Raw genomic sequence first — 144,179 nt, 5'->3', positions numbered from 1 at the left:
AACCAGCAGCATTGCAAACCTGTCATTTTCATCTTTCAGGATGCGAAACTCAGGAAGTCCGCAAAAGCATCTGCTTCCAAGGTGGCCCCTGCTAAGAAGCCCAAGTCGAAGAGGACAAAGGGGAAGAGGGGACAGCTGAGGATCAACCCAAAGCACAGAAGACTACCAAGGGTGAAGTGGCAGCCAAGAAGGGTGCAAAGGCCAAAGCTTTCCAGAAGCCTGCAGAGGGTGATGAAGGGGACACTGCTGCTCCTGAAGCTAAAACCACAGGGAAACGAGGCAAGGGGGGCAGCAGCAGAGTGACTGCACTCCTTTTATTCACTTTATATGTTTTTAAATAAAGCAGTTTTTTGTACTACTTGTTTGTTGCATTTAAGTGTAGACCTATCTGCTGTAAAATGTAATCTCCACTTTTCCTGTAGATAAGTGTTGGTGGTAGCTAGGGGTTTGTAAAGATGTTTAATGATTCACTGATGCAAGTTTATATATATATAAATAAAAAGCTGTTAAGTTCTTGTTTCTTGCACCTGCTTAATCAGTACCCTCTTCTGTCAGATTAATTGTATCAATAGTACAGTGACTTCCCGGTTCCTGGAACATATTGATGGTTAAGTTGTTTTCTACACGGTCAGGACTTTGTTGTTCATCCATCATAGGTTGATGACCATGGCACGATTCGTTGGGAAAATCTGGTACAGTGAGTGTGCAGATAGTTGAGTTCCATCTGAGCCTGGAACACACTGGACATGACATCTTGGTACCAGTCACCTGAGGGACGGCCCTGATACTGGTCTTTCACTGTTCTCTCCACCATGGAATTTATGATGCTGCTGGTTTGTGGTAGCAGTCTTTCTATACAGTTAGAACGAACCATCTCAAAACAAACATTTCCCATAACTATGAAGCTATGGGAAATTATTCAAAACTTTTCTGTTATGGGTCAGTGCCCACAATGGTGCAATGCAACATGTTGTACCATTTCAGTTTGTCCACAAGGGGGTGCAAGAACTAATTGGGTCTTCAGTTTGATATTCAAAGGTACCCAAACCAGAACATTGCTGTCCACTGGTGCTCCTGGTTCTTTATTCCCTGGAAGTTTAACCAGCTTTTACTCAACCACCCCTAAGGAGAAAAATAAATCATTAATGCTGTGGACCTCAAGGCCTGGATTTGAACAAGGATACACGGGAAGAGAGCATAGGCAACGCAATTGAAGCTGTCACCTATCTTTTTTTATTTTTTATATCACCTTTATTTAACCAGGTAAGGTAGTTGAGAACATGTTCTCATTTACAACTGCGACCTGGCCAAGATAAAGCAAAGTAGTGCGACAGAAACAACACAGTTACACATCGAATAAACAAGCGTACAGTCAATAAGATAATAGAAAAAAAGAAAGTCTATATACAGTGTGTGCAAATGGCATGAGGAGGTATGACAATAAATAGGCCATAGTAGCAGAGTTATTACAATTTAGCAGATTAACACTGGAGTGATAGATGAGCATATGATGATGAGCAGGTGATGGTGTGTAAGTAGTGATATTGGTGTGCAAAAGAGCAGCAAAGTAAATAAAAACAATATGGGGATGAGGTAGGTAGATTGGGTGGGCTATTTACAGATGGACTTTGTACAGCTGCAGCGATCGGTTAGCTGCTCAGATATCTGATGTTTAAAGTTAGTGGGGGAAATGTAAGTCTCCAGCTTCAGCGATTTTTGCAATTTGTTCCAGTAACTAGCAGCAGAGAACTGGAAGGAAAGGTGTCCAAAGCAGGTGTTGGCTTTGGGGATGACCAGTGAGATATACCTGCTGGAGCGCGTGCTACGGGTGGGTGTTGTTATTGTGACCAGTGAGCTGAGATAAGGCGGAGCTTTATCTAGCATAGACTTATAGATGACCTGGAGCCAGTGGGTCTGGCGACGAATATGTAGCGAGGGCCAGCCAACTAGAGCATACAGGTCGCAGTGGTGGGTGGTATAAGGCGCTTTGGTAACAAAACGGATGGCACTGTGATAGACTGCATCCAATTTGCTGAGCAGAGTATTGGAAGCTATTTTGTAGATGACATCGCCGAAGTCGAGGATCGGTAGGATAGTCTGTTTTACTAGGGTAAGTTTGGCGGTGTGAGTGAAGGAGGCTTTGTTGCGAAATAGAAAGTTGATTCTAGATTTGATTTTGGATTGGAGATGTTTGATATGAGTCTGGAAGGAGAGTTTACAGTCTAGCCAGACACCTAGGTATTTGTAGTTGTCCACGTATTCTAGGTCAGATCCGTCCAGAGTAGTGATGCTAGTCAGGCGGGCGGGTGCGGGCAGCGAACGGTTGAAAAGCATGCATTTGGTTTTGCTAGCGTTTAAGAGCAGTTGGAGGCCACGGAAGGAGTGTTGTATGGCATTGAAGCTCGTTTGGAGGTTAGTTAACACAGTGTCCAAAGAAGGGCCAGATGTAAGCAGAATGGTGTCGTCTGCGTAGAGGTGGATCAGGGAATCACCCACAGCAAGAGCGACATCGTTGATATATACAGAGAAAAGAGTCGGCCCGAGAATTGAACCCTGTGGTACCCCAATAGAGACTGCCAGAGGTCCGGACAACAGGCCCTCCGATTTTACACTCTGAACTCTATCTGCGAAGTAGTTGGTGAACCAGGCGAGGCAGTCATTTGAGAAACCAAGGCTATTGAGTCTGCCAATAAGAATACGGTGATTGACAGAGTCGAAAGCCTTGGCCAGGTCGATGAAGACGGCTGCACAGTACTGTCTTTTATCGATGGCGGTTATGATATTGTTCAGTACCTTGAGCGTGGCTGAGGTGCACCCGTGACCAGCTCGGAAACCGGATTGCACAGCGGAGAAGGTACGGTGGGATTCGAAATGGTCAGTGATCTGTTTATTAACTTGGCGTTCAAAGACTTTAGAAAGGCAGGGCAGGATGGATATAGGTCTGTAACAGTTTGGGTCTAGAGTGTCATCCCCTTTGAAGGGCGCTAGCACGCGGGAGACATGGCGTTTAAAGTTAGCAGTCCGTGGTAAGTAGAAGCGTCTGCTCCGTCGTCCGCCAAAGGCCGGTTGAAGGCACAGCTGATGGAATTACGTCTGCAGACCAGTCGTGGTGGTACGCGGGGCGCCGTGTCGACGAAGGGACCGGGCCAGATGGCGAAAGAGGTATTGTAGTTGTGGGAATTTCGTTTGCTAGCCGGGAGATGCGCCTGGCTCAGGGCTAGCTTCAGGGCTGGGTCACTCAGTTGAAGATAGCTAGCTGTGATGATCAATGGTCCAGGAGTTTACGGCAGGAATCTGGTGTTGTAGTGGAGAAAAACAGTCCGAGGCTGGCAGGTTTTATCCAGGCTAAAAAAAACGGCTGGTGCCTGAGCAGAGGGTAAATGCCGCTAGCAGTGGCTAACAATGACTAAATGACTAGTAACTTAGCTAATTAGCTGGCTACCTTCTGATGAAAGTTTTGGCTATAGGGTCTAAAGAAATATCGGATCCGTGTCCGAGTGAGGCGGGTTACCAGAAGGTATATTTATTTTAAAAATGGAAAAAGAGATTGAAAAATAAATTGGAATATATACAAAAAAGACCAAAAATACAAAAAGTAAACGAGAGGACAACAAACCACGTCTGCACTGCTACGCCATCTTGGAATTGGAATCTTGGAATTGGCCACCCCTCATAGCCTGGTTCCTCTCTGGGTTTCTTCCTAGGTTTTGGCCTTTCTAGGGAGTTTTTCCTATCCACCGTGCTTCTACACCTGCATTTCTTGCTGTTTGGGGTTTTAGGCTGGGTTTCTGTACAGCACTTTGAGATATCAGCTGATGTACGAAGGACTATATAAATAAATTTGATTTGATTTGAATCTGCCCTTATCTGCCCTCATTGGCTAGAAAGGTCTCGCCTGCCTTCCATCTTTGAGGACATTGTTAGAGCTCGACTAGCTTGTCAATATAGGCAATATTTTCTACACATCAAAAACATGAGGTTGAAATAGAAGCTGGGTGTGTTGACTCAATCCTTCATTTTTAAAACTGCATGTTTATTTGTTTAAAAAAATAAAAAGTGTATATTTCATTGACACTAATAGAAACAGTACGGAAGCACTGAAAGACTGAGCAGTTTCACAGCTCTTCAAGTATGTTCATTCAGTTTATAGATTAGTTTATAGTCTCAGCAGGGGCAGATCCAACAGGCCAGGCCAAGAGTGCGGGGCTTCAAGCTGAGAATATTCCGACTCAGTCCTGATCCAATCAGGCCCAACGTCGTGTTTAGCTCATCCAATAGAATTAAGTCAAGAACCCATCACTTGCTTGATCCAGTGATAAATTAGATTTTGTCCACAGCAGTGCACTGTAGCTAGTCACATCATTCCTCCCAGAAAGAAGAGCGATTTGGTGAAATGGGCAAAGACTGGGGTGATTGAGAAGAGGGGCAGAGGAAGACAAACACGGAAGAGAACATATTGGGAGTAAGAAAAGGGAGAAAGGAGATATTTTAGGGTTAAAGAGAGAAAAGGAAGAGAGATTTTGGGTGGAGATAAAAGGAGTGCAAAAAAAGGGTAAAGTCACTAGCCATGTGGATCATCAACATGCCAGCTGTTAACCTTCCCAATCCTGCCACAAGAGAAAGACCTCAAGCATCTGCATTAAGGACTACAATAACAAGAAGAAACAAATTCAGTACCACTTGAATCAATTCTAAAGCAAGAAAATGTCTTCCACTTGTAAACAATTTCACTGGCTCCTCATCATCCTCCTCCTTTCCGCTAAGCCCACCCCTTTGTGCTGGCCTGGCTCCACCACATGCATCAGAGGCGGAGTACGGGTTTGTTAGTCAGTCATCCCCCGCCCCTCACACCAGGCCCCACCTCTGTCCCTCATTGTTCAGGGAGCCCCAGCCCGCCGTCGCCTCCCTTCGTCACTCATTGAGAGAGCCCCACCCCTGTAGGTCAAATCGGGGACATCAGGAAGCCATCCAGTTACTGCGAGATGACCTCCCAGTTCTTCCACAGGAAAGCGAGGAGGACGACGAATAGCAGCGTGGAGAAGGTGCGGCTGCGCGTCATTAAACTCTAACTGTTTTAAAGTCACCTTTGGCCTCATGGTAAAATCTCTGAGCAAGTTTCTTCCTCTCCGGCAGCTAAGTTAGGAATGATGCCAGTAGCTTTGTTGTGACTGTTTATATTGATACACCATCCAAAGTGTAATTGTGTAATTTTACCAATAACTGTCCTTTGTGAGGCATTAGACAACCTCCCTGGTATTGTTGGTTGAATCTGTGTTTGAAATTCACAACGCGACTGACCAACTTTACAGATAATTGCATGTGTGGAGTACAGAGATCAGGTAATCATTAAAAAATGATGTTAAACACTATTATTGCACACAGAGTGAGTCCATGCAAAGTATTATGCAACTTGTTTAGCAAAATTTTACTTCTGAACTTATTTTGGATTTCCATAACAAAGGTGTTGAAAACTCATTGACACTTTATTTTTGCTGACATAATTCCACTTTGACATTTATTTAAATGTTTTATTTGACCTTTATTTAACTAGGCAAGTCAGTTAATAACAATTTCTTATTTACAATGACAGCCTAGGAACAGTGGGTAAACTGCTTTGTTCAGGGGCAGAACGACAGATTTTTACCTTCTCAGCTCGGGGATTTGATCTAGCAACCTTTCGATTACTGGCTAAACGCTCTAACCAATGATGAGTCGAACCACAGAGTGAAGGAAAAGCAGCCAACAAGTGCTCAGCATATGTGGGAACTCCTTCAAGACTGTTAGAAAAGCATTCCAGGTGAAGCTGGTTGAAAGAATGCCAAGAGTGTGCAAAGCTGTCATCAAGGCAAAGGGTGGCTATTTGAAGAATCTCAAATATAAAATATATTTTGATTTGTTTAACACTTTTTTGGTTACTACATGATTCCATGTGTTATTTCATAGTTTTGATGTCTTCACTATTATTCTACAATGTAGAAAATAGTAATAATAAAGAAAAACCCATAAATGAGTAGGTGTTCTAAGACTTTTGACCGGTAGTTTATACAAATCATTTACTTTGCAATCTCATGGTAATTTTTATAATTAGTATTACCCTATGTCATACTTCTACCATGTTCCAATGCATCATTATATATTACAAGATAGGTAATCATTTAATGTAATTCAAACAATTGCAGTGCTGCTTTTCACATGTATTCTTATAACAAGGCATGGGCTAGTTGTAAAACACAGTATGTAATGTGACTGACGCAGAACCTACATCTCCATGTAAATACAACTGGTATCTTAGTGGAAGTCACACGAATAATACAGTTTGAACTCCGCTTCACTGTCAGTAATTACACTGCTCTTTTATTAATAACATACATGAGAAGAATAGTAAACTAACAAATGAAAATGGCAGACACTGCTCTTTGCTTTGGTATTACCCTGCCATTTGGAACATATCATGCCAAGGAAGAAGGCAGTAACTGCTGTTTAAGGGTCAAAGGTCATGTCAGAGGTCAGGGTCAACATGAATAAAATATGAACTAATAGTAAGGCAACAGATCACCACATCTCAAATGATCTCCCCAGAATTCATTTGGCTGGACAATTCAACTTGGAAGCCATTTTTCTCAGTTCCACGCTGTGAGTAGTTACTGCCTTTTTACTTGGTAGGGCAGAATATTAATTTATAAACATAATGAATAAATATATCATAACCATTGCATAATCAATTCCTCACCTTTTCTGGCCATGAAGAGTTCATATTCACAAAGTAACCATATGACAAATTACCATGACATCTGGTACAGATTTGCCAGATTTCACGGAAATAGGTAAATCAGAGGGGCTGATAAATATGTTTTCGGGGTACGGGATGTCGCCTGCAGTGACAGGAGACTAGATTAATGTGTGCAAGTCAAACTGAGCGAAGAGGCTATCTACACCCTATATCAGAGACACAGATTCACCGAATCGTCATGGTAAAACCTTTCAGTGACACATTGAATCGCCATGGTAACCCACAGAGATACAGTACACAGGGTTAACTAAATAGATCTATTGAGTGGGGTGTGGGGGTGGAAAATAGGCTGCAGATGACACTCAATCACAAATTAGGGAGAGTGAGCTACTGTATATTAGAGAAGCTGGGTTGTGTTGTACAGCTCATCTCTCTCACTGCTGTCTGTAATTAATGTGCCCCACTTTCTTCCCACTGAGGGAAGGAGAGGATCATGATCACACTGTTGTTCCCTGTTGTCTACCAGCCTCTACCTTCTTCTAACTGCTCTCATCCCTTAGTCTGTTGTAAAATATCCCTCCTTTACTATCACCTCCCCTGTTTAATACTATAACCTCCTCCAACAATCCCTGTCCCCAGAGGTTCTGTAGTTCTAGTACCAGAACTGTTTATTTTCATAAGAACACATCCCTCTCTCTGTGTCAGAATCACTTCAAACACCCTGGTTGTAGGCTACTGATGGGATTCCATCACTGCGTGTAGTGCTGTGGGTTGCTATTGCTTGCTGAAAGCTGTGGGTATATGGCGCCATCTTTTGGCTTGAAAAGGAGTAATCCCTTTTGTTTCTGTGACTTGGTTTTCCAGCTGTGATGAATTATGCTGAGGTGCTGAGGGTGGAATGGAATATATAGTGTATTTTATAAGATCTATTGAAATAGTAGGATTTGTTATTTTCCATTTACACAACATTTGTTGATTGAGGCTAATATCGGTGCTTCTCTGTGTTCCTGTTTTACTCCAGGAAATGAGAATAAGAGTGTGGTTTTGGCCAGCACTGCCATACAACTGCTGGATGACAGGAAGTCGCCTATTGTTGCTTGTAAGCTCCCTGAAAAGCCCCTAACTTCTCCCTGACATAGAGCTACTGTACCTGTTATAGGCTTGTAACTGTAATGTTTTAAACGATATTAAGCCTCCTTTGAAGACGTGAAGAAACTCTTTAATACATTTTTAAATCCTCTTCTAGATGTACAGTGTGCTGATTGTGTTCTGTTTGTGTTTTTGTTAAAACCCACTATAGGCGTTGGGATTCAGATGAAGCTGGAATTCTTTCAGAGGAAGTTCTGGACCGCTAGTAGACAGGTAGACACACACACACACACACACACAATATCCAGTGCTGTGAGACATGCTTTATGGATTATTCTAATAATATATTCATCTTATTGATTCGATCCAGTGTGCTGCTCTGGATGGGAAGTGCTCCATTAGCTGTGATAATGAGGTAAGACCAGACAGTAGCTGTCTGTCACTGGCTCATGCTACTTCCTGTTTCTTAGCCTGTGGTCCGTGTCTCAGCTTTTCTACTTCCTGTCTGTACTGTCTGTGACCTTTCTTTGTTTCCTCTCAGTGTTGAATTATTAAATGATGTCATGCTTTGAAGATCTGAATTAATGTTCCTTTCTTTTTTTCTAACAGGACATCAAGTGTTACCTTATAGACAACAACGGATTTATTCTGGTCACAGAGGACAACTCTCAGGTACCATTAATAATATACTAGATGTGTGTCCTGTAGCTCCCCTGGTTCCTAGTATTTACATTTAAATAAACATCTTCTTCCTCAGACGGGGCTGTTCTTTGGAGAGGTGGAGAGTGCTGTTATGAACAAGCTGCTTCTCATGGGCTCCTTCAAAAGGTTAGAGGAGAAATCATGTTACAGTCATACCCTGAACACACACACACACACACACACACACACACACACACACAATGAATGGTCTATTTTTTCTTCTCTCTAGGATCACTCTGTATGACTACCAGGCTCTCTGTAGAGAGTATGCTGGCAGCAGTGACAGCGCACGCTCTCTATCACATGTAAGTACTTCCCCTAAATATTGTCACATGTAAGTACTGCCCCTAAATATTGTCACATGTAAGTACTGCCCCTAAATATTGCCACATGTAAGTACTGCCCCTAAATATTGTCACATGTAAGTACTGCCCCTAAATATTGTCACATGTAAGTACTGCCCCTAAATATTGTCACATGTAAGTACTGCCCCTAAATATTGTCACATGTAAGTACTGCCCCTAAATATTATCACATGTAAGTACTGCCCCTAAATATTATCACTTGTAAGTACTGTCTCTAAATATTATCACATGTACATACTGTCCCTAAACTGCCCAGGGACTGCGGTTGAAAATTAGCCGGCTGGCTAAAACCGGCACTTTTACTGAAACGTTGATTAATGTGCACTGTCCCTGTAAAAATAAAAATAAACTCAAACTCAAACTACTCATCAAACTTACATACATCCAGTCAATGCTAATTATTTAATGTCTTCTCTCCCAGCCCTGACCAAACTTGTCATGTGAGAATAATAAAATAATCACCGTGATACGATAAAATAATGAGATGCACTGATTATCATCCATGGTACATATTATTGTATTATTATATCAATGTATGTTTGTGTTTTCCTTATCAGTTTCCTGCTGGAGTTCAACCTTTACAGCTGGTGGCATGTTGATCTCTCAGTCAAAGGTCAGTGTGTGCAAGAATATACCTTGAGGTGTGTGTGAGTCTTTCGTGTTTTTATTATGTTAAGATTTACATGTCCCATTTCCAGCCCAAAGGTCAAGGGAAAAGACCATGATGGTGCCATGTGACACAGAGTACCCTGCCTTCGTCTCTGAGCGTACCATCAAAGAGACCACGGGAAACATCGACAGTGAGGGCTGTGCCAGGTACTTGTAACACAGTTACCTTACCTGTGTATTAGGCACCGATAAACTCACTTAACCTGTGTGTTGATGGTGTATACACAATACAGGGTAATTTCATGCGTTAGGTCTGGGATAGGCGTCCCGCTAGCGGGACAACTTCCGGTGAAACTGGAGGATACGCAATTCAAATAAATAATCATAAAATTATGGATATTAAACATTTGGGTACATACAATCGTCTTATATCGGTTGAAAGCTTAAATTCTTGTTAATCTAACTGCAGTGTCCGATTTACAGTAGGCTTTACAGCGAAAGCCTGCCATATGATTGTTTGAGGACGGCGCCCCACATCAAAATATTTTTCCACCGGCACAGGTTTCATAAATTCACAAATAGCGATTAAATATTCACATTCTTTTTGAAAATCTTCCTCTGATTTGTCATCCAAAAGGTCCCAGCTATAACATGTAGTGTTGTTTTGTTAGATAAAATCCTTCTTTATATCCCAAAAAGTATTTTGTTGGCACCATCGATTTGAGTAATCCACTCGTTCAACGTGCCAAGATAGGAATCCGAAAATCTACCCCTAAACTTTGTTTCAACAAGTCAAAATATGTTTCTATTTAATCCTCAAATACCCTAAAATGTAATTAAACTATAATATTTCATATGGAAAGAATTATGTTCAATAGGAAAACGATATTAGCAGGTGCGTGTCCTCGTCATCGCGCGCATACACAGATTTCCAAGTCTATCATTTTTCTTACTCGTTTTGTAAGAAACAAGCCTGAAACCTTGAAAAAAGACTACTGACACCCAGTGGAAGCCATAGGAATTGCATACTGGGAGCTAGATTTAATTATTTCCCTATACGTTCCATTGTAAGAGCATGGGCTCCCCCCCAAAAAACATTACAGGTTGGTTTTTCTTTGGATTTTCTCTGACCATGTCTATTGTGTTATAGTCTCCTACATTATTTTAACATTTCTACAAACTTCAAAGTGTCTTCTTTCCAATGGTACAATTATATGCGTATTCTGGCTTCAGGGCCTGAACAACAGGCAGTTTACTTTGGGCACGTCAGTCAGACAGGAAGTGGAGAAAATAGGGACCTAGCCTTATGTTAAAAGTATCAACTGAATCAGCTCAACTCTCTTTCTCTCTCTCTCCCTCCTCTGATCTTTTGTAATTCAGCAGATTCCCAGCAGTAATCTCTTAATGGTTGTCGTGGACAACAAGTGTGACTGCAGCTCTGCAACCCTGGTTTCCATGGATCCCATCGAGATTATGTATATCCTTTACTAACCCTCAATAAGTTTGAGGTGTTTGAGTGGATTTTTAGTGCAAAGCTTTTGTGTGTTTTTTAGTATAAATGTTTTGTAAGTAAATGGGTTTTGTAAGTTAACAGTAAGTGAACTCTGAACTTAGACTTTAGTTTTGTGTGAATGTGAATAGCTTCTTCATTGTCAGAGGTATTAATCCATATCTCATACATGTAGCTATTTATGAAGCGTGCATTACGGTTTGGTTTTCTCATCATGCTAGAATGATGTTGCAGAAACAGTCACCACAGTATCAGTTAAATGTATCTGAGGTGTGGTTCATCATCAGTATTTCTATCCTTAACCCCTCTGCACACAATGAGTCTCTGAAATGTGATAGGCTGAAGTTTCAGAAAGACAGAAAGCGGCCAGAATCGTGTCATCCTTTTCACCCCGAGGTACGCAGTATGTAGATATGTGCGTGCGTATGCGTCACAATTCTGTGATTACACAGAAAGTACATGAACGCCTGTTTATGAGTGTTTAATAACATGACATTAATCATATATGTGACCATCTGTATATTGTCTGAACCATATAGATATATAGTGTATGTATTCATTCATTTCTATGGTCTGAAACTCCTGTGATGCCCCCTGTGTCTGATGCAGGAGAATGCCATGGAGTGTGGAGGAGCAGCAGGCCTCTCTGCCCCCCTTACAGCAGCACTGCTCCCCCTACTGGCCACTCTCATTAGCAGGTGACCACACCGCCCTGGAGGCCCACCGTCCTGGACCCAACACTGGACCTAACACTGGAGAGATTGATAGACTGGCGCACCATCATAATGTTAGTAACTATTCACACAAGATCATGACATTATTACTTCAGATCAGACATCTTATTGAGCTCACGTTATTTAGTAGCAACGGCAATACCCCTCTAGGCAAAAAATTACATATTCAAATCAAAGTAGAATGGACTGATAAATTGAGACATCAACTTACCACAGTTATAGCTGTAGACTACTACAAGAACTTGGAATGGAGGAATAACTCACAGACAAGGAGGATGACCAAAAACAGATGAGCAGCCATATCAGGGGTGAACAACACCATTTTCACAGATCCTCCGACTCTCACAAACTACTAGGAGTATGGTGTCTGTGACTGAGAGAACGGTTTGAATAGAGAGGTAGATGAGAAACTTCCTCGCAGGAAAACCACAAAGTCCATTAACTATCAAGTAGTGTCTCACATCATGAGGTTGGGGGAAGGTCAATCAGTCAAAGTTCTGTAGTTATATTTTGATCCTAAAATATAAAATGAACCTAAAAGCATTAGCTTCACTGTCAGAGTAAATTCATATGTTTTATTTGAGGCCTTTTTGACTGTGACAACTTTGATAAAAAGAAGTAAGGTTCATGTACAGCATTGGCAACACCCAACAGTTAATATTCTGGCTGTGACTCCATGTCTGGCTCTGAAACTCAACAACACTACAATTCTGTTGACATCTTGAGGTGCTTACAGTACTTGTCAGAAGAACTCATTTGTTTCTCATGTTGGTATTTTTAGAGGCTGTATTTAGTTTGGGTTTTCATATCTAAATAGTCTGGTAAAGATGTTGAATGTAACCATAGTGTCTGTTGAATGTGTCTGAGGTATTTGAGGTTTGGTTCAACTTCAACAGTTGCTTTTATGTGTAAGGTGGATGTTGGTGTTGTTTTACAGTTTGCTTAACTGACACCTAATGGAATTAGCTAAACAGATTAATAAAAAGCCAATATCTTATTAAGCCACCTCAGTTTATCAGAATAAAAACCATGAGAAATAGAAATACAATAACAAAGACAGGCGTAAGAGATAGGTAGGTGTTTAACAGAAATACTTATTGTCTGACCATTAAACTCAAGACATGCTCTATATACAGCATCCTGTGAGAGACGAGCATTTAACTTGTTGAGCGGAACAGACATATGACATTATATGAGAGGGGTATTCTGGGATCTGTAGCTAGAGAAAGTGACAGTTGTGGTTTCACTATGAGTTTGCTGGTCTGTCGGGGATTGAGCTGTACACGTATCAGACTACAAGACAGAAACAGACAATTTGACAGTTTGGCTTACAGTATTTTGCATATAAATGATATGGTAAGAACATTTTAAAGAAGTGTAGAACACATTCACATGGGTGATGGTGAATGAGACAAACTATGGCTATCATTTTTATTTGTGCTGTACTTTTTGAGATGCCTGCGTATTCACTCCAACAGTGGGCATTAATGTGGATGGTACAGAAGTGATCAGTTTCCTGTATCCCCTGAATCCACCTGGAAGAGAGAGAGAGAAAAATAGATCTTACTTATCCTGTCTGTCTGTCTGGAACAGCAGGCAACCAACTGTTGGTTTGAAACTTGAATGTTCAAGGGTCGTTCTTGAATTGTGGTGGCATTTGGGCATTAATACATTTTTGTTGATTTTGTATTAATTTAAATGTATTTGGGTACATCTTCCCATTATAAATCAACTGATATGGCTGCTTATTGACTTTAAATCATGTTTACCATTATGGTAACATTGTGACACCAGTAGAGTAACACCAATGACAATGTTTTGGTCGTTTTAGTTAATTACCCTTTAAAAATAATTGACTAAATCGATGTGATTAATCGTTTTGCTCAGATATAAATTGAGTTACACCAATGGCACTTTGTATTTAGACACATCAAACGATCAATGGAGTCCTGAAGTGTACGGCATAACAAAAGGGAGGGAATCTTTTAGAATGTTCTTTAATGGCCTCCTGAGTGGCACAGCGGTCTAAGGCACCGCGTTGCGGGGTCACTACAGCCTGGGGTTCGATCCGTGTGTCACGATCGGCTGTGATTGGGCAGTCCCATAGGGCGGCGCACAATTGGCTCAGCATTGTCCGAGATTGGCTGGGGGGTTTGGCTGGGGGAGGGCTTTTTTTGGCTCATTGTGGTGGGCTGGGCACCTGCAGGCTGACTCCGGTCATCAGTTGAATGGTGTTTCCTCTGACACATTGGTGCAACTGGATTCCAGTTTAAGCAAGCGGGTGTTAAGAAGCACGGCTTGGTGGGTCATGTTTTGAAAGACACATGACTTGACCTTAGCCTCTCCTGAGCCAGTTGGGGAGTTGCAGCGATGAGAAAAGATCGTAGTCACTAAATTGGGGAAAATACAAATTCATTCTTTAATATAGACCCCTCCACCGCAGGGCCGTAAAAACATAGCAGGACACCAAGGTCTGGACCTCTGTAATTTCCTCTAATTTAAAACATATTTAATAGTAAAAATATATATTTTGTACACAGTAAAGAAAATCAATTATGGGCCAACATCTATATATTGCTCCCAGCGGTGATCAAAGCTCAGAATGCTTATCTTTTTTATCTGTTTGAGCTCTAATCGTGCATGCCTCTGTGAACGAGTGGAATTATTAACAGTGATTTGGTCGTTAGCAGCATATTCACCACTCTCCATAGCCGCTGGAAGTAGTTAGCCGCGTTGAAGACATCTATATCAGTCCGCTAATACAGGACTAGTAATGGCCCAGTGGACTACTTTTGTGAGAATCTTTTTTACTTAAAGTATTTGTGTGTTTACAGCATTTTTTTACTTGAGTCTGATAATTATCTGAAGAAAAAGTGAATCTGATAATACCTGTGGAATATAAAAATACTTGCTTGATATACACTACCGTTTAAAAGTTTGGGGTCACGTAGAAATGTCCTTGTTTTTGAAAGATAAGCAAATGTTTTATCTATTAAAATAACATGAAATTGATCAGAAATACAGTGTAGACATTGTTAATGTTATAAATGATATTTGTAGCTGGAAATGGCTGATTCTTTATGGAATATCTACATAGGTGTACAGAGGCCAATTATCAGCAACCATCACTCCTGTGTTCCAATGGCACGTTGTGTTAGCTAATCCAAGTTTATCATTTAAAAGGGTAATTGATCATTAGAAAAACCTTTTGCAATTATGTTAGCACAGCTAAAAACTGTTGTTCTGATTAAAGAAGCAATAAAACTGGCCTTCTATAGACTAGTTGAGTATCTGGAGCATCAGCATTCATGGGTTCGATTACAGGCTCAAAATGGTCAGTCTATTCTTGTTCTGAGAAATGAAGGCTATTCCATGCGAGAAATTGCCAAAAAACTAAAGATCTCGTACAACTACTCCCTTCACAGAACAGCGCAAACTGGCTTTAATCAGAATAGAAAGAGGAGTGGGAGGCCCCCGGTGCACAACTGATTAAGAGGACAAGTACATTAGAGTGTCTAGTTTGAGAAGTTTGAGAAACAGACGCCTCACAAGTCCTCAACACCGGGATGTTGACCTTCTCGGCAGAGTTCCTCTGTCCAGTGTCTGTGTACTTTTGCCCATCTTAATCTTTTATTTTTATTGGCCAGTCTGAGATATGGCTTTTTCTTTGCGACTCTGCCTAGAAGGCCAGCATCCCAGAGTTGCTTCTTCACTGTTGAAGTTGAGACTGGTGATTTGCGGGTACTATTTAATGAAGCTGCCAGTTGAGGACTTGCTGCCAGTTGAGGACTTGCTGCCAGAGAGACTAGGCGATCACAAACTGTCTCCCCAACTCCCAGTGACCACTGTTACCAGGCCACCAATAGGTTGCTAGGGAGCAGGACACCTGACAGTCCTTCTGCCTGCTCAGGTCAGAGCATCCTCAGTCTCTCTCCAAGTGGACAAGAGTGATGGAGTGCGTGGACAGAAGTGAGTGATGTTTTTATTGAAAGTTGTGCATTTACTGTTGGTTGTTACTTTTGCTGGTGGTTAATAGTAGTTGATGCTGTGTCTTATACAGTCCTTTGCTTATGTCACTATCTCCTTATACAGTTAATTTTATTATTGCTCATGTGCTGTTACTCATTCCTTCTCATGCTATGTTTATTAGTATATTCATTCATATTATTCTCTGTTCAGAACCACATCCATCTCATATGTCCTCTGGAAATAAAATTGTTTAGTGTGAGTAACGCTGTGCGGTTGCCATAATCCTCTGACTGGGAAAGGTGGGTTTTTCATGCTCAGCAGTTTACCGTGTGTATCAATAATGATCCACCACCAAACGGACATCTAGCCAACTTGACATAACTGTGGGAAGCATTGGAGTCAACATGGGGCAGCATCCCTGTGGAACGCTTTCGACACCTTGTGGAGTCCATGCCCCAACGAATTGAGGCTGCCCTGAAGGCAAAAGAGGATGCAACTCAATATTAGGAATGTTTTGTACACTCAGTATATGATGATACTCTTATTCATAACAAAAAAAGAGGTAGCTAAATATAATGTGCCTTTAATGATGTCACGATTTCTGCCGAAGTTGTTGCCTCTCCTTTTTCGGGCGGTGTTCGGCGGTCGACGTCACCGGTCTTCTAGCCATCATTGATCCATTTTTCATTTTCAATTGGTTTTGTCTTGTCTTCTCACACACCTGTTTTCAATCCCATCCATTACATGTTGTGTATTTAACCCTCTGTTTCCCCTCATGTCTTTGTCAGAGATTGTTTATTGTCAGTGTTCTTTTTATGTGTATAGGTGCGCGACGGGTCTTCGTACCCATATTTTTAATGTTCTTTTCTTATTAGTGTTATGGAGCATGTTACTTTACATTTACATTTACATTTAAGTCATTTAGCAGACGCTCTTATCCAGAGCGACTTACAAATTGGTGCATTCACCTTATGATATCCAGTGGAACAACCACTTTACAATAGTGCATCTAACTCTTTTAAGGGGGGGGGGTTAGAAGGATTACTTTATCCTATCCTAGGTATTCCTTAAAGAGGTGGGGTTTCAGGTGTCTCCGGAAGGTGGTGATTGACTCCGCTGACCTGGCGTCGTGAGGGAGTTTGTTCCACCATTGGGGTGCCAGAGCAGCGAACAGTTTTGACTGGGCTGAGCGGGAACTGTACTTCCTCAGAGGTAGGGAGGCGAGCAGGCCAGAGGTGGATGAACGCAGTGCCCTTGTTTGGGTGTAGGGCCTGATCAGAGCCTGAAGGTACGGAGGTGCCGTTCCCCTCACAGCTCCGTAGGCAAGCACCATGGTCTTGTAACGGATGCGAGCTTCAACTGGAAGCCAGTGGAGAGAGCGGAGGAGCGGGGTGACGTGAGAGAACTTGGGAAAGTTGAACACCAGACGGGCTGCGGCGTTCTGGATGAGTTGTAGGGGTTTAATGGCACAGGCAGGGAGCCCAGCCAACAGCGAGTTGCAGTAATCCAGACGGGAGATGACAAGTGCCTGGATTAGGACCTGCGCCGCTTCCTGCGTGAGGCAGGGTCGTACTCTGCGAATGTTGTAGAGCATGAACCTACAGGAACGGGTCACCGCCTTGATGTTAGTTGAGAACGACAGGGTGTTGTCCAGGATCACGCCAAGGTTCTTAGCACTCTGGGAGGAGGACACAATGGAGTTGTCAACCGTGATGGCGAGATCATGGAACGGGCAGTCCTTCCCCGGGAGGAAGAGCAGCTCCGTCTTGCCGAGGTTCAGCTTGAGGTGGTGATCCGTCATCCACACTGATATGTCTGCCAGACATGCAGAGATGCGATTCACCACCTGGTTATCAGAGGGGGGAAAGGAGAAGATTAATTGTGTGTCGTCTGCATAGCAATGATAGGAGAGACCATGTGAGGATATGACAGAGCCAAGTGACTTGGTGTATAGCGAGAATAGGAGAGGGCCTAGAACAGAGCCCTGGGGGACACCAGTGGTGAGAGCACGTGGTGCAGAGACAGATTCTCGCCACGCCACCTGGTAGGAGCGACCTGTCAGGTAGGACGCAATCCAAGCGTGGGCCGCGCCGGAGATGCCCAGCTCGGAGAGGGTGGAGAGGAGGATCTGATGGTTCACAGTATCAAAGGCAGCCGATAGGTCTAGAAGGATGAGAGCAGAGGAGAGAGAGTTAGCTTTAGCAGTGCGGAGCGCCTCCGTGACACAGAGAAGAGCAGTCTCAGTTGAATGACTAGTCTTGAAACCTGACTGATTTGGATCAAGAAGGTCATTCTGAGAGAGATAGCAGGAGAGCTGGCCAAGGACGGCCCGTTCAAGAGTTTTGGAGAGAAAAGAAAGAAGGGATACTGGTCTGTAGTTGTTGACATCGGAGGGATCGAGTGTAGGTTTTTTCAGAAGGGGTGCAACTCTCGCTCTCTTGAAGACGGAAGGGACGTAGCCAGCGGTCAAGGATGAGTTGATGAGCGAGGTGAGGTAAGGGAGAAGGTCTCCGGAAATGGTCTGGAGAAGAGAGGAGGGGATAGGGTCAAGCGGGCAGGTTGTTGGGCGGCCGGCCGTCACAAGACGCGAGATTTCATCTGGAGAGAGAGGGGAGAAAGAGGTCAAAGCACAGGGTAGGGCAGTGTGAGCAGAACCAGCGGTGTCGTTTGACTTAGCAAACGAGGATCGGATGTCGTCGACCTTCTTTTCAAAATGGTTGACGAAGTCATCAGCAGAGAGGGAGGAGGGGGGAGGAGGGGGAGGAGGATTCAGGAGGGAGGAGAAGATGGCAAAGAGCTTCCTAGGGTTAGAGGCAGATGCTTGGAATTTAGAGTGGTAGAAATTGGCTTTAGCAGCAGAGACAGAAGAGGAGAATGTAGAGAGGAGGGAGTGAAAGGATGCCAGGTCCGCAGGGAGGCGAGTTTTCCTCCATTTCCGCTCGGCTGCCCGGAGCCCTGTTCTGTGAGCTCGCAATGAGTCGTCGAGCCACGGAGCAGGAGGGGAGGACCGAGCCGGCCTGGAGGATAGGGGACATAGAGAGTCAAAGGATGCAGAAAGGGAGGAGAGGAGGGTTGAGGAGGCAGAATCAGGAGATAGGTTGGAGAAGGTTTGAGCACAGGGAAGAGATGATAGGATGGAAGAGGAGAGAGTAGCGGGGGAGAGAGAGCGAAGGTTGGGACGGCGCGATACCATCCGAGTAGGGGCAGTGTGGGAAGTGTTGGATGAGAGCGAGAGGGAAAAGGATACAAGGTAGTGGTCAGAGACTTGGAGGGGAGTTGCAATGAGATTAGTGGAAGAACAGCATCTAGTAAAGATGAGGTCAAGCGTATTGCCTGCCTTGTGAGTAGGGGGGAAGGTGAGAGGGTGAGGTCAAAAGAGGAGAGGAGTGGAAAGAAGGAGGCAGAGAGGAATGGGTCAAAGGTAGACGTGGGGAGGTTAAAGTCACCCAGAACTGTGAGAGGTGAGCCATCCTCAGGAAAGGAACTTATCAAGGCGTCAAGCTCATTGATGAACTCTCCAAGGGAACCTGGACTACTTGGACATTCATTAAAAGACTCCATTTTACACTCCGTTTGACTCTCCTGCGCCTGACTTCCCTGCCACCTATACACACGACTCTGACAGAATCTCTGACCATAAAAATATGAAGTCAGCAGGAGAGGACACTACGCTCATGGAGGTGGAGGAACGCGTCCGGGAACAAACTGAGGAGATTGAATGTTTGAGCGCCGTCATGGATCGCATTGTCCAGAATATGGACGGCTGGGAGAGACAGGGAGTTTCTCCAGCGCCTCCACCACCACAACCGGGATCTTCCTTGAACGCTTTCTCCCCTCCTGAACCAAACAAGATCCATTTACCCCTACCCACTGGATATAACGGAGATACTGCCGGCTGCCAGGGTTTCCTCCTTAAACTGAACTTGTATCTGGCCACGGTCTCCCCAGTACCATCGGACCGTGAGAAGGGTTGCGCCCTCGTCTCATGCCTCACCGGGAAAGCCCGGGAGTGGGCCAGCGCTGTGTGTAGAGAGGAGGATGCGGCGTTGGACCATTTTGAGGAGTTCACCCACCACTTCCGGATAGTATTCGACCACCCACCCGAAGGCAAAGCGGCGGGTGAGCGCCTCTATCATCTGAGGCAGGAGACGAGGAGTGCACAGGAGTTTGCTTTGGAGTTTAGAACCTTGGCTGCCGGCGCTGGATGGAGCGACAGGGCCCTGATCGACCATTAGCGCTGTAGTCTACGCGAGGACGTCCGTCGGGAGCTGGCCTGTAGAGACACCACCCTCAACTTCGACCAGCTGGTGGACATGTCCATCAGTCTGGACAACATGCTGGCTACTCGTGGACGTCTAGATCGGGGTCTGGTTGTTCCATCCTCCGGCACCCTCTCTCCCGAACGTATGGAATTGGGAGGGATGGTGCGCAGGGAGACCGGAGGGGGTTCCCGCTCGAGCACCATCTATGATCGCAGAGCTCACACTGTTGGTCGGTGCCGGGTTGGTTCCTCTGGGAATAGCGAAGGCAGGCAGGGCACTCTGGCATCACCCCAGGTGAGTAGGCACCATTCTCATCCAGAGCCCTCTGTTGCACTAATGTTTGTCTCTGTCACTTTTCCGGATTTTTCCCTGCATTCCCAGTATAAGGCGCTAGTAGATTCAGGCGCGGCTGGGAATTTCATTAATAAAAATGTATCTCATAGTTTAGGGATCCCTATTGTTTCTGTGGATATGCCTTTCCCTATTCATGCCTTAGATAGTCGACCATTAGGTTGAGTTTATCAGGGAGGTCACCGCACCTCTGTGTATGATAACGCAGGAGGGTCACAAGGAGAAGATTAGTCTTTTCCTTATTGATTCTCCTGCGTATTCTGTGGTGCTAGGCCTACCCTGGTTAACTTGTCATAACCCCACTGTTTCTTGGCCACAGATGGCTCTCACGGGGTGGTCGCGAGAGTGCTCAGGTAGGTGTTTAGGGGTTTCCGTTGGTGCTACTACAGTGGAAAGTCCAGATCAGGTCTCCACCGTGCGCATCCCCCCCCGAATATGCCGATTTGGCTCTCGCCTTCTGTAAAAAGAAGGCGACTAAATTACCACCCCATCGACGGGGGGATTGTGCGATAGATCTCCTGGTAGACGCTGCATATCCCAGGAGTCACCCGTTTCACCCGTCTCGAGTTTCTTTTTTGTGAAAAAGAAGGATGGCGGTTTACGCCCGTGCATTGATTATCAAGGTCTAAATAAAATCACTGTGAAATATAGTTACCCGCTACCTCTGATAAATACGGTTATTGAGTCAATGCACGGGGCACGCGTCTTCACAAAATTGGATCTCAGGAGTGCGTACAATCTGGTGTGTATTCGGAAGGGTGATGAGTGGAAGACGGCATTTAGCACCACCTCAGGTCATTATGAGTACCGTGTCATGCCATATGGGTTGATGAATGCTCCATCAGTCTTCCAATCATTTGTAGATGAGATCTTCAGGGACCTGCACGGGCAGGGTGTAGTGGTGTATATCGATGACATTCTGATATACTCCGCTACACGCGCCGAGCATGTGTCCCTGGTGCGCAGGGTGCTTGGTCGCCTGTTGGAGCATGATCTATATGTCAAGGCTGAGAAATGCTTATTCTTCCAACAATCCATCTCCTTCCTAGGGCATCGGATTTCCACTTCAGGAGTGGAAATGGAGAGCGACCGCATTGTAGCCGTGCGTAATTGGCCGACTCCAACCACGGTAAAGGAGGTGCAGCGTTTTTTAGGGTTTGCCAATTACTACCGGAGGTTTATCCGGCGTTTTGGTCAGGTTGCTGCTCCCATTACCTCACTGCTAAAGCGGGGCCCGGTGCGCTTGCAGTGGTCGGCTGAGGCGAACAGGGCTTTTGGACACCTGAAGACTCTGCTTACCTCGGTGCCTGTGTTGGCTCATCCGGATCCCTCTTTGCCATTCATAGTGGAGGTGGACGCATCCGAAGCTGGGATAGGAGCAGTGCTCTCTCAGTGTTCGGGTGCGCCACTGAAGCTTCGCCCCTGTGCTTTCTTTTCGAAGAAGCTCAGCCCGGCGGAGCAAAACTATGATGTGGGGGACCGGGAGCTGTTAGCTGTCGTAAAAGCCTTGAAGGCGTGGAGGCATTGGCTTGAGGGGGCTAAACACCCTTTTCTCATCTGGACTGACCACCGCAATATGGAGTACATCCGGCAGGCGAAGAGACTGAATTCTCGCCAGGAAAGGTGGGCCATGTTTTTCACTCCTTTTATGTTTACTCTTTCTTACAGACCAGGCTCCCAGAACGTCAAGGCAGATGCATTGTCTCGGCTGTATGACACAGAGGAGCGGTCCATGGATCCCACTCCCACACTCCCAGCTTCGTATTTGGTGGCGCCAGTAGTGTGGGAGCTGGACGCGGACATTGAGCGGGCGTCACGTGCAGAGCCATCTCCTCCTGAGTGTCCAGCTGGTCGTCTGTACGTTCCGTCTGCTGTTCGCGACCGATTGATCTATTGGGCTCACACGTAACCCTCCTCTGGTCATCCTGGGATAGGTCGGACGATGCGCTGTCTTGATGGGAGGTACTGGTGGCCCACTTTAGCTAAGGACGTGAGGATTTATGTTTCCTCCTGTTCGGTGTGCGCCCAGTGCAAGGCAGGTGTCTAACCTGCCCAGAGGTAAGCTACAACCTTTACCCGTTCCTCAACGGCCGTGGTCGCACCTGTCGGTGGATTTTTTGACTGATCTTCCACCTTCGCAGGGTTACACCACGATCCTGGTCATTGTGGATCGGTTTTCGAAGTCCTGTCGTCTCCTCCCTTTGCCCGGTCTCCCTACAGCCTTACAAACTGCAGAGGCCCTGTTTACACACGTTTTCCAGGCACTACGGGGTGCCTGAGGATATAGTGTCTGACAGGGGTCCCCAGTTCACATCAAGGGTCTGGAAGGCGTTCATGGAACATCTGGGGATCGCGGTTAGTCTTACTCTCGGGGTGAAAACCTGAGGTAATTGGCAGGTGGAGAGAGTTAACCAGGATGTGGGTAGGTTTCTGCGGTCCTATTGCCAGGACCGGCCGGGGGAGTGGGCAAAGTTCGTGCCCTGGGCAGAGATGGCCCAGAACTCGCTGCGTCACTCCTCCACTAACCCTACTCCTTTTCAATGTGTATTAGGGTATCAGCCGGTTCTGGCTCCTTGGCATCAGTCGGACCGAGGCTCCTGCGGTGGACAATTGGTTTCGGCGCACTGAGGAAACCTGGGAGGCAGCCCACGTCCACCTTCAGCGTGCCATAAGGCGCCAGAAAATTGCCGCAGACCGTCGCCGCAGTGAGGCCCCGGTGTTCACACCAGGGGACAGGGTCTGGCTCTCGACCCAAAACCTGCCCCTCCGCCTGCTCTGCCGGAAGCTGGGTCCGCGGTTTGTGGGGCCGTTTAAAGTCCTGAGGAGAGTGAACGAGGTATGTTATAGGTTACAACTGCCCACTAATTACCGTATTAACCCCTCGTTCCATGTGTCTCCTCAGGCCGGTGGTGGCTGGCCCGCTCCAGGAGGCTGAAGTGCGTGATGTTCCTCCGCCTCCTCTTGACATCGAGGGGGTCCCGGCGTACTCTGTTCGATCCATTTTGGATTCGAGACGTTGGGCGAGGGGCCTTCAGTACCTTGTGGACTGGGAGGGGTACGGGCCGGAGGAGAGATGCTGGGTTCCGGTGGAGGACGTGTTAGATCCTTCCATGTTAAAAGAATTCCACCGTCTCCATCCGGATCGCCCTGCACCTAGCCCTCCAGGTCGTCCCCGAGGCCGGTGTCGACGCGCTGCTGGAGCCGCGCGTCGGGGGGGGGGGGGGGGGGGGGGTACTGTCACGACTTCTGCCGAAGTCGTTGCCTCTCCTTGTTTGTTCGGCGGTCGACGTCACCGGTCTTCTAGCCATCATTGATCCATTTTTCATTTTCCATTGGCTTTGTCTTGTCTTCTCACACACCTGTTTTCAATCCCATCCATTACATGTTGTGTATTTAACCCTCTGTTTCCCCTCATGTCTTTGTCAGAAATTGTTTATTGTCAGTGTTGTTTTTATGTGTATAGGTGCGCGACGGGTCTTCGTACCCATATTTGTTTATGTTCTTTTCTTATTAGTGTTACGGAGCATGTTACATTCATTAAAAGACTCCATTTTACACTCCGTTTGACTTTCCTGCGCCTGATTTCCCTGCCACCTATACACACAACTCTGACAAATGAGAAGAGTTTAAATCTAGGCCTATTTATTTCTTCTTTGGATTCTAAAATAGTTCGAAATCGCCATCCATCTATTCATTGCAGAACAAATTCCTCACCTTTACTGACTGATTGTTTCATACTTGCGAAATAGCTTATAGGCCCTCTACAGCAGGGCTGCCCAACCCTCTTAAGTCCAACCCTAATTTAACACACCTGATTCTACTAATTAGCTGCTCAAGACGTTAACTAGCTGAAACAGATATGCTAAATTAGGGTTGGACTGAAAACCTACAGGACAGTAGATCTCCAGGAAGAGGTTTGGGCAGCACGGCTCTACAGGATCGGTGTTTACAGGTCCAAAACAGCAAATGTCACTGCAAAAGAAAACATTTTGCCACCTCCAAAGACTCGGCTGGTTTAAGGAAGAAATTCAGTCATCAATGTCCAAGACCAAGTCAAGACCGAGTGAGAATGGATCTGAGACCGAGACACTCAATATGTGGTATCGAGACCGAACTCGAGATTAAGAAAAGGAAATTAAAAACATGGTGGGGATATTATTCTTGAGAACAAACGTTTAACATTTGTATCGATTGGCATCAGTCAAAGTGCACCAGTAACATCATGTTAGTAAATACCCACTGGGCAAAAACTGGTTGAATCAACTTAGTTTCCACATCATTTCAACCAAAAAAACTCAATGCGATTATGTTGAATCAATGTGGAAAACTGATTGGATTTGAAAAATGTATTTGATCTTTTTTCACACTACTTTTCACCTAAATCCAATGAAATTGGTGAAAGACCATGTGTTCTTAATGTTTTGTATACTCAGTGTACAATATTCACATTAAATATGATCAAATTAGACACTCAATACTAACGATAAAGCTGTATACAGTGTATATATACTAGTGCAAGAGTTGGATCAGAGGAATAACTCAGAAGCAAAGGAGGATGATCAAAAACAGATAACGAGCCAGATCAGGGGTGAATAACGCCATGTTTCAGAGAAACAGACTATCACAAACTACATAATAAGTACGGTGTCTGTGACTGAGAGAATGCTTTATATAGAGAGGAAGACGAGGAGCCTGCTCACAGGAAAACCACAAAGAAAGTCCATCAACTGATGTGATTAAAGGTAAATGTCTCCTGCTCCTAACATGAGCCAAAACCATTTGCTTATCTGTCAGAGGAAATAACTATATTTTATTCAGGCTTTCTTTTCAACTACACTGCACAATAAAATGCAGTTTTCATGTACAACTGCAGTATATATTGGCAACATCCAAAAGTAAGAAACAAGAAACAGTCTTTTTGTGGCTCCATATGACTCTCCACAGTGTGCATTAGAGGCAATATTTCTCCTATCTACTGTAGTTATTAGCTTAATAAGATAACAGAGGTGCAGATACATAAGCAGTAAACAACGACACTGAACATTTCCATGGAAATATAGCATGACAAGTGGGGTTTCATCACTGGTGAGATGCTTGTTGTAATGGTCAGAAGCATTAATACATTTCTCATATTGGTGTTTTTTGGGGGTGAATTTAGATTGTTTTTAATTTTAGCAAGATACAAAAAAACTAAAGTTGATTTTTGGGTGCATCTGGATTATATTATAAGCATATTTCAACGCAAAATGAATTTCACCAAGAAAAAAATGTCTTACCACTTTGGATCTTAATGACTTAATTTAACTTAATTTCCTAATTTACCTGTTTTTTGCATTGTGTGAATATGTTATATATTTCTTTATTTTAAATTGTCTGTATCTATCGATTTTGATCAAAAATATATGTTATTTAGTAAACTGTATCAAACCGTTATGGAAGGAGACATCACACAGTTGACAGAATAGATATAAATACACTATATATTTACTTGGGCATTTACTTAAAAATGTTTTGGACCCCTCCAAAATCCCCAAATAAAAATACTAACACATTAACAGATATTATGGATAGGCATGTAACACAAGCCAGGTGTCCATTTGTGATACAGTGAATTACGGCAGTTCCAAGCATTCCAAGCATATACATACTTACTGATATGACTACCTCAGACCAACATCCAAGCCTAAACAACTTTGAGTCCTATAAAAATCCCTACATGATATGAATCTATTGTATAGAGTTAAATAGACAAACCTGGTGGTACAGATGTGGATGGTACAGAAGTGATCAGGCTGTAGACCCCTGCATTCTCTGAATCAGCCTGGAGGAAAGAGTGAGACAAAGGTCCTTATTTTCCCTCAGACTGTCTGTCTGTCTGTCCGAAAACCAGTATGTATCTATATCCAAGGTAATTAATTTTTGCTGTACTTACATCTTCATTTGCAGATAGCTGCACAGGACCTGCATCTCACAGAGACACAAGTAAGAGGTTCTTTTTTGGGGGGAGGGGGTCAGAAGAAGTGAAAATAACAGGGTTTGATGTCACATCACACTTCTCCTCCTGACTCAAACCACCCTGGAGACTTACAGCTCTGTTCTCACGCTTTCAAGATGCTCTGAATAAAAAATGTAAGTTAGTATGGTTGGCATTGAGTGATTAAGTGTTATTGTACTGAGGATCCCAAATTCACATCCCAGGTCAGGAAGACAGGGACAGAAGACATTCTGTTACAAACTCACCTGAGGGCAAAAATGTGGACGGTACATAGGCGATGAGAGAATAGAACCCAGCATCCCTTGAATCCAACATGCCTGCACTGCTCATAGCTCCCATCACCAAATCATCTACAACAGAAACAAAATGAAAATGAAATTAGAATATGTGTTTGTACATGCATGTGTGTAGTTGTGTTAGTAGTGTGTGCAGTGTTTGATGTATTTTGTTTGGAACATACATTGTCTGTGATCATCCTGTCTGGCTGTAGGTCTGTACAACATAAAAGTATAAGAAGGTTGTGGTAAGAACATCTCATCATGGACAATACAGAACTAAAGGTTGATACAATCTGCATCATATTCACAAGGGGAATTCTTACCTCTGAGAATTGGTTTTCTCTGAAAAACAAATTAGGCTAAATGAATGATATTGAATATAGCTTACACTACACAATATCACCAAAAGGAGTTGAAAGATTAACCCATGTCAAAGGCACTTACATTAATATGAGAAAGGAAAATGTTTGCAAATTATTTGTTATGCAGAATCAGAAGTACTCACTGGTCCTCCTGTAGAGACAGACAGCTGTCAATCCCATCAAGAACACGCCCACTCCAGAAGACATACCCACTGCTGCCTGCCATAATTGCACCGCTGTTTGGTGACATGATGACATCAGAAGAGGTCATTAGCTCTTAATCCAAATGTAAATACTTCAATGGTAGACAGGTGTTAGAATACCACTTTATTATTAGTCTTGGTAAACGTTTCCGTTTTCATATATGTGAGAAAAGACAGCTAGTTAGCTAAACATTCTACATTTGAGTCATAGGACTTTGGCTGTGTTTAGCTCCATTACATGTATTTTCTATCCTGAAAAACTCCCCAGTCCCTTAATGATTACAAGTATACCCATAACAAGATGCAGCCACCACTGTGCATGAAAATATGGAGAATGGTACTCACTAATGTGTTGTATTCTATTTGCCCCAAACATAACATTTTGTATTCAGGACAAAAAGTGAATTGCTTTGCCACATTTTTTGCAGTATTACTTTAGTGCCTTGTTGCAAACAGGTACAAGCTTCATTCTTTTCACTCCGTCATTTAGGTTAGTATGGTAGATTAACTACAATGTTGTTGATCCATCCTCAGTTTTCTCCTATCACAGCCTTTAAACTCTGTAACTGTTTTAAAGTCACCATTGGCCTCATGGTGAAATCTATGAGTGGGTTTTTTCCTCTCCGGCAACTAAGTTAGGAATGATGCCTGTGCTGCCATCCTGTTAGAAGGTAACAGATTATTTTATTACAATGGTTAAGATGGATTTTCATTGTGTTTCATGGTGTTATTCGCCCCCTAGCGGAGCTTTCTGGTACTTAGACTGTACGCAAACAGGAAGTAGAGAATTCGTTCTGCACTCATAGAAGCAGCTAAAAACAACACTACGGTGCAGGTCTTTCAGTGTACTTATTTCTTGTCACGCTTCAGCCTTGGAAAATATTTGTTTGTAAATTCGATTCAAGCATTTAGCTAATGATGATAATCTTGTTATTGATAGAGTTGCTTACATATCAATGTTGGTTGGTTGCATTTAATCACACAAATTGCAATGCCTTTCATGTATGCCGTTATCTGTATTACTTTGCTCGTGCGTCATGCAAACGAATTGTAAAATATACAATACTGTAGTTTTGTTACTGTTTCTAGTGTAATATGCTTTGTTATTCTACATAGATGGTTGTACATTATTAGAGGAATGAAAGGAGTTAGTCAATTACCATATGAGTAACAATTAGCTATATGGTTTGGCATCATGCCAGATGCATGGTACCTTAGCACGTGCTTTGTATTTATGCAACTTCAAATGTATAATGTACAGCTAAAGTATATTCTTTTCTGTATTTTGCAGTTTTACAACATAAACGTTTTCAATATATTAATTCAAGACAAGTCACGCCTTGGGAGTTTTATTGAAGACTTAGTTGTTAGCTATCTGTCTAGTTTCGCATGGGAACGCAACTCAAGGGCAGAATAATGCCAGTATCTTTGTTGTGAGTGGGTATATTGATACACCACCCAATGTGTAATTAATAACTTCACCTTGCTCAAAGGGATATTCAATGTCTACTTTTTTAACAATAATGGTACTTTGTGAGGCATTAGACAACCTCCCTGTTTTATTTGGTTGAATCTGTGTTTGAAATTCACTACGCGACTGACCCGACTTTACAGATAGTTGATGAGGTAGTCATTAAAAATCATGTTAAACACTATTATTGCACACAGAGTGAGTCCATGTCATGTATTATTCGACTTATTTTGGATTTACATAACAAAGGAATTGAATACTTATTGACACTTTTTTAAATTATTTTTTTAACATAATTCCACTTTGACATTATGCGGTATTGTGTGTAGGCCAGTGACCAAAAAATCTCAATTTCATACATTTTAAATTCAGGCTGTAACACAACAACATTTGGAAAAAGTCAAGGGGTATATAAAAGCACTTTATGTATATAGTCCCCCCAATTCAAGATGTCATAAGTATTTGGACAAATTAATTTATAGTGTATTAAAGTAGTCAAACATTATGTATTTTGGTCCTAAATTCTTTAAACCCAATAAATGCATCAAGTTTGTGACTCAACAAACTTGAGTTTGTATGCATTTACAGTTTGTTTTGGTTGTGTTTTGGATTATGTTTTGCCCAATAGGAAATTGATTGTATCCAACTGCTATGGAAGGAGGTATCAAACAGTCACCATAATATACATAGCCTCCCGGGTGGCGCAGTGGTCTAGGGCAATGCATCGCAGCGCTAGCTGTGCCACCAGAGACTCTGGGTTCGTGCCCAGGCTCTGTCGCAGCCGGCCGCGACCAGGAGGACGCACAATTGGCCTAGTGTCGCCCGGGTTAGGGAGGGTTTGGCCGATAGGGATATCCTTGTCTCATCGTGCACCAGTGACTCCTGTGGCGGGCTGGGCGCAGTGCACGCTAACCAGCTAGTGCCAGGTGCACGGTGTTTCCTCCGACACATTGGTGCTTCTGGGTTGGATGCGCGCTGTGTTAAGAAGCAGTGCGGCTTTGTTTCGGAGGATGCATGGCTTTCGACCTTCGTCTCTCCCGAGCCCGTACGGGAGTTGTAGCGATGAGACAAGATAGTAACTACTAACAATTGGGGAGAAAAAGGGGGGTAAAAATAATAATATATACACTGCTCAAAAAAATAAAGGGAACACTAAAATACACTAATCCTAGATCTGAATGAATGAAATATTCTTATTAAATACTTTTTTCTTTACATAGTTGAATGTGCTGACAACAAAATCACACAAAAATTATCAATGGAAATCAAATGTATCAACCCATGGAGGTCTGGATTTGGAGTCACACTCAAAATTAAAGTGGAAAACCACACTACAGGCTGATCCAACTTTGATGTAATGTCCTTAAAACAAGTCAAAATGAGGCTCAGTAGTGTGTGTGGCCTCCACGTGCCTGTATGACCTCCCTACAACGCCTGGGCATGCTCCTGATGAGGTGGCGGATGGTCTCCTGAGTGATCTCCTCCCAGACCTGGACTAAAGCATCCGCCAACTCCTGGACAGTCTGTGGTGCAACGTGGCGTTGGTGGATGAAGCGAGACATGATGTCCCAGATGTGCTCAATTGGATTCAGGTCTGGGGAACGTGCGGGCCAGTCCATAGCATCAATGCCTTCCTCTTGCAGGAACTGCTGACACACTCCAGCCACATGAGGTCTAGCATTGTCTTGCATTAGGAGGAACCCAGGGCCAACCGCACCAGCATATGGTCTCACAAGGGGTCTGAGGATCTCATCTCGGTACCTAATGGCAGTCAGGCTACCTCTGGCGAGCACATGGAGGGCTGTGCGGCCCCCCAAAGAAATGCCACCCCACACCATGACTGACCCACCGCCAAACCGGTCATGCTGGAGGATGTTGCAGGCAGCAGAACGTTCTCCACGGCGTCTCCAGACTCTGTCACGTCTGTCACATGTGCTCATGTGCTCAGTGTGAACCTGCTTTCATCTGTGAAGAGCACAGGGCGCCAGTGGCGAATCTGCCAATCTTGGTGTTCTCTGGCAAATGCCAAACGTCCTGCACAGTGTTGGGCTGTAAGCACAACCCCCACCTGTGGACGTCGGGCCCTCATACCACCCTCATGGAGTCTGTTTCTGACCGTTTGAGCAGACACATGCACATTTGTGTCCTGCTGGAGGTCATTTTGCAGGGCTCTGGCAGTGCTCCTCCTTGCACAAAGGCGGAGGTAGCGGTCCTGCTGCTGGGTTGCTGCCCTCCTACGGCCTCCTCCACGTCTCCTGATGTACTGGCCTGTCTCCTGGTAGCGTCTCCATGCTCTGGACACTACGCTGACAGACACAGCAAACCTTCCTGCCACAGCTCGCATTGATGTGCCATCCTGGATGAGCTGCACTACCTGAGCCACTTGTGTGGGTTGTAGACTCCGTCTCATGCTACCACTAGAGTGAAAGCACCGCCAGCCAGCATTCAAAAGTGACCAAAACATCAGCCAGGAAGCATAGGAACTGAGAAGTGGTCTGTGGTCACCACCTGCAGAACCACTCCTTTATTGGGGGTGTGTTGCTAATTGCCTATAATTTCCACCTGTTGTCTATTACATTTGTACAACAGCATGTGAAATTTATTGTCAATCAGTGTTGCTTCCTAAGTGGACAGTTTGATTTCACAGAAGTGTGATTGACTTGGAGTTACATTGTGTTGTTTAAGTGTTCCCTTTATTTTTTTGAGCAGTGTATACAGTGGGGAGAACAAGTATTTGATACACTGCCGATTTTGCAGGTTTTCCTACTTACAAAGCATGTAGAGGTCTGTCATTTTTATCATAGGTACACTTCAACTGTGAGAGACGGAATCTAAAACAAAAATCCAGAAAATCACATTGTATGATTTTTAAGTAATTAATTTGCATTTTATTGCATGACATAAGTATTTGATCACCTACCAACCAGTAAAAATTCCGGCTCTCACAGACCTGTTAGTTTTTCTTTAAGAAGCCCTCCTGTTCTCCACTCATTACCTGTATTAACTGCACCTGTTTGAACTCGTTACCTGTATAAAAGACACCTGTCCACACACTCAATCAAACAGACTCCAACCTCTCCACAATGGCCAAGACCAGAGAGCTGTGTAAGGACATCAGGGATAAATTGTAGACCTGTACAAGGCTGGGATGGGCTACAGGACAATAGGCAAGCAGCTTGGTGAGAAGGCAACAACTGTTGGCACAATTATTAGAAAATGGAAGAAGTTCAAGATGACGGTCAATCACCCTCGGTCTGGGGCTCCATGCAAGATCTCACCTCGTGGGGCATCAATGATCATGAGGAATGTGAGGGATCAGCCCAGAACTACACGGCAGGACCTGGTCAATGACCTGAAGAGAGCTGGGACCACAGTCTCAAAGAAAACCATTAGTAACACACTACGCCGTCATGGATTAAAATCCTGCAGCGCACGCAAGGTCCCCCTGCTCAAGCCAGCGCATGTCCAGGCCCGTCTGAAGTTTGCCAATGACCATCTGGATGATCCAGAGGAGGAATGGGAGAAGGTCATGTGGTCTGATGAGACAAAAATAGAGCCTTTTGCTCTAAACTCCACTCGCCGTGTTTGGAGGAATAGAAGGATGAGTACAACCCCAAGAACACCATCCCAACCGTGAAGCATGGAGGTGGAAACATCATTCTTTGGGGATGCTTTTCTGCAAAGGGGACAGGACGACTGCACCGTATTGAGGGGAGGATGGATGGGGCCATGTATTGCGAGATCTTAGCCAACAACCTCCTTCCCTCAGTAAGAGCATTGATGATGGGTCGTGGCTGGGTCTTCCAGCATGACAACGACCCGAAACACACAGCCAGGGCAACTAAGGAGTGGCTCCGTAAGAAGCATCTCAAGGTCCTGGAGTGGCCTAGCCAGTCTCCAGACCTGAACCCAATAGAAAATCTTTGGAGGGAGCTGAAAGTCCGTATTGCCCAGCGACAGCCCCGAAACCTGAAGGATCTGGAGAAGGTCTGTATGGAGGAGTGGGCCAAAATTCCTGCTGCAGTGTGTGCAAACCTGGTCAAGAACTACAGGAAACGTATGATCTCTGTAATTGCAAACAAAGGTTTCTGTACCAAATATTAAGTTCTGCTTTTCTGATGTATCAAATACTTATGTCATGCAATAAAATGCAAATTAATTACTTAAAAATCATACAATGTGATTTTCTGGATTTTTGTTTTAGATTCCGTCTCTCATAGTTGAAGTGTACCTATGATAAAAATTACAGACCTCTACATGCTTTGTAAGTAGGAAAACCTGCAAAATCGTCAGTGTATCAAATACTTGTTCTCCCCACTGTATATATATAAAAAAACATAATTTACATAAATACAGTAGATTTAGCATTTACTAGGGAGAAGAAATAAGAAAAATGCTCAAAGGGGAGTATGACCCGGACCCCTCCAAAAAAAACAAATAAAAATATTAACACAGTAACAGATTTTATGGATAGACATGTAACAGAAGTCAGTTGTCCATGTGTAATACAGTAGATATATTACATGTTAGGCAACTTATTTACAGGAACTGGATGTGTGATAAACAAAGGATGTCGTGTGAGAAAGAATGTATTTGTATGAGATGTGTGAGACATAGCTACAGAAAGCCAGAGGTGTAGTTTCATTGTTCCTGCAGATTGTACAACCCATCCGGCTAGGCTGAGGTTGCTGGTCTGTCGGGGATTGAGCTGTATACGTGGTACGTATCAGACTAGAGGAAAGAAACAGATTCACTTTAGGGCGTCGAATCTACAGTACAGTAAATGTAATTCATAAGGTTTGTTTATGAGGATGTAACACCAATCTTAAACTGAAAGTCATGAAACACAGTGGGAGAAAGAGAGATACTTTTATCCTCTAGTCAGTCTGTCTGTGATAACAATGCTACATATAATGTTAATAATATAACAATATAATATATTACAACGAATAGGACATTTGTGCTGTACTTACATGTTCATTTGCAAATGCCTGTGTATCCACATCAACAGGACCTGCACATCAGAGAGACAATTCCATGAGTAAGAGGTTGTGTATGTATGTATGAGTGTGTGTTTGAGGGGGGTCATGTGTATTTTACATGTCTACATTGCATGTGTGTTACTTAGTCGAGTTTGCCCTATTGCGTTAGTAACAGCCAAACAGAAGAAGTGCAAGTAACAAGGCTTGATGTCATTTCACACTTCTCCTCATGTCTCAAACCACCCTGCAGATCTACAGCTCTATTCTCACGCTCCGCAGATGCTCTGACACATTCATTTCTGTTTTAAGTGTCATATATGCGTTTTGATATGGTTGATAAGGTTAGGCCCAACATTTAAGCATGTACAGTAGCTGTGCACTTGCAGATGGTCCAGAGTTCTGAGGGACAAACCTGAGGGCATGAACATGGACAGTACATAAGTGATCTGAGAATCGATTCCAGCACCTGAATCCACCTGTAGTAGAGAGAGAAGAAGAGAGAGAAGAGAAGATACTTTTTATCCTCCAGTCTAAAACCTGTCTGTCTATTCAACTCTCTAACTCGTGACATGAACGGCACCCTCTGTATCACAGGAAGTGTTTGTCGGTTTTGTGTCATTCTGAGGTCTACACATGTCCAATGCAAGATGTAGGTTATTTGATAAAACATTGTTTATACGACTAAACTCTGTACCTACTTAGGAACACATTTACAAGTTTTAACATTAATTAATGTATTAAGAAATTATTTCTGGTGACAAACATCTTATTTGGTAATAAATAAAAATTACGATATAAATCTGTAAATAAATACAGCTGTTGGCTTGATACTTTGAACATTCATATGTTGAAGCAATACTAATGTAACATTAAGGTATTGATCCTCAGATCAGACAGTCAGAGGGCAGAGGATGCCGGTGAGAGGAGTTATAGGAGGACGGTCTCATTGTAATCGTTGAAATGGAATGAATAAAATGGAGTCGAACACGTAGTTTTGATTTGTTTGATGTGTTTGACTCTGTCCTATTAAATCCATTACAATGAGCCTGTCCTCCTATAACTCATCCCACCAGCCTCCTCTGTCAGAGGGGTATATGTGTACAGATACCACTGTAATGTAGAATCCTCACCATGACTCTGCTGCTCACCGCTCCCATAGACACCAAATCATCTACAACAGAAACAAAATGAAAATGGAATTACAGTGTTTGTACATGCCTGTATATAGTTCTGTAAGTCGTATGTGTGTATGTTTGATGTATTTTGTTTGGAACATACATTGGCTGTGATCATCCTGTCTGGCTGTAGGTCTGTACAACATAAAAGTATAAGAAGGTTGTGGTAAGAACATCTCATCATGGACAATACAGAACTAAAGGTTGATACAATCTACATCATATTCACAAGGGGAATTCTTACCTCTGAGAATTGTTTTTCTCTGAAAAACAAATGAGGCTAAATTAATTATATTGAATATAGTCTAACCTATACAATATAATCAAAATTAGTTGATAAATTAACCCATGCCAAAGTCACTTACATTAATGTCAGCACGGTAAATTTGCAAATGATTTGTTATGCATAATCAAATGTACTCACTGGTCCTCCTGCAGAGACAGACAGCTGTCAATCCTACCAGGAGCACGCCCACTCCAGAAGCCACTGCTGCCTGCCATAATCGCCCCACTATTTGGTGACATGATGACAACGGGAGAGGTCATTAGCTCTTGGACCACATTATTGTTCGTCTAAGAAAATGTGCACAGCTCTGTTTTCATATGTGTGAGAAAAGACAGCGAGAAAAGGATACTTACCCAGAATGCTTTCTTGACTGTTTGATTCCACATCACTTTCTGTGGAGCTTTGACCTCCTGGGCACATGCAAGAGAGAAGGACAGTTTAATAACAGAGTTATGTAAATATTTCTAAGACGAGACAAATTGTTTTTATTAATCCTAAACCTTTGACTGAATTTACATTTGGCTATATTTGCAAAACTGGTGTATGCTTTAATAGACAAAAATATTTAGCAAACTAAATGAAACCTATTGGCTATACTTACTTTCAGTTGGACTCGCTGGGGTGTCAGTGGTCAAAGTACAGCAAACAGTCGACCCTGATGCAAAGCAAATCATTGGATCTGATTATACAAAAATACATCTAAATGGGTTGATTTTAATCAATCAAATATCAACCTCTTTTTGTAATGAGGCAAATTTGTGATGGAAAAAAACATGGAGAAGATAAGCTACTCTATTTGTTTTACTTATATTCTCTAACTAGATAAAGATGACTAAGAGACCTGATAAAGGATTCACAGCCGTGCTAGGGGTCAAAGGGGAGGTCAAACCTGGTGAGAAGAGATTACTCATATTACACAAGAACAAATGTAAATTAATATAATATCTAAGGTATTTCAATAAGCAGAAAGAGAGAAGTACAATACACATTACCTACAAATCAGATGGACTAAAAATTGTTAAAAATCTGGACTGAAATTACAAGCAGCTATGAATCTATTAGTTAACCGGTCAGAGCTTTAGTGAATGAATGTGAACAAAGACATTGTACTTGCAAACTAAGTTTAAATTGGTGGATCTACTTACTGGTAGTTGGTGTCACTGTGGTGTCTGGGGTAAAGGTAGAAGTAACAGTCGAAACAAATGGGAAGCAATATGACTACACAAGAATAAGGTTTTACATTCACATTTGGGTCACTTAATTTTACAGGCCCGTAATCTTAACGCTTGACTGTATAATTGGAACTTGCAGAGATGGTAATTTAGAGGCCCAACACACCTTCTGTAGGACTCACTGTCGTGCTGGGAGGCAAAGTAGATCTAGGACCTGGAGTCAAACCCACTGAGAAAACACATATTAATGAAATTAGCATTTTATTCATGATCGTATTAATGATCATCATGGTGTTGTTGGCCTTTTGAAATACCTTTATGATTTATCTATTCAAAGTGGGCAAAGTAGGACTATAAAAATCACTACGGACAGGTGGCTTCTAGCCCTGGTAGATTATATTTCTCCTCATTATAGAGATGATAAGACCAATTCATAAGGTGATAAGGTCTTTCAGGACAGATAAGGTGTTGATTGGTGTTGACAGCTTCCTAGAATAAAGTCACCATGTATCTAAAAAGCAGAAGCCAAAAAGCGCATAGATACGATCTAAACACTCGACTAGATGAACACAGACATTCTATTACTTGTGCTGATGATCCCAGACATTGGTGTTGAGGCTGGTGTCATATCTATAGAACAGCTTAATTTACACATTAAGACAATTATTCTTATTGCTGAAACTTTTGTTGCTTTAAAATAACAGCAGTGCCACTTTAAAAGCACAAATGTGTAGTCTACCTGCTATAGAAGGTGTCTGTATAGTTGTTGGATCACCGATGTGAACTCCCACCAGATCTAAAATAATTTGGGATTGAAATGTGGTATTTAGTTTGTTGGTCAGAATGAGTATCGTCATACTAAGAAGATGCTAAAATCAAAGTGCGTCAGATCATGAAGACCTGCAGCCCTGATAGATTTGTTTAGATAATGACTCACGTGCAAAGCTTTTCCCATCACTGCGTGGTGAGAGAGAGTTTGGTCCTGAGCTCACTCTGTAGTCACAGCTCACCTCCTTACGCCTCACTGACTGTAGACGACTGATCAGATCACTATGTTTTGGAGTGAATATACAGAACTGCTGTCCGGATGCTGAGGTGGCTTTTCTCCTCTTGATCTTTGCTGTGAAGGATGGCTGACTCTCCTCTCCAACATACAGGTTACAGGTGGTGTCAGAACTGACGGATCCACGAATCAAACAGATGATGTTGAAGTCCTCATCAAGATTGACTGTAATGTCTGGTTTTAAATCTGTTAGGAAAGAACAGAGACTCCTTTTTACATCACTCTCTTTGAATGTAATGTATATGTCACAATTGACACTCTACTAAACTAGCGCCTGCCATTCTCTTTATATTACGTATCAGCATGTCTTATTTGATATCATGCATATTTATGATGTTTAATCATGTGTGCTGTGTGTTTACAACGATTGCCTTTCACTTAATTCCTTACATTCTCACATGTGAAATCAAATTGAATCGCACGGACAATTTTGCTTGCTTGTATGGTGTGCAGTGATTCCACAGATCTCCCTCTCCCTGCTCGGGAGGAAGAGACAAACCCTGTTCGGGTAGAAACGAATGAACAAACCCTGGGTAGAGCCAAACTAATCCTGCTCGGGTAGAACCGAATGAACAAACCCTGGGTAGAGCCAAACTAACCCTGTTCGGGTAGAACCGAATGAACAAACCCTGCTCGGAAGGACCCGAATGAACATTGGCCACCGATCGGGAATCAACTGCTGTGTTAGTTTGTCCCGTTGCTTCTAGTTAGTCTACAGCCCTAAATCCCAGCCTATTTATACGTTTCTAATAGGGCCGTAGTGATACTGTGTATTACTGTGTCAAGCTGAGTTTATAAAGAACCTTTGATTGTACTTTGGCCTGTCTCTGTGGTTGTTTGCCGTGGGATCTTAGAACTCTACTTTTGACATGTAGATTTCAAATATGTATTGTCTTCACAACAAATATTTTTTAAATGACATTGGATGAGATTGTTATTTAAACAGAATCATTCAAGACAATCTGAATATAACATTTCTTACCAAGAATAGTAAGAGAGACAGAACCACTTTGCATCGACGGATAGTACGTTTCTACTGTGTAAAAACATCTCAGTTTGATCTCAGCAGATGAACTTTGACCTGCCCACGAGAGCAGCTCAGTCCCCGTGAGTGAGCGTGTATAGGGTGAGTGTTTAGGATCTCTCCCCTCTGTGTAGAAGTAATAGTGAGACACAGAGACAGATGGAGGAGTCTGACAGCTGAGTCTCTCTCTCTGATGACTGAAGAACTCACTGTCAGCCTGGGAGGAGGTGGGTCTCTTTGAAAGTTGCATTTAAAAAACCTTACAGGTAATTCATACATACTAACAGTATGGAAAATCCATTAATAAAATGTTAAACTATCAGCATTTATGTTTGTACAAAGTACAGTAAATCCTGTCATTATGTGAAATGAAGACGTTTAAGAAATACGACAGAAGATCTCATTTTCAGAACGAGCATAATTAATACGGTATAACAATGAAGTGTATCATTGTTTAAACCACCTACTTACCCTGAACAGTGACTGAGACAGGGTCACTTAAAGGAGATGTGTGAGACTCCCTTACAGTGTAGTAACATGTCACTTTGACCACAGCTGGAAATGTTGGACCAGACCTCTTGAGCAGCTCAGTTCCTGTTATTGTCTGCGTACACGATGAGTCTGGAAGAATCTTCTCCCCCTCCATGTTGAAGTAACAGTGAGACACAGGGAGAGAGGGAGGAGTCTCACAACTCAGCTGAACTGATTCTGTCTCTCTGATGACTGTAGAACTCACTGTCAGCTGAGGAATGTCTGTGAGAATAGGGGAATTAAGTATTTTGTGGTTTTGAGAAATGTACTGACAGTCTAATCCCTCCTTGTTATTTCAGACTTAAGGATCTTGAGTCAATTACTTTATGCGGCGACAGTATGGGAAATTAAGGAGATATAATATATTCCTTGATTGCTTCATGTAATAGGTTATGACAACACACAATATGATAACATATCCCAAGAGGAACATGGTAATGATGGCACAACAGTACATTGTTTACAAACATTCAAACAATCTTCTTACCCTGAATTGTGACTGTTGACGGCTCACTGTATATGGATCTAAACTGTGAACCTGTAGCACTATACTGACATTGTATTTTGACCTCAGCTGGTGAACTCTGACCTGTCCACTTCACCAGTAGTGTTCCTGTGAGTGTCTGTTGACAGGGTGATGGTAGGGTGAATTCCACTTGCCCTTCCATTTTGAAGAAACACTCAGAGACAGATGGAGGAGTCTGACAGTTCAGCTGAACTGAGTCTCTCTCTTTGATGACTGCAGGAATCACTGTCAGACTGGGCCGAGGAAGATCTGTGAGATCAGAGGGATGATGGAGTGACTTTTTTAATTGAATTATAAATTAATTTTCAATGTTTAACTACTCATACAGATAACGTACCACTTAATATTATATGAGTTTGAAAGAGAAAAACAATTAAGACACTGTTGTCTATTTAAGCAATAAACAATGAGAACGTGCCAGGAACAGCCCTTAGGAGGGAGTCATCACACAATAATCCTCGGCTTCGATGGGCATTTAGCTTTTTGTAAAACGGTTGCCAACATTTAAACAAAAGATTAAGGACATGTCTTTCATTAAAGACCTATTATTGTGTTTTATTTTCATCCTTCCACCAGGACAAATGCTCATTTTGGGACGTTGCTATATGGGCACAGGCAAACAACGTAAGAAGTGGATTTTTCTGACCAGAACTGTCCCAGAGCTTGGGGAAGTGTGTCTGTGCTTGTGCTGCAGCAGCAGGTGCACAAGACAAAACTTTACCAGCGTCATTCATATCGGTGAATCGCTGTGACATATCAAATACATGTGACAGTGTAATCAATCTGTAATAACTACGTAAAAAAGTAACGAACGTGTTAAATTATTATGTGACGTACAGTCATATCCAGGTCCTGATTGGTCAACAAGCTTATTTTACGCTTCAAATAGTGTTATTTTATGCATCAAACAGTGTTATTTCACGTGTATCTTGTTTGAAATGCAAAGACCCAAATGGCTTTCCATACTTTCCGGTGAATGACACAGTGGCGTCATGTACAGATGCGCGTAACTCTTGGCTGTAGTAAGAAAGCCACGCCATCTGCGCCCATTCAACATAGCCTAGATTTACGTTTTTATTAGTTCTAAACAAAATAACTTTTGGGGGGCTCTCCTACGCTTACAATGATGTTTTGATTCTTGCTTGAACAGTCACTAAGATTATATTTGGTTGTGATCTTTGTAAAATAACTATTTTGGATGCAGCAAGTTGTTAGCTAGAATGCTAAACACTCACTGACATAGCAATAGACTGTAGCAAAAGATAGCCAAAGAGACATTTTACTGGTTGAAGTTTAAGTTATTTTTAAGTATAATGCGGTTGATTTGCGATGATGACACAAACATTATATTAAGCAGGACATTCATACAAGCCTTCAACTCCAATTATAATACAAAAGTAGTATGAAATGCAAACATATTGTTTTTGTTGGCGTTCTAGAAAAACTCCCCCATGTTCTGTCACCATAGTGGATTGAGCAGTCAAATGGAATAGTGAATAGACTATTTTTTGTGTTTGCAAATGTTACCGCATGAGGGAGATGCGCCAAACGTTTGCAAACACAAAAAAATAGTCTATTCGCTATTCCATTTGACTGCTCAATCCACTATCTCATCAGCCCAGCCAGGCAATTTATAAACTTGATCACCACTGTAAGAAGCATTTAGATATTATATCCCATTTATTTTAGACTAGCATTTGGTTTTCAACAGCAGAGATTTGTATTAACCTTGCTGTCTGTCTCCGACGTTTGCAACATTGTTTCAATATTAAAATTTGATCACCTCCAGCTGCCCCATAGTAATGAACGAATGTGTCGGGATGAGACAGTCTGGCAGCTTTTCTTAGCCAGTCAAAATCAGGAATCAGTATAATTTTTATGGATATATTCAAAGAAATGCCAATAGAAAAACACGAAATGCAGCTAATTTACTGTCATTCCAGCTTCAGTTAGAAGTGATTATGTTAGCTGTGTATTGTAGTTGGCTAGCTCCTCTGAATAGTGTCCTGGAGAGAGAGAGCACATTTTCTATGCTAGGCGAAATCTTGCATCGAGTCATTAGCTCATTGTTATGGATAAATCCCCCCCCCCCAAAAATTATGGAAAACAGCTTAAAGAAATGCAAATGCAGCTTCTTTGCTGTTATTCTGGCTGCACTGTTTGACGTGACTGTGTTAGTCGAAGTTTCCTAGCTAGCAAGCAAGGGATTAGAACGTTGACAGCCATCATGGCAATGGAACATTTAGAATGATCGACCAGCTGGCTTGGGTACCAACCCTAGATTTGTGTTGGGACTACACGGAGTGTCCCAAACAGTTGGAGCATGGATTTTACAATGTGTCGAAAGCATTCCACAGGGATGCTGACCGATGTTGACTCCAATCCTTCCCACAGTTGTGTCAAGTTTGCAGGATGTCCTTAGGGTGGTGGACCATTCTTGATACATACAGGAAACTATTGTGTGAAAAACCCAGCACTGTTGCAGTTCTGGCACCTTCTACCATACCCCGATCAAAGGCAGTTAAATATGTTGTCTTGCCCTTTCCCCCTCTGAATGGTATACATACACAATACATGTCTTCAATCTGTCTCCTCCCCTTCATCTATTTATTGATTTAAATGGCTTTAACAAGTGACATCAATAAGGGATCATAGCTTTCACCTGGATTTCCCTGGTCAGTCTATGTCATGTTAATGTTTTGTATACCCAGTGTATACAGCATCTCGTGGAAGGATGAAATCTTATGGATGAATTCATCAAAATAAAGTTTTTATTGAAAATATGTCAATTAATATTTGAATATTTTGGTAACCCGTTGTTTTGTCTGGTAGCCCAAAAAGTTACATATTGCAGCTTTAAATTCATAATAATGATACTGACCTTTGGCTTTGATGTACTGGAAGGTATCTGGACATAACAAAATGGGTCATTATTATGCTCTTTTTGCCATTATGAAAAATAAGAAAACATGAGATGGGAACACTTTACACAAGCTGGCGAAGCGGAACAGTCTGTAATGCATTCACAGCCATGTTATCAAGCAGTGGTCATTCTTATCTGAACAAAATGTAAAATAATGACAGAGAAATATAAATCAATAGAATAATCAATGGAATAAGACACACTTATTATAACCATAACATGTTGAAATATTAAGAGTTCCTAAAGTAAAAGACTAAAAGACTAGAAAGAAGAATGAAATATCCTGTAGCACAAACAGATGGAGCAGAAAAATAACTCACCGAAAAGGAGGATGAGCAAAAACAGATGACCAGCCATATCAGGGATGAACAATGTCATTTTTAGAGAGATACATACATACTGTTAGTCAGACTTTACAGAAGATGGTGGCTGTGACTGGGACAAAGAATACATGTTTCAATAGAAATGTAGACGTGGGGCTTGTTCACAGGAAAACCACAGATGTCTCATATGACAACTGTGGGCTAATGTCATGTTGCAGAGGACAAAGAGGCTGAACATTCAGAATCATTTATCGGTAATTATTTTTAGGTTCTCAAGCTATCTGTCTTTAACAGATGTTATTTTGTATTATTATTGCCGACAATTCGATTTTTAAAACCAAACTAACATGTCTGTCTGAGATTTTTTTTTTATCTTCGACTTTTTGTTTTAAGTTTTTAACTGCTGCACAAAGTTTAACTACAAAAACCTTGCATTTGTGGTTAAGAGTTTGATGGTCTCTAAAATGTAGAAGGGTTTTCATATTTCATTTATGTTTGGTGAGTCGTGTTTAATAATATGCCAGAGCTGTGAAGGTAAACTGATAAGCACAGTAAATGAAAGGAAAGGATGGAAGGAAGGAACGGAGGAGAGAAGAAGAAGCGAGTTCACACTACTCGGACTGATCAGTTTACCTTGAATGCGCTAACTGGTACCTAAATGTCAGCGCCTGTTCAGATAAACCGCGTGCTTTGCTTGAAGTGCATAACATTGAACGTGTGTAGGCTGAGAATGCAGTTGCTGTTTTTAAACTAACGTTTTTATGTAGCCTAACTTTGAGAGTAACCGTTTGATCATGTGACCTAAAAAAAAGCAGCAGCAGCCGAAGAAGTAACTTCATCTTCTGACGTGCCCAAAAAATATGAAAAAGTGTCGGGAAAAGCTAAACCAGGTTTGTAAAACCATGTGCGGTTTAGGCCAATTTGAGTAGCCTAATTTGACGGTTATTTGGTTAGATTACGGTTGATACATTTGTCCATTTCATTGTTAGAAACCAGCAAAGCACCTGCTGTGGCACAGAGAACTCCTCTTCATCCACCTACGATGTGATGGTTAACGAAGCGCTGAAGGAGTTGAACTCTCGAAAGGGGGTCTCCTCGCAGGCCATTCGCGGATACATAACAGAGAAATATCCATCTGTGGACCTGGTGAGGTTGAAATACATGATACGCAAGACCCTGAAAAAAGGATTCGAGGGCGGGGTATTGGTGAGGACATCAACTCGAAAGCAAACGGAGCACAGGGGAGGTTTCGGGTAAGTGACCCATGCATGTCTAAATCTTAAAGTAAATGCCCAGTGTTTCCAGATTTCTATGAAAAATGACCAATAATTTACAATATGAGTGAAATGGTTTTCCTTCCCAAAAATTGTAATTGAGTATGTCAAAGCAGCTTTCCTGTTTGAATTGTGTTTTTTATTTATATATTACTACATTGGGCAATTACATACCATTTCCAGTGTCACACTGACTCGCGTAATGATGAAGCCATAGGCCAATGCGCTCCTCTTGGCAATAGCCTATCTCAAGATGAGCTACTTTGAAAAACAGTGCTGACGGTCACTAAAAATTGGGAGTTGAGAATTATAATGGGTGTACATGCAGTGTTCTATTTTCCAAACGATGTTTTTTTCCCGCGATTTGTATTTTGAAATGTGCAAACAGACAGCTGCAACCAACTATCTACATATAATCCATGGATGGCAGTTCCCGTTCAAATCAGGACTGGCAGCCATTGCTAGAGTACCCATGAGTTACCACTCAAATTTCCAGGGTAAGAGGTTCCAAAGATCAATGTATTATGTCTATGGCCACAACACAACAAGCTGTACATTTGGCATGCATGCTGCCCAAATTGCAGCCTTCCCGACTGTAGGCAACCAGAAACTGCCAAAATAAAGGAAACAATTGAGTAAATGAGTGTCACGTTCTGACCTTTATTTCCTTTGTTTTGTCTTTATTTAGTATGGTCAGGGCGTGAGTTGGGGTGGGCTGTCTATGTGTGTTTTTCTATGTTGGGGTTTTGTGTTCGGCCTGGTATGATTCTCAATCAGAGGCAGCTGTCAATCGTTGTCCCTGATTGAGAATCATACTTAGGCAGCCTGGGTTTCACTTTAGGTTTGTGGGTGTTGTTTGCCGTGTCAGTGTTTGTTCGCTACACGGTACTGTTTCGTTCGTTTGTTAGTGTTCTGTTTGTTGGATTAGCATTAAAATTCATCATCATGAACATTTACCACGCTGCGCCTTGGTCCTCCTCTCTTCCACCTAACGACGAGCGTTACAATGAGGGACACAAAGTTTATGGTGTGTGTGGGGTGTGTTTTCCTGCCATGGTTTAGGTCAGTTTGTAGAATTTATGCCAAGGTGCATTGAAGCTGTTCTTGCAGCAAACACCCTTTTTAAGACACTTTGTTGGCGTTTTCTGTATTTTGGCAGTTACCTGCATGCGCTTGTGAAAACAAGACAGTTATTTTTGAGAAACTATTGATACTCTGTGGCTAAATATGTTCTCTGGTGTATTTTGAACATTGAGAACAGGGTCCCTTGGTTGGTTATAAAATAAGTAATTTGTTTTGTTGCCTCTTGGGCCCAGCCCCTGACTCACATAATTGACCAGTCACATTTAGTTATTTTGCAATTTATTTTTTCAGTTACCCATTCAAGGCAGGGCCCCCCATTTACCCACATAGGGCCCATACCTCTCCTCCCCCTATCGGATGATTTGCAGAGTGGCAGCAGGAAGTTGTCTAAACTCATTGAGAGCGGGCTCCTGAATCTGCCTGTGGTTTGCGGTTGCAGTAAAAATATATACAATTTATCTAATATATTATAGTACAATGTATGAATATATTTGTGACTTTTTTTTCTGCCTTCTGGCTTCATCGGCTGGAAGCCCCTTTGTTAATCCGGCCCTGGGCGTACCCCGACATCAGAATGGTGTGGGCATATACCTGTTTCAAAAAATATTAAATCAAGTATACTGCTGATTGGCCAGCTCAGCCAATGAGCCAACATGATATAATGTTCAATGAGGAAATGGCAAGCATTATCAAAATTGCCTGTTTTGTGTTGCAAGTTTAGATGTTTTTTTGTTGTTTGTTTTTATCAAGTTATGCTTTGGCTACAAATACGAGTATAGGATTAGTGATGGGGAAACAAAGCTTCCTGGAGCATTGAGATTTTCCAGCTAATTGTCTGAAATAGGTTAATTACTCATGGCTTTGATCAAGTTCACACTAGTGACACCTGCTGGTATAAAGAATTTAGAGCAGCCAAATTTTTATAGATTATGTCCCACACCCCATAGAGTGTGTGCAGTGTAGCCTTTTTGTCTTCTACCAATCAGGTGGTTGTTCGATAAAACAAAGCTTTGGACGTCATTGACCACGTGCTTCTGATAAAGTTATACGGGCGTCAGCACTCTGCAATTTCAACGCATGCCTCAGAGCTCAGGCATCAACATTATTTGGGTACAAATTAACAGAACATACATTTTTTTAAAGTGAGATATCCACTGGACAGTTACTTTTAATAGGCTCCTTGTGGCAACTAGGCTTTGTTAACCCAAGTAATTAAATCAAGAAAAATGTGATCCAAGGTGAATGGACTTTATTTTCTGAATGTGATAGTAGCTTACTTGCCAAATGAGCCAAACTTCATGGTACCAGTTTTGAATATAAAGTGGTGTGTTTATTAGAAAAGTCAACATTATATGACAAACATATTGAACATGGGCTTGCTGTTTAATATAATGTAGCTCAACGTGTGATCACTCTCCCTTACCAGCTTGCAGTCAGGGTTAGGGTCAAGGAGCCCAAGCCAAAGGCCACTGAGAACACTGATCCCAATGTGGAGAAGGCTCCAAAGGCTGCCAAGGTTGGAGCCAAGAAGACTAAGGACAAGGAAGCCGGTAAACTGAATCCACTGAATTGATTGTGCTCATCACTCCTAGGATTTAGACATCACCCTATAATCTGCCCAATTGTATGGGATCATTGTTATTGAGTTACACCCATTGCAATGGAGGACATTTAAAATTGCTCATTCAATGACTTGTATGGGTATCTCACTTCTCCTCATTGTGTCCATGATTGCATGCATACACACACATCACTAACTCTTGTCTCTAGAAGCTGAGAAGAAAAAGGCTACAGCCAAAAAGCAGAAGGAGAAACCTTCAGAGGCAAGTGTGGTGTCAGTTATGTTCTGACTATTGGCATTGTTCAAGTGATTTTGGTGTATAGGGACTTTTTTTACACTTTTCTCATTGGTACTGTTCCCTAATTGGGCTTTACCATGGTTAAATTGAATCTCAAATGGTAAATGCTACCACAAACCAGCAGCATTGCAAACCTGTCATTTTCATCTTTCAGGATGCAAAACTCAGGAAGTCCACAAAAGCAAGCTAGCCTTTGCTTTCCTGACTGACTGTGTGTATTGGTTCCTGACTTCCCTGAAAAGCTGCATATCGTGGGGACTATTCGATGCTATTGCAGTCCGCCACAGGATGTTTTTGTGCTGGTCAAGGGCAAACAGGTCTGGAGTGAACCAAGGGCTATATCTGTTCTTAGTTCTATATTTTTTGAAAGGGACATGCTTATTTAAGATGGTGAGGAAATTACTTTTAAAGAACGACCAGGCATCCTTGACTGACGGGATGAGGTCAATATCCTTCCAGGACACCTGGGCCAGGTCGATTAGAAAGGCCTGCTCGCAGAAGTGTTTTAGGGAGCGTTTGACAGTGATGAGGGGTGCTCGTTTGACCGCGGACCCATAGCGGATGCAGGCAATGAGGCAGTGATCGCTGAGATCCTGATTGAAAACAGCAGAGGTGTATTTGGAGGGCAAGTTGGTCAGGATAATATCTATGAGGGCGCCCATGTTTACGGATTTAGGGTTGTACCTGGTAGGTTCCTTGATAATTTGTGTGAGATTGAGGGTATCTAGCTAGATTGTAGGACTGCTGGGGTGTTAAGCATATCCCAGTTTAGGTCACTGAACAGAACAAACTCTGAAGATAGATGGGGGGCAATCAATTCACATATGGTGTCCAGGGCACAGCTGGGAGCTGAGGGGGGTCTATAACAGGTGGCAACAGTGAGAGACTTATTTCTGGAGAGATTCATTTTAAAAATTAGAAGCTCGAACTGTTTGGGCATAGACCTGGAAAGTATGACAGAACTTTGCAAGCTATCTCTGCAGTAGGTTGCAACTCCTCCCCCTTTGGCAGTTCTATCTTGACGGAAAATGTTGTAGTTGGGTATGGAAATCTCAGAATTTTTGTTGGCCTTCCTAATCCAGGATTCAGACACGGCAAGGACATCGGGGTTGGCGGAGTGTGCTAAAGCAGTGAGTAAAACAAACTTAAGGAGGAGGCTACTGATGTTAACATGCATGAAATCAAGTCTTTTTCAATTACAGAAGTCAATAAATGAGAGTGCCTGGGGACACGCAGGGACTTGCTTAGCCTCCACATCACCCGAGGAACAGAGGAGGAGTAGGATGAGGGTACGGCTAAAGGCTAGCAAAACTGGTCGTCTAGTGCGTTGGGGACAGAGAATAAAAGGAGCAGATTTATGGGCGTGTTAGAATAGATTCAGGGCATAATGTGCAGACAGGGGTATGGTGGGGTGCTCGTACAGTGGAGGTAAGCCCAGGCATTGAGTGATAATAAGAGAGGTTGCATCTCTGGACATGCTGGTAATACTGGGTGAGGTCACCGCATGTGTGGGAGGTGGGACAAAGGAGGTATCTAAGGCATGTACAGTGGGACTAGGGGCTCCGCAGTAAACTAAAACAAGGATAATTATCCTAAACAACAGTATACAAGGCATATCGACATTTGAGAGAGACATAAAGCGAGGCATAAAGCAATCACAGGTGTTGATTGGGAGAGCTAGCTAAGTCAACAATGGGTAAGACAACAACAGCTAATCAGCTAAGTCAACAACAACAGGTAAAATGGCGATGAATGGGCTGGGAGGGTCGGTTAACTACACACAGGGCCTGAGTTCGGGGCTAGGGCGACAGATAAACATAGGTAAACAAAGTGGAGTACCGTGATAAATGAACAGTCCAGCAGGCATCAGCTATGTAGCCAAGTGATCATAGAGCCCAGTGTACAGCAATATATGAAACAGGGAAACCGCTAGGTAGTCGTTACTACGCTAGCACGCGGGAGACATAGCGTTTAAAGTTACCAGTCCGGGGTAGGTAGAAGCATCTGCTCCGTCGTCCGTCAAATGCCGGTTGAAGGCACAGCTGATGGAATTACGTCTGCAGACCAGTCGGGGTGGTACGACGGGGCGCCGTGTCGACGAAGGGACCGGGCCAGATGGCGAAAGAGGTATTGTAGTTGTAGGAATTCCGTTTGCTAGCCGGGAGATGCGCCTGGCTCAGAGCTAGCTTCGGGGCTGGGTCACTCAGTTGAAGATAGCTAGCTGTGATGATCAATGGTCCAGGGGTTTACGGCAGGAATCTGGCGTTGTAGTGGAGAAAAACAGTCCTAGGCTGGCAGGTATTATACAGGCTAAAAAAAAACGTCTGGTGCATGAGCAGAGGGTAAATGCCGCTAGCAGTGGCTAACAATGACTAAATGGCTAGTAACTTAGCTAATTAGCTGGCTAACTTCTGATGAAAGTTTGGGCTATAGGGTCTAAAAAAATAGCGGGTCCGAGTGAGGCGGGTAACCGGAAGGTATATTTATTTAAAAAATGGAAAAAGAGATTTAAAAATAAATTGGAATATATACAAAAAAGACGAAAAATACAAAAAGTAAACGAGAGGACAACAAACCACGTCTGCACTGCTACACCATCTTGGAATTGGAATCTATGACTCGGTCACACTTATCTGCCATCATTGGCTAGAAAGGTCTTGCCTGCCTTCCATCTTCGAGAACATTGTTAGAGCTCGACTAGCTTGTCAATATTGGCAATATTTTCTACACATCAAAATCATGAGGTTGAAATAGAAACTGGGTGTGTTGACTCAATCCTTCATTTTTAAAACTGCATGTTTATTTGTTTAAAAAAATCAAAAGTGTATATTTCATTGACACTAATAGAAACAGTACGGAAGCACTGAAAGACTGAGCAGTTTCACAGCTCTTCAAGTATGTTCATTCAGTTTATAGATTCATTTATAGTCTCAGCAGGGGCAGATCCAACAGGCCAGGCCAAGAGTGCGGGGCTTCAAGCTGAGCATATTCCGACTCAGTCCTGAACCAATCAGGCCCAACGTCGCGTTTAGCTCGTCCAATAGAATTAAGTCAAGAACCCATCACTTGCTTGATCCAGTGATACATTTGATTTTGTCCACAGCAGTGCACTGTAGCTAGTCACATCAATCCTCCCAGAAAGAAGAGTGATTTGGTGAAATGGGCAAAGACTGGCGTGATTGAAAAGAGGGGCAGAGGAAGACAAACACGGAAGAGAACATATTGGGAGTAAGAAAAGGGAGAAAGGAGAGATTTTAGAGTTAAAGAGAGAAAAGGAAGAGAGATTTTGGGTGGAGAGAAAAGGAGAGCAAAAAAAGGGTAAAGTCACTAGCCATGTGGATCATCAACATGCCAGCTGTTTACCTTCCCAATCCTGCCACAAGAGAAAGACCTCAAGCATCTCCATTAAGGACTGCAATAACAATAAGAAACAAATTCAGTACCACTTGAATCAATTCTAAAGCAAGAAAATGTATTCCACGTGTAAACAATTTCACTGGCTCCTCATCATCCTCCTCCTTTCCGCTAAGCCCATCCTTTGTGCTGGCCTGGCTCCACCACATGCATCAGAGGCAGAGTACGGGTTTGTTAACTTCTTGTCAATATGGAGGCGCTGTTTCCACTTTGGAAAACTCGTGCCCAAATTAAACTGCCTCGTACTCTATTCTAGATCGTACAATATGCATATTATTATTACTATTGGATAGAAAACACTCTCAAGTTTCTAAAACTGTTTGAATTATATCTGTGAGTAAAACAGAACTCATTTGGCACGATGCTCTGTTCCAAGGCCTGCCTATTCAATTGCCTAATTTCTATGGATTTGCATGCACTGCATACGCCTTCCGCTAGATGTCAACAGGCAGTGGAAGGTGGAATGGGGTGTCTAGCTTGATCTGAGGTCGAACAAGAGCTCTTGGAATGACGTGACCACAATTTCCTTTCTCTACCTAGGCGCGGGAAGGACATCGACATTGGCTTCTGAAAAGCGTTCGGTATACACGGTAGGTATCTCCGGCTCTGATTTTATTTGATAGATGTGATGAAAACATCATAAAGTAGTTTTTTTCAACCGAGTTGTATCAGTTTATTCAACGTTTATTGCGAGTTTTGGAATTTTCCTTTCTTTGCGTCAGGAGAATTGGGGCATGTTCGCGCCACATGGCTAGCTACGGTTGCTAATTCGACAGGAGAAGAGGACATTCTAAAACCAAACAACGATTTATTCTTGACCTAGGACTCCTTGTACAAGATTCTGCTGGAAGCTCAACAAAAGTAAGAACAATTTATGATGTTATTTCGTATTTCTGTGGAAAATGTTTAGTCCTATTCTCCGCCCTTTTAGCGGGCGCTGTCTCGCAATAACGCAAGCTGTATGTCGTACTAAAGTTATTTTTAAAAATCTATCACAGCGGTTGCATTAAGAACCAGTGTATCTTTCATTTGCTGTACAACATGTATTTTTTAGTAAAGTTTATAATGAGTTCTTTGATTAGATTAGGTGACTGTCCAAAATATCTCCGGAGAATTTTGTGCATTTTGGCTACGTATTCACAATGTAAAACCACAATTTGTACCTCTAAATATGCACATTTTCGAACAAAACATATATGTATTGTGTAACATGATGTTATAAGACTGTCATCTGATGAAGTTGGTCAAGGTTAGCGATTAATTTTATATCTTTTGCTGGTTTTTGCTAATGCTATCTTTGCGGTGAATAAATGCGGTTGTGTGTTTGGCTATTGTGGTAAGCTAATATAATGCTATATTGTGTTTTCGCTGTAAAACACTTAAAAAATCTGAAATATTGGCTGGATTCACAAGATGTTTATCTTTCATTTGCTGTACACCATGTATTTTTCATAAATGTTTTATGATGAGTATTTAGGTATTTCACGTTGCTCTCTGTAATTATTCTGGCTGCTTTAGTGATATTTTTGATGGTAGCTGCAATGTAAAACTATGATTTATACCTCAAATATGCACATTTTCGAACAAAACATACATTTATTGTATAACATGTTATAAGACTGTCATCTGATGAAGTTGTTTCTTGGTTAGTGACTAATTATATCTCTATTTGGTCGGTTTTGTGATAGCTACCTATGCGGTAGAAAAATTGTGAAAATATGCGGTTGAGTCTTTTGCTATTGTGGTTAGCTAATAGAAATACATATTGTGTTTTCGCTGTAAAACATTTAAAAAATCGGAAATGATGGCTGTATTCACAAGATGTTTATCTTTCATTTGCTGTATTGGACTTGTGATTTCATGAAAATTATATTATATGATATCCCTGTCGCGTTAGGCTAGGCTATGCTAGTCAGCTTTTTTGATGAGGATGCTCCCGGATCCGGGATGAGTAGCAATGAAAGGTTAATCAGTCATACCCCGCCCCTCACACCAGGCCCCGCCTCTGTCCCTCATTGTTCAGGGAGCCACAGCCCGCCGTCGCCTCCCTTCCTCACTCATTGAGAGAGCCCCACCCCTGTAGGTCAAATCGGGGACATCAGGAAGCCATCCAGTTACTGCGAGATGACCTCCCAGTTCTTCCACAGGAAAGCGAGAAGGACGACAAAGAGCAGCGTGGAGAAGGTGCGGCTGCGCGTCATTAAACTCTGTAACTGTTTTAAAGTCACCATTGGCCTCATGGTAAAATCTCTGAGCGAGTTTCTTCCTCTCCGGCAGCTAAATTAGGAATGATGCCAGTATCTTTGTTGTGACTGTTTATATTGATACACCATCCAAAGTGTAATTGTGCAATTTTACCAATAAGTGTCCTTTGTGAGGCATTAGACAACCTCCCTGGTATTGTTGGTTGAATCTGTGTTTGAAATTCACAACGCGACTGACCGACTTTACAGATAATTGCATGTGTGGGGTACAGAGATTAGGTAGTCATAAAAAATCACGTTAAACACTATTATTGCACACAGAGTGAGTCCATGCAAAGTATTATGCAACTTGTTCAGCAAAATTTTACTTCTGAACTTATTTTTGATTTCCATAACAAAGGTGTTGAATACTCATTGACACTTTTTTTTTGCTGACATAATTCCACTTTGACATGATTTATTTAAATGTTTTATTTGACCTTTATTTAACTAGGCCAGTCAGTTAATAACAATTTCTTATTTACAATGACAGCCTAGGAACAGTGGGTTAACTTCTCTAGGGTAGGGGGCAGCATTTTCACGTTTGGATAAAAGCATACCCAAATTCAATTGCCGGCTACTCATCCCCAGGAGATAAGATATGCATATTATTCCTAGATTTGGATAGAAAACACTCTGAAGTTTCTTAAACTGTTTGAAACATGTCTGTGAATATAACATAACTTATTTAGCAGGCGAAACCCCGAGGACAAACCATTCCGAATTCTTTTTTTTGAGGTCTCTGTCTTTTTAATGAGGTTTCACTGAGAAACCAGATTTCTAAGCGAATTGCTTGCAGTTCCTATGGCTTCCACTGGATGTAAACAGTCCTGAGAAATAGGTTGAGGTTATTCCTTTGTGTAATGAAGAAATACGGCCATCTTGAAGTCGAGTCACTCCAGGTGTCCTGGACATGCGCTTCAATCAAACAGAAGGCATGCTACATTTCGTTTTAATCCTGTATTGAACACAGATCATCCCGTCTTCAATTTTATCGATTATTAACGTAAAAAAATACCTAAAGTTGTATTACAAAAGTAGTTTTAAATTTTTTGGCTAAGTTTACAGGTAACCTTTGAGATATTTTGTTGTCACGTTTGAGCAAGTTGGAACCTGTGTTTTTCTGGATCAAACGCGCCAAATAAATGGACATTTTGCATATATATCGACGGAATTAATCGAACAAAAGGACCATTTGTGATGTTTATGGGACATATTGGAGTGCCAACAACAGAAGCTCGTCAAAGGTAAGGCATGAATTATATTCTTATTTCTGCGTTTTGTGTCGCGCCTGCAGGGTTAAAATATGCTTCTCGCTTTGTTTACAATGTTGCTATACTCAGATAATAGCATTGTTTGCTTTCGCCGAAAAGCCTATTTCAATTCTGACATGTTGGCTGGATTCACAACCAGTGTAGCTTTAATTTGGTATCTTTCATGTGTGATTTAATGAAAGTTTGATTTTATAGTAATTTTCATAGTAATTAATTTGAATATGGCGCTCTGCAATTTCTCAGGCTTTTTGCCAAGTGAGACAGTAGCGTCTTGCCTAAACTCAGATTTTTGGATATAAATATGAACTTTACCGAACAAAACATACATGTATTGTGTAACATGAAGTCCTATGAGTGTCATCTGATGAAGATCATCAAAGGTTAGTGATTAATTTTATCTCTATTTCTGCTTTTTGTTACTGCTCTCTTTAGCTGGAAATATGGCTGTCTTTTTCTGTGACTTGGCTCATACCTAGCATAATCGTTTGGTGTGCTGTCGTCGTAAAACCTTTTTGAAATCAGACACTTTGGCTGGATTTACAAGTGTATCTTTAAAATGGTGTAAAATACTTGTATGTTTGAGGAATTTAAATTATGGGATTTCTGTTGTTTTGAATTTGGCGCCCTGCAGTTTTACTGGCTGTTGACGAGGTGGGACGCTATCGTCCCACATTCCCTAGAGAAGTTAACTGCCTTGTTCGGGGGCAGAACGACATATTTTTACCTTGTCAGCTCCGGGATTTGATCTAGCAACTTTTCGATTACTGGCCCAATACTCTAACCAATGATGAGTCGGACCACAGAGTGAAGGAAAAGCAGCCAACAAGTGCTCAGCATATGTGGGAACACCTTCAAGACTGTTAGAAAAGTATTCCAAGTGAAGCTGGTTGAAAGAATGCCAAGAGTGTGCAAAGCTGTCATCAAGGCAAAGGGTGGCTATTTGAAGAATCTCAAATATAAAATATATTTTGAGTGAAGGAAAAGCAGCCAACAAGTGCTCAGCATATGTGGGAACTCCTTCAAGACTGTTAGAAAAGCATTCCAGGTGAAGCTGGTTGAAAGAATGCCAAGAGTGTGCAAAGCTGTCATCAAGGCAAAGGGTGGCTATATGAAGAATCTCAAATATAAAATATATTTTGATTTGTTTAACACTTTTTTGCTTACTACATGATTCCATATGTGCTATTTCATAGTTTTGATGTCTTCACTATTATTCTACAATGTAGAAAATAGTACAAAATAAAGAAAAACCCATATATGAGTAGGTAGTTTATACAAATAATTTACTTTGCAATCTCATGGTAATTTTTATAATTAGTATTACCCTATGCCATACTTCTACCATGTTCCAATGCATCATTATATATTACAAGATAGGTAATAATTTAATGTAATTCAAACAATATCAGTGCTGCTTTTCACATGTATTCTTATAACAAGGGCTAGTTGTAAAACACAGTATGTAATGTGACTGTCGCAGAACCTACATCTCCATGTAAATACAACTGGTATCTTAGTGGAAGTCACACGAATAATACAGTTTGAACTCCGCTTCACTGTCAGTAATTACACTGCTCTTTTATTAATAACATACATGAGAAGAATAGTAAACTAAGCAAACACTGCTCTTTGCTTTGGTATTACCCTGCCATTTGGAACATATCATGCCAAGGAAGAAGGCAGTAACTGCTGTTTAAGGGTCAAAGGTCATGTCAGAGTTCAGGGTCAACATGAATAAAATATTAACTAATAGTAAGGCCACATCACCACATCTCAAATGATCTCCCCAGAATTCATTTGGCTGGACAATTCAACTTGGAAGCCATTTTTCTCAGTTCCACGCTGTGAGTAGTTACTGCCTTTTTGCTTGGTAGGGCAGAATATTAATTTATAAACATAATGAATAAATATATCATAACCATTGCATAATCAATTCCTCACCTTTTCTGGCCATGAAGAGTTCATATTCACAAAGTAATATGACAAATTACCATGACATCTGGTACAGATTTGCCTTGTGACGGGAAAAGTTTAACGGAGATAGGTAAATCAGAGGGGCTGATAAATATGTTTTCGGGGTACGGGATGTCGCCTGCAGTGACAGGAGACTAGATTAATGTGTGCAAGTCAAACTGAGCGAAGAGGCTATCTACACCCTATATCAGAGACACAGATTCACTGAATCATCATGGTAAAACCTATCAGAGACACTTTGAATCGCCACGGTAACCCACAGAGATACAGTACACAGGGTTAACTAAATAGATCTATTGAGTGGGGTGTGGGGGTGGAAAATAGGCTGCAGATGACACTCAATCACAAGTTAGGGAGAGTGAGCTACTGTATATTAGAGAAGCTGGGTTGTGTTGTACAGCTCATCTCTCTCACTGCTGTCTGTAATTAATGTGCCCCACTTTCTTCCCACTGAGGGAAAGAGAGGATCAGGATCACACTGTTGTTCCCTGTTGTCTACCAGCCTCTACCTTCCTCTAACTGCTCTCATCCCTTAGTCTGTTGTAAAATATCCCTCCTTTACTATCACCTCCCCTGTTTAATACTATAACCTCCTCCAACAATCCCTGTCCCCAGAGGTTCTGTAGTGCTCTGTACCAGAACTGTTTATTTTCATAAGAACACATCCCTCTCTCTGTGTCAGAATCACTTCAAACACCCTGGTTGTAGGCTATTGATGGGATTCCATCACTGAGTGTAGTGCTGTGGGTTGCTATTGCCTGCTGAAATCTGTGGGTATGGCGCCATCTTTTGGCTAGAAAAGGAGTATTCCCTTCTGTTTCTGTGACTTGGTTTTCCAGCTGTGATGAATTATGCTGAGGTGCTGAGGGTGGAATGGAATATATAGTGTATTTTATAAGATCTATTGAAAGAGTAGGAATTGTTATTTTCCATTTACACAACATTTGTTGATTGAGGCTAATATCGGTGCTTCTCTGTGTTCCTGTTTTACTCCAGGAAATGAGAATAAGAGTGTGGTTTGGGCCAGCACTGCCATACAACTGCTGGATGACAGGAAGTCGCCTATTGTTGCTTGTAAGCTCCCTGAAAAGCCCCTAACTTCTCCCTTAACTTCTCCCTGACATAGAGAGCTACTGTACCTGTTATAGGCTTGTAACTGTAATGTTTTAAACGATATTAAGCCTCCTTTGAAGACGTGAAGAAACTCTTTAATACATTTTTAAATCCTCTTCTAGATGTACAGTGTGCTGATTGTGTTCTGTTTGTGTTTTTGTTAAAACCCACTATAGGCGTTGGGATTCAGATGAAGCTGGAATTCTTTCAGAGGAAGTTCTGGACCGCTAGTAGACAGGTAGACACACACACACACACACACACACACACACAATATCCAGTGCTGTGAGACATGCTTTATGGATTATTCTAATAATTTATTCATCTTATTGATTCGATCCAGTGTGCTGCTCTGGATGGGAAGTGCTCCATTAGCTGTGATAATGAGGTAATACCAGACAGTAGCTGTCTGTCACTGGCTCATGCTACTTCCTGTTTCTTAGCCTGTGGTCCGTGTCTCAGCTTTTCTACTTCCTGTCTGTACTGTCTGTGACCTTTCTTTGTTTCCTCTCAGTGTTGAATTATTAAATGATGTCATGCTTTGAAGATCTGAATTAATGTTCCTTTCTTTTTTTCTAACAGGACATCAAGTGTTACCTTATTGACAACAACGGATTTATTCTGGTCACAGAGGACTACTCTCAGGTACCATTAATAATATACTAGACGTGTGTGTCCTGTAGCTCCCCTGGTTCCTAGTATTTACATTTAAATAAACATCTTCTTCCTCAGGCGGGGCTGTTCTTTGGAGAGGTGGAGAGTGCTGTTATGAACAAGCTGCTTCTCATGGGCTCCTTCAAAAGGTTAGAGGAGAAATCATGTTACAGTCATACCCTGAACACACACACACACACACACACACACACACACACACACACACACACACACACACACAATGAATGGTCTATTTTCTCTTCTCTCTAGGATCACTCTGTATGACTACCAGGCTCTCTGTAGAGAGTATGCTGGCAGCAGTGACAGCGCACGCTCTCTATCACATGTAAGTACTGCCCCTAAATATTATCACATGTAAGTACTGCCCCTAAATATTGTCACATATAAGTACTGTCCCTAAGTATTGTCACATGTAAGTACTGCCCCTAAATATTATCACATGTAAGTACCTTTCCTAAATATTATCACTTGTAAGTACTGTCTCTAAATATTATCACATGTACATACTGTCCCTAAACTACTCATCAGACTTACATACATCCAGTCAATGCTAATTATTTAATGTCTTCTCTCCCAACCCTGACCAAACTTGTCATGTGAGAATAATAAAATAATCACCGTGATACGATAAAATAATGAGATGCACTGATTATCATCCATGGTACATATTATGGTACTATTATATCAATGTATGTTTGTGTTTTCCTTATCAGTTTCCTGCTGGAGTTCAACCTTTACAGCTGGTGGCATGTTGATCTCTCAGTCAAAGGTCAGTGTGTGCAAGAATATACCTTGAGGTGTGTGTGTGGGTGCAGGCACACATGCATGTGTGTGTGTGAGTCTTTCGTGTTTTTATTATGTTAAGATTTACATGTACCATTTCCAGCCCAAAGGTCAAGGGGAAAGACCATGATGGTGCCATGTGACACGGAGTACCCTGCCTTCGTCTCTGAGCGTACCATCAAAGAGACCACGGGAAACATCGACAGTGAGGGCTGTGCCAGGTACTTGTAACACAGTTACCTTACCTGTGTATTAGGCACCGATAAACTCACTTAACCTGTGTGTTGATGGTGTATACACAATACAGGGTAATTTCATGCGTTAGGTCTGGGATAGGCGTCCCGCTAGCGGGACAACTTCCGGTGAAACTGGAGGATACGCAATTCAAATAAATAATCATAAAATTATGGATATTAAACATTTGGGTACATACAATCGTCTTATATCGGTTGAAAGCTTAAATTCTTGTTAATCTAACTGCAGTGTCCGATTTACAGTAGGCTTTACAGCGAAAGCCTGCCATATGATTGTTTGAGGACGGCGCCCCACATCAAAATATTTTTCCACCGGCACAGGTTTCATAAATTCACAAATAGCGATTAAATATTCATCCTTTACTAACCCTCAATAAGTTTGAGGTGTTTGAGTGGATTTTTTGTGCAAAGCTTTTGTGTGTTTTTTAGTATAAATGTTTTGTAAGTAAATGGGTTTTGTAAGTTAACAGTAAGTGAACTCTGAACTTAGACTTTAGTTTTGTGTGAATGTGAATAGCTTCTTCATTGTCAGAGGTATTAATCCATATCTGATACATGTAGCTATTTATGAAGCGTGCATTACGGTTTGGTTTTCTCATCATGCTAGAATGATGTTGCAGAAACGGTCACCACAGTATCAGTTAAATGTATCTGAGGTGTGGTTCATCATCAGTATTTCTATCCTTAACCCCTCTGCACACAATGAGTCTCTGAAATGTGATAGGCTGAAGTTTCAGAAAGACAGAAAGCGGCCAGAATCGTGTCATCCTTTTCACCCCGAGGTACGCAGTATGTAGATATGTGTGTGCGTATGCGTCACAATTCTGTGATTACACAGAGTACATGAACGCCTGTTTATGAGTGTTTAATAACACGACATTAATCATATGTGACCATCTGTATATTGTCTGAACCATATAGATACATAGTGTATGTATTAATTCATTTCTATGGTCTGAAACTCCTGTGATGCCTGTGCCCTGTGTCTGATGCAGGAGAATGCCATGGAGTGTGGAGGAGCAGCAGGCCTCTCTGCCCCCCTTACAGCAACACTGCTCCCCTACTGGCCACTCTCATTAGCAGGTGACCACACCGCCCTCGAGGCCCACCGTCCTGGACCCAACACTGGACCTAACACTGGAGAGATTGATAGACTGGCGCACCATCATAATGTTAGTAACTATTCACACAAGATCATGACATTATTACTTCAGATCAGACATCTTATTGAGCTCACGTTATTTAGTAGCAACGGCAATACCCCTCTAGGCAAAAAATTACATATTCAAAAGTAGAATGGACTGATAAATTGAGACATCAACTTACCACAGTTATAGCTGTAGACTACTACAAGAACTTGGAATGGAGGAATAACTCACAGACAAGGAGGATGACCAAAAACAGATGAGCAGCCATATCAGGGGTGAACAACACCATTTTCACAGATCCTCCGACTCTCACAAACTACTAGGAGTATGGTGTCTGTGACTGAGAGAACGGTTTGAATAGAGAGGTAGATGAGAAACTTCCTCGCAGGAAAACCACAAAGTCCATTAACTATCAAGTAGTGTCTCACATCATGAGGTTGGGGGAAGGTCAATCAGTCAAAGTTCTGTAGTTATATTTTGATCCTAAAATATAAAATGAACCTAAAAGCATTAGCTTCACTGTCAGAGTAAATTCATATGTTTTATTTGAGGCCTTTTTGACTGTGGCAACTTTGATAAAAGTTAACAGTTAATATTCTGGCTGTGACTCCATGTCTGGCTCTGAAACTCAACAACACGACATGTCTTTTGACATCTTGAGGTGCTTACAGTAATTGTCAGAAGCACTCATTTGTTTCTCATGTTGGTATTTTTAGAGGCTGTATTTAGTTTGGGTTTTCATATCTAAATAGTCTGGTAAAGATGTTAAATGTAACCATAGTGTCTGTTGAATGTATCTGAGGTATCTGAGGTTTGGTTCAACTTCAACAGTTGCTTTTATGTGTAAGGTGGATGTTGGTGTTGTTTTACAGTTTGCTTAACTGACAGCTAATGGAATTAGCTAAACAGATGAATAAAAAGCCAATATACTTATTAAGCCACCTCAGTTTATCAGAATAAAAACATGAGAAATAGAAATACAATAACAGAGACAGGCGTAAGAGATAGGTAGGTGTTTAACAGGAAGTCTTATTGTCTGACCATTAAACTCAAAACATGCTCTATATACAGCATCCTGTGAAAGACGAGCATTTAACTTGTTGAGCGGAACAGACATATGACATTATATGAGAGGGGTATTCTGGGATCTGTAGCTAGAGAAAGTGACAGTTGTGGTTTCACTATGAGTTTGCTGGTCTGTCGGGGATTGAGCTGTACACGTGGTGCATATCAGACTACAAGACAGAAAGAGACAATTTGACAATTTGGCCTACAGTATTTAGCATATAAATGATATGGTAAGAACAGTTTAAAGAAGTGCAGAACACATTCACATGGGTGATGGTGAATGAGACAAACTCTGGCTATCATTTTTATTTGTGCTGTACTTTCTGAGATGCCTGCGTATCCACTCCACATGGATACGTGGGCATACGTGGGCATTAATGTGGATGGTACAGAAGTGATCAGACTGTTGTTTCCTGTATCCCCTGAATCGACCTGGAAGAGAGAGAGAGAAAAATAGATCTTACTTATCCTGTCTGTCTGTCTGTCTAGAACAGCAGGCAACCAACTGTTGGTTTGAAACTTGAATGTTCAAGGGTTGTTCTTGAATTGCGGTGGCATTTGGGCATATATACATGTTTGTTGATTTTGTATTAATTTAAATGTATTTGGGTACATCTTCCCATTATAAATCAACTGATATGGCAGCTTAATGACTTTAAATCATGTTTACCATTATGGTAACATTGTGACACCAGTAGAGTAACACCAATAACAATGTTTTGGTCGTTTTAGTTAATTACCCTTTAAAAATAATTGACTAAATCGATGTGATTAATCGTTTTGCTCACAATTAAATTGAGTTACACCAATGGCACTTTGTATTTAGACACACCAAATGATCAATGGAATCCTTAAGTGTACGGCACAATAAAAGGGAGGGAATCTTTTAGAGTGTTCTTTAATGGCCTCCTGAGTGGCGCAGCGGTCTAAGGCACCACGTTGCGGGGTCACTACAGCCTGGGGTTCGATCCCGTGTGTCACGATCGGCTGTGATTGGGCAGTCCCATAGGGCGGCGCACAATTGGCTCAGCATTGTCCGAGATTGGCTGGGGGGGGCTTTACTTGGCTCATCACGCTCTAGCAACTCCTTGTGGTGGGCTGGGCACCTGCAGGCTGACTCCGGTCATCAGTTGAATGGTGTTTCCTCTGACACATTGGTGCAACTGGATTCCAGTTTAAGCAAGCGGGTGTTAAGAAGCACGGCTTGGTGGGTCATGTTTTGAAAGACACATGACTTGACCTTCGCCTCTCCTGAGCCAGTTGGGGAGTTGCAGCGATGAGAAAAGATCGTAGTCACGAAATTGGGGAAAATACAAATTCATTCTTTAATATAGACCCCTCCCCCGCAGGGCCGTAAAAACATAGGAGGACACCAAGGTCTGGACCTCTGTAATTTCCTCTAATTTAAAACATATTTAATAGTAAAAATATATATTTTGTACACAGTAAAGAAAATCAATTATGGGCCAACATCTATATATTGCTCCCAGCGGTGATCAAAGCTCAGAATGCTTATCTTTTTGATCTGTCTGAACTCTAATCGTGCATGCCTCTGTGAACGAGTGGAATTATTAACAGTGATTTGTTCGTTAGCAGCACATTCATCACTCTCCAGAGCCGCTGGAAGTAGTTAGCCGCTTTGAAGACATCTATATCAGTCCGCTAATACAGGACTAGTAATGGCCCAGTGGACTACTTTTGTGAGAATTTGTATTTGTGTGTTTACAGCATTTTTTTTTACTTGAGTCTGATAATTATCTGAAGAAAAGTGAATCTGATAATACCTGTGGAATATAAAAATACTTGCTTGATATACACTACCGTTTAAAAGTTTGGGGTCACGTAGAAATGTCCTTATTTTTGAAAGAAAAGCAAATGTTTTATCTATTAAAATAACATGAGATTGATCAGAAATACAGTGTAGACATTGTTAATGTTGTAAATGATATTTGTAGCTGGAAACGGCTGATTCTTTATGGAATATCTACATAGACGTACAGAGGCCCATTATCAGCAACCATCCCTCCTGTGTTCCAATGAAACGTTGTGTTAGCTAATCCAAGTTTATCATTTAAAAGGGTAATTGATCATTAGAAAAACCTTTTGCAATTATGTTAGCACAGCTAAAAACTGTTGTTCTGATTTAAAGAAGCAATAAAACTGGCCTTCTTTAGACTAGTTGAGTATCTGGAGCATCAGCATTCATGGGTTCGATTACAGGCTCAAAATGGTCAGTCTATTCTTGTTCTGAGAAATGAAGGCTATTCCATGCGAGAAATTGCCAAAAAACTGAAGATCTCGTACAACGCTGTGTACTACTCCCTTCACAGAACAGCGCAAACTGGCTTTAATCAGAATAGAAAGAGGAGTGGGAGGCCCCGGTGCACAACTGATTAAGAGGACAAGTACATTAGAGTGTCTAGTTTGAGAAACAGACGCCTCACAACTCCTCAACTGGCAGCTTCATTAAATCTTACCCGCAAAACACCAGTCTCAACGTCAACAGTGAAGAGGCGACTCCGGGATGTTGACCTTCTAGGCAGAGTTCCTCTGTTCAGTGTCTGTGTTCTTTTGCCCATCTTAATCTTTTATTTTTATTGGCCAGTCTGAGATATGGCTTTTTCTTTGCGACTCTGCCTAGAAGGCCAGCATCCCAGAGTTGCTTCTTCACTGTTGACGTTGAGACTGGTGATTTGCGGGTACTATTTAATGAAGCTGCCAGTTGAGGACTTGCTGCCAGAGAGACTAGGCGATCACAAACTGTCTCCCCAACTCCCAGTGACCTCTGTTACCAGGCCACCAATAGGTTGCTAGGGAGCAGGACACCTGACAGTCCTTCTGCCTGCTCAGGTCAGAGCCTCCACAGTCTCTCTCCAAGTGGACAAGAGTGATGGAGTGCGTGGACAGAAGTGAGTGATGTTGTTATTGAAAGTTGTGCATTTACTGTTGGTTGTTACTATTGCTGGTGGTTAATAGTAGTTGATGCTGTGTCTTATACAGTCCTTTGCTTATGTCACTATCTCCTTATACAGTTAATTTTATTATTGCTCATGTGCTGTTACTCATTCCTTCTCATGCTATGTTTATTAGTATATTCATTCATATTATTCTCTGTTCAGAACCACATCCATCTCATATGTCCTCTGGAAATAAAATTGTTTAGTGTGAGTAACGCTGTGCGGTTGCCGTAATCCTCTGACTGGGAAAGGTGGGTTTTTCATGCTCAGCAGTTTACCGTGTGTATCAATAATGATCCACCACCAAACGGACATCTAGCCAACTTGACACAACTGTGTGAAGCATTGGAGTCAACATGGGGCAGCATCCCTGTGGAACGCTTTCGACACCTTGTGGAGTCCATGCCCCAACGAATTGAGGCTGCCCTGAAGGCAAAAGGGGATTTAACTCAATATTAGGAATGTTTTGTACACTCAGTATATGATGATACTCTTATTCATAACAAAAAAAGAGGTAGCTAAATATAATGTGCCTTTAATGATGTCACGACTTCTGCCGAAGTCGTTGCCTCTCCTTGTTCGGGCGGTGTTTCGGCGGTCGACGTCACCGGTCTTCTAGCCATCATTGATCCATTGGTTTTGTCTTGTCTTCTCACACACCTGTTTTCAATCCCATCCATTACATGTTGTGTATTTAACCCTCTGTTTCCCCTCATGTCTTTGTCAGAGATTGTTTATTGTCAGTGTTGTTTTTATGTGTATAGGTGCGCGACGGGTCTTCGTACCCATATTTGTTTATGTTCTTTTCTTATTAGTGTTATGGAGCATGTTACTTGGACATTCATTAAAAGACTCCATTTTACACTCCGTTTGACTCTCCTGCGCCTGACTTCCCTGCCACCTATACACACAACTCTGACAAATGAGAAGAGTTCAAATCTAGGCCTATTTATTTCTTCTTTGGATTCTAAAATAGTTCGAAATCGGCATCTATCTATACATTGCAGAACAAATTCCTCACCTTTACTGACTGTGATTGTTTCATACTTGAGAAATAGCTTATAGGCCCTCTACAGCAGCGCTGCCCAACCCTCTTAAGTCCAAACCTAATTTAACACACCTGATTCTACTAATTAGCTGCTAAAGACGTTAACTAGCTGAATCAGATATGCTAAATTAGGGTTGGACTGAAAACCTACAGGACAGTAGATCTCCAGGAAGAGGTTTGGGCAGCACGGCTCTACAGGATCGGTGTTTACAGGTCCAAAACAGCAAATGTCACTGAAAAAGAAAACATTTTGCAACCTCCAAAGACTCGGCTGGTTTAAGGAAGAAATTCAGTCATCATTGTCCAAGACCAAGTCAAGACCGAGTGAGAATGGATCTGAGACCGAGACACTCAATATGTGGTATCGAGGACGAACTCGAGATTAAGAAAAGGAAATTAAAAACATGGTGGGGATATTATTCTTGAGAACAAACGTTTAACATTTGTATCGATTGGCATCAGTCAAAGTGCACCAGTAACATCATGTTAGTAACTACCCACTGGGCAAAAACTGGTTGAATCAACTTAGTTTCCACATCATTTCAACCAAAAAAACTCAATGCGATTATGTTGAATCAATGTGGAAAACTGATTGGATTTGAAAAATGTATTTGATCTTTTTTCACACTACTTTTCACCTAAATCCAATGAAATTGGTGAAATACCATGTGTTCTTAATGTTTTGTATACTCAGTGTACAATATTCACATGAAATATGATCAAATTAGACACTCAATACCAATGATGTAGCTGTATGCAGTGTATATATACTAGTGCAAGAGTTGGATCAGAGGAATAACTCACAGCAAAGGAGGATGATCAAAAACAGATAACGAGCCAGATCAGGGGTGAATAACGCCATGTTTCAGAGAAACAGACTATCACAAACTACATAATAAGTACGGTGTCTGTGACTGAGAGAATGATTTATATAGAGAGGAAGACGAGGAGCCTGCTCACAGGAAAACCACAAAGAAAGTCCATCAACTGATGTGATTAGAGGTAAATGTCTCCTGCTCCTAACATGAGCTAAAATCATTTGCTTATCTGTCAGAGGAAATAACTATATTTTATTCAGGCTTTCTTTTCAACTACACTGCACAATAAAATGCAGGTTTCATGTACAACTGCAGTATATATTGCCAACATCCAAAAGTAAGAAACAAGAAACAGTCTTGCTGTGTCTCCATATGACTCTCCACAGTGTGCATTAGAGGCAATATTTCTCCTATCTACTGTAGTTATTAGCTTAATAAGATAATAGAGGTGCAGATACATAAGCAGTAAACAACGACACTGAACATTTCCACGGAAATATAGCATGAGAAGTGGGGTTTCATCACTCGTGAGATGCTTGTTGTAATGGTCAGAAGCATTAATACATTTCTCATATTGGTGTTTTTTGGGGGTGAATTTAGATTCGTTTTTTATATCTTGCTAAAATTAAAAACAAAGTTGATTTTTGGGTGCTGGATTATTAATATAAAAGAAGCATTAATATATCTGGATTATATTAGAAGCATATTTCAACGCAAAATGAATTTCACCAAGAAAAATGTCTTTCCACTTTGGATCTTAATGACATAATTTATCTTAATTTCCTAATTTACCTGTTTTTTGCATTGTGTGAATATGTTATATTTCTTTATTTTAAATTGTCTGTATCTATCGATTTTGATCACAAATATATTTTATTTAGTAAACTGTATCAAACCGTTATGGAAGGAGACACCACACAGATGACAGAATAGATATAAATACACTATATATTTACTTGGGAATTTACTTAAAAATGTTTTGGACCCCTCCAAAATCCCCAAATAAAAATACTAACACATTAACAGATATTATGGATAGTATGTAACACAAGCCAGGTGTCCATTTGTGATACAGTGAATTACGGCAGTTCTAAGCGAGATTTGCCCACCTCGCCGACAAAACATTTTAGTGGCCCCGCTCATGGCGACGGAGAGAAACATTTGGAGCTTTAAAGTTAATGTCCTGCAATTCTACTCATTTTGCCATGGGGCAGAGAGAACTTTGCAGTTATTAAGCAAATTTCCTGAAATTCAACATGTTGTCGTTGAAATAATTAAAATTCAGTTTTAAAGCTAATTTACTGCAATTCTAAACATTTTGCCATGACTTATGCCATCTTCATTTGATATCTGAGTGAGAGTGACTAACAAAATCATTGGGGGCTCCCTGGAGGTCAGGGCACCTGGGCAGTAATTTGGCCATTACTACAAGACTTAGATAGCTGGCTAAACTAACTGGGCCTAGCAATCTATAAAATCTTAGCTGACATGGGATAATTGAGTGACTGTCAGTGACTGACATAACAAGAGAAAAACTGCTGATGCAGAACCACATTTCGAAACTGCACGTTGTTTATTCTACTGTCCTACGTTTTTTTCTGGAGGGGCCTCTAGTGGCTGCTTACTGTATGTCGCTTATAAATAGAAACGGCACTGCAGTAGATGTATTAGATACTTATTTACAGTAACATGATGTGTGATAAATAAAGGACATCCTGAAAGAAAGAGTATTTCTGTGAGACATACAGAGAGCCAGTGGTGTAGTTTCAGTGTGTCTGCAGAAGACTGTACAACCCATCCGGCTGGGCTGAGGTTGCTGGTCTGCCGGGGATTGAGCTGTATACGTGGTACGTATCAGACTAGAGAAAAGAAACAAACAGTTTAACTTCAGTCCTTTAATTCTACAGTACTGTAAATGTAATGTATTCTAAAAGGAAGTAACATCAATCTGAAACTGAGAGCCGTTCACAATCATCAAACACAGTGGGTGATTCTGAACTTACATTGTCGTTTTCAGATGACTTTCCATTTTCTTCAAAAGGACCTGTACAACACAGAGGGAGCCTGAGTGAGTGTTTGTGTGTGTGTGTGTGTGTGTGTGTGTGTTTGTGTGTGTGTGTGCACGCGTCAGTGTGGGTGTGGTTCTGCATGTCAATTTGCTGTACTTAATGTCCCTTCACACTTCTCCTCCTGACTCAAACCATCCTGTAGAAGTACAGCTCTATTCTCATGCTCTAAAACATTATCTTAACTTATATACATACTACATGCTTACTGATATGACTACCTCAGACCAACATCCAAGCCTAAACAACTTTGAGTCCTATAAAAAGCCCTACATGATATGAATCTATTGTATAGAGTTAAATAGACAAACCTGGTGGTATAGATGTGGATGGTACAGAAGTGATCAGGCTGCAGACCCCTGCATTCTCTGAATCAGCCTGGAGGAAAGAGTGAGACAAAGGTCCTTATTTTCCCTCAGACTGTCTGTCTGTCTGTCCGAAAACCAGTATGTATCTATATCCAAGGTAATTAATTTTTGCTGTACTTACATCTTCATTTGCAGATAGCTGCACAGGACCTGCACCTCACAGAGAGAGACAAAGACACAAGTAAGAGGTTTTCTTTTTGGGGGGGGTCAGAAGAAGTGAAAATAACAGGGTTTGATGTCCCTTCACACTTCTCCTCCTGACTCTAACCACCCTGGAGACTTACAGCTCTGTTCTCACGCTTTCAAGATGCTCTGAATAAAAAATGTAAGTTAGTATGGTTGGCATTGAGTGATTAAGTGTTATTGTACTCAGGGTCCCAAATTCACGTCCCAGGTCAGGAAGACAGGGACAGAAGACATTCTGTTACAAACTCACCTGAGGGCAAAAATGTGGATGGTACATAGGTGATGAGAGAATAGATCCCAGCATCCCTTGAATCCAACATGCCTGCACTGCTCATAGCTCCCATCACCAAATCATCTACAACAGAAACAAAATTAAAATGAAATTAGAATATGTGTTTGTACATGCATGTGTGTAGTTGTGTTAGTAGTGTGTGCAGTGCTTGGTGTATTTTGTTTGGAACATACATTGTCTGTGATCATCCTGTCTGGCTGTAGGTCTGTACAACATAAAAGTATAAGAAGGTTGTGGTAAGAACATCTCATCATGGACAATACAGAACTAAAGGTTGATACAATCTGCATCATATTCACAAGGGGAATTCTTACCTCTGAGAATTGGTTTTCTCTGAAAAACAAATTAGGCTAAATGAATGATATTGAATATAGCTTACACTACACAATATCACCAAAAGGAGTTGAAAGATTAACCCATGTCAAAGGCACTTACATTAATATGAGAAAGGAAAATGTTTGCAAATTATTTGTTATGCAGAATCAGAAGTACTCACTGGTCCTCCTGTAGAGACAGACAGCTGTCAATCCCATCAGGAACACCCCCACTCCAGAAGACATACCCACTGCTGCCTGCCATAATTGCACCGCTGTTTGGTGACATGATGACATCAGAAGAGGTCATTAGCTCTTAATCCAAATGTAAATACTTCAATGGTAGACAGGTGTTAGAATACCACTTTATTATTAGTCTTGGTAAACGTTTCCGTTTTCATATACAGTGGGGAGAACAAGTATTTGATACACTGCAGATTTGGCAAGTTTTCCTACTTACAAAGCATGTAGAGGTCTGTAATTTTTATCATAGGTACACTTCAAATTAATGACTTAAAAATCATACAATGTGATTTTCTGGATTTTTGTTTTAGATTCCGTCTCTCACAGTTGAAGTGATGATAAAAATTACAGACCTCTACATGCTTTGTAAGTAGGAAAACCTGCAAAATCGGGAGTGTATCAAATACTTGTTCTCCCCACTGTATGTGAGAAAAGACAGCTAGTTAGCTAAACATTCTACATTTGAGTCTGTGAAGGAAAATGTTATGTTTGTGCTTTTCTAATAACCAATTAGACTGGGTTCATGCAAGTGACTGATTGATCGTGACTGGGAGGAATCCTCACTATCAGTATAAGCAATTTGGCAGTGCGCCAAGAACATTGTTTTGAAAACCGAAAGGGGTGTCTCAGTTTCAAGGTCTCAGCTTGAAGAGAAGAAGCCTCGTGAGGTATTGGTTGGTCACATGCATGAACCAAACGTTAATGATGAATTCATTATGAATAATGAATAAGCTAATTCTTGCAAATATAACTTGTCTCTTTAAGCAGCATATAAGACAACTAATGGGACTTCCCTGGCGGAGCTCCCGACCGACGTGTACTATAGTACATTAAGTTTGTTGGAACCTCTCCAGCTTGCTGATAATAAATAATTATTAATTTCATATTGACTTCAGGTGTCCCTGATGGAAATTTCCACGACAAGTCATTTAGCAGAGGCTCTTATCCAGAGTGACATACATTAGTGCATTCATCTTAAGATAGCTTGGTGAGGGAACAACATATCACAATCACAACAAGTACATTTTCCATCAACAAAGTAGTTATCAGCAAAGTCAGTGCTAGCAGGAAAAGACAAGTGCATTTTTGCTGTGGGATTACTAAATAAGGATACTTACCCAAAACTCTTTTTTGACTGTTTGAATTCACAACGCTGTCTGTGGAGCTTTGACCTCCTGTGCACATGCAAGATAGAGACGGTTTGTTAACAGTTAACACACATCACAACTTAGTAAACACCAATAAACAAAAATCGTGTGGCCACTCACTTTCAGTTGGACTCTTTGGTGTGTCAGTTGTCAAAGTAAGACTAACAGTCACATCTAGTGCAAAGCAAAGTCATTGGATCTGGTTATACAATAAGGCATCTTAATGGGATGATTTAATCAATCCAATATCAACCTCTTTTCTAGTAATTAGGCACATTTGTGATGAAAAAATAATACAAAGACCTGGGTAAGACAAAATATGTCTTTCTTTCTCAGTTGTACTAACTAAAGATGACCAACACACCTGATGTAGGATTCACTGCTGTGCTGGGGGCCAAAGGAGAGGTCAAACCTGGTGAGAGGAGATGAGAAGAGAAATGTACATTTGTTTCATATCAAATAACAGCCCCGTCAATGTGAATGGGAGCGTGCTTGTTGTCTTGGCATCACACTGCCAGGTCTCTGACCTAATCCCTATAGGCTGTCTCATCATTGTCGGTGATCAGGCCTACCACCATTCTGTCGTCGGCAAACTTAATGATGTTGGTGTTGGAGACGTTCATGACCACGCAGTTGTGGGTGAACAGGTAGTACACGAGGGGTCTCAACACGCACCTTTGACAGGCCCCTGTGTTGAGGATCAATGAGGCCGATTTTGTTGTTGCCTACCCTTACAACCTGGGGGCGGCCCATCAGGAAGTCCAGGATCCAGTTGCAGAGGGAGGATTTTAGGCCCTGGGTACTTAGTTTAGTGATGAGCTTGAATGGGAACTATGGTGTTGAACGCTGAGCTTTAGTCAGCAAACATCATTCTCACGTAGGTGTTCCTTTTGTCCAGGTGGGAAAAGGCAGTGTGGAGACCAATAGCGATTGCGTCATTTGTGGATCTGTTGGAGCGGTATGTGAATTGTAGTGGGTCTAGGGTTTCTGGGTTGATGGTGTTGATGTGAGCCATGACCAGTCTTTGAAAGCACGTCATGGCTACTGATGTGACTGCTACGGGCCAGTAGTCATTTATGCAGGTTACCTTGGTGTTCTCGGGCACAGGGAATATGGTGGTCTGCTTGAAACATGTCGGTATTACAGACAGCTCTCGGTCAGGGAGAGGTTGTGAAGACACTTGCCAGTTGGTCAGTGCATGCTCTCAGTATGCGTCCTGGTAATCCATCTGGCCCTGCAACCTTGTGAATGTTGACCTGTTTAAAGGTCTTACTCACATCGGCTATGGATAGCGTAGTCTCACAGTCATCCGAAACAGCTGATGATCTCATGCATGGTTCAGTGTTGCTTGCCTTGAAGCAAACATAGAAGGAATTTAGCTCGTTTGGTAGGCTTTCGTCACTGGGCAGCTCACGGTTGGGTTTCCATTGTAATCCGCAAATCTGCCACATCCGACGAGCGTCAGAGCCAGTGTAGTAAGATTCAATCTTAGCCCTGTATTACTGCTTTGCCTGTTTGATGGTTCGTCTGAGGGCATAGCGGGATTTATTATAAGCATCCAGATTAGTGTCCCGTTCCTTGAAAGCGGCAGCTCTAGCTTTTTGCTCAGTGAGGATGTTGCCTGTAATCCATGGCTTCTGGTTGGAATATGTATGTACAGATGAAGTCGGTGAATTATGTGGTGTACTCCTCAATGCCATCGGATGAATCCCAAAACATATTCCAGTCTGTGCTAGCAAAACAGTCCTGTAGCTTAGTATGCGTGTCATCTGACCACTTCTGTAATGAGCGAGTCACTGGTAAGTCCTGCTTGCGTTTTTACTTGTTAGCAGGAATCAGGAGGATAGAATTATGGTCAGATTTGCCAAATGGAGGGCGAGGGAGCTATTTGTATGCATATCTGTGTGTGGAGTAAAGGTGGTCTAGAGATTTTTTTCCCTCTGTTTGCACATTTGACATGCTGGTAGAAATTAGGTAAAACATTTTACCACTAGGAGCGCTGCTTCTGGATGAGCATTCTTGGTAAATAGTGTGGTCTACAGCTTATCATGAGATATTCTACCTCAGACGAGGAAAACCTCTAGACTTCCTTAATATTAGAGATTGCACACCAGTTGTTATTGACAAATAGACACAGACCACCAGCCTTCGTCTTATTGGAGGTTTATTGTTCAATCTTGCCGATGCACGGAAAACCCAGCCAACTGTATATGATCCATGTTCTCGTTCAGCCATGACTCAGTGAAACATAAGATATGGATGGTAAAGCAGGATTATTGACTTGCAGATGAAATCTCACCAAGCATCAGGATCTGCGGCCCCTGTATCGGCGTCTCCTCTTCATGTGAATGATCTTTCTCCTTCAATTCATTAAAGAAAAAATCTTCGCCCAGTGAGTAATCGCTGTTCTTATTGTCCAGAAACTCTTTTTGGTCATAAGAGACGGTGGCAGAAACATTATGTACAAAACAAGTTACAAACAACGCAACAAAAAAAACACCCAGAATGACACAATTGGTTAGGAACCCGTAAAACGGCAGCCATCCCCTCCGGGGGCCATTCATATCTAAGAAAAGTACAACAAAGTAGAGTGACCGTACAAGCAGCCATGAATAAGTCTATGAGTAAACCTGTTGGAGCTTTAGTGAATTAGAGTGAACTAAACATGTAATTGTAAAGTAAGGGATACTTACTAGTTGGTTTCACTGTGATGTCAGGGGTCAAAGTAGAAGTAACAGTCGAAACTGCTGGAAAGTAATACAAGTCAATTCTGTATCTGATTACACAAATAGAAAGAAAGGTATTCATTATTTCTGTTAGAGAACAACACAACTCAGTCAGTAGAAAGATTAAATGCTCACAATTTCATAATTTGGAATATTATTGTTAAAACCCAGAGCCTTAAAAGCTTATGGTGTACCATGGGATGCCCTGTTAACATCCCACATAATGCTTACATGGATATTCCCTTCATTAACTTCTAGAATGGTCTCTGCCACTTATGATTGCCTGCTGTCTGTTAAATGCTCTACATTGGGTGTCCCTCTAGTATGGAACCCTGAAATGCAGGGATTGGGGCCTGACCTGAACTGGGATACCATTTAGGAAAATGTATTTGTTACCTCTAAAAACCCAGCACACCAGCTTATACATTATAAGCTTATACATAGAAGTTATGCAACACCATTAAATGTTTTAAGATGAAGCTGATTCTTACTCCAATATGTGAGAGATGCTGTATGAATACTGTTGTAACACTAATGTTTTGGGAATGTCCTGTGGTGTCCCAGTTCTGGTCACATGTTCCAGATTTCCTTACAAAAATGTGTTTCCCTGTGAAGATCCACCTTTATTTTTGTTGAATGATAACTGGTTCAGAAAATAATCATTAATGCTGGGTTAACAACAGCAAAAAAGGTTATCCTTAGTGGATTACCCCTACAACCCTCTTGCCTCAAACACGGTTATTATATTTTCAAGATATTGTTCCTATAGAGCGATCAGCGGCCATGATAAACAAAGCTCGGGCAAATACAATTGAGGCATGGGATGTATTATGCAAAACTCTATCAGATATCAACACCTCTTGAACAAGCAATGGACCTACATGGTAAAGGAGTTGGAGATAGACATTTTATTTTCTGAGAATAATATAGAATATTTTTTATTGTAAACTCCACTTCCTTCCTGTAAATGTCTAATTTGTCTGAGAAAAGACAGGTAGTCAGCTAGAGATGGATGCTTACCCAGAACGCTTTCTGTGGAGCTTTGACCTCCTGGGAACACGCAAGAGAGAGAGTGTTTAATAACAGGTAACACACAACACAACTTATTACGCCACTAAACTAAAATCATGTGGACTCTTTGGGGTGTCAGTTGTCAAAGTAGAACTAGTAGTTGAACCTGCTGCAAAGCAAAGTCATTGGATCTGATTATACAAAAATGAAGGTATTTAAATGAGTTGATTTAATTAATGAGATATAAACCAATTTTTTTAATCAGGGGAAATTAGGAGTAAAAACCTGAGTAAAATAAATCTAGCCTATTTGTTTAGGTCCTTTCTGCTAACTAGAGAAAGATGACCAACACACCTGATGTAGGATTTACTGCCGTGCTGGGGGTCAAAGGAGAGGTCAAACCTAGTGAGAAGAGATTACACAAGAACACGTAAATTAATTTAATATCTAAGGTCATTCAATAAGCATAAAGAGAGAAGTACACTACACATTACCTACAAATCAGATGGACTAAAAGTACACAAATCTGGACTGAAATTACAAGCAGCTATGAGTGGGTCAATTCATAAATCCGATGGAGCTTTAGTGAATTAATGGTAACAAAAATATACATGTAAGTTAAAATGAGTGGGCCTACTTACTGGTAGTTGATCTCACTGTGGTGTCTGGGGTCAAAGTAGAAGTAACAGTCGAAACTAGTGGGAAGCAATATAATTACACAAGAATAAGGTATTACATAATGTTGGTCTCTTAATTTTACAGGCCCGTAATCTAAACTATTGACTGTATAATTGGTATTTGCAGAGATGGTCATTTAGAGGCCCAACACACCTTCTGTAGGACTCACTGTCGTGCTGGGAGGCAAAGTAGATCTAGGACCTGGAGTCAAATCCACTGAGAAAACACATATTAATGAAATTAGCATTTTATTCATGATCGTATTAATGATTATCATGGTGTTGTTGGCCTTTTGAAATACCTTTATGATTTGTCTTTTCAATGTGGGCAAAGTAGGACTGTAAAAATTACTACGGACAGATTGCTTCTAGCCCTGGTAGATTATATTTCTCCTCATTATAGAGATGATAAGACCAATTCATAAGGTGATAAAGTCTTTCAGGACAGATACGGTGTTGATTGTTGTTATCAGCTTCCTAGAATAAGGTCACCATGTATCTAACAGCAGAAGCCTAACAGTGCATAGATACGATCTAAACACTGAACCAGTTCAACAAAGAATTTAAACTACACAACCTGGGACTCAACACCAGATCAGCCTGGGACCTGGCCCAGAATAAGACAGTGTGGAGATCCATATGTCAAAGTGCTGTGCTCCAAGGAGCGAGCGAAGATGAGTGAGTGATTGAGTTAGTGGGGGAGGGAGGGTCAGAATGAATAGTCATATTAAACAAATCAAAGGGTAGTCAGATCATGAAGACCTGCAGCACTGATAGATTCTTACTGTATAGATAATGACTCACCTGTAAAGCTGTACCCATCACTGTGTGGTGAGAGAGAGTTTGGTCCTGAGCTCACGCTGTAGTCACAGCTCACCTCCTTACTCCTCACTGACTGTAGACTTCTAATAAGATCATTCTCGTCCACAGAGAATTGACAGAACCAGCATTTGGAATCTGTGTGTTTCTTCTTCCTGACGTGTGCTCTAAAAAGACTCTTACTCTGCTCTCCAACATACAGGTTACAGGTGGTGTCATTACTGACAGAGCCAGGAATTAAACAGGTGATGAGGTTCTCTTTCAGACTGTATGTAATATTTGGTTTCTGACCTGTTGGGAGAGGACAACGACTTAATGAACTACAAGGCAGACTATTCTGCACATAACAATATATTGTAGAGCCCGCAGTCTTTCACTATGCAAGGTCAAATCATCATGGTCATAAGCATGACATGGACTTGTGATTTGTATAACTATTTGGAATTAACTTGGACTGTGATTTAAAAACATGAATTAAAATGTATTCATTTGTTCAAAATAAGTTAGCAATAAATTAAGCATTTGCCCAATGGGCACAGACGTCAGTTCCACACCTAGTTTTGATTTACATTTGATTGAGTTGTCAACTAATGTGAATTCAAAGTGAAATCAACAACATTTCATCCATGTCATTGGATTTAGGTTCAATGTTGGGTGAAAAAAAGACCAACATTCCCAAAATTATTTTGGCAAATCCAATACATTTTCCACGTTGATTTAATGCCATCAGAAGGAAACAAATATTTTTTTGTTAAAAAGAGGTATAAACAATGTTTATTCAACAAGTTTTTTCCCATACTAATAAACCTGCACTGAAAAATTGTACATACAGTATATATGAATTTCATACATATTTCTGTATTTTTATGTAAGTATCTTACCTGTAATAATGTATTTATCACTGCGGGGAGACAGAGAGTGTGATCCTGTGTTCACTCTATAGTCACAGCTCACATCTCTCTCCAACTGCAGATGCCTGAACAGATCATTCTTAGTGACACGGAAGGTACAGAATAGTTTGGATAATGTTGCGTTAAATCTCCTGACCCAAGCCTCTTTGTAGGTCTGAGGCTGGTCTCCAGTGTACAGGTTACAGCTATGACCATCACTGACAGACTCAGGAAGTACACAAAGAATGGTGATATCATGAGAAGATTCGTCATTGACACTAATGTCTGGTTTCTGCAGTTTACCTGTGAGGAGAAGACATCAATAACTGTCCATACTGTAGGTTAATGAGAATACACACCTCTTTCTGTACTAGATAACAAAAAGAGTAAGAACTAAATAGTCTGTATATGTTAGCATGACATTACATATTCCAATCTGATTACAGTGAGCCAATCAGATCAGTGTATTCATAATAATAATACTATTTTACCAAGAATAGTGATAGGCGCAGGATGACTGTGCGTTGATGGATAGTGAGTCTCTACTGTGTAAAAACATCTCAGTTTGACCTCAGCAGATAAACGTTCACCTGCCCACGAGAGCAGCTCAGCCCCCGTGAGTGACCTCGTACAGGGTGAGGGTTTAGGATCTCTCCCCTCTGTGTAGAAGTAACACTGAGACACAGAGACAGATGGAGAAGAGTCACAGCTCAGCTGAACTGAGTCTCTCTCTCTGATGACTGTAGAACTCACTGTCAGCCTGGGCTGAGGGAGGTCTGTAATGTCAGAATCAGGAAGTAAACCACTTTCAACAGTTTGCTAAAATACATTGCATGAAATAAACCGTAAAATCTAAAAGTGCATAACTTCATTTCTTATTGCTTCAGTCACTATTTAAAATGTATATTATATAAATAATATAAAATAATCTGGTGTGTTAATCTTGAACCAGAATAGAAAAACACTGGGGTATAATAATACGTATACCCCGCTTACCCAGGAGAGTGACTGAGACAGGGTCACTGTAAGGAGAGTACATAGACATCTCTACAGCATAGTAGAAACATCTCATGTTGACCTTGGTGGTTGGACCACGACCTGCCCATTCAAGCAGCTTGGTCCCTGTGAGTGACTGATGACAGGATGTGGTATGTTGGAAATGTTGTCTTTCCTCTATGTAGAAGTAACACTGAGACACAGAGGTAGATTGAGAAGAGTGACATCTCAGCTGAACTATGTCTGTATCCCTGATGACTTCAGGACTCACTGTCAGCTGAGGAGGGACTGTGAGTTCAGAGGGAAATAGTATGTCAATCTAATATTCAACAGATTACTATGTACCTTTTTTTTTTTTTTTTAAGTCATTTAGCAGACGCTCTTATCCAGAGCGACTTACAAATTGGAAAGTTCATACATATTCATCCTGGTCCCCCCGTGGGGAATGAACCCACAACCCTGGCGTTGCAAGCGCCATGCTCTACCAACTGAGCCACACGGGACCCGTACATAAATGTACATAATGTACATAAAATCTTCATGTGTAACAGACCTGAGCATTTCAAGAACATGATTCATCACTTCAAATTACTTCTAGATTGTAAAAAGACAGTAAATCATTTTGTGAAACATTGTCTTTGAAATCAGAATTATATTGTTGCAGGTTAGTGTATTGTTGCTGATTGTTTCTCAGAATATGGTAAGATATAAAAGGAGGGTCATGTTTACAATTATGTAAATAACGTGCTTACCTTGGACAGTGACTGAGACAGGATCACTGTGAGAGGAGGGGTTATAACTCCCTACAGCATAGTAGTAACATCTCACGTTGACCACAGCAGGTGAACGTTGATCTGACCACGAGAGGAGCTCAGTCCCTGTGAGTGTCTGCTGACAGGATGGTTTGATGTCTCCCTTCTCAGTGAAGAGATAACACTGAGACACGGAGACGGATGGAGGAGTCTCACAGCTCAGCTGAACTGAGTCTCTCTCTCTGATGACTGCAGGACTCACTGTCAACCTGGGAAGAGGAGGGCCTGTAAGATCAGAAGAGAGGAGTATTTCAAATGTTTGACTTGGTTTGAGAAATTTACTGACAACCATTAAATTTAATTTAAATATGCATGTCTATTATAAAATCAAGTAAATCTATCAACATTTAATGTCTAAAAACATTTATCTTCAAGTTTATTGAGACTAAAGGATTTTGATAATAAGGTCCATTCGTTCATATAAGGATAGTATGTGAAATATATATTGTTTTAAGTAATGGCTTATTACAACATACGTAAAAAATATTCCAGACTGTGTTGAGGAAGATCTGAGAGGACAGAGGAACTGAGCATTTTGTGACTGGTTTGGGAAATGTACTGTCAGCCGTTAAACATAAAACAATCACACTTAGATTTTTCAGACCCTAGATCTTTGAGAATAATTCCCAGCAATAGTATGAGAAATAATGGGGATATAATATATTGCTTCATGCAACGGCTCTTTACAAAAGACAATAATAACGTATTTGTAGAGGACCAATTGAGCAGTACAGTGTTTGCAGTGTTCACAGCTATAGACATTTGTTTTACCCTGAATTTGGACAGAAGTAGGTTCACTGTATACGGATTTAAACTGCCAACCTTCAGCACTGTGTTGTATTAATCATTTATCAGTCATTCCTGTTGAATTCATAGTGTCAGATGGATGCGCTATCAGCTAATGTTACGTTTGAATGATAAGAGTAAATACCATGATTATTATTATATTTTTCCAGGGTAACTAAAAACTCATAATTATGATACTGACCTTGGGCTTTGATGGATTGGAAGGTATCTAGAAATTATAAAATATGTTATCGTCTGACATTCAAAAAAATGAATTCTACATGAGATACCGGAACACTTCACACAAGTTGGTAAAGTAGCATAATCTACTCTAATGCATTAATGGGATATAATATCTAAATGCTTTTTACAGTAGAGATCAAGTCTATAAATTGCCTGGCTGGGCAGATGAGATAGTGGATTGAGCAGTCAAATGGAATAGTGAATAGACTATTTTTTGTGTTTGTAAATGTTGCCGCATGAGGGAGATGCGCCAAACGTTTGCAAACACAAAAAAATAGTCTATTCACTATTTCATTTGACTGCTCAATCCACTATCTCATCAGCCCAGCCAGGCAATTTATAGACTTGATCTCTACTGTAAAAAGCATTTAGATATTATATCCCATTTATTTTAGACTAGCATTTGGTTTTCAACAGCAGAGATTTGTATTAACCTTGCTGTCTGTTTCCGACGTTTGCAACATTGACATTTGATCACCTCCAGCTGCCCCATAGTAATGAACGAATGTGTCAGGATGAGACAGTCTGGCAGCTTTTCTTAGCCAGTCAAAATCAGGAATCAGTATAATTTTTATGGATATATACAAAGAAATGCCAATAGAAAAACACGAAATGCAGCTAATTTACTGTCATTCCAGCTTCAGTTTGAAGTGATTATGTTAACTTTGTACTGTAGTTGGCTAGCTCCTCTGAATAGTGTCCTGGAGAGAGAGCACATTTTCTATGCCAGGCAAAATCGCGCATCGTGTCAATTGCTCATTGTTATGGCTGAATCCCCCCAAAAATCTATAGAAAACAGCTTAAACAAATGCAAATGCAGCTTCTTTGCTGTTATTCTGGCTGCACTGTTTGACGTGACTGTGTTAGCCGAAGTTTCCTAGCTAGCAAGCAAGGGATTAGAACGTTGACAGCCATCATGGCAATGGAACATTTAGAATGATCGACCAGCTGGCTTGGGTACCAACCCTAGATTTGTGTCGGGACTACACAGAGTGTACCAAACAGTCGGGGCATGGATTTTACAATGTGTCGAAAGCATTCCACAGGGATGCTGACCGATGTTGACTCCAATCCTTCCCACAGTTGTGTCAAGTTTGCAGGATGTCCTTAGGGTGGTGGACCATTCTTGATACATACAGGAAACTATTGTGTGAAAAACCCAGCACTGTTGCAGTTCTGGCCCCTACTACCATATCCCGTTCAAAGGCACTTAAATCTTGCCCTTTCCCCCTCTGAATGGTATACATACACAATACATGTCTTCAATCTGTCTCCTCCCCTTCATCTATTTATTGATTTAAATGGCTTTAACAAGTGACATCAATAAGGGATCATAGCTTTCACCTGGATTTGCCTGGTCAGTCTATGTCATGTTAATGTTTTGTATACCCAGTGTATACAGCATCTCGTGGAAGGATGAAATCTTATGGATGAATTCATCAAAATAAAGTTTTTATTGAAAATATGTCAATTAATATTTGAATATTTTGGTAACCCGTTGTTTTGTCTGGTAGCCCAAAAAGTTACATATTGCAGCTTTAAATTCATAATAATGATACTGACCTTTGGCTTTGATGTACTGGAAGGTATCTGGACATAACAAAATGGGTCATTATTATGCTCTTTTTGCCATTATGAAAAATAAGAAAACATGAGATGGGAACACTTTACACAAGCTGGCGAAGCGGAACAGTCTGTAATGCATTCACAGCCATGTTATCAAGCAGTGGTCATTCTTATCTGAACAAAATGTAAAATAATGACAGAGAAATATAAATCAATAGAATAATCAATGGAATAAGACACACTTATTATAACCATAACATGTTGAAATATTAAGAGTTCCTAAAGTAAAAGACTAAAAGACTAGAAAGAAGAATGAAATATCCTGTAGCACAAACAGATGGAGCAGAAAAATAACTCACCGAAAAGGAGGATGAGCAAAAACAGATGACCAGCCATATCAGGGATGAACAATGTCATTTTTAGAGAGATACATACATACTGTTAGTCTGACTTCACAGAAGATGATGGCTGTGACTGGGACAAAGAATACATGTTTCAATAGAAATGTAGACGTGGGGCTTGTTCACAGGAAAACCACAGATGTCTCATATGACAACTGTGGGCTAATGTCATGTTGCAGAGGACAAAGAGGCTGAACATTCAGAATCATTTATCGGTAATTATTTTTAGGTTCTCAAGCTATCTGTCTTTAACAGATGTTATTTTGTATTATTATTGCCGACAATTCGATTTTTAAAACCAAACTAACATGTCTGTCTGAGAATTTGTTTTATCTTCGACTTTTTGTTTTAAGTTTTTAACTGCTGCACAAAGTTTAACTACAAAAACCTTGCATTTGTGGTTAAGAGTTTGATGGTCTCTAAAATGTAGAAGGGTTTTCATATTTCATTTATGTTTGGTGAGTCGTGTTTAATAATATGCCAGAGCTGTGAAGGTAAACTGATAAGCACAGTAAATGAAAGGAAAGGATGGAAGGAAGGAACGGAGGAGAGAAGAAGAAGCGAGTTCACACTACTCGGACTGATCAGTTTACCTTGAATGCTCTAACTGGTACCTAAATGTCAGCGCCTGTTCAGATAAACCGCGTGCTTTGCTTGAAGTGCATAACATTGAACGTGTGTAGGCTGAGAATGCAGTTGCTGTTTTTAAACTAACGTTTTTATGTAGCCTAACTTTGAGAGTAACCGTTTGATCATGTGACCTAAAAAAAAGCAGCAGCAGCCGAAGAAGTAACTTCATCTTCTGACGTGCCCAAAAAATATGAAAAAGTGTCGGGAAAAGCTAAACCAGGTTTGTAAAACCATGTGCGGTTTAGGCCAATTTGAGTAGCCTAATTTGACGGTTATTTGGTTAGATTACGGTTGATACATTTGTCCATTTCATTGTTAGAAACCAGCAAAGCACCTGCTGTGGCACGGAGAACTCCTCTTCATCCACCTACGATGGTGATGGTTAACGAAGCGCTGAAGGAGTTGGACTCTCGAAAGGGGGTCTCCTCGCAGGCCATTCGCGGATACATAACAGAGAAATATCCACCTGTGCGGGTTATTGGTGAGGACATCAACTCGAAAGCAAACGGAGCACAGGGGAGGCTTCGGGTAAGTGACCCATGCATGTCTAAATCTTAAAGTAAATGCCCAGTGTTTCCAGATTTCTATGAAAAATGACCAATAATTTACAATATGAGTGAAATGGTTTTCCTTCCCAAAAATTGTAATTGAGTATGTCAAAGTAGCTTTCCTGTTTTAATTGTTTTTTTAAATGTATATATTACTACATTGGGCAATTACATACCATTTCCAGTGGCACACTGACTCACGTAATGATGAAGCCATAGGCTACTACTCACGGTGCTGTCCAATGCGCTCCTCTTGGCAATAGCCTATCTCAAGATGAGCTACTTTGAAAAACGGTACTGCTGGTCACTAAAAATTGGGAGTTGAGAATTATATTGGTTCTACAGACAGTCTTCTATTTTCAGCAGTAGGCATTTGCTTTCCAAACTATGTTTTTCCCGCAATTTGTATTTTGAAATGTGCAAACGGACAACTGCAACCAACTACATACATATAATCCATGGATGGCAGTTCCCATTCAAATCAGGACTGGCAGCCATTGCTAGTGTACCCATGAGTTACCACTCAAATTGCCAGGGTAAGAGGTTAAAAAAGTCTATGTATTCTTGTTTTGCACGCTTTGTACAAAATAATAAAATGCAGTACTACAGGATATTTCTTAACGTAGCTCTTTATTAGCTAGCAACAACTGGCATGTTCACGTATCTCCAACCATGATCAGGTGACCATGACCTAACCATCTGGGTGGTCTTAACCAATCATAGCACAGTATGATACGGCGGTAAAATGCATCCAATTACAATTCAGTATGTTTACATATATGAATATTACAATTCTGTCTATGGCCACAACACAACAAGCTGTACATTTGGCATGCATGCTGCCCAAATTGCAGCCTTCCCGACTGTAGGCAACCAGAAACTGCCAAAATCAAGGAAACAATTGAGTCAATGAGGAACAAAGTTTATGGTGTGTGTGTGGGGTGTGTTTTCCTGCCACTGTTTAGGTCCATTTGTAGAATTTATGCCAAGGCGCATCGAAGCTGTTCTTGCAGCTGGTGGAGGCCAAACACCCTTTTTAAGACACTTTGTTGGTGTTCTCTTTATTTTGGCAGTTACCTGCATGTGCTTGTGAGAACATTTAATCCAGTTATTTTTGAGAAGCTATTGATCCTCTGTGGCTAAATATATTCTCTGGTTTATTTTGAACATTGAGAACAGGCTCCCTTGGTTGGTTATAAAATAAGTAATTTGTTTTTTTGCCTCTTGGGCCCAGCCCCTGACTCACATAATTGACCAGTCACATTTAGCTATTATGCAGTTTATTTTTTCAGTTACCCAATCAAGGCAGGGACCCACATCTACCCACATGGGGCCCATACCTCTCCTCCCCCCCATCTGATGATTAGCAGAGTGGCAGCAGGAAGCTGTCTACACTAATTGACAGTGTGGCAAAAGGTCACTGAGAACACTGATCCCCATGTGGAGAAGGCACCAAATGCTGCAAAGGTCGGAGCCAAGAAGACTAAGGACCAGGAAGCCGGTAAACTGAATCGATTGTGCTCATCACTCCTAGGATTTAGATATCACCCTATAATCTGCCCAATTGTATGGGATCATTGTTATTGAGCTACATCCATTGCAATGGAGGACATTTAACATTGCTCATTCAATGACTTGTATGGGGATCTCACTTCTCATGTTCATGATTGCATGCATACACACACATCACTAACTCTTGTCTCTAGAAGCTGAGAAGAAAAAGCAGAAGGAGAAACCTTCAGAGGCAAGTGTGGTTTCAGTTATGTTCTGACTATTGGCATTGTTCAAGTGGTTTTGGTGTATAGGGCCTTTTTATATATATATATATATATATATATTACACACACACACTTGTCATGGGTACTGTTCCCTATTTGGGCTTTACCATGGTTAAATTGAATCTAGTTTTAAATGGGTGATTGTATTGTAAACCTGTCATTTTCATCTTTCAGGATGCAAAAGCATCTGCTTCCAAGGTGGCCCCTGCTAAGAAGCACAAGTCGAAGAGGGCAGAGGGGACAGCTGAGGATCAACCCAAAGCACAGAAGACTACCAAGGGTGAAGGGGCAGCCAAGAAGGGTGCAAAGGCCAAAGCTTTCCAGAAGCCGATGAAGGGGGACACTGCTGCTCCTGAAGTTAAACCCACAGGGAAATGAGGCAAGAGGGCAGCAGCAGAGTGACTGCACTCCTTTTATCCACTTTATGTTTTTAAATAAAGCAGTTTGTAGTTCTTGTTTGTGGCATTTAGGTGTAGACCTAGCTGCTGTCAAATCTAATCTCCTCTTTTCCTGTAGAGAAGTGTTGATGGTAGCTAGGGGTTTGTAATGATGCAAGATAAATATATAAATAAAAAGATGGGAAGTTCTTGTTTCTTACACCTGTTTAAATCAGTACCCTCTTCTGCCAGATTAATTGTATCACTAGTACAGTGACTTCCTGGAAAATATTGATGGCTAAGGTGTTTTCTATACAGTCACGACTTTGTTGTTCATCCATCATAGGTTGACGACCATGGCACGATTCATTGGGATAATCTGGTACAGTGAGTGTGAAGATGGTTGAGACCAATCTGAGCCTGGAACACTTCGGCACACTGGACATGACATCTTGTACCAGTCTCCTGAGGGACGGCCCTGATACTGGTCCTTCACTGTTCTCTCCACCATAGAATTTTTGATGCTGCTGGTTTGTGGTAGCAGTCTTTCTACACAGTTGGAACTAAACATTTCCCATAACTATTCAAAAACTAGTCTTATGGGTCAGTGCCCACAAAGGTGCAACGCAACATGTTGTACCATTTCAGTTTGTCCACAAGGGGGTGCAAGAACTAATTGGGTCTTCAGTTTGATATTCAAAGGTACCCAAACCAGAACATTGCTGTCCACTGGTGCTCCTGGTTCTTTATTCCCTGGAAGTTTAACCAGCTTTTACTCAACCACCTCTAAGGAGAAGAATAAATCATTAATGCTGTGGACCTCAAAACCTGGATTTGAAAAAGGATACACGGGAAGAAGTGAAGCAAGTTTTTACTCTGCCCAGAATCTGTCCACGACGTGAGCAATTCGTATGGAGGTCAATGAGTTGTATTTGGTCAACAAATATTTGCCACGTGGGGTTATTTGATCGAATCCAAGTTTTGTAATTGTTCGTTTGTGGACGCATGTGGCATTTCTGCAACTGAAAAAACTACTTCATATTGGAGTTGTGCCTGTTGTGATACTTATGGATAACCCATTTCAGCATAGACATTGCAATGGAGAGCTTACACTATTTTAACATAGTCAACTGGGTGGGAATTCCTACGAGTCAGGAGAAATCTGCCATTGAAGGAAATGTAATACTTTAAAATGGAGAGCATAGACAACGCCATTGAAGCTGTCACAGATGCGACCTATCTATGACCCAGTCACACTTATCTACCCTCATTGGCTAGAAAGGTGTCACCTGCCTTCCATCTTTGAGGACATTGTTAGAGCTCGACTAGCTTGTCAATATAGGCAATATTTTCTACACATCAAAAACATGAGTTTGAAATAGAAGCTGGGTGTGTTGACTCAATCCTGCATTTTTAAAACCGCATGTTTATTCGTTTAAAAAAATAAAAAGTTGACATTTCATTGTCACTAATAGAAACAGTACGGAAGCACTGAAAGTCAGCAGTTTCACACTTCTTCAAGTATGTTCATTCAGTTTATAGTCTCAGCAGGGGCAGATCCAACAGGCCAGGCCAAGAGTGCGGGGCTTCAAGCTGAGCATATTCCGACTCAGTCCTGATCCAATCAGGCCCAACGTCGCGTTTAGCTCGTCCAATAGAAACAAGTCAAGAACCCATCACTTGCTTGATCCAGTGATACATTTGATTTTGTCCACAGCAGTGCACTGTAGCTAGTCACATCAATCCTCCCAGAAAGAAATGGGAAATGGGTGAAATGGGCAAAGACTGGGGTGATAGAGAAGAGGGGCAGAGGAAGACAAACATGGAAGAGAACATATTGGGAGTATGAAAAGGGAGAAAGGAGAGATTTTAGGGTTAAAGAGAGAAAAGGAAGACAGATTTTGGATGTAGAGAAAAGGAGAGCGAAAAAAGGGTAAAGTCACTAGCCATGTGGATCATCAACATGCCAGCTGTTTACCTTCCCAATTCTGCCACAAGAGAAAGACCTCAAGCATCTGCATGAATGACTGCAATAACAAGAAGAAACAGATTCAATACCACTTGAATCAATTCTAAAGCAAGAAAATGTCTTCCACGTGTAAACAATTTCACTGCTTGGAGAGAGCGAGATAAATAAACATGCAGATCTCCTGGCTCCTCATCCTCCTCCTCCTTTCGGCTAAGCCCGCCCTTTGAGCTGGCCTGGCTCCACCACATGCAACAGAGGCAGTGTACGGGTTTGTTAGTTAGTCGCCCCCCCCCACCAGGCCCCGCCTCCTCCAGAATGATGCCAGTATCTATGTTGTGACTGGGTATATTGGTATACCATCCAAAGTGTAATTAATAACTTCATCTTGCTCAAAGGGATATTCAATGTCTACTTTTTTTAACAATAATGGTACTTTGTGAGGCATTAGACAACCTCCCTGTTTTTCTTGGTTGAATCTGTGTTTGAAATTCACTACGTGACTGACCATCTTTACAGATAATTGTATGTTTTGGGTACAGAGATCAGGTAGTCATAAAAAAATCATAATAAACACTATTATAAACACGTATTATGCGACTTGTTAAGCAAAATTTTACTTCTGAACTTATTTTGGATTTCCAAAACAAAGGGTTGAATACTCATTCACACTTTTTTTTTACGTAATTCCACTTTGATATTATTTATTTTTATTTTTACCTTCATTTAACTAGGCAAGTCAGTTAAGAACAAATTCTTATTTTCAATGACGGCCTAGGAACAGTGGTTAACTGCCTTGTTCAGGTGCAGAACAACAGATTTTTACCTTGTCAGCACGGGAATTTGATCTTGCAACCTTTCGGTTACTAGTCCAATGCTCTAACCACTGGATTACCTTCTACCCCGATATGGGGTATTGTGTGTAGGCCAATGACAAAAAAATCTCAATTTCATGCATTTTAAATTCAGGCTGTAACACAACAAAATGTGGAAAACGTCAAGGGGTGTGAAGACTTTCTGAAGGCATTGTATGTTTTACCATTTAGATATAAAAGCACTTTATCTATATAGTCCCCACATTTGAGGAAGTCACAAGTATTTGGACAAATTCATTTATAGTGTATTAAAGTAGTCACACATTTTGTATTTTGGTCCTATATTCCTTGCACCCAATAAATACATCAAGCTTGTGACTCAACAAACCTATTGGATGCATTTGCAGTTTGTTTTGGTTGTGTTTTGGATTATGTTTTGCCCAATAGGAAATGAATTGTATCCAACCGTTATGGAAGGAGGTATCACACAGTCAATATAATATACATAATTACAGTAGATTTAGCATTTACTAGCGGGAAGAAATAAGAAAAATGCTCAAAGGGGAGTATGACCCAGACCCCTCCAAAAAATATATATATATATATTAACACAGTAACAGATATTATGGATAGACATGTAACAGAAGTCAGTTGTCCATGTGTAATACAGTAGATATATTACCTGTTAGGCAACTTATTTACAGTAACTGGATGTGTGATAAACAAAGGATGTCGTGTGAGAAAGAATGTATTTGTATGAGATGTGTGAGACATAGCTACAGAAAGCCAGAGGTGTAGTGTCAGTTTGTCTGCAGAAGACTGTACAACCCATCCGGCTGGGCTGAGGTTGCTGGTCTGTCGGGGATTGAGCTGTATACGTGGTACGTATCAGACTAGAGGAAAGAAACAGATTTACTTTAGGGCGTCGAATCTATAGTACAGTAAATGTAATTCATAAGGTTTGTTTATGAGGATGTAACACCAATCTTAAACTGAAAGTCATGAAACACAGTGAGAGAAAGATAGATACTTTTATCCTCTAGTCAGTCTGTCTGTGAAAACAATGCTACATATAATGTTAATAATATAACAATATAATACAATACAATGAATAGGACATTTTTGCTGTACTTACATGTTCATTTGCAAATGCCTGTGTATCCACATCAACGGGACCTGCACATCAGAGAGACAATTCCATGAGTAAGAGGTTGTGTATGTATGTATGAGTGTGTGTTTGAGGGGGGTCATGTGTATATTACATGTCTACATTGCATGTGTATTTTACATGTCTACATTGCATGTGTGTTACTTGGTCGAGTTTGCCCTATTGCGTTAGTAACAGCCAAACAGAAGAAGTGCAAGTAACAAGGCTTGATGTCATTTCACACTTCTCCTTATGACTCAAACTCCCCTGCAGATCTACAGCTCTATTCTCACGCTGCTGATGCTCGGACACATTCATTTCTGTTTTAAGTGTCATATATGCATTTTGATATGGTTGAAAAGGTTAGGCACAAAGTTCAAGCATGTACAGTAGCTGTGCACTTGCAGATGGTCCCGAGATCTGAGGGACAAACCTGAGGGCATGAACGTGGGCAGTACAGAGGTGATCTGAGAATCGATTCCAGCATCTCCTGAATCCACCTGTAGTAGAGAGAGAGAGAGGGAGAAGAAGAGAGAGAAGAGAGACTTATTATCCTCCAGTCGTAACAAACTGACTGTCTATTCTACTTTCTAACTCGTGACATGAACGGCACCCTCCTTTGTATCACAGGAAGTGTTTGTGGGTTTTGTGTCATTCTGAGGTCTACACATGTCCAATGCAAGATGTAGGTTATTTGATTTTACATACTACTTACGAACACATTTACAAGGTTTAACATGATTTAATGTATTCAGAAACTGTTTTTGGTGAAAAACATCTTATTTGGTAATTTAAAAAAATGACCATATAAATCTGTAAATAAATATAGCTGTTGGTTTGATACTTTGAACATTCATATGTTGGAAGCACTACTAATGTAACATTAAGGTCTTGATCCTCAGATCAGACAGTCAGACAGGCAGAGGATGCTGGTGAGAGGAGTTATAGGAGGACGGTCTCATTGTAATCGTTGAAATGGAATGAATAGAATGGAGTCGAACACGTAGTTTTGATGTGTTTGATGTGTTTGACTCCGTCCTATTAAATCCATTACAATCATTACAATGAGCCTGTCCTCCTATAACTCATCCCACCAGCCTCCTCTGTCAGAGGGGTATATGTGTACAGATACCACTGTAATGTAGAATATTCACCATGACTCCGCTGCTCACCGCTCCCATAGACACCAAATTATCTACAACTGAAACACAATGAAAATGGAATTACAGTGTTTGTACATGCCTGTATATACAGTAGTTAGGTAAGTTGTATGTGTGTCTATGTTGATGTATTTTGTTTGGAACATACATTGTCTGTGATCATCCTGTCTGGCTGTAGGTCTGTACAACATAAAAGTATAAGAAGGTTGTGGTAAGAACATCTCATCATGGACAATACAGAACTAAAGGTTGATACAATCTGCATCATATTCACAAGCGGAATTCTTACCTCTGAGAATAGTTTTTCTCTGAAAAACAAATGAGGCTAAATTAATTATATTGAATATAGTCTAACCTATACAATATAATCAAAATGAGTTGATAAATTAACCCATGCCAAAGTCACTTACATTAATGTCAGCACGGTAAATTTGCAAATGATTTGTTATGCATAATTAAATGTACTCACTGGTCCTCCTCCAGAGACAGACAGCTGTCAATCCAACCAGGAGCACGCCCACTCCAGAAGCCAGTGCGGCCTGCCATAATCGCCCCACTATTTGGTGACATGATGACAACGGGAGAGGTCATTAGCTCTTGGACCACATTATTGTTCGTCTAAGAAAATGTGCACAGCTCTGTTTTCATATGTGTGAGAAAAGACAGCGAGAAAAGGATACTTACCCAGAATGCTTTCTTTACTGTTTGATTCCACATCACTTTCTGTGGAGCTTTGACCTCCTGGGCACATGCAAGAGAGAAGGACAGTTTAATAACAGAGTTATGTAAATATTTCTAAGAACAAACAAATTGTTTGATTAATCCTAAACCTTTGACTGAATTTACATTTGGCTATATTTGCAAAACTGGTTTATGCTTTAATAGAAAAAAATAAAATATAAAATATTTAGCAAACTAAATGAAACCTATTGGCTATACTTACTTTCAGTTGGACTCGCTGGGGTGTCAGTGGTCAAAGTCCAGCAAACAGTCGACCCTGATGCAAAGCAAATCATTGGATCTGATTATACAAAAATACATCTAAATGGGTTGATTTTAATCAATCAAATATCAACCTCTTTTTGTAATGAGGCAAATTTGTGATGGAAAAAAAAACATGGAGAAGATAAGCTACTCTATTTGTTTTACTTATATTTGCTAACTAGATAAAGATGACTAAGAGACCTGATGAAGGATTCACAGCCGTGCTAGGGGTCAAAGGGGAGGTCAAACCTGGTGAGAAGAGATTACTCATATTACACAAGAACAAATGTAAATTAATATAATATCTAAGGTATTTCAATAAGCAGAAAGAGAGAAGTACAATACACATTACCTACAAATCAGATGGACTAAAAATGGTTAAAAATCTGGACTGAAATTACAAGCAGCTATGAATCTATTAGTTAACCGGTCAGAGCTTTAGTGAATGAATGTGAACAAAGATATTGTACTTGCAAACTAAGTTTAAATTGGTGGATCTACTTACTGGTAGTTGGTGTCACTGTGGTGTCTGGAGAAAACACATATTAATGAAATTAGCATTTTATACATGATCGTATTAATGATTATCATGGTGTTGTTGGCCTTTTGAAATACCTTTATGATTTATCTATTCAAAGTGGGCAAAGTAGGACTATAAAAATCACTACGGACAGGTGGCTTCTAGCCCTGGTAGATTATATTTCTCCTCATTATAGAGATGATAAGACCAATTCATAAGGTGATAAGGTCTTTCAGGACAGATAAGGTGTTGATTGTTGTTGACAGCTTCCTAGAATAAAGTCACCATGTATCTAAAAGCAGAAGCCAAAAAGTGCATAGATACGATCTAAACACTCGACTAGATGAACACAGACATTCTATTACTTGTGCTGATGATCCCAGACATTGGTGTTGAGGCTGGTGTCATATCTATAGAACAGCTTAATTTACACATTAAGACAATTATTCTTATTGCTGAAACTTTTGTTGCTTTAAAATAACAGCAGTGCCACTTTAAAAGCACAAATGTGTAGTCTACCTGCTATAGAAGGTGTCTGTATAGTTGTTGGATCACCGATGTGAACTCCCACCAGATCTAAAATCATTTGGGATTGAAATGTGGTATTTAGTTTGTTGGTCAGAATGAGTATCGTCATACTAAGAAGATGCTAAAATCAAAGTGAGTCAGATCATGAAGACCTGCAGCCCTGATAGATTTGTTTAGATAATGACTCACGTGCAAAGCTTTTCCCATCACTGCGTGGTGAGAGAGAGTTTGGTCCTGAGCTCACTCTGTAGTCACAGCTCACCTCCTTACGCCTCACTGACTGTAGACGACTGATCAGATCACTATGTTTTGGAGTGAATTGACAGAACTGCTGTCCGGATGCTGAGGTGGCTTTTCTCCTCTTGATCTTTGCTGTGAAGGATGGCTGACTCTCCTCTCCAACATACAGGTTACAGGTGGTGTCAGGACTGACGGATCCAGGAATCAAACAGATGATGGTGAAGTCCTCATCAAAATTGACTGTAATGTTCGGTTTTGGATCTGTTAGGAAAGGACAGACTCCTTTTTACATCACTCTATTTGAATGTAATGTATATGTCACAAGTGACACTGACTCCTACTAAACTAGAGCCTGAAATTCTCTTTATAGTACGTATCAGCATGTCTTATTTGATATCATGCATATTTATGATGTTTAATCATGTGTGCTGTGTGTTTACAACGATTGCCTTTCACTTAATTCCTTACATTCTCACATGTGAAATCAAATTGAATCGCATGGACTATTTTGCTTGCTGGTATGGTGTGGAGTGATTCCACAGATCTCCCTCTCCCTGCTCGGGAGGAAGAACCAACCCCTGTTCGGGTAGAGCCAAACTAATCCTGCTCGGGTAGAACCGAATGAACAAACCCTGCTCGGGTAGAACCGAATGAACAAACCCTGCTCGGGTAGAACCGAATGAACAAACCCTGGGTAGAGCCAAACTAATCCTGCTCGGGTAGAAACGAATGAACAAACCCTGTTCGGAAGGACCTGAATGAACATTGGCCACCGATCGGGAATCAACTGCTGTGTTAGTTTGTCCCGTTGCTTCTAGTTAGTCTACAGCCCTAAATCCCAGCCTATTTATACGTTTCTAATAGGGCCGTGGTGATACTGTGTATTACTGTGTCAAGCTGAGTTTATAAAGAACCTTTGATTGTACTTTGGCCTGTCTCTGTGGTTGTTTTCCGTGGGATCTTAGAACTCTACTTTTGACATGTACATTTCAAATATGTATTGTCTTCACAACAAATATTTTTTAAATGACATTGGATGAGATTGTGATTTAAACAGAATCATTCAAGACAATCTGAATATAACATTTCTTACCAAGAATAGTAAGAGAGACAGAACCACTTTGCATCGACGGATAGTACTTTTCTACTGGTCCCGTGTGGCTCAGTTGGTAGAGCATGGCGCTTGCAACGCCAGGGTTGTGGGTTCATTCCCCACGGGGGGACCAGGATGAATATGTATGAACTTTCCAATTTGTAAGTCGCTCTGGATAAGAGCGTCTGCTAAATGACTTAAATGTAAATGTAAATGTAAAAACATCTCAGTTTGATCTCAGCAGATGAACTTTGACCTGCCCACGAGAGCAGCTCAGTCCCCGTGAGTGAACGTGTATAGGGTGAGTGTTTAGGATCTCTCCCCTCTGTGTAGAAGTAATAGTGAGACACAGAGACAGATGGAGGAGTCTGACAGCTGAGTCTCTCTCTCTGATGACTGAAGAACTCACTGTCAGCCTGGGAGGAGGTGGGTCTCTTAGAAAGTTGCATTTAAAAAACATTACAGGTAATCCATACATACTAACAGTATGGAAAATCCATTAATAAAATGTTAAACTATATCAACATTTATGTTTGTACAAAGTACAGTAAATCCTGTCATTATGTGAAATGAAGACGTTTAAGAAATACGACAGAAGATCTCATTTTCAGAACGAGCATAATTAATACGGTATAACAGTGAAGTGTATCATTGTTTAAACCACCAACTTACCCTGAACAGTGACTGAGACAGGGTCACTTAAAGGAGATGTATGAGACTCCCTTACAGTGTAGTAACATGTCACTTTGACCACAGCTGGAAATGTTGGACCAGACCTCTTGAGCAGCTCAGTTCCTGTTATTGTCTGCGTACACGATGAGTCTGGAAGAATCTTCCCCCCCTCCATGTTGAAGTAACAGTGAGACACAGGGAGAGAGGGAGGAGTCTCACAACTCAGCTGAACTGATTCTGTCTCTCTGATGACTGTAGAACTCACTGTCAGCTGAGGAATGTCTGTGAGAATAAGGGAATTAAGTATTTTGTGGTTTTGAGAAATGTACTGACAGTCTAATCCCTCCTTGTTATTTAAGACTTAAAGATCTTGAGTCAATTACTTTATGTGGCGACAGTATGGGAAATTAAGGAGATATAATATATTCCTTGATTGCTTCATGTAATAGCTAATGACAACACACAGTATGATAACATATCCCAAGAGGAACATGGTAATAATGGCACAACAGTACATTGTTTACAACCATTCAAATAGTCTTCTTACCCTGAATTGTGACTGTTGACGGCTCACTGTATATGGATCTAAACTGTAAACCTGTAGCACTGTACTGACATTGTATTTTGACCTCAGCTGGTGAACTCTGACCTGTCCACTTCACCAGTAGTGTTCCTGTGAGTGTCTGTTGACAGGGTGATGGTAGGGTGAATTCTACTTGCCCAGACATTTTGAAGTAACACTCAGAGACAGATGGAGGAGTCTGACAGTTCAGCTGAACTGAGTCTCTCTCTTTGATGACTGCAGGAATCACTGTTAGACTGGGCCGAGGAAGATCTGTGAGATCAGAGGGATGATGGAGTGTCTTTTTTAATTGAATTATAAATTAATTTTCAATGTTTAACTACTCATACAGATAACGTACCACTTAATATTATATGAGTTTGAAAGAGAAAAACAATTAAGACACTGTTGTCTATTTAAGCAATAAACAATGAGAATGTGCCAGGAACAGCCCTTAGGAGGGAGTTATCACACAATAATCATCGGCTTCGATGGGCATTTTGATTTTGTAAAACGGTTGCCAACATTTAAACAAAAGATTAAGGACATGTCTTTCATTAAAGACCTATTATTGTGTTTTATTTTCATCCTTCCACCAGGACAAATGCTCATTTTGGGACGTTGCTATATGGGCACAGGCAAACAACGTGAGAAGTGGATTTTTCTGACCAGAACTGTCCCAGAGCTTGGGGAAGTGTGTCTGTGCTTGTGCTGCAGCAGCAGGTGCACAAGACAAAACTTTACCAGCGTCATTCATATCGGTGAATCGCTGTGACATATGAAATACATGTGATAGTGTAATCAATCTGTAATAACGACGTAAAAAAGTAACGAACGTGTTAAATTATTATGTGACGTACAGTCATATCCAGGTCCTGATTGGTCAACCAGCTTATTTTACGCTTCAAATAGTGTTATTTTATGCATCAAACAGTGTTATTTCACGTGTATCTTGTTTGAAATGCAAAGACCCAAATGGCTTTCCATACTTTCCGGTGAATGACACAGTGGCGTCATGTACAGATGCGCGTAACTCTTGGCTGTAGTAAGAAAGCCACGCCATCTGCGCCCATTCAACATAGCCTAGATTTACGTTTTTATTAGTTCTAAACAAAATAACTTTTGGGGGGCTCTCCTACACTTACAATGATGTTTTGATTCTTGCTTGAACAGTCACTAAGATTATATTTGGTTGTGATCTTTGTAAAATAACTATTTTGGATGCAGCAAGTTGTTAGCTAGAATGCTAAACACTCACTGACATAGCAATAGACTGTAACAAAAGATAGCCAAAGAGACATTTTACTGGATGAAGTTTAAGTTATTTTTAAGTATAATGCGGTTGATCACAAGCATTATATTAAGCAGGACATTCATACAAGCCTTCAACTCCAATTATAATACAAAAGTAGTATGAAATGCAAACATATTGTTTTTGTTGGCGTTCTATAAAAACTCCCCCATGTTCTGTCACCATAGTGGATTGAGCAGTCAAATGGAATAGTGAATAGACTATTTTTTGTGTTTGCAAATGTTACCGCATGAGGGAGATGCGCCAAACGTTTGCAAACACAAAAAAATAGTCTATTCACTATTTCATTTGACTGCTCAATCCACTATCTCATCAGCCCAGTCAGGCAATTTATAAGCTTGATCTCCACTGTAAAAAGCATTTAGATATTATATCCCATTTATTTTAGACTAGCATTTGGTTTTCAACAGCAGAGATTTGTAATAACCTTGCTGTCTGTCTCCGACATTTGCAACATTGTTTCAATATTGAAATTTGATCACCTCCAGCTGCCCCATAGTAATGAACGAATGTGTCGGGATGAGACAGTCTGGCAGCTTTTCTTAGCCAGTCAAAATCATGAATCAGTATAATTTTTATGGATATATTCAAAGAAATGCCAATAGAAAAACACGAAATGCAGCTAATTTACTGTCATTCCAGCTTCAGTTTTAAGTGATTATGTTAGCTGTGTATTGTAGTTGGCTAGCTCCTCTGAATAGTGTCCTGGAGAGAGAGAGCACATTTTCTATGCTAGGCGAAATTTTGCATCGAGTTATTAGCTCATTGTTATGGATAAATCCCCCCAAAAAATTATGGAAAACAGCTTAAAGAAATGCAAATGCAGCTTCTTTGCTGTTATTCTGGCTGCACTGTTTGACGTGACTGTGTTAGCCGAAGTTTCCTAGCTAGCAAGCAAGGGATTAGAACGTTGACAGCCATCATGGCAATGGAACATTTAGAATGATCGACCAGCTGGCTTGGGTACCAACCCTAGATTTGTGTCGGGACTACACTGAGTGTACCAAACAGTCGGGGCATGGATTTTACAATGTGTCGAAAGCCTTCCAACAGGGATGCTGACCGATGTTGACTCCAATCCTTCCCACAGTTGTGTCAAGTTGGCAGGATGTCCTTAGGGTGGTGGACCATTCTTGATACATACAGGAAACTATTGTGTGAAAAACCCAGCACTGTTGCAGTTCTGGCACCTACTACCATATCCCGTTCAAAGGCACTTAAATCTTGCCCTTTCCCCCTCTGAATGGTATACATACACAATACATGTCTTCAATCTGTCTCCTCCCCTTCATCTATTTATTGATTTAAATGATTTAAATTTAACAAGTGACATCAATAAGGGATCATAGCTTTAACCTGGATTTCCCTGGTCAGTCTATGTCATGTTAATGTTTTGTATACCCAGTGTATACAGCATCTCGTGGAAGGATGAAATCGTATGGATGAATTCATCAAAATAACGTTTTTATTGAAAATATGTCAATCATTATTTGAATATTTTGGTAACCCGTTGTTTTGTCTGGTAGCCCAAAAAGTTACATATTGAAGCTTTAAATTCATAATAATGATACTGACCTTTGGCTTTGATGTACTGGAAGGTATCTGGACATAACAAAATGGGTCATTATCATGCTCTTTTTGCCATTATGAAAAATAAGAAAACATGAGATGGGAACACTTTTCACAAGATGGCGAAGCGGAACAGTCTGTAATGCATTCACAGCCATGTTATCAAGCATTCTTATCTGAACAAAATGTAAAATAATGACAGAGAAATATAAATCAATAGGATGATCAGTGGAATAAGACACACTTATTATAACCATAACATGTTGAAATATTAAGAGTTCCTAAAGTAAAAGACTAAAAGAGGGGAAAGAAGAATGGAATATCCTGTAGCACAAACAGATGGAGCGGAAAAATAACTCACCGAAAAGGAGGATGAGCAAAAACAGATGACCAGCCATATCAGGGATGAACGATGTAATTTTTTAGAGAGCTACATACATACTGTTAGTCTGACTTTACAGAAGATGGTGGCTGTGACTGGGACAAAGAATACATGTTTCAATAGAAATGTAGATGTGGGGCTTGTTCACAGGAAAACCACAGATGTCTCATATGGCAACTGTGGGCTAATGTCATGTTGCAGAGGACAAGGAGGCTGAACATTCAGAATCATTTATCGGTAATTATTTGTAGGTTCTCAAGCTATCTGTCTTTAACAGATGTTATTTTGTATTATTATTGCCGACAATTCGATTTTTAAAACCAAACTAACATGTCTGTCTGAGAATTTTTTTTATCTTCGACTTTTTGTTTTAAGTTCTTAACTGCTGCACAAAGTTTAACTACAAAAACCTTGCATTTGTGGTTGAGAGTTTGATGGTCTCTAAAATGTAGAAGGGTTTTCATATTTCATTTATGTTTGGTGAGTCATGTTTAATAATATGCCAGAGCAGTGAAGGTAAACTGATAAGCGCAGTAAATGAAAGGAAAGGAAGGAAGGAACGGAGGAGAGAAGAAGAAGCGAGTTCACACTACTCGGACTGATCAGTTTACCTTGAATGCTCTAACTGGTACCTAAATGTCAGCGCCTGTTCAGATAAACCGCGTGCTTTGCTGCGGTGTTGCTTGAAGTGCATAACATTGAACGTGTGTAGGCTGAGAATGCAGTTGCTGTTTTTAAACTAACGTTTTTATGTAGCCTAATTTTGAGATTAACCGTTTGATCATGCCACCTAAAAAAAAAGCAGCAGCCGCCGAAGAAGTAACGTCATCTTCTGATTTGCCCAAAAATTATGAAAACGTGTCCGGAAAAGCTAAATCAGGTTTGTAAAACCATGTGCGGTTTAGGCTAATTTGAGTAGCCTAATTTGACGGTTATTTGGTTAGATTACGGTTGATACATTTGTCCATTTCATTGTTAGAATCCAGCAACGCACCTGCTGTGGCACGGAGAACTCCTCTTCATCCACCTACGATGGTGATGGTTAACGAAGCGCTGAAGGAGTTGGACTCTCGAAAGGGGGTCTCCTCGCAGGCCATTCGCGGATACATAACAGAGAAATATCCATCTGTGGACCTGGTGAGGTTGAAATACATGATACGCAAGACCCTGAAAAAAGGATTCGAGGGCGGGGTATTGGTGAGGACATCAACTCGAAAGCAAACGGAGCACAGGGGAGGCTTCGGGTAAGTGACCCATGCATGTCTAAATCTTAAAGTAAATGCCCAGTGTTTCCAGATTTCTATGAAAAATGACCAATAATTTACAATATGAGTGAAATGGTTTTCCTTCCCAAAAATTGTAATTGAGTATGTCAAAGCAGCTTTCCTGTTTGAATTGTGTTTTTTATTTATATATTACTACATTGGGCAATTACATACCATTTCCAGTGGCACACTGACTCACATAATGATGAAGCCATAGGCTATTGCCAAGAGGAGCGCATTGGCCTATCTCAAGATGAGCTACTTTGAAAAACAGTGCTGGCGGTCACTAAAAATTGGGAGTTGAGAATTATAATGGGTGTACATGCAGTGTTCTATTTTAAGCAGTAGGCATTTGCTTTCCAAACTATGTTTTTTTCACGCGATTTGTATTTTGAAATACAGCTGCAACCAACTAACTAAGACAGCTGCAACCAACTATCTACATATAATCCATGGATGGCAGTTCCCGTTCAAATCAGGACTGGCAGCCATTGCTAGAGTACCCATGAGTTACCACTCAAATTTCCAGGGTAAGAGGTTCCAAAGATCAATGTATTATGTCTATGGCCACAACACAACAAGCTGTACATTTGGCATGCATGCTGCCCAAATTGCAGCCTTCCCGACTGTAGGCAACCAGAAACTGCCAAAATAAAGGAAATGAGTGTCACGTTCTGACCTTTATTTCCTTTGTTTTGTCTTTATTTAGTATGGTCAGGGCGTGAGTTGGGGTGGGCTGTCTATGTGTGTTTTTCTATGTTGGGGTTGTCAGGACCCGGTGCGAGAAACAGTCACTAATAATTGGCAGAACCCAGAAGATGAGGCAGACACAGCAGTACTAGAGATGGTGGTTTAATAAAAAATAGATATCTTCCAAAATACAAAAGAAAATCCACAAAGTGGTAAAAACAGCAAGGGAAAAAACAAACCTGAAAAGACCAATCCAAAAATACACGAGAACAAAACCAGAGAACCTCTGGAAAATCCAACAAGAGAAAAATGTTCACAAAGGCTGGGGCTGGGTGCTAACATACAAACACTGAGCAAGGAACTAAGGAACACACAGGGTTTAAATACTAACAAGGGAATGACTTACAGGTGCAAACAATAATTAGGGCAAGAAAAACAAAAGGTACAAAAAAGGTGCAAGGGGGACATCTAGTGAACAAAACCAAACAGTCCTGGCCAAAACCTGACAGGGGTTTTGTGTTCGGCCTGGTATGATTCTCAATCAGAGGCAGCTGTCAATCGTTGTCCCTGATTGAGAATCATACTTAGGCAGCCTGGGTTTCACTTTAGGTTTGTCAGTGTTTGTTCGCCACACGGTACTGTTTCGTTTGTTATTTTGTTAGTGTTCTGTTTGTTGGATTAGCATTAAAATTCATCATCATGAACATTTACCACGCTGCGCCTTGGTTCTCCTCTCTTCCACCTAACGAGTTTGTAGAATTTATGCCAATGTAACAGTATAACTTTAGACCGTCCCCTCGCCCCGACACGGGCGCGAACCAGGGACCTTCTGCACACATCAACAACAGTCACCCACGAAGCGTCGTTACCCATCGCTCCACAAAAGCCACGGCCCTTGCAGAGCAAGGGGAACCACTACTAATAGGTTTCAGAGCAAGTGACGTAACTGATTGAAACGCTAGCGCGTACCCGCTAACTAGCTAGCCATTTCACATCCGTTACACCAAGGTGCATTGAAGCTGTTCTTGCAGCAAACACCCTTTTTAAGACACTTTGTTGGCGTTTTCTTTATTTTGGCAGGTACCTGAATGCGCTTGTGAAAACAAGACAGTTATTTTTGAGAAACTATTGATACTCTGTGGCTAAATATGTTCTCTGGTGTATTTTGAACATTGAGAACAGGCTCCCTTGGTTGGTTATAAAATAAGTAATTTGTTTTTTTGCCTCTTGGGCCCAGCCCCTGACTCACATAATTGACCAGTCACATTTAGTTATTATGCAGTTTATTTTTTCAGTTACCCAATCAAGGCAGGGCCCCCCATTTACCCACATGGGGCCCATACCTCTCCTCCTCCCATCTGATGATTAGCAGAGTGGCAGCAGGAAGCTGTCTACACTCATTGAGAGAGGGCTCCTGAATCCTCCTGTGGTTTGCGGTTGCAGTAAAAATATATACTACATATCTAATATGTGCTGTACAATGTATGTATATATTTGTGACTTTTTTTCTGCCTTCTGGGCACAGGGGCTTCAGCCCCGGGAAGCCCCTTTGTTAATCCGGCCCTGGACGTACCCCAACAACAGAATGGTGTGGGCATATACCTGTATAAAAAAATATTAAATCAAGTATACTGCTGATTGGCCAGCTCAGCCAATGAGCCAACATGATATAATGTTTAATGAGGAAATGGCAAGCATTATCGAAATTGTCTGTTTTGTGTTACAAGTTTAAATGTTTGTTTTTTTATTTATTTATTTCAAATCATGCTTTGGCTACAAATACGAGTATAGGATTAGTGATGGGGAAACAAAGCTTCCTGGAGCATTGAGATTTTCCAGCTAATTGTCTGAAATAGGTTAATTACTCAAGGCTTTGATAAGGTGCACACTAGTGGCACCTGCTGGTCTAAAGGATTTAGAGAACCTATAATTATTTAGCTGATGTCCCACACCCCATAGAGTGTGTGTGCAGTGTAGCTTTTTTGTCTTCTACCAATCAGGTGGTTGTTCGACGAAACAAAGCTTTGGACGTCATTGACCACGTGCTTCTGATAAAGTGATACGGAAATCGGCACAATGTAATTTCAACGCATGCCTCAGAGCTCAGGCATCAAACGTAACATCCCTATACAGGATGAAACTTTTTTTAAAGTGAGATCTCCACTGGACAGTTACTTTATTAGGCTACTTGTGGCAACTAGGCTTTGTTAATCTAAGTAAAATCTGTTCCAAGGTGAATGGACTCTATTTTCTGAATGTGATAGTAGCTTACCTGCCAAATGAGCCAAACTTCATGGTACCAGATTTGAATATAAAGTTGTGTGTTTATTAGATAAGTCACCATTATATGACAAACATATTGAACATGGGCTTGCTGTTTAATATAATGTAGCTCAACATGTGATCACTCTCCCTTACCAGCTTGCAGTCAGGGGTAGGGTGAAGGAACCCAAGCCAAAGGCCACTGAGAACACTGATCCCAAGAAGACTACGGACAAGGAAGCCGGTAAACTGAATCCACTGAATTGATTGTGCTCATCACTCCTAGGATTTAGACATCACCCTATAATCTGCCAAATTGTATGGGATTATTGTTATTGAGCTACGCCCATCGCAATGGAGGACATTTAACATTGCTCATTCAATGACTTGTATGGGTATCTCACTTCTCCTCATTGTGTCCATGATTGCATGCATACACACACATCACTAACTCTTGTCTCTAGAAGCTGAGAAGAAAAAGGCTACAGCCAAAAAGCAGAAGGAGAAACCTTCAGAGGCAAGTGTGGTTTCAGTTATGTTCTGACTATTGGCATTGTTCAAGTGGTTTTGGTGTAAAGGGACTTTTTTATATATATACTTTTGTCATGGGTACTGTTCCCTATTTGGGCTTTATCATGGTTAAATTGAATCTGTAATTTTCTCTAATTTTTTTTTAATCTCTAATTTTAAATGGGTGATTGTATTGCAAACCTGTCATTTTCATCTTTCAGGATGCAAAACTCAGGAAGGCCGCAAAAGCATCTGCTTCCAAGGTGGCCCCTGCTAAGAAGCCCAAGTCGAAGAGGATAAAGGGGCAGAGGGGACAGCTGAGTATCAACCCAAAGCACAGAAGACTACCAAGGGTGAAGGGGCAGCCAAGAAGGCAAAGGCCAAAGCTTCCCAGAAGCCTGCAGAGGGTGATGAAGGGGACACTGCTGCTCCTGAAGCTAAACCCACAGGGAAACGAGGCAAGGGGGGCAGCAGCAGAGTGACTGCACTCCTTTTATCCACTTTATATGTTTTTAAATAAAGCAGTTTTTTGTACTTCTTGTTTGTGGCATTTAAATGTAGACCTAGCTGCTGTAAAATTTTATTCCACTTTTCCTGTAGATAAGTGTTGGTGGTAGCTAGGGGTTTGTAATAATGTTTAATGATTCACTGATGCAAGTTTATATATATATAAATAAAAAGCTGTTAAGTTCTTGTTTCTTGCACCTGCTTAATCAGTACCCTCTTCTGCCAGATTAATTGTATCACTAGTACAGTGACTTCCCGGTTCCTGGAAAATATTGATGGTTAAGGTGTTTTCTATAGTCATGACCATGGCACGATTTGTTGGGAAAATCTGGTACAGTGAGTGTGCAGATAGTTGAGATCAGTCTGAGCCTGGAACACACTGGACATGACATCTTGGTACCAGTCTCCTGACGGACTATTTCCTGACGGACTATTTCTCAGGTCCACATCGTAGAATATGCATATAATTTACAGATTAGGATAGAAAATACTCCAAAGTTTCCAAAACTCAAAATATTGTCTGAGTATAACAAAACTGAATCTGCAGGCGAAAACCTGAGGAAATCTAACCCGGAAGTGATTGTTTTAAATTTAAATCTGTGTTTCCTGGCCCGTCTTTCTTCCATTTAAAGGGGTATCAACCAGATTCCTTTTCCAATGTCTTCCTCAGGTTGTGACCAGGCTTTAGACATAGTTTCAGGCTTTTATTTAGAAAAATTAGCGAGATTTTTCAAAACTAATCAGGTTTCCTCTGATTAGTTCCTGCGCGCGAGAGGGGTAGCTCTCCATTTTCTTTCTCTCTTTTATTGAATAGGTTACGGTCCGGTTGAAATATTATCGATTATGTTTGTTAAAAACAACCTGAGGATTGATTATAAAAAACATTTGACATGTTTCTACGAACATTACGGATCCTTTTTGGAATTTTCGTCGAACAGAACAAGGCTTTGGTTTTCTGAACATAACGCTCAACCCAAATGGCGTTTTTTTGTTATAAAAGTAATATTTATCGAACAAAAATAACATTTATTGTGTAACTGGGAGTCTCGTGAGTGCAAACATCCGAATATTATCAAAGGTAAACGATTAATTTTATTGCTTTTCTGACTTTCGTGACCATGCTAATTTGGGGCTAGCTGTTGTAGCATTGATTGATACACTCACAAAAGCTTGGATTGCTTTCGCTGCAAAGCATATTTTCTAAATCTGACACGATAGGTGGATTAACAACAAGCTAAACTGTGTTTTGGTATATTTCACTTGTGATTGCATGATTATAAATATTTGTAGTAACATTTTGCGCCCTGCAATTCAGCGGTTGTTTAGGAAAATGATCCCGTTAAAGGGATCCGTAGCGCAGAGAAGTTAACCAGCTTTTACTCAACCACACCTAGGAGAAAAATAAATCATTAATGCTGTGGACCTCAAGGCCTGGATTTGAAAAAGGATACACGGGAAGAGAGCATAGGCAACGCCATTGAAGCTGTCACATATTTTATTTTTAATTTTTTCACCTTTATTTAACCAGGTAAGGTAGTTGAGAACAAGTTCTCATTTACAACTGCGACCTGGCCAAGATAAAGCAAAGCAGTGCGACAGAAACAACAACACAGAGTTACACATCGAATAAACAAGCGTACAGTCAATAACACAATAGACAAAAAGAAAACCTATATACAGTGTGTGCAAATGGCATGAGGAGGTATGACAATAAATAGGCCATAGTAGCAGAGTAATTACAATTTAGCTGATTAACACTGGAGTGATAGATGTGTGTAAGTAGTGATATTGGTGTGTAAAAGAGCAGCAAAGTAAATAAAAACAATATGGGGATGAGGTAGGTAGATTGGGTGGGCTATTTACAGATGGACTATGTACAGCTGCAGCGATCGGTTAGCTGCTCAGATATCTGATGTTTAAAGTTAGTGAGGGAAATGTAAGTCTCCAGCTTCAACGATTTTTGCAATTCGTTCCAGTCACTGGCAGCATAGAACTGGAAGGAAAGGTGGCCAAAGTAGGTGTTGGCTTTGGGGATGACCAGTGAGATATACCTGCTGGAGCGCGTGCTACGGGTGGGTGTTGTTATCGTGGCCAGTGAGCTGAGATAAGGCGAAGCTTTATCTAGCATAGACTTGTAGATGACCTGGGGCCAGTGGGTCTGGCGATGAATATGTAGCGAGGGCCAGCCGACTAGAGCATACAGGTCGCAGTGGTGGGTGGTATAAGGCACTTTGGTAACAAAACGGATGGCACTGTGATAGACTGCATCCAATTTGCTGAGTAGAGTATTGGAAGCTATTTTGTAGATGACATCGCCGAAGTCGAGGATCGGTAAGATAGTCAGTTTTACTAGGGTAAGTTTGGCGGCGTGAGTGAAGGAGGCTTTGTTGCTAAATAGAAAGCTGATTCTAGATTTGATTTTGGATTGGAGATGTTTGATATGAGTCTGGAAGGAGAGTTTACAGTCTAGCCAGACACCTAGGTATTTGTAGTTGTCCACGTATTCTAGGTCAGAACCGTCCAGAGTAGTGATGCTAGTCGAGCGGGCGGGTGCGGGCAGCGAACGGTTGAAAAGCATGCATTTGGTTTTGCTAGCGTTTAAGAGCAGTTGGAGGCCACGGAAGGAGGGTTGTATGGCATTGAAGCTTGTTTGGAGGTTAGTTAACACAGTGTCCAAAGAAGGAACAGATGTAAACAGAATGGTGTCTTCTGCGTAGAGGTGGATCAGGGAATCACCCGCAGCAAGAGCGACATCGTTGATATATACAGAGAAAAAAGTCGGACCGAGAATTGAACCCTGTGGTAGCCCAATAGAGACTGCCAGAGGTCCGGACAACAGGCCCTCCGATTTTACACTCTGAACTCTATCTGCGAAGTAGTTGGTGAACCAGGCGAGGCAGTCATTTGAGAAACCAAGGCTATTGAGTCTGCCAATAAGAATACGGTGATTGACAGAGTCGAAAGCCTTGGCCAGGTCGATGAAGACGGCTGCACAGTACTGTCTTTTATCGATGACGGTTATGATATCGTTTAGTACCTTGAGCGTGGCTGAGGTGCACCCGTGACCAGCTCGGAAACCGGATTGCACAGCGGAGAAGGTACGGTGGGATTCGAAATGGTCAGTGATCTGTTTATTAACTTGGCGTTCAAAGACTTTAGAAAGGCAGGACAGGATGGATATAGGTCTGTAACAGTTTGGGTCTAGAGTGTCATCCCATTTGAAGAGGGGGATGACCGCGGCAGCTTTCCAATTTTTAGGGATCTCGGACAAAACGAAATAATAGGGGTTGCAACAATGGTGGCGGATAGTTTTAGAAAGAGAGGGTCCAGATTGTCTAGCCCAGCTGATTTGTACGGGTCCAGGTTTTGTAGCTCTTTCAGAACATCTGCGATCTGGATTTGGGTGAAGGAGAAACTGGGGAGGCCCGGGCAAGTAGCTGCGAAGGGTGCGGAGCTGTTGGCCGGGGTTGGGGTAGCCATGAGGATATCATGGCCAGCCGTAGAGAAATGCTTATTGAAATGTTTGATTATCATGGATTTATCGGTGGTGACCGTGTCGCCTAGCCTCAGTGCAGTGGGCAGCTGGGAGGAGGTGCTCTTGTTCTCCATGGACTTTACAGTGTCTCAAAACTTTTTGGAGTTAGAACTACAGGATGCAAAATTCTGTTTGAAAAAGCTAGCCTTTGCTTTCCTGACTGACTGTGTGCATTGGTTCCTGACTTCCCTGAACAGTTGCATATCGCGGGGACTATTCGATGCTATTGCAGTCCGCCACAGGATGTTTTTGTGCTGGTCAAGGGCAATCAGGTCTGGAGTGAACCAAGGGCTATATCTGTTCTTAGTTCTACATTTTTTGAAAGGGACATGCTTATTTAAGATGGTGAGGAAATTACTTTTAAAGAATGACCAGGCATCCTCGACTGACGGGATGAGGTCAAACTCCTTCCAGGATACCTGGGCCAGGTCGATTAGAAAGGCCTGCTCGCAGAAGTGTTTTAGGGAGCGTTTGACAGTGATGAGGGGTGGTCTTTTGACCGCGGACCCATAGCGGATGCAGGCAATGAGGCAGTGATCGCTGAGATCCTGATTGAAAACAGCAGAGGTGTATTTGGAGGGCAAGTTGGTCAGGATAATATCTATGAGGGTGCCCATGTTTACGGAGTTAGGGTTGTACCTGGTAGGTTCCTTGATAATTTGTGTGAGATAATTTGTGTGAGATTGAGGGTATCTAGCTTAGATTGTAGGACTGCTGGGGTGTTAAGCATATCCCAGTTTAGGTCACCTAACAGAACAAACTCTGAAGATAGATGGGGGGCAATCAATTGCCTGGGGACACGCAGGGCCTGGGTTAGCCTCCACATCACCCGAGGAACAGAGGAGGAGTAGGATGAGGGTACGGCTAAAGGCTAGCAAAACTGGTCGTCTAGTGCGTTGGGGACAGAGATTAAAAGGAGCAGATTTATGGGCGTGTTAGAATAGATTCAGGGCATAATGTGCAGACAGGGGTATGGTGGGGTGCGGGTACAGTGGAGGTAAGCCCAGGCATTGAGTGATAATAAGAGAGGTTGCATCTCTGAACATGCTGGTAATACTGGGTGAGGTCACCGCATGTGTGGGAGGTGGGACAAAGGAGGTATCTAAGGCATGTACAGTGGGACTAGGGGCTCCGCAGGAAACTAAAACAATGATAATTATCCTAAACAACAGTATACAAGACATATTGACATTTGAGAGAGACATAAAGCGAGGCATAACGCAATCACAAGTGTTTATTGGGAGAGCTAGCTAAGTCAACAACGGGTAAGACAACAACAGCTAATCAGCTAAGTCAACAACAACAGGTAAAATGTCGATGAATGGGCAGGGAGGGTCGGTTAACTACACACAGGGCCTGAGTTCGGGGCTAGGGCGGCAGATAAACATAGGTAAACAAAGTGGAGTACCGTGATAAATGAACAGTCCAGCAGGCATCAGTTATGCAGCCAAGTGATCATAGGGCCCAGTGTACAGCAATAGATGAAACAGGGAAACCGCTAGGTAGTCGTTACTACGCTAGCACGCGGGAGACATGGCTTTTAAAGTTAGCAGTCCGGGGTAAGTAGAAGCGTCTGCTCCTTCGTCCGGCAAGTGCCGGTTGAAGGCACAGCTGATGGAATTACGTCTGCAGACCAGTCGGGGTGGTACTGCGGGGCTCCGTATCGAGGAAGGGACCGGGCCAGATGGCGAAAGAGGTATTGTAGTTGTGGGAATTTCGTTTGCTAGCCGGGAGATGTGCCTGGCTCAGGGCTAGCTTCGGGGCTGGGTCACTCAGTTGAAGATAGCTAGCTGTGATGATCAATGGTCCAGGGGTTTACGGCAGGAATCTGGCATTGTAGTGGAGAAAAACAGTCCGAGGCTGGCAGGATTATCCAGGCTAAAAAAAACGACTGGTGCCTGAGCAGAGGGTAAATGCCGCTAGCAGTGGCTAACAATGACTAAATGGCTATTAACTTAGCTAATTAGCTGGCTACCTTCTGATTAAAGTTTTTGCTATAGGGACTAAAAAAATAGCGGATCCGTGTCCGAGTGAGGCGGGTTACCGGAAGGTATATTTATTTTAAAAATGGAAAAAGAGACTGAAAAATAAATTGGAATATATACAAAAAAGACTAAAAATACAAAAAGTAAACGAGAGGACAACAAACCACGTCTGCACTGCTACGCCATCTTGGAATTGGAATCTACGACTCGGTCACACTTATCTGCCCTCATTGGCTAGAAAGGTCTCGCCTGCCTTCCATCTTTGAGGACATTGTTAGAGCTCGACTAGCTTGTCAATATAGGCAATATTTTCTACACATCAAAAACATGAGGTTGAAATAGAAACTGGGTGTGTTGACTCATTCCTTAATTTTTAAAACTGCATGTTTATTTGTTAAAAAAAATAAAAGTGTATATTTCATTGACACTCATAGAAACAGTACGGAAGCACTGAAAGACTGAGCAGCTTCACAGCTCTTCAAGTATGTTCATTCAGTTTATAGATTAGTTTATAGTCTCAGCAGTGGCAGATCCAACAGGCCAGGCCAAGAGTGCGGGGCTTCAAGCTGAGCATATTCCGACTCAGTCCTGATCCAATCAGGCCCAACGTCGCGTTTAGCTCGTCCAATAGAATTAAGTCAAGAACCCATCACTTGCTTGATCCAGTGATACATTCGATTTTGTCCACAGCAGTGCACTGTAGCTAGTCACATCAATCCTCCCAGAAAGAAGAGCGATTTGGTGAAATAGGCAAAGACTGGGGTGATTTAGAAGAGGGGCAGAGGAAGACAAACATCGAAGAGAACATATTCGGAGTAAGAAAAGGGAGAAAGGAGATCTTTTAGGGTTAAAGAGAGAAAAGGAAGAGAGATTTTGGGTGGAGAGAAAAGGAGAGCGAAAAAAGGGTAAAGTCACTAGCCATGTGGATCATCAACATGCCAGCTGTTTACCTTCCCAATCCTGCCACAAGAGAAAGACCTCAAGCATCTGCATTAAGGACTGCAATAACAAGAAGAAACAAATTCAGTACCACTTGAATCAATTCTAAAGCAAGAAAATGTCTTCCACGTGTAAACAATTTCACTGGCTCCTCATCATCCTCCTCCTTTCCGCTAAGCCCACCCTTTGTGCTGGCCTGGTTCCACCACATGCATCAGAGGCAGAGTACGGGTTTGTTAGTCAGTCATCCCCCGCCCCTCACACCAGGCCCCGCCTCTGTCCCTCATTGTTCAGGGAGCCCCAACCCGCCGTCGCCTCCCTTCGTCACTCATTGAGAGATCCCCACCCCTGTAGGTCAAATCGGGGACATCAGGAAGCCATCCAGTTACTGCGAGATGACCTCCCAGTTCTTCCACAGGAAAGCGAGGAAGACGACGAAGAGCAGCATGGAGAAGGTGCGGCTGCGCGTCATGAAACTCTGTAACTGTTTTACCATTGGCCTCATGGTAAAATCTCTGAGCGAGTTTCTTCCTCTCCGGCAGCTAAGTTAGGAATGATGCCAGTATCTTTGTTGTGACTGTTTATATTGATACACCATCCAAAGTGTAATTGTGTAATTTTACCAATAAGTGTCCTTTGTGAGGTATTAGACAACCTCCCTGGTATTGTTGGTTGAATCTGTGTTTCAAATTCACAACGCGACTGACCGACTTTACACATAATTGCATGTGTGGGGTACAGAGATCAGGAAGTCATTAAAAAATTATGTTAAACACTATTATTGCACACAGAGTGAGTCCATGCAAAGTATTATGCGACTTGTTTAGCAATATTTTACTTCTGAACTTATTTAGGATTTCCATAACAAAGGTGTTGAATACTCATTGACACTTTATTTTTGCTGACATAATTCCACTTTGACGTTATTTATTAAAATGTTTTATTTGACCTTTATTTAACTAGGCAAGTCAGTTAATAACAATTTCTTATTTACAATGACAGCCTAGGAACAGTGGGTTAACTGCCTTGTTCAGGGGCAGAACGACATATTTTTACCTTGTCAGCTCGGGGATTTGATCTAGCAACCTTTCGATTACTGGCCCAACGCTCTAACCAATGATGAGGCGGACCACAGAGTGAAGGAAAAGCAGCCAACAAGTGCTCAGCATATGTGGGAACTCCTTCAAGACTGTTAGAAAAGCATTCCAGGTGAAGCTGGTTGAAAGAATGCCAAGAGTGTGCAAAGCTGTCATCAAGGCAACGGGTGGCTATTTGAAGAATCTCAAATATAAAATATATTTTGATATGTTTAACACTTTTTTGGTTACTACATGATTCCATATGTGTTATTTCATAGTTTTGATGTCTTCACTATTATTCTACAATGTAGAAAATAGTAAAAATAAAGAAAAACCCATAAATGAGTAGATGTTCTAAAACTTTTGACCGGTAGTTTATACAAATCATTTACTTTGCAATCTCATGGTAATTTTTATAATTAGTATTACCCTATGTCATACTTCTACAATGTTCCAATGCATCATTATATATTACAAGATAGGTAATCATTTAATATAATTCAAACAATTGCAGTGCTGCTTTTCACATGTATTCTTATAACAAGACATGGGCTAGTTGTAAAACACAGTATGTAATGTGACTGACGCAGAACCTACATCTCCATGTAAATACAACTGGTATCTTAGTGGAAGTCACACGAATAATACAGTTTGAACTCCGCTTCACTGTCAGTAATTACACTGCTCTTTTATTAATAACATACATGAGAAGAATAGTAAACTAAGCAAACACTGCTCTTTGCTTTGGTATTACCCTGCCATTTGGAACATATCATGCCAAGGAAGAAGGCAGTAACTGCTGTTTAAGGGTCAAAGGTCATGTCAGAGGTCAGGGTCAACATGAATAAAATATGAACTAATAGTAAGGCAACAGATCACCACATCTCAAATGATCTCCCAGAATTCATTTGGCTGGACAATTCAACTTGGAAAATATTTTTCTCAGTTCCACGCTGTGAGTAGTTACTGCCTTTTTGCTTGGTAGGGCAAAATATTAATTTATAAACATAAAATATAAATATATCATAACCATTGCATAATCAATTCCTCACCTTTTCTGGCCATGAAGAGTTCATATTCACAAAGTAACCATATGACAAATTACCATGACATCTGGTACAGATTTGCCTTGTGACGGGAAAAGTTTCACGGAAATAGGTAAATCAGAGGGGCTGATAAATATGTTTTCGGGGTACGGGATGTCGCCTGCAGTGACAGGAGACTAGATTAATGTGTACAAGTCAAACTGAGCGAAGAGGCTATCTACACCCTATATCAGAGACACAGATTCCCCCGAATCGTCATGGTAAAACCTATCAGTGACACATTGAATCGCCATGGTAACCCACAGAGATACAGTACACAGGGTTAACTAAAGAGATTTATTGAGTGGGGTGTGGGGGTGGAAAATAGGCTGCAGATGACACTCAATCACAAGTTAGGGAGAGTGAGCTACTGTATATTAGAGAAGCTGGGTTGTGTTGTACAGCTCATCTCTCTCACTGCTGTCTGTAATTAATGTGCCCCACTTTCTTCCCACTGGGGGAAGGAGAGGATCAGGATCACACTGTTGTTCCCTGTTGTCTACCAGCCTCTACCTTCCTCTAACTGCTCTCATCCCTTAGTCTGTTGTAAAATATCCCTCCTTTACTATCACCTCCCCTGTTTAATACTATAACCTCCTCCAACAATCCCTGTCCCCAGAGGTTCTGTAGTTCTAGTACCAGAACTGTTTATTTTCATAAGAACACATCCCTCTCTCTGTGTCAGAATCACTTCAAACACCCTGGTTGTAGGCTACTGATGGGATTCCATCACTGAGTGTAGTGCTGTGGGTTGCTATTGCCTGCTGAAATCTGTGGGTATGGCGCCATCTTTTGGCTTGAAAAGGAGTATTCTCTTTTGTTTCTGTGACTTGGTTTTCCAGCTGTGATTAATTATGCTGAGGTGCTGAGGGTGGAATGGAATATATAGTGTATTTTATAAGATCTATTGAAATAGTAGGATTTGTTATTTTCCATTTACACAACATTTGTTGATTGAGGCTAATATCGGTGCTTCTCTGTGTTCCTGTTTTACTCCAGGAAATGAGAATAAGAGTGTGGTTTTGGCCAGCACTGCCATACAACTGCTGGATGACAGGAAGTCGCCTATTGTTGCTTGTAAGCTCCCTGAAAAGCCCCTAACTTCTCCCTTAACTTCTCCCTGACATAGAGAGCTACTGTACCTGTTATAGGCTTGTAACTGCAATGTTTTAAACGATATTAAGCCTCCTTTGAAGACGTGAAGAAACTCTTTAATACATTTTTAAATCCAGGACATCAAGTGTTACCTTATAGACAACAACGGCTTTATTCTGGTCACAGAGGACTACTCTCAGGTACCATTAATAATATACTAGACGTGTGTGTCCTGTAGCTCCCCTCCCCTATTTACATTTAAATAAACATCTTCTTCCTCAGACGGGGCTGTTCTTTGGAGAGGTGGAGAGTGCTGTTATGAACAAGCTGCTTCTCATGGGCTCCTTCAAAAGGTTAGAGGAGAAATCATGTTACAGTCATACCCTGAACACACACACACACACACACACACACACACACACACACACACACACACACACACACACACACACACACACACACACACACACACACACACACACACACACACACACACACACACACACACACACACACACACACACACACACACACACACAATGAATGGTCTATTTTCTCTTCTACCAGGCTCTCTGTAGAGAGTATGCTGGCAGCAGTGACAGCGCACGCTCTCTATCACATGTAAGTACTGCCCCTAAATATTATCACATGTAAGTACTGCCCCTAAATATTAGCACATGTAAGTACTGCCCCTAAATATTGTCAAATGTAAGTACTGCCCCTAAATATGGTCACATGTAAGTACTGCCCCTAAATATTGTCACATGTAAGTACTGCCCCTAAATATTGTCACATGTAAGTACTGCCCCTAAATATTGTCACATGTAAGTACTGCCTCTAAATATTGTCACATGTAAGTACTGCCCCTAAATATTATCACATGTAAGTACTGCCCCTAAATATTGTCACATGTAAGTACTGCCCCTAAATATTGTCACATGTAAGTATTGTCCCTAAGTATTGTCACATGTAAGTACTGCCCCTAAATATTGTCACATGTAAGTACTGCCCCTAAATATTGTCACATGTAAGTACTGCCCCTAAATATTGTCACATGTAAGTACTGCCCCTAAATATTATCACGTGTAAGTACTGCCCCTAAATATTGTCACATGTAAGTACTGCCCCTAAATATTGTCACATGTAAGTACTGTCCCTAAGTATTGTCACATGTAAGTACTGCCCCTAAATATTATCACTTGTAAGTACTCTCCCTAAATATTATCACATGTAAGTACCTTTCCTAAATATTATCACTTGTAAGTACTGTCTCTAAATATTATCACATGTACATACTGTCCCTAAACTACTCATCAGACTTACATACATCCAGTCAATGCTAATTATTTAATGTCTTCTCTCCCAACCCTGACCAAACTTGTCATGTGAGAATAATAAAATAATCACCGTGATACGATAAAATAATGAGATGCACTGATTATCATCCATGGTACATATTATTGTATTATTATATCAATGTATGTTTGTGTTTTCCTTATCAGTTTCCTGCTGGAGTTCAACCTTTACAGCTGGTGGCATGTTGATCTCTCAGTCAAAGGTCAGTGTGTGCAAGAATATACCTTGAGGTGTGTGTGGGTGGGTTGGTGCAGGCACACATGCATGTGTGTGTGTGAGTCTTAAGTGTTTTTATTATGTTAAGATTTACATGTCCCATTTCCAGCCCAAAGGTCGAGGGGAAAGACCATGATGGTGCCATGTGACACAGAGTACCCTGCCTTCGTCTCTGAGCGTACCATCAAAGAGACCACGGGAAACATCGACTGTGAGGGGTGTGCCAGGTACTTGTAACACAGTTACCTTACCTGTGTATTAGGCACCGATAAACTCACTTAACCTGTGTGTTGATGGTGTATACACAATACAGGGTAATTTCATGCGTTAGGTCTGGGATAGGCGTCCCGCTAGCGGGACAACTTCCGGTGAAACTGGAGGATACGCAATTCAAATAAATAATCATAAAATTATGGATATTAAACATTTGGGTACATACAATCGTCTTATATCGGTTGAAAGCTTAAATTCTTGTTAATCCAACTGCAGTGTCCGATTTACAGTAGGCTTTACAGCGAAAGCCTGCCATATGATTGTTTGAGGACGGCGCCCCACATCAAAATATTTTTCCACCGGCACAGGTTTCATAAATTCACAAATAGCGATTAAATATTCACATACTTTTTGAAAATCTTCCTCTGATTTGTCATCCAAAAGGTCCCAGCTATAACATGTAGTGTCGTTTTGTTAGATAAAATCCTTCTTTATATCCCAAAAAGTATTTTGTTGGCGCCATCGATTTGAGTAATCCACTCGTTCAACGTGCCAAGATAGGAATCCGAAAATCTACCCCTAAACTTTGTTTCAACAAGTCAAAATATGTTTCTATTTAATCCTCAAGTACCCTAAAATGTAATTAAACTATAATATTTCATATGGAAAGAATTATGTTCAATAGGAAAACGATATTAGCAGGTGCGTGTCCTCGTCATCGCGTGCATACACGGATTTCCAAGTCTGTATCATTTTTCTTACTCGTTTTGGAAGAAACAAGCCTGAAACCTTGAAAAAAGACTACTGACACCCAGTGGAAGCCATAGGAATTGCATACTGGGAGCTAGATTTAATTTTTTCCCTATACGTTCCATTGTAAGAGCATGGGCTCCCCCCCAAAAAACATTACAGGCTGTTTTTTCTTTGGATTTTCTCTGACCATGTCTATTGTGTTATAGTCTCCTACATTATTTTAACATTTCTACAAACTTCCAAGTGTCTTCTTTCCAATGGTACAATTATATGCGTATTCTGGCTTCAGGGCCTGAACAACAGGCAGTTTACTTTGGGCACGTCAGTCAGACAGGAAGTGGAGAAAATAGGGACCTAGCCTTATGTTAAAAGTATCAACTGAATCAACTCAACTCTCTTTCTATTTCTCTCTTTCTCTCTCTCTCCCTCCTCAGATCTTTTGTAATTCAGCAGATTCCCAGCAGTAATCTCTTCATGGTCGTCGTGGACAACAAGTGTGACTGCAGCTCTGCAACCCTGGTTTCCATGGATCCCATCGAGATTATGTATATCCTTTACTAACCCTCAATAAGTTTGAGGTGTTTGAGTGGATTTTTAGTGCAAAGCCTTTGTGTGTTTTTTAGTATAAATGTTTTGTAAGTAAATGGGTTTTGTAAGTTAACTGTAAGTAAACTCTGAACTTAGACTTTAGTTTCCTGTGAATGTGAATAGCTTCTTCATTGTCAGAGGTATTAATACATATCTCATACATGTAGCTATTTATGAAGCGTGCATTACGGTTTGGTTTTCTCATCATGCTAGAATGATGTTTCAGAAATGGTCACTACAGTATCAGTTAAATGTATCTGAGGTGTGGTTCATCAGTATTTATATCCTTAACCCCTCTGCACACAATGAGTCTCTGAAATGTGATAGGCTGAAGTTTCAGAAAGACAGAAAGCGGCCAGAATCGTGTCATCCTTTCCACCCCGAGGTACGCAGTATGTAGATATGTGTGTGCGCCTGCGTCACAATTCTGTGATTACACAGAAAGTACATGAACGCCTGTTTATGAGTGTTTAATAACATGACATTAATCATATATGTGACCATCTGTATATTGTCTGAACCATATAGATACATAGTGTATGTATTAATTCATTTCTATGGTCTGAAACTCCTGTGATGCCCCCTGTGTCTGATGCAGGAGAATGCCATGGAGTGTGGAGGAGCAGCAGGCCTCTCTGCCCCCCTTACAGCAGCACTGCTCCCCCTACTGGCCACTCTCATTAGCAGGTGACCACACCGCCCTGGAGGCCCACCGTCCTGGACCCAACACTGGACCTAACACTGGAGAGATTGATAGACTGGCGCACCATCATAATGTTAGTAACTATTCACACAAGATCATGACATTATTACTTCAGATCAGACATCTTATTGAGCTCACATTATTTAGTAGCAACGGCAATACCCCTCTAGGCAAAAAATTATATATTCAAATCAAGTAGAATGGACTGATAAATTGAGACATCAACTTACCACAGTTATAGCTGTAGACTACTACAAGAACTTGGAATGGAGGAATAACTCACAGACAAGGAGGATGACCAAAATCAGATGACCAGCCATATCAGGGGTGAACAACACCATTTTCACAGATCCTCTGACTCTCACAAACTACTAGGAGTATGGTGTCTGTGACTGAGAGAACGGTTTGAATAGAGAGGTAGATGAGAAACTTCCTCGCAGGAAAACCACAAAGTCCATTAACTATCAAGTAGTGTCTCACATCATGAGGTTGGGGGAAGGTATATCAGCCAAAGTTCTGTAGTTATATTTTGATCCTAAAATATAAAATGAACCTAAAAGCATTAGCTTCACTGTCAGAGTAAATTCATATGTTTTATTTGAGGCCTTTTTGACTGTGACAACTTTGATAAAAATAAGTAAGGTTCGTGTACAGCATTGGCAACACCCAACAGTTAATATTTTGGCTGTGACTCCATGTCTGGCTCTGAAACTCAACAACACTACATTTCTGTTGACATCTTGAGGTGCTTACAGTAATTGTCAAAAGCATTCATTGGTTTCTCATGTTGGTATTTTTAGAGGCTGTATGTAGTTTGGGTTTTCATATCTAAAATAATCTGGTAAAGATGTTAAATGTAACCATAGCGTCTGTTGAATGTATCTGAGGTATTTGAGGTTTGGTTCAACTTCAACAGTTGCTTTTATGTGTAAGGTGGATGTTGGTGTTGTTTTACAGTTTGCTTAACTGACACCTAATGGAATTAGCTAAACAGATGAATAAAAAGCCAATATACTTATTAAGCCACCTCAGTTTATCAGAATAAAAACATGAGAAATAGAAATACCAAAAATACAATCACAGAGACAGGCGTAAGAGATAGGTAGGTGTTTAACATAAATACTTATTGTCTGACCATTAACCTCAAGACATGCTCTATATACAGCATCCTGTGAGAGACGAGCATTTAACTTGTTGAGCGGAACAGACATATGACATTATATGAGAGGGGTATTCTGGGATCTGTAGCTAGAGAAAGTGACAGTTGTGGTTTCACTATGAGTTTGCTGGTCTGTCGGGGATTGAGCTGTACATGTATCAGATAAAAAGACAGAAAGAGACAATTTGACAATTTGACCTACAGTATTTTGCATATAAATGATATGGTAAGAACATTTTAAAGAAGTGCAGAACACAATCACATGGGTGATGGTGAATGAGACAAACTCTGGCTATCATTTTTATTTGTGCTGTACTTTTTGTGATGCCTGCGTATCCACTCCAACAGTGGGCATTAATGTGGATGGTACAGAAGTGATCAGACTGTAGTTTCCTGTATCCCCTGAATCCACCTGGAAGAGAGAGAGAGAAAAATAGATCTCAGTTATCCTGTATGTCTGTCTGGAACAGCAATCAAACACTTTGAATGTTCAAGGGTCGTTCTTGAATTGCGGTGACATTTGGGCATTAATACATTTTTGTTGATTTTGTATTAATTTAAATGTACTTGGGTACATCTTCCCATTATAAATCAACTGATATGGCATCTTAATGACTTTAAATCATGTTTACCATTATGGTAACGTTGTGCCACCAGCAGAGAACACCAATGACAATGTTTTGGTCGTTTTAGTTAATTACCCTTTCAATATAATTGACTAAATCGATATGATTAATCGTTTTGCTCACAATTAAATTGAGTTACACCAATGGCACTTTGTATTTAGACACACCAAATGATCAATGGAAACCTCAAGTGTACGGCATAATAAAATGGTGGGATTCTTTTAGAATGTTCTTTAATGGCCTCCTGAGTGGCGCAGCGCTCTAAGGCACCGCATTGCAGTATTGCAGAGTCACAACCGGCTGTGACCGGGCAGTCCCATAGGGCGGCGCACAATTGGCTCAGCGTTGTCCGGGATTGGCTGGGGAGTTTGGCTTGGGGGGCTTTACTTGGCTCATCGCGCTCTAGCGACCCCTTGTGGTGGGCCGGGCACCTGCAGGCTGATTCCGGTCGTCAGTTGAACGGTGTGTCCTCTGACACATTGGTGCAACTGGATTCCAGTTTAAGCAAGCGGGTGTTAAGAAGCACGGCTTGGTGGGTCATGTTTTGAAAGACGCATGACTTGACCTTCGCCTCTCCTGAGCCAATTGGGGAGTTGCAGCGATGAGAAAAGATCGTTGTCACGAAATTGGGGAAAATACAAATTCATTCTTTAATATAGATCCCTCCCCCGCAGGGCCGTAAAACCATAGGAGGACACCAAGGTCTGGATCTCTGTAATTTCCTTTAATTTAAAACATATATATTAGTAAAAAAATATATTTTGTACACAATAAAGAAAACCAATGATGGGTCAACATCTATATATTGCTCCCGGCGGTGATCAAAGCTCAGAACGCTTATATTTTTGATCTGTCTCAGCTCTAATCGTGCATGCCTCTGTGAAAGAGTGGAATTATTAACAGTGATTTGTTTGTTAGCAGCACATTCATCACTCTCCATAGCCGCTGGAAGTAGTTAGCCGCTTTGAAGACATCTATATCAGTCCGCTAATACAGGACTAGTAATGGCCCAGTGGACTACTTTTGTGAGAATCTTTTTTACTTAAAGTATTTGTGTGTTTACAGCATTTTTTTACTTGTGTCTGATAATTATCTGACAAAAAGTTAATCTGATAATACCTGTGGAATATAAAAATACTTGCTTGATATACACTACCGTTTAAAAGTTTGGGGTCACGTAGAAATGTCCTTGTTTTTGAAAGATAAGCAAATGTTTTATCTATTAAAATAACATGAAATTGATCAGAAATACAGTGTAGACATTGTTAATGTTGTAAATGATATTTGTAGCTGGAAACGGCTGATTCTTTATGGAATATCTACATAGATGTACAGAGGCCCATTATCAGCAACCATCACTCCTGTGTTCCAATGAAACGTTGTGTTAGCTAATCCAAGTTTATCATTTAAAAGGGTAATTGATCATTAGAAAAACCTTTTGCAATTATGTTAGCACAGCTAAAAACTGTTGTTCTGATTAAAGAAGCAATAAAACTGGCCTTCTTTAGACTAGTTGAGTATCTGCAGCATCAGCATTCATGGGTTCGATTACAGGCTCAAAATGGTCAGTCTATTCTTGTTCTGAGAAATGAAGGCTATTCCATGCGAGAAATTTCCAGAGGACATATGAGATGGACATCTCACCAAACGGACATCTAGACAACTTGACACAACTGTGGGAAGCATTGGAGTCAACATGGTGCAACATCCCTGTGGAACGCTTTCGACACCTTGTGGAGTCCATGCCCCAACGAATTGAGGCTGCCCTGAAGGCAAAAGGGGATGTAACTCAATATTAGGAATGTTTTGTACACTCAGTATATGATGATACTCTTATTCATAACAAAAAAACAGGTAGCTAAATATAATGTGCCTTTATTGAGAAGAGTTCAAATCTAGGCCTATTTATTTAATCTTTGGATTCTAAAATAGTTTGAAATCGGCATCTATCTATACATTGCAGAACAAATTCCTCACCTTTACTGACTGTGATGGTTTCATGCTTGCGAAATAGCTTATAGGCCCTCTACAGTAGGGCTGCCCAACCCTCTTCCTGGAGATCTACCATCCTGTGGGTTTTAAGTCCAACCCTAATTTAACACACCCGATTCTACTAATTAGCTGCTCAACAAGACGTTAACTAGCTGAATCAGATAGATATGCAGCTCTACAGGATCGGTGTTTACAGGTCCAAAACAGCAAATGTCACTGCAAAAGAAAACATTTTGCCACCTCCAAACACTCGGTTGGTTTAAGGAAGAAATTCAGTCATCATTGTCCAAGACCAAGTCAAGACCGAGTGAAAATGGATCCGAGACCGAGACATTCAATATGTGGTATCGAGACCGAACTCGCGATTAAGAAAAGGACATTAAATACATGGTGGGGATATTATTCTTGAGAACAAACGTTTAACATTTGTATCGATTGGCATCAGTCAAAGTGCACCAGTAACATCATGTTAGTAACTACCCACTGGGCAAAAACTGGTTGAATCAACTTAGTTTCCACATCATTTCAACCAAAAAAACTCAATGCGATAATGTTGAATCAATGTGGAAAACTGATTGGATTTGAAAAATGTATTTGATCTTTTTTCACACTACTTTTCACCTAAATCCAATGAAATTGGTGAAAGACCATGTGTTCTTAATGTTTTGTATACTCAGTGTACTATATTCACATGATATATGATCAAATTAGACACTCAATACCAATGATATAGCTGTATACAGTGTATATATACTAGTGCACGAGTTGGATCAGAGGAATAACTCACAGCAAAGGAGGATGATCAAAAACAGATAACGAGCCAGATCAGGGGTGAATAACGCCATGTTTCAGAGAAACAGACTATCACAAACTACATAATAAGTACGGTCTCTGTGACTGAGAGAATGCTTTATATAGAGAGGAAGACGAGGAGCCTGCTCACAGGAAAACCACAAAGAAAGTCCATCAACTGATGTGATTAGAGGTAAATGTCTCCTGCTCCTAACATGAGCCAAAACCATTTGCTTATCTGTCAGAGGAAATAACTATATTTTATTCAGGCTTTCTTTTTAACTACACTGCACAATAAAAAGCAGGTTTCATGTACAACTGCAGTATATATTGCCAACATCCAAAAGTAAGAAACAAGAAACAGTCTTGCTGTGGCTCCATATGACTCTCCACAGTGTGCATTAGAGGCAATATTTTTCCTATCTACTGTAGTTATTAGCTTAATAAGATAATAGAGGTGCAGATACATTAGCAGTAAACAACGACACTGAACATTTCCACGGAAATATAGCATGACAAGTGGGGTTTCATCACTCGTGAGATGCTTTTTGTAATGGTCAGAAGCATGAATACATTTCTCATATTGGTGTTTTTGGGGGATGAATTTAGTTTAGTTTTTTTATTTCTTGCTAAAATTGTTTGGTAAAGTAGTTGAATAGTTTCAGTTAGATGTATCTGAGGTTTGGTTCAACAGTACTTCTGTCAATCTCCTCAACACAACTAGTCTCTGAAATATGATTGGCTGAAGTTTCAGAAGGACATGATGCGGCAAGTCTCGTCTAACTTTCCACCCGACTGTGGTGTGTGTGTGTGGGTGTGTGTGTGCATGTGTGCACTCGTGAACCTGTTTGCAGGTGTGGATATGTGACAGCATACATGTACTGGTTGGTATGTGATCTGTAGACTGTCTGTGACTGCTGCAGGAGAATGCAGGCCACTTTGCCTCCCTCACAGTAGAACCAACCACAATACAGATAATCTGTAAATTGTCCTTTGAATAATATTTTTAGTCCAGGACTAAGCATTATCTGTCTCTGTGAAAATCAGGGGAGAAGGACCTTGGTCCGGGAGGTGACCAAGAACCCGATGGTCACTCTGACAGAGCACCAGAGTTCCTCTGTGGAGATGGGAGAACCATCCAGAAGGACAACCATCTCTGCAACACTCCACCAATCAGGCTTTTATGGTAGTGGCCAGACGGAAGCCACACCTCAGTAAAAGGCACATGACAGCCCGCTTAGAGTTTGCCAAACGGCACCTTAAGGACTCTCAGACCATGAGAAACAATATTCTCTGGTCTGATGAAACCAAGATTGAAGTCTTTGGCCTGAATGCCAAGCATTACGTCTGGAGGAAACCTTGCACAATCCTTATGGTGAGGCATGGTGGTGGCAACATCATGCTGTGGGGATGTTTTCAGCAGCAGGGACTGGGAGACATGTCAGGATCGAGGGAATGATGAACAGAGCAACGTACAGAGAGATCCTTGATGAAAACCTGCTACAGAGCACTCAGGACCTCAGACTGGGGCGAAGGTTTACCTTCCAATAGGATAACGACCCTAAGCACACAGCGAAGACAACACAGGAGTGGCTTTGGGACAAGTCTCTGAATGTCCTTGAGTGGCCCTGCCAGAACCCGGAATTGAACCCGATCAAACATCTCTGGAGAGACCTGAAAATAGCTGTGCAGCAACGCTCCACATCCAACCTGACAGAGCTTGAGAGGGTCTGCAGAGAAGAATGGGAGAAACTCCCCAAATACAGGTGTACCAAGCTTGTAGCATCATACCCAAGAAGACTTGAGGCTGTAATTGCTGCCAAAGGTACTTCAGCAAAGTACTGAGTAATGGGTCTGAATACTTATTTAAATATAATTTTCAGTGTTTAAGTCTAAAAACCTGTCTAAAAATCTGTTTTTCCTTTGTCATTATGGGGCATTGTGTGTATATTATCTTCTTCTTAATAGGGGGCGCTCTTTTCACTTCTGGATAAAATCGTGCCCAATTTAAACGGCCTCGTACTCTGTCCTAGATCATATGATATGCATATTATTATTACTATTGGATAGAAAACACTCTGAAGTTTCTAAAACGGTTTGAATTATATCTGTGAGTAAAACAGAACCCATTTGGCAGGCAAACTTCCAAACAGGAAGTGAAAATTCTGAAATGGGTCTCTGTGAAAGGCATTGCCTATTCAATTGTCTTTTATTTATGGATCTGTATGCACTTCATACGCCTTCCACTAGATGTCAACAGGCAGTAGAACGTGAAATGAAGTCTCTAGCTTTTTCTGGGACCGGATGGGACTTGTTGGAGTGAGAGGTCAGCCATATTGGTAGTACCTGGCTACGCACTAGGGTTTGTCACATCGTTTTCTGCAATGCGTTAGGTAGACACGAAGAAATGCTCCGTCTGGGACGTTATTGGATTGATTTCTGAAAAACATCCTAAAGATGGATTATCAACTGAGTTTGACCAGTTTATTCGACTATTATTATGACTTTTTGAATTTTTCGTTCATGCGTAAAATCCTCATGGACACGTGAGCTCCACTATGCTAGCCAAAGTTGCTAATTCGACAGAAGAAATGGACATTCTAAAACAAAACAACGATTTATTGTGGAACTAGGACTCCTTGCACTGCATTCTGATGAAAGATCATCAAAGGTAAGGGAATATTTATGATGTTATTTCGTATTTTTGTGGACTCTTTGGACTCCAACATGGCGGAGAATGGCTGAGCACTGTCTCAGATTATTGCATGCTGTGCTTTGTACTAAAGTTATTTTTTTTTAATCTAACACAGCGGTTGCATTAAGAACCAGTGTATCTTTAATTATATATGCAACTTGTATTTTTCAGCAAAGTTTATGATGAGTTTTTCTGTTAGATTACGTGGCTGTCTAAAATTTCTCCAGACATTTTGGTGCTATTTGTGACCATGGCTGCGTTGTAAAACCCAGATTTGTAGCTATAAATATGCACATTTTCGAACAAAACATAAATGTATTGTATAACATGATGTCATAAGACTGTCATCTGATGAAGTTGTTCAAAGGTTAGTGATTAATTTTATCTCTATTTGTTGGTTTTGTGAAAGCTATCTTTACGGTGAAAAAATGGCGTTGTGTGTTGCGCTATTGTGGTGAGCTAACATAAATATATGTTGTGTTTTCGCTGTAAAACATTTTAAAAATCGGACATGTTGGCTAGATTCACAAGATGTTTATCTTTCATTTGCTGTATTGGACTTGTGATTTCATGAAATTATATTATATGATATTCCCTGTGGCGCTAGGCTAGGCTATGCTAGTCAGCGTTTCTGATGAGGAGGATCCCGGATCCGGGAGGGGGGGGTCGGTAGAGGTATATTAATGGGGGGGACTATTTAATCAATTTTAGAGTAAGGCTTTAACGTAACAAAATGTGGAAAAAGTCAAGGTGTCAATACTTTCTGAATGCGCTGTATATGGACTGAAAGAAACATTTAAGGAAAATAGCACCTTGATCTTCACAAATGGCCAGAAAAAGGTGACATAGACAACAGTACATAGTTTTTGCATTATCTTGAATATTCAAGATCAAATCATGTAAAATACTAACAAAGATGAGGGAATGGTCGAAGTCAATTTATTCGGCTTACTTTTTTGTTTTACAGAAGAGAGCATTTCAAATGGAGAAAAAAAACATAGGATTTGTATTTGCTGTACCTTTAAAGGTCTTATAGAAGAGGGATTTATTTTTTATTTTATTTCACATTTATTTAACCAGGTAGGCCAGTTGAGAACAAGTTCTCATTTACAACTGCAACCTGGCCAAGATAAAGCAAAGCAGTGCGACAGAAACAGCGACAGAAACAACAACAGAGTTACACATAAACCAACGTACAGTCAATAACACAATAGAAAGATATATGTACAGTGTGTACAGTGTATATGGGAGGTGAGGGGAGAGCCACCCCTTTTCAACAAACAAAGCCATCCCCCATAGCATAATCGACCCTCCTGACCGCTGGGCTCAAGTGTGCATCGAAACAGAATGTAAGCTCATATTATAACTGGACAAACATGTAATGAAGTTGTGTTCTCACACCATTTACATCTAAACCACTCCGCAGTCATTGGACTTCAAGGCTAGAATGTGTCTACAACACTGCACATTGAAGGAGCGACTGAGGTGCTGAGTAAGTTGAAATTCAACTGGGAACTTAGAAAATAACAAGTTAACAAGTAAACATGGAGAAATTGGGAGATTTGAATAGCATTTAGGAAATCTACATTTTTCAGTTTTGATTATCTGATGTTGCCAACAATGTCAAAAAATGTAAAACCGAAATGTTATATTTTGTAGCTTGTAACAAAGTATGTGGGCAATATCAATATCAATACTTTTGCTGTAAGATCAGGCTTTTGGGGTTTGCTAACTTTTGCCGCAAAAATTGTTAAAATAAAATGATACTTTTCCCCCAGATATTTTGGGTGCATCTGGATTATTTTATAAGCATATTTCAACGCAAGATGAATTTCACCAAGAAAAATGTCTTTGCAATACCACTTTGGATCTTAATGACTTAATTTATCTTAATTTCCTAATTTACCTGTTTTTTGCATTATGTGTGAATATGTTACATATTTATTTGTTTTAAATTGTCTGTATCTATCGATTTTGATCACAAATATATTTTATTTAGTAAACTGTATCAAACCGTTATGGAAGGAGACATCACACAGATGACAGAATAGATATAAATACACTATATATTTACTTGGGAATTTACTTAAAAAATGTTTAAAGGGGAGTATGCCCCGGACCCCTCCAAAATCCCCAATTAAAAATATTAACACATTAACAGATATTATGGATAGGCATGTAACACAAGCCAGGTGTCTATTTGTGATACAGTGAATTACGGCAGTTCCAAACATTTTGGGGGCCCTAAGCGAGATTTGCCCACCTCGCCGACAAAACATTTTAGTGGCCCCGCTCGTGGCGGCGGAGAGACACATTTGGAGCTTTAAAGTTAATGTCCTGCAATTCTACTCATTTTGCCATGGGTCATAGAGAACTTTGCAGTTATTAAGCAAATTTCCTGAAATTCAACACGTGGTGCCATTGTCGTTGAAATAATTAAAATTCAGTTTTAAAGCTAATTTACTGCAATTCTAAACATTTAGCCATGACTTATGCCATGTTCATTTGATATCTGAGTGAGAGTGACTAACAAAATCATTGGGGGCCCCCTGGAGGTCAGGGCCCCTGGGCAGTAATTTGGCCATTACTACAAGGCTTAGATAGCTGGCGAGACTAACTGGGCCTAGCAATCTATAAAATCTTAGCTGACATGGGATAATTGAGTGACTGTCAGTGACTGACATAACCTTTTCTCAATAGGGGGGCGTTGTTTTCACTTTGTAAAAATTCGTTCCCAAATTAAACTGCCTCGTACTCAATTCTTGCTCGTACAATATGCATATTATTATTACTATTGGATAGAAAACACTCTCTAGTTTCTAAAACCGTTTGAATTATATCTGTGAGTAAAACAGAACTCATTTTGCAGCAAACTTCCTGTCAGGAGCTGAGAAATCTGAAATCGGGGGCTCTGTTCCAGGGTCAGTTTATAAATTTGCATGTAATCTATGGGTCGACATGCACTGCATACGCCTTCCCCTAGATGTCAGTAAGCAGTGAGAATTGGAATGGGGTGTCTAGCTAAATCTGAGGCGGAACAATAGATGTTGGAACGGAAGGACCGGTCTTTTCATGGTTTGACCTGACGCAGGAAGGACCTCTCCATCGCGCTCTGAAAAGCTTTCGTTTTATAAGTTAGATATCTCCGGCTCTGATTTAATTTGATATATGTGTTAAAAACATCATAATGTAGTTATTTTAAACCGAGTTATATCAGTTTATATCAGTTTAATGCGATTTTCATTTTTTTCTTTGTTCTGCGTTATGGAGGGTTGGCCACTTATGCGCCACATGGCTAACGTTTGCTGCTAATTACACAGTTGAAGACGACCTTCTACAACCGAGCAACGATTATTCTGGACAAAGGACAACTTGTACAAGATTCTGATGGAAGCTCATCAAATAGTAAGAACTATTTATGATGTTAATTCGTATATCTGTCGAAAATGTGTAGACTAATATTCCGCCATTAATTTCGGCGCGGTCTCGCCATAACGTAAGCTGTATGTCGTAGTAACGTTAATTTAAAAATAACACAGCGGTCTAACACAGCGGTTGCATTAAGAACTAATGTATCTTTAATTTGCTGTCCAACCTGTATTTTTTTGTCAAGTTTATGATTAGTTATTGATTAGATTAGGTGCCTCTCCCAAGCTTTCTCCCGACATTTTGTTTGCAGTTTGGCTACTATTCACATTGTAAAACCACGATTTGTGCCGCTAAATATGCACATTTTCGAACAAACCATATATGTATTGTGTAATATGATGTTATAGGACTGTCATCTGATGGAGTTTGAGAAGGTTAGTGAAAAAATGTATATCTTTTGCTGGATTATTCGCTATCGCCAACGTTATGTTGAATGAATGGGGCTGTGTGGTAGGCTATTGTAGTAAGCTAATATAATGCTATATTGTGTTTTCACTGTAAAACACTTAAAAAATCTGATATATTGGCTGGATTCACAAGATGTTTGTCTTTCATTTGCTGTACACTGTGTATTTGTCATAAATGTTTTATGATGAGTATTTAGGTCATTCACGTTGCTCTCTGTAGTTATTCTAGTTGCTTTGGTGAGAGTTGTGATGGTGGCTGCAATGTAAAACTATGATTTATACCTGAAATATGCACATTTTTCGAACAAAACATATGCTATACAATAAATATGTTATCAGACTGTCATCTGATGAAGTTGTTTCTTGGTTAGTGACTATTTATATCTTTATTTGGTCGAATTTGTGATAGCTACCTATGCAGTAAAAAAATGGTGGAGAAAAAAAAGTTGGGTCTTTTGCTATCGTGGTTAGCTAATAGAAATACATATTGTGTCTTCCCTGTAAAACATTTTAAAAATCAGAAATGATGGCTGGATTCACAAGATGTGTATCTTTCATCTGGTGTCTTGGACTTGTGATTTCATGATATTTAGATGCTAGTATTTACTTGTGGCGCTATGCTAGGCTATGCTAGTCAGCTTTTTTACTGATGAGGGTGATCCGGGATGAGTACCAAGTAGAAGTGACATAACAAGAGCAAAACTGCTGATGCAGAACCACATTTCGAAACTGCATCTTGTTTATTTTACTATGCTACGTTTTTTTCTGGAGGGGCCTCTAGTGGCTGCTTACTGTATGTCGCTTATAAATAGAAACGGCAATGCAGTAGATGTATTAGATACTTATTTACAGTAACATGATGTGTGATAAATAAAGGACATCCTGAAAGAAAGATAATTTCTGTGAGACATACAGAGAGCCAGTGGTGTAGTTTCAGTGTGTCTGCAGAAGATTGTACAACCCATCCGGCTGGGCTGAGGTTGCTGGTCTGTCGGGGATTGAGCTGTATACGTGGTACGTATCAGACTAGAGAAACGAAACAGACAGTTTAACTTCAGTCCTTTAATTCTACAGTAATGTAAATGTCATGTAATTTAAAAGGATGTAACATCAATCTGAAACTGAGAGCAGTTCACAATCATCAAACACAGTGGGTGATTCTGAACTTACATTGTCGTTTTCAGATGACTTTCCATTTTCTTCAAAAGGACCTGTACAGCAGAGGGAGCCTGAGTGAGTGAGTGAGTGAGTGAGTGAGTGAGTGAGTGAGTGAGTGAGTGAGTGAGTGAGTGTGTGTGTGTGTGTGCACGCGTCAGTGTGGGTGTGGTTCTGCGTGTCACTTTGCTGTACTTAATGTCCCTTCACACTTCTCCTCCTGACTCAAACCATCCTGTAGACGTACAGCTCTATTCTCATGCTCTAACACATTATCTTATGTATAACTTATATACATTCATGCTTACTGATATGACTACCTCAGACCAACATACACGCCTAAACAACTTTGAGTCCTATAAAAAGCCCTACATGTTATGAATCATTGGGATTGAGTTAAATAGACAAACCTAATGGTATAGATGTGGATGGTACAGAAGTGATCAGGCTGTAGACCCCTGCATTCTCTGAATCAGCCTGGAGGAAAGAGAGAGAAAGATCCTTATTATCCCTCAGACTGTCTGTCTGTCCGTCCGAAAACCAGTATGTATCTATATCCAAGGTAATTATTTTTGCTGTACTTACATCTTCATTTGCAGATTGCTGCACAGGACCTGCATCTCACAGAGAGAGACAAAGACACAAGTAAGAGGTTTTTTTGGGGGGGGGGTCAGAAGAGGTGAATATAACAGGTCTTGATGTCACATCACACTTCTCCTCCTGACTCAAACCACCCTGGAGACTTGCAGCTCTGTTCTCACGCTTTCAAGATGCTCTGACTAAAAGATCTAAGTTAGTATGGTTGGCATTGAGTGATTAAGTGTTATTGTACTGAGGGTCCCAAATTCACATCCCAGGTCAGGAAGACAGTGACAGAAGACATTCTGTTACAAACTCACCTGAGGGCAAAAATGTGGACGGTACATAGGCGTTGAGAGAATAGATCCCAGCATCCCTTGAATCCAACATGCCTGCACTGCTCATAGCTCCCATCACCAAATCACCTACAACATAAACAAAATGAAAATGAAATTAGAATTTGTGTTTGTACATGCATGTGTGTAGTTGTGTTAGTAGTGTGTGCAGTGCTTTATGTATTTTGTTTGGAACATACATTGTCTGTGATCATCCTGTCTGGCTGTAGGTCTGTACAACATAAAAGTATAAGAAGGTTGTGGTAAGAACATCTCATCATGGACAATACAGAACTAAAGGTTGATACAATCTGCATCATATTCACAAGCGGAATTCTTACCTCTGAGAATTGGTTTTCTCTGAAAAACAATCGAGGCTAAATGAATGATATTGAATATAGCCTACACTACACAAAATCACCAAAAGGAGTTGAAAGATTAACCCATGTCAAAGGCACTTACATTAATATGAGAAGGAAAATGTTTGCACATGATTTGTTATGCAGAATCAGAAGTACTCACTGGTCCTCCTGCAGAGACTGACAGCTGTCAATCCCATCAAGAACACACCCACTCCAGAAGCCAGACCCACTGCCGCCTGCCATAATTGCACCGCTGTTTGGTGACATGATGTCATCAGAAGAGGTCATTAGCTCTTAATCCAAATGTAAATACTTCAATGGTAGACAAGAGTTAGAATACCACTTTATTATTAGTCTTGGTAAATGTTTCTGTTTTCATATATGTGAGAAAAGACAGCTAGTTAGATACGCATTTTACATTTGAGTCTGTGAAGGAAAATGTTATGTTTGTGCTTTTCTAATAACCAATTGGACTTGGTTCATGCAAGTGACTCATTGATAGTGAGGATTCCTCCCATGCACGATCAGTAGAAGCAATTTGGCAGTACGCCAAGAACATTGTTTTGAAGACCGAATGGTGTGTCTCAGTTTCAAGGTCTCAGCTTGAAGAGAAGAAGCCTAGTGAGATATTGATTGGTCACATGCATGAACCAAACGTTAATGATGAATTAATTATGAATAATGAATAAGCTAAATCTTGCAAATATAACTTGTCTGTTTAAGCAGTATATAAGACAGTATATAAGACAACTATATCTGCTATGGAGAGCGTCATCTCACAGTCGTCCGAAACAGCTGGTGATCTCATGCATGGTTCAGTGTTGCTTGCCTTGAAGCAAGCATAGAAGACATTTAGCTCGTTTGGTAGGCTTTCATCACTGGGTAGCTCACGGTTGGGTTTCCTTTGTAATCCGTAATAGTTTGCAAGCCCTGCCACATCCGACGAGTGTCAGAGCCAGTGTAGTAGGATTTAATATTAGCCCTGTATTAATGCTTTGCCAGTTTGATGGTTCGTCTGAGGGCATAGCGGGATTTCTTATAAGCATCCGGAATAGTGTCCCACTCCTTGAAAGCGGCAGCTCTAGCTTTTTGCTCAGTGCGGATGGTGCCTGTAATCCATGGCTTCTGGTTGGCATATGTACGTTCAGATGAAGTCGGTGACTGATGTGGTGTACTCCTCAATGCCATCGGATGAATCCCAAAACATATTCCAGTCTGTGCTAGCGAAACAGTCCTGTAGCTTAGTATGCGTGTCATCTGACCACTTCCGTAATGAGTGAGTCACTGGTAAGTCCTGCTTGCGTTTTTACTTGTTAGCAGGAATCAGGAGGATAGAATTATGGTCAGATTTGCCAAATGGAGGGCGAGGGAGCTATTTGTATGCATATCTGTGTGTGGAGTAAAGGTGTTCTAGAGGTTTTTTTCCCTCTGTTTGCACATTTGACATACTGGTAGAAATTAGGTAAAATATTTTACCACTAGGAGCGCTGCTTCTGGATGAGCATTCTTGGTAAATAGTGTGGTCTACAGCTTATCATGAGATATTCTACCTCAGACGAGGAAAACCTCTAGACTTCCTTAATATTAGAGATTGCACACCAGTTGTTATTGACAAATAGACACAGACCACCAGCCGTCGTCTTACTGGAGGTTTATTGTTCTGTCTTGCCGATGCACGGAAAACTCAGCCAACTGTATATGATCCATGTTCTTGTTCAGCCATGACTCAGTGAAACATAAGATATGGATGGTAAAGCAGGATTATTGACTTGCAGATGAAATCTCACCAAGCATCAGGATCTGCGGCCCCTGTATCGGCGTCTCCTCTTCATGTGAATGATCTTTCTCCTTCAATTCATTAAAGAAAAAATCTTCGCCCAGTGAGTAATCGCTGTTCTTATTGTCCAGAAACTCTTTTTGGTCATAAGAGACGGTGGCAGAAACATTATGTACAAAACAAGTTACAAACAACGCAACAAAAAAAACACCCAGAATGACACAATTGGTTAGGAACCCGTAAAACGGCAGCCATCCCCTCCGGGGGCCATTCATATCTAAGAAAAGTACAACAAAGTAGAGTGACCGTACAAGCAGCCATGAATAAGTCTATGAGTAAACCTGTTGGAGCTTTAGTGAATTAGAGTGAACTAAACATGTAATTGTAAAGTAAGGGATACTTACTAGTTGGTTTCACTGTGATGTCAGGGGTCAAAGTAGAAGTAACAGTCGAAACTGCTGGAAAGTAATACAAGTCAATTCTGTATCTGATTACACAAATAGAAAGAAAGGTATTCATTATTTCTGTTAGAGAACAACACAACTCAGTCAGTAGAAAGATTAAATGCTCACAATTTCATAATTTGGAATATTATTGTTAAAACCCAGAGCCTTAAAAGCTTATGGTGTACCATGGGATGCCCTGTTAACATCCCACATAATGCTTACATGGATATTCCCTTCATTAACTTCTAGAATGGTCTCTGCCACTTATGATTGCCTGCTGTCTGTTAAATGCTCTACATTGGGTGTCCCTCTAGTATGGAACCCTGAAATGCAGGGATTGGGGCCTGACCTGAACTGGGATACCATTTAGGAAAATGTATTTGTTACCTCTAAAAACCCAGCACACCAGCTTATACATTATAAGCTTATACATAGAAGTTATGCAACACCATTAAATGTTTTAAGATGAAGCTGATTCTTACTCCAATATGTGAGAGATGCTGTATGAATACTGTTGTAACACTAATGTTTTGGGAATGTCCTGTGGTGTCCCAGTTCTGGTCACATGTTCCAGATTTCCTTACAAAAATGTGTTTCCCTGTGAAGATCCACCTTTATTTTTGTTGAATGATAACTGGTTCAGAAAATAATCATTAATGCTGGGTTAACAACAGCAAAAAAGGTTATCCTTAGTGGATTACCCCTACAACCCTCTTGCCTCAAACACGGTTATTATATTTTCAAGATATTGTTCCTATAGAGCGATCAGCGGCCATGATAAACAAAGCTCGGGCAAATACAATTGAGGCATGGGATGTATTATGCAAAACTCTATCAGATATCAACACCTCTTGAACAAGCAATGGACCTACATGGTAAAGGAGTTGGAGATAGACATTTTATTTTCTGAGAATAATATAGAATATTTTTTATTGTAAACTCCACTTCCTTCCTGTAAATGTCTAATTTGTCTGAGAAAAGACAGGTAGTCAGCTAGAGATGGATGCTTACCCAGAACGCTTTCTGTGGAGCTTTGACCTCCTGGGAACACGCAAGAGAGAGAGTGTTTAATAACAGGTAACACACAACACAACTTATTACGCCACTAAACTAAAATCATGTGGACTCTTTGGGGTGTCAGTTGTCAAAGTAGAACTAGTAGTTGAACCTGCTGCAAAGCAAAGTCATTGGATCTGATTATACAAAAATGAAGGTATTTAAATGAGTTGATTTAATTAATGAGATATAAACCAATTTTTTTAATCAGGGGAAATTAGGAGTAAAAACCTGAGTAAAATAAATCTAGCCTATTTGTTTAGGTCCTTTCTGCTAACTAGAGAAAGATGACCAACACACCTGATGTAGGATTTACTGCCGTGCTGGGGGTCAAAGGAGAGGTCAAACCTAGTGAGAAGAGATTACACAAGAACACGTAAATTAATTTAATATCTAAGGTCATTCAATAAGCATAAAGAGAGAAGTACACTACACATTACCTACAAATCAGATGGACTAAAAGTACACAAATCTGGACTGAAATTACAAGCAGCTATGAGTGGGTCAATTCATAAATCCGATGGAGCTTTAGTGAATTAATGGTAACAAAAATATACATGTAAGTTAAAATGAGTGGGCCTACTTACTGGTAGTTGATCTCACTGTGGTGTCTGGGGTCAAAGTAGAAGTAACAGTCGAAACTAGTGGGAAGCAATATAATTACACAAGAATAAGGTATTACATAATGTTGGTCTCTTAATTTTACAGGCCCGTAATCTAAACTATTGACTGTATAATTGGTATTTGCAGAGATGGTCATTTAGAGGCCCAACACACCTTCTGTAGGACTCACTGTCGTGCTGGGAGGCAAAGTAGATCTAGGACCTGGAGTCAAATCCACTGAGAAAACACATATTAATGAAATTAGCATTTTATTCATGATCGTATTAATGATTATCATGGTGTTGTTGGCCTTTTGAAATACCTTTATGATTTGTCTTTTCAATGTGGGCAAAGTAGGACTGTAAAAATTACTACGGACAGATTGCTTCTAGCCCTGGTAGATTATATTTCTCCTCATTATAGAGATGATAAGACCAATTCATAAGGTGATAAAGTCTTTCAGGACAGATACGGTGTTGATTGTTGTTATCAGCTTCCTAGAATAAGGTCACCATGTATCTAACAGCAGAAGCCTAACAGTGCATAGATACGATCTAAACACTGAACCAGTTCAACAAAGAATTTAAACTACACAACCTGGGACTCAACACCAGATCAGCCTGGGACCTGGCCCAGAATAAGACAGTGTGGAGATCCATATGTCAAAGTGCTGTGCTCCAAGGAGCGAGCAAAGATGAGTGAGTGATTGAGTTAGTGGGGGGGGGGGGGGGGGTCAGAATTAATATAGTCATATTAAACAAATCAATGGGTAGTCAGATCATGAAGACCTGCAGCACTGATAGATTCTTACTGTATAGATAATGACTCACCTGTAAAGCTGTACCCATCACTGCGTGGTGAGAGAGAGTTTGGTCCTGAGCTCACGCTGTAGTCACAGCTCACCTCCTTACTCCTCACTGACTGTAGACTTCTAATAAGATCATTCTCGTCCACAGAGAATTGACAGAACCAGCATTGGGAATCTGTGTGTTTCTTCTTCCTGACGTGTGCTCTAAAAAGACTCTTACTCTGCTCTCCAACATACAGGTTACAGGTGGTGTCATTACTGACAGAGCCAGGAATTAAACAGGTGATGATGAGGTTCTCTTTCAGACTGACTGTAATATTTGGTTTCTGACCTGTTGGGAGAGGACAACGACTTAATGAACTACAAGGCAGACTATTCTGCACATAACAATATATTGTAGAGCCCGCAGTCTTTCACTATGCAAGTTCAAATCATGATGGTCATAAGCATGACATGGACTTGTGATTTGTATAACTATTTTGAATTAACTTGGACTGTGATTTAAAAACATGAATTAAAATTAATTCATTTGTTCAAAATACGTAAGTTAGCAATAAATTAAGCATTTGCCCAATGGGCATAGACGTCAGTTCCACACCTCGTTTTGATTTACATTTGATTGAGTTGTCAACTAATGTGAATTCAAAGTGAAATCAACAACATTTCATCCATGTCATTGGATTTAGGTTCAATGTTGGGTGAAAAAAAGACCAACATTCCCAAAATTATTTTGGCAAATCCAATACATTTTCCACGTTGATTTAATGCCATCAGAAGGAAAAAACATGTTTTTTGTTAAAAAGAGGTATAAACAATGTTTATTCAACAACTTTTTGCCCATACTAATAAACCTGCACTGAAAAATTGTACATACAGTATATATGTATTTCATACATATTTCTGTATTTTTATGTAAGTATCTTACCTGTAATAATGTATTGATCACTGCGGGGAGACAGAGAGTGTGATCCTGTGTTCACTCTATAGTCACAGCTCACATCTTTCTCCAACTGCAGATGCCTGAACAGATCATTCTTAGTGACACGGAAGGTACAGAATAGTTTGGATAATGTTGCGTTAAATCTCCTGACCCAAGCCTCTTTGTAGGCCTGAGGCTGGTCTCCAGTGTACAGGTTACAGCTATGACCATCACTGACAGACTCAGGAAGTACACAAATAATGGTGATGTCATGAGAAGATTCGTCATTGACACTAATGTCTGGTTTCTGCAGTTTACCTGTGAGGAGAACACATCAATAACTGTCCATACTGTAGGTTAATGAGAATACACACCTCTTTCTGTACTAGATAACGAAAAGAGTAAGAACTAAATAGTCTGTATATGTTAGCATGACATTACATATTCCAATCTGATTACAGTGAGCCAATCAGATCAGTGTATTCATAATAATAATACTATTTTACCAAGAATAGTGATAGGCGCAGGATGACTGTGCGTTGATGGATAGTGAGTCTCTACTGTGTAAAAACATCTCAGTTTGACCTCAGCAGATAAACGTTCACCTGCCCACGAGAGCAGCTCAGCCCCCGTGAGTGACCTCGTACAGGGTGAGGGTTTAGGATCTCTCCCTTCTGTGTAGAAGTAACACTGAGACACAGAGACAGATGGAGGAGAGTCACAGCTCAGCTGAACTGAGTCTCTCTCTCTGATGACTGTAGAAATCACTGTCAGCCTGGGCTGAGGGAGGTCTGTAATATCAGAAATTGGAAGTAAACCACTTTCAACAGTTTGCTAAAATACATTGCATGAAATAAACCCTAAAATCTAAAAGTGCATAAGCGCAGAATATGGTAAGATATAAAAGGAGGGTCATGTTTACAATTATGTAAATAACCTGCTTACCTTCGACAGTGACCGAGACAGGATCACTGTGAGAGGATTGGTTATAACTCCCTACAGCATAGTAGTAACATCTCACGTTGACCACAGCAGGTGAATGTTGATCTGACCACGAGAGCAGCTCAGTCCCTGTGAGTGTCTGCCGACAGGATGGTTTGATGTCTCCCTTCTCAGTGAAGAGATAACACTGAGACACGGAGATGGATGGAGGAGTCACACAGCTCAGCTGAACTAAGTCTCTCTCTCTGATGACTGCAGGACTCACTGTCAACCTGGGAAGAGGAGGGCCTGTAAGATCAGAAGAGAGGAGTATTTCAAATGTTTGACTTGTTTTGAGAAATTTACTGACAACCATTGAATTGGATTTAAATATGCATGTCTATTATAAAATCAAGTAAATCTATCAACATTTAATGTCTAAAAACATTTATCTTCATGTTTATTGAGACTAAAGGATTTTGATAATAAGGTCCATTCGTTCATATAATGATAGTATGTGAAATATATATTGTTTTAAGTAATGGCTTATTACAACATACGTAAAAATATTCCAGACTGTGTTGAGGAAGATCTGAGAGGACAGAGGAACTGAGCATTTTGTTACTGGTTTGGGAAATGTACTGTCAGCCGTTAAACATAAAACAATCACACTTAGTTTTTTCAGACCCCAGATCTTTGAGAATAATTCCCAGCGATAGTATGGGAAATAATGGGGATATAATATATTGCTTCATGCAACGGCTCTTTACAAAAGACAATAATAACGTATTTGTAGAAGACCAATTGAGCAGTACAGTGTTTGCAGTGTTTACAGCTATAGACATTTGTTTTACCCTGAATTTGGACAGAAGTAGGTTCACTGTATACGGATTTAAACTGCCAACCTTCAGCACTGTGTTGTATTAATCATTTATCAGTCATTCCTGTTGAATTCATAGTGTCAGATGGATACGCTATCAGCTAATGTTATGTTATGTTTGAATGATAAGAGTAAATACCATGATTATTATTATATTTTTCCAGGGTAACTAAAAACTCATAATTATGATACTGACCTTGGGCTTTGATGGATTGGAAGGTATCTAGAAATGATAAAATATGTTATCGTCTGACATTCTAAAAAAACAAATTCTACATGAGATACCTGAACACTTCACACAAGTTGGTAAAGTAGCATAATCTACTGTAATGCATTAATGGGGATCAAGCAATGGTCATTATTTTCTGAACAAAATGTAAAATAAAGATAGAGAGAAATAAATAAGATGATTAATGGAATAAGATACAAGACACTCATCATAGTCATGAGATTCAGAAATATCAAGAGTTCCTAAAGTAAAAGACTAAAAGAGGGGAGAGAAGGAGAGGAATATCCTGTAGCACAAACAGATGATGAAACTGTAGAAATGTAGAAATAACTCACCAAAAAGAAGGACGACCAAGAACAGATGACCAGCCATATCAGGGATGAACAAAGCCATTTGTCAGACAGCTACATACTGTTAGTCTGACTTCACAGTAAGGTGTGTGACTGAGTCAGAGGATTGTTTGAATAGAGAAGTAGATGTGGAGCTTTTTCACTACAAAACCACAGAGAGCAGAAACCTAAACCCCAGACTCATACAGCAAGCGTGAGCTAATGTTGCAGAGGTAAGGGTATCTGAATAATCAGAATAATTTATCGGTCATACACTCCCCTCCATATGCATGTGGACAGTGAAGTCCAAAAAATATATTTGGCTCTTTTCTCCAGTATTTTAGATTTGAGATAGAATGTTTTCATTAAAGAGACAGTACAGAATTTCCCCTTTATTTGAGGATATTTTCATAAAGTTTTCATTCCCCTTGACTTATTATTATTATTATTCTGTTACAGCCTAAATTCAAAATGTATTTTAAAAAACATGTCTCACCCATCTACACACAATACCCCAATATGACAAACTGAAAACATAGAAAATGAAATAGAGAAATATCTCATTTTGATAAGTTTTTACACCCCTGAGTCAATACTTTGTAGAAGCACCTTTGGTAGCGATTACAGCTGTGAGTCTATCTGGGTCTCTAAGAGCTTTCCACACCTGGATTGTGCAACATTTGCCCATTATTCTTTTCAAATGTCTTCAAGCTCCGTCCAATTGGTTGTTGATCATTGCCAAACAACCGTTTCAGATCTTGCCATAGATTTTCAAGTAGATTTATCTCAAAACTGTAACTCTGCCTTTCACTGTCTTCTTGGTAAGCAACTCCAGTGTAGATTTAGCCTTGTGTTTTAGGTTAATATCCTACAGAAAGGTGAATTCATCTCCCAGTGTCTGGTGGAAAGCAGACTTGACCAGGTTTCCCTCTAGGACTTTGCCTATGTTTAGCTCCATTCTGTTAATTTTCTATCCTGAAAAACTCCCCAGTCCTTAATGATTACAAGTATACCCATAACATGATGCTGCCACCACTGTGCTTGAAATTATGGAGTGGTACTCAGTAACGTGTTGTATTCGATTTGCCCCAAAAATAACATTTTGTATTCAGGACATAAGAGTGAATTGCTTTGCCACATTTTTTGCAGAATTACTTTAGTGCCTTGTTGCAAACAGGTACAAGCTTCCTTCTTTTCACTCCGTCATTTAGGTTAGTATTGTGGGTTAACTACAATGTTGTTGAACTATCCTCAGTTTTCTCCTATCACAGCCATTAAACTCTGTAACTGTTTTAAAGTCATGATTGGGCTCATGGTGAAATCTCTGAGCGGGTTTCTTCCTCTCCGGCAACTAAGTTAGGAATGATGCCAGTATCCAAAGTGTAATTAATACCTTCACCATTCTCAAATGGATATTCAATGGCTGCTTCTTCTTTTTTTCCCACATCTACCAATAAGTGTCCTTCTATATGAGGCATTAGACAACCTCCCTGGTCTTTGTGGTTGAATCTGTATTTGAAATTCACTGCTTGACGGACCGACCTTACAGATAGTTGTATGTGCGGGGTACAGAGATGAGGTCATTAAAAATCATGTTAAACACTATTATTGCACACAGAGTGAGTTCATGCAACTTAATGTGTGACTTGTTAAGCACATTTCTACTCCTGGACTTATTTAGGCTTTCCATAACAAAGGGGTTGAATACTTATTGACTCTTTTTTTTAACCTGTTGGATACATTTGCGGTTTGTTTTGGTTATGTTTTGGATTATGTTTTGCTCAATAGGAAATGAATTGTTTCCAACTGTTATGGAAGGAGGTATCACAGAGGTGAAATAATAGACATAAATACAGTAGATTTGGCATTTACTAGGGGGAAGAAACAAGAAAAATGCTCAAAGGAGAGTATGCCCCGGGCTCCTCCAAAAACTCCAAAATAGAAATATTAACACAATAACAGATATTATGGATAGACATGTAACAGAAACCAGTTGAACATGTGTAATACAGTATAAATATCTTAAGCAACTTATTTACAGTAACTGGATGTGTGATAAACAAAGGATATCATATGAGAAAGAATGTATTTGTGTGAGATGTGTGAGACATAGAGGTGTAGTTTCAGTGTGTCTGCAGAAGACTGTACAACCCATCCGGCTGGGCTGAGGTTGCTGGTCTGTCGGGGATTGAGCTGTATACATGGTACCAATCTTAAACTGAAAGTCATAAAACACGGTGAGAGTGACTTTTTAAACGTTTATTTAACCTTTATTTAACTAGGCAAGTCAGTTAAGAACAAATTCTTATTTACAATGACTGCCTACACCGGCCAAACCCGGACAATTGTATGCCGCCCTATGGGACTCCCAATCACGGCCTGGTGTGAAACAGCCTGGATTTGAACCAGGGTGTCTGTTGTGACACCTCTAGCACTGAGATGCAGTGCAACTCGGGAGCCCCTAAAGTGTTGTCAGAAGTGAGAGAGAGAGGGAGAGAGAGAGAGAGAGAGAGAGAGAGAGAGAGAGAGAGAGAGAAAGAGAGAGAGAGTGAGAGATACTTTAATCCTCTAGTCAGTCTGTCTGTGAAAACAGTGCTACATATAATAATATAACAATATGATACAATGAACTGTACAACGATATATCTATACTCCATGCAATTATTTGTGCTGTACTTACATGTTCATTTGCAAATGCCTGTGTATCCACATCAACGGGACTTGCACATCACAGAGAGAGACAATTCCATGAGTAAAAGGTTGTGTATGTATGTATGTATGAGTGTGTGTTTGAGGGGGGTCATGTGTATTTTACATGTCTACATTGCATGTGTGTTACTTAGTCGAGTTTGCCCTATTGCGTTAGTAACAGCCAAACAGAAGAAGTGCAAGTAACAGGGCTTGATGTCACTTCACACTTCTCCTCCTGACTCAAACCACCCTGCAGATCTACAGCTCTATTCTCACGCTGCTGATGCTCGGACACATTCATTTCTGTTTTAAGTGTCATATATGCGTTTTGATATGGTTGATATGGTTAGGCCCAAAGTTTAAGCATGTACAGTAGCTGTGCACTTGCAGATGGTTCTGAGTTCTGAGGGACAAACCTGAGGGCATGAACGTGGACAGTACATAAGTGATCTGAGAATCGATTCCAGCATCTCCTGAATCCACCTGTAGTAGAGAGAGAGGGAGTACATGGTCTCATTGTAATCGTTGAAATGGAATGAATAGAATGGAGTCGAACACGTAGTTTTGATGTGTTTGATTTGTTTGACTCCGTTCCATTAATTCCATTCCAGCCATTACAATGAGCCTGTCCTCCTATAACTCATCCCACCAGCCTCCTCTGTCAGAGGGGTATATGTGTACAGATACCACTGTAATGTAGAATACTCACCATGACTCTGCTGCTCACCGCTCCCTTAGACACCAAATCATCTACAACAGAAACACAATGAAAATGGGATTATAGTGTTTGTACATGAGTGTATATAGTTATGTAAGTTGTATGTGTGTCTATGTTTGATGTATTTTGTTTGGAACATACATTGGCTGTGATCATCCTGTCTGGATGTAGGTCTGTACAACATAAAAGTATAAGAAGGTTGTGGTAAGAACATCTCATCATGGACAATACAGAACTAAAGGTTGATAGATCCAATTTGTAAGTCGCTCTGGATAAGAGCGTCTGCTAAATGACTTAAATGTAATGTTAAATGTAAAGGTTGATACAATCTGCATCATATTCACAAGGGGAATTCTTACCTCTGAGAATTGGTTTTCTCTGAAAATTAAATGAGGCTAAATTAATTAAATTGAATATAGTCTAACCTATACAATATCATCAAAAGGAGTTGCCAAAGGCACTTTGGAGTTGCCAAAGGCACTTACATTAATGTCCGCAGGGTAAATTTGAAAAATGATTTGTTACGCAGAATCAAATGTACTCACTGGTCCTCCTGCAGAGACAGACAGCTCTCAATACTACCAGGAACACGGCCACTCCAGAAGCCATACCCACTGCTGCCTGCCATAATCGCCCCACTATTTGGTGACATGATGACATCGGGAGAGGTTATTAGCTCTTGGACCACATTATTGTTCTGTCTAAGAAAATGTGCACAGCTCTGTTTTCATATGTGTAAGAAAAGACAGCGAGAAAAGGATACTTACCCAGAATGCTTTCTTGACTGTTTGATTCCACATCACTTTCTGTGGAGCTTTGAACTCCTGGGCACATGCAAGAGAGAAGGACAGTTTAATAACAGAGTTATGCAACATATTTCTAAGAAGAGACAAATTGTTTGATTAATCCTAAAGCCTTGACTGAATTTACATTTGGCTATATTTGCAAAACTGTTTATACTTTTTCTTATGGCTGCAGGGGCAGTATTGAGTAGCTTGGATGAAAGGTGCACAGAGGTGCCCAGAGGAAACGGCCTGCTCCTCAGTCATAGTTGCTAATATTTGCATATTATTATTAGTATTGGATAGAAAACACTCTGAAGTTTCTAAAACTGTTTGAATTATGTCTGTGAGTATAACAGAACTCATATGGCAGGCAAAAACCTGAGAAGTTCCACTTCCTGTTTGGATTTTTTCTGAGGGTGCTAGATTTTCAACCAAGCTCTCATTGAAATTACAGCGAGATATTGATGAGTTTTCGCTTCCTACGGCTTCCACTAGATGTCAACAGTCAATAGAACTTTGTCTGATGACTCTAATGTGAAGGGGGGCCGAAGGAGACAGGAATTAGTCACCACTGCCACGAGCTGACCATGCTTTGACCACGCGCGTTCACGTGATAGGCATCTCCGTTCCATCGCTCAACTGAAGTCAATCTAATTCTCCGGTTGGAACGTTAATCAAGATGTATGTTAACAACATTCTAAAGATTGTTTCAGTACATCGTTTGACATGTTTCTACTGACTGTTATGGAACTTTTGGACATTTCGTCACGTTATAGTGGACGCGCTTTGTGACTTTGGAATTGTTTACCAAACGCGCTAACCAAAGTAACTAATTGGACATAAATAACGGACATTATCGAACAAATCAAGCATTTATTGTGGACCTGGGATTCCTAGGACTGCATTCTGATGAAGTTCATCAAAGGTAAGGAAACATTTATCATGTATTTTCTGGTTTCTGTTGACCCCAACATGGCGGCTAATTTTGCTATTGTTCTGAGCTCCGTCTCAGATTATTGCATGATTTGCTTTTTCCGTAAGGTTTTTTGAAATCTGACACAGCGGTTGCATTAAGGAGAGGTATATCTATAATTCCATGTGTATAACTTGTATTATCATCTACATTTATGATGAGTATTTCTGTTGAAACGATGTGGCTATGCAAAATCACTTGATGTTTTTGGAACTAGTAAATGTAAAGCGCCAATGTAAACTCAGATTTTTTTATATAAATATGAACTTTATCAAACAAAACATGCATGTATTGTGTAACATAAAGTCCTATGAGTGTCATCTGATGAAGATAATCAAAGGTTAGTGATTAATTCTATCTCTATTTCTGCTTTTTCTGACTGTTATCTTTAGCTGGAAAAATGGCTGTGCTTATTGTGGTTTGGTGGTGACCTAACATAATCGTTTGTAGTGCTTTCGCTGAAAAGCATATTTGAAATCGGACACTTTGGTGGGATTAACAACAAGATTACCTTTAAAATGATATATGACACATGTATGTTTGAGGAATTTTAATTATGAGATTTCTGTTGTTTGAATGTGGCGCCCTGCACTTTCACTGGCTGTTGTCATATCGATCCCGATAGCGGGATTGCAGCCATAAGAAATTTTAATAGACAAGAATATTTAGAAAACTAAATTAAACCTATTGGCTATACTTACTTTCAGTTGGACTCGCTGGGGTGTCAGTGGTCAAAGAACATCAAACAACTGAGACATAAACTGAACAAGTTCCACAGACATGTGACTAACAGAAATTGAATAATCTGTCCCTGAACAAAGGGGGGTCAAAATCAAAAGTAACAGTCAGTATCTGGTGTGGCCACCAGCTGCATTAAGTACTGCAGTGCATCTCCTCCTCATGGAATGCACCATACTTGCCAGTTCTTGCTGTGAGATGTTACCCCACTCTTCCACCAAGGTACCTGCAAGTTCCCGGACATTTCTGGGGGGAATGGCCCTAGCCCTCACCCTCCGATCCAACAGGTCCCAGACGTGCTGAATGGGATTGAGATCCTTGCTCTTCGCTGGCCATGGCAGAACACTGACATTCCTGTCTTGCAGGAAATCACGCACAGAACGAGCAGTATGGCTGGTGGCATTGTCATGCTGGAGGGTCATGTCAGGATGAGCCTGCAGGAAGGGTACCACATGAGGGAGGAGGATGTCTTCCCTGTAACGCACAGCGTTGATATTGCCTGCAATGACAACAAGCTCAGTCCGATGATGCTGTGACACACCGCCCC

At 40.8% G+C, this 144,179-nt stretch overlaps 3 protein-coding genes, 4 long non-coding RNA genes and 2 pseudogenes across 8 annotated transcripts; 3 read left to right on the top strand and 6 right to left on the bottom strand.

Annotated features, from left to right (window-relative positions):
* The window catches only part of LOC139540982 (histone H1-like), a 4,065-nt pseudogene extending 3,625 nt beyond the window's left edge, over positions 1 to 440 (top strand).
* Positions 441 to 33,698: 33,258 nt separating this feature from the next.
* Positions 33,699 to 141,974, bottom strand: LOC139564024 (uncharacterized). 2 transcript variants are annotated; one of them, XM_071383197.1, is made up of 8 exons: positions 35,915 to 36,067; positions 35,675 to 35,728; positions 35,427 to 35,483; positions 35,212 to 35,298; positions 35,032 to 35,050; positions 34,891 to 34,922; positions 34,743 to 34,783; positions 33,699 to 34,088 (listed from the first exon to the last, which is right to left on the bottom strand). In XM_071383197.1, exons 1-8 carry the CDS (start codon positions 36,060 to 36,062, stop codon positions 33,924 to 33,926), a joined length of 603 nt encoding a protein of 200 aa, XP_071239298.1. In that variant the 5' UTR covers positions 36,063 to 36,067; the 3' UTR covers positions 33,699 to 33,923. The 2 variants fall into 2 exon arrangements, with proteins under 2 accessions (XP_071239298.1, XP_071239309.1); XM_071383208.1 differs by lacking the exons at positions 35,212 to 35,298; positions 35,427 to 35,483; positions 35,675 to 35,728; positions 35,915 to 36,067 and adding exons at positions 141,682 to 141,774; positions 141,904 to 141,974.
* Positions 56,752 to 57,515, top strand: LOC139551018 (uncharacterized). The gene is made up of 4 exons (XR_011670181.1): positions 56,752 to 56,830; positions 57,046 to 57,107; positions 57,213 to 57,257; positions 57,452 to 57,515. It is a non-coding gene; the product is annotated as an uncharacterized lncRNA (long non-coding RNA).
* Positions 73,980 to 77,232, bottom strand: LOC139551792 (uncharacterized). The gene is made up of 8 exons (XM_071363135.1): positions 77,228 to 77,232; positions 76,852 to 77,165; positions 76,352 to 76,663; positions 75,456 to 75,761; positions 74,822 to 74,828; positions 74,616 to 74,669; positions 74,329 to 74,376; positions 73,980 to 74,013 (listed from the first exon to the last, which is right to left on the bottom strand). Exons 1-8 carry the CDS (start codon positions 77,230 to 77,232, stop codon positions 73,980 to 73,982), a joined length of 1,080 nt encoding a protein of 359 aa, XP_071219236.1.
* On the bottom strand, positions 77,233 to 137,993 carry LOC139564022 (uncharacterized). Its single transcript, XM_071383181.1, has 4 exons — positions 137,734 to 137,993; positions 137,366 to 137,392; positions 136,314 to 136,598; positions 77,233 to 77,644 (listed from the first exon to the last, which is right to left on the bottom strand). The coding sequence occupies exons 1-4, from the start codon at positions 137,789 to 137,791 to the stop codon at positions 77,298 to 77,300; spliced, it is 717 nt and encodes a 238-aa protein (XP_071239282.1). The 5' UTR covers positions 137,792 to 137,993; the 3' UTR covers positions 77,233 to 77,297.
* Positions 90,058 to 91,088, bottom strand: LOC139551012 (uncharacterized). Its single transcript, XR_011670179.1, has 4 exons — positions 90,771 to 91,088; positions 90,529 to 90,582; positions 90,270 to 90,326; positions 90,058 to 90,141 (listed from the first exon to the last, which is right to left on the bottom strand). It is a non-coding gene; the product is annotated as an uncharacterized lncRNA (long non-coding RNA).
* Positions 97,995 to 102,656, top strand: LOC139551784 (histone H1-like; annotated as a pseudogene).
* On the bottom strand, positions 134,478 to 136,152 carry LOC139551007 (uncharacterized). The gene is made up of 3 exons (XR_011670177.1): positions 135,875 to 136,152; positions 135,375 to 135,686; positions 134,478 to 134,780 (listed from the first exon to the last, which is right to left on the bottom strand). It is a non-coding gene; the product is annotated as an uncharacterized lncRNA (long non-coding RNA).
* Positions 139,563 to 141,311, bottom strand: LOC139550999 (uncharacterized). The gene is made up of 3 exons (XR_011670176.1): positions 141,278 to 141,311; positions 141,128 to 141,168; positions 139,563 to 140,901 (listed from the first exon to the last, which is right to left on the bottom strand). It is a non-coding gene; the product is annotated as an uncharacterized lncRNA (long non-coding RNA).
* Positions 141,975 to 144,179: the final 2,205 nt, after the last annotated feature.

The sequence above is a fragment of the Salvelinus alpinus genome, chromosome 2, assembly GCF_045679555.1.
Source record: "Salvelinus alpinus chromosome 2, SLU_Salpinus.1, whole genome shotgun sequence".
NCBI lineage: Eukaryota > Metazoa > Chordata > Actinopteri > Salmoniformes > Salmonidae > Salvelinus > Salvelinus alpinus.
This window is presented reverse-complemented; position numbering and strand designations above follow the sequence as displayed.

Excerpts from the sequence above, each read along its gene's own strand:
- LOC139564024 (XM_071383197.1), bottom strand. The coding sequence starts at position 36,062 with ATGTGTATTGTACTTCTCTCTTTCTGCTTATTGAAATACCTTAGATAT. Across the intron at positions 35,299-35,426 it reads CAGTCAAGAAAGCATTCTGG|TGGGGCGATTATGGCAGGCA; the intron begins GTAAGTATCCTT and ends GTCACCAAATAG. Across the intron at positions 34,089-34,742 it reads CGGTGAGCAGCAGAGTCATG|GTGGATTCAGGTGCTGGAAT; the intron begins GTGAGGATTCTA and ends TCTCTACTACAG.
- LOC139551792 (XM_071363135.1), bottom strand. Across the intron at positions 76,664-76,851 it reads TGCGCCTATCACTATTCTTG|GTAAACTGCAGAAACCAGAC; the intron begins GTAAAATAGTAT and ends TTCTCCTCACAG. Across the intron at positions 74,014-74,328 it reads GGCAGTAAATCCTACATCAG|GAGGTCAAAGCTCCACAGAA; the intron begins GTGTGTTGGTCA and ends GCGTGTTCCCAG.
- LOC139564022 (XM_071383181.1), bottom strand. The coding sequence starts at position 137,791 with ATGGCTTTGTTCATCCCTGATATGGCTGGTCATCTGTTCTTGGTCGTC. Across the intron at positions 137,393-137,733 it reads CTTGGTCGTCCTTCTTTTTG|ATACCTTCCAATCCATCAAA; the intron begins GTGAGTTATTTC and ends TATCATTTCTAG. Across the intron at positions 136,599-137,365 it reads CCAATCCATCAAAGCCCAAG|GCCCTCCTCTTCCCAGGTTG; the intron begins GTCAGTATCATA and ends CTGATCTTACAG.